At 41.7% G+C, this 144,179-nt stretch overlaps 1 protein-coding gene and 1 long non-coding RNA gene across 3 annotated transcripts in view; one reads left to right on the forward strand and one right to left on the reverse strand.

Moving 5' to 3' along the window:
* The first annotated feature begins 44,203 nt into the window (after positions 1 to 44,203).
* ACSL3 (acyl-CoA synthetase long chain family member 3) lies at positions 44,204 to 114,773 on the forward strand. 2 transcript variants are annotated; one of them, XM_027965239.2, is made up of 15 exons: positions 44,204 to 44,424; positions 81,473 to 81,889; positions 91,556 to 91,733; positions 92,927 to 93,036; positions 94,084 to 94,222; positions 95,830 to 95,980; positions 97,150 to 97,273; positions 97,819 to 97,890; positions 99,711 to 99,850; positions 101,864 to 102,036; positions 103,960 to 104,034; positions 105,077 to 105,268; positions 106,844 to 106,958; positions 108,343 to 108,500; positions 112,702 to 114,773. In XM_027965239.2, exons 2-15 carry the CDS (start codon positions 81,512 to 81,514, stop codon positions 112,857 to 112,859), a joined length of 2,163 nt encoding a protein of 720 aa, XP_027821040.1. In that variant the 5' UTR covers positions 44,204 to 44,424; positions 81,473 to 81,511; the 3' UTR covers positions 112,860 to 114,773. The 2 variants fall into 2 exon arrangements, with proteins under 2 accessions (XP_027821040.1, XP_042100242.1); XM_042244308.1 differs by having other exon boundaries at positions 81,483 to 81,889.
* Positions 114,774 to 141,532: 26,759 nt separating this feature from the next.
* The window catches only part of LOC121818758 (uncharacterized), a 16,336-nt gene continuing 13,689 nt past the window's right edge, over positions 141,533 to 144,179 (reverse strand). Inside the window, exon 2 of the long non-coding RNA XR_006058852.2 lies at positions 141,533 to 143,021. This is a non-coding gene — a long non-coding RNA (uncharacterized LOC121818758). The remainder of the gene's footprint in view (positions 143,022 to 144,179) is intronic.

Here is a 144,179-nt window from a genome sequence, read left to right on the forward strand (position 1 = left end):
TCCAAGGGACTCTCAAGAGTCTTCTCCAACACCACACTTCAAAAGCATCAATTCTTTGGCGCTCAGCTTCCTTCACAGTCCAACTCTCACATCCATACATGACTGCTGAAAAAACCATAGCCTTGACTAGACGGACTTGTATTGGCAAAGTAATGTCTCTGCTTTTTAATATGCTGTCTTTTGCTTATTACATTTTAAATGTCCAAGATATGTAGTTATTTCTTTTCTATGCTGCTGCTGTTGCTGCTAAGTCACTTCAGTCATGTCCGACTCTGTGCGACCCCAGAGACAGCAGCCCACCAGGCTCCCCTGTCCCGGGGATTCTCCAGGCAAGAACACTGGAGTGGGTTGCCATTTCCTTCTCCAATGCATGAAAGTGAAAAGCGAAAGTGAAGTCGCTCAGCCGTGTCCAACTCTTTGCGACCCCATGGACTGCAGCCCACCAGGCTCCTCCGTCCATGGGTTTTTCCAGGCAAGAGTACTGGAGTGGGGTGCCATTGCCTTCTCCAATGCATGAAAGTGAAAAGCGAAAGTGAAGTCGCTCAGCCGTGTCCAACTCTTTGCGACCCCATGGACTGCAGCCCACCAGGCTCCTCCGTCCATGGGTTTTTCCAGGCAAGAGTACTGGAGTGGGGTGCCATTGCCTTCTCCGTTCTTTTCTATGACATCCTCTCAAATCTTTCTGAGGATGTTAATTTATTATAAAATTAATATTTTGTCTGCCTAATTTGCTATATTTCCTCAGGTGTTCATTCTTTTTTGTTGTTGTTGAATTTGGTGCTTTGTTAAAGTAGTTGTTCTTGTTTAGTCACCAAATCATGTCTGACTCTTTGTGATCCCATGAACTGTAGCCTGCCAGACTCTCTGTCTTTGGGATTTCCCAGGTAAGAATACTGGAGTCGGTTGCCATTTCCTTCTCCAGGAGATGTTCCCTACCCAGGGACTGAAACTCCATCTTCTGTATTGGTAGGCAGATTCTTTATTGCTGAGCTACTGAGGAAGCCCTTGTTACTGTAGCCCTTCTCCCTTAATACTTGGTAATATTTGGTTTCCTGATGATCTTTGTATTGAAAATTTCTAGCCACCTGTCAGTTATACCTAATGCTGTGGAGAGACATGAGAGTGAACAGGAAAAGGCTTGCTGGCAGGAGAAATCTTCCTTTAGCTTCTCTAAGTCTGGAAGCTTACAGGGCCTGTGTGTGTGCGTGTGTGTGTGTGTGTGCGTGTGTGTGCATGCGCGCGTAAGTCGCTCAGTCATATCCAACTCTTTTCGACCCCATGGACTGTAGCCCACCAGGTTCCCTATCCATGGGATTCTCCAGGCGAGAATACTGGAGTGGGTTACCATACCCTCCTCCAGGGGATCTTCCTAACCCAGGCATTAAACCCAGGTCTCCTGCTTTGCAGGCAGCTTCTTTACCATCTGAGCCACCAGGGAAGCCCTCCAGGGCCCATGGGGATGTGTAAATCACAGATCTTGCCTCTCCAGCATTAGTGTCCACACTCAAGGTTCTTCCCACAAGTAAATGCCCCAGCTCTCCAAATAGCCAACTCCTTCTGGACCGTCTTTCTAATTTTCCACCCTCTGTGTATGCTGCTCATTAGATCCATTGCCTTTCACCTGGGAGCTCTTCTGGGACTTCTCCCAGCAGGAAGCTTTGTTTTCCTCTGATGATTAATCCACAGTGCTGACCCCTAGGGCTCTTGATCGGCTTTCTGGTCCACTGAGAGCACTCTTGTTCTCCAAGACTATGTTAATTAATTGCTGATATTGATCAGGTTTAAAGTTTGCTCCAGCTCCAAAAACATGAACTATGACATCAAGCATATATTTTCTGACCCCGTCTTTTAACTATTCCTTTAAAGTTTAGTATTAACTTTTCATATCTTAAATTACTACCTCTCCAAAAGTGGGTAAACAGTATGTCCATTATCAGTCCTCTCATTTTTAGTAAAGCAATAAAATGCTTTCAGTACTCTTTTAGCAAAGCAATTTAGGTTTTTTGCTTAGAAAAAGTAAGAGAGAGCAATCCCAAGCATAAAGAATTATCTTTTTCTGGTGGAATTATTTATATTATTGGTATAGGCTGGCTCACAGTTTATGCTTCACATACATATATATATCACCAAGTGAAGTGGAAAATTTCAGCTTCAGCACATTGATGCATCTATATGACAGGTGTCATTTTAGTTTCCACTGGAATATCAGGGCAGACACTTAAATGAAGTCCTTATCAAATTTTCCTTCTGCCCCCCAGTACAAAGAAAGAAAGACTTGAATAAATAGGGGTCAAAAGCCAAAAAAAATAAAGCCTGTCTCCTGAAGTTTCAACTTACTTGGAGTGGAGCTTGTTGTGCCATCTTTGTATTTCTGCAGTCTCCTTGCATCTTAGGTTAATTGTACAAATTACATTCCATGTCTCAGGCAAGGACAAGGGCAAAAGAAACTTCTAGGATAGTTATTGAAGAAAAGACTATTTCTCACACTAAAAGAAATGCTCACCTAGAATCAGACAAAAACTGTTAATAGGAGACCTTTTCCCTTAATAAGTCAAAAAGATCAATTGATCAGCTAATCAACAAGATCAACAACTGTGCACTTCCCAAAAGTGAATAGGGGATTCCTTTAAGTTTCAGTAGGCCTAATTTCAAGAAATAAGAGAAAACAAGGAGGCCAGAGAAACTACCAAGAAATCCTGCAGTGGTTACCTGGGAGTCATTACAAGAGGGATTTGGGGATATTTGTGTTCATTTGTGCTGGCACGGTGGATGAATTGGGTCTGCTTTTTTTCTCAGCAGCCTTATATAACAGTCATACTTTTTTCAGGTTGAATGGAGTTCACAGTGGTTCTTAACCTCATTTTCTTCTGGCTAAAATTATGACTCATTTTATATATGTAATTGCCTTGCAATTTCATTTTTTTCAGTGGAGCTAAAGGGAGGGAAGGAGAGGGAAAAGAGAGGGGAGGCCAGGTCCTTCAGAATAAATTTGAAAGATGGGGCAAAAGATGCTAATGTTGGCAAAGAATCACAGGATTATATCTGCTTCATTTTCTGGAACTCAGCCTCCCGCCTTTTGCTTGGAATATTGTCTTCATTCTGTCTTAGTTTAAAAGTTATCTCTCGGCAACCTCTCCTGTCCCTCCAGACTGAACATATCCTTAATTTTCTGTCTTATCTTTCTTCACATGCTCCTACTGGGCCTTAAGGTTACAAAGAACTGTGTCCTTGTTTTGCTCACAAGTGGTACTGCCAAGATGTCACAGGAAGCCTGGTGCATCTTGGGTTTTCAATAAACATTTGCTGAATGAGAATTTGATTCATCTTTTTCCACCATCTGTGTGCTCAGTTGTGCCTGACTCGTTGCAACCCTATAGACTGTAGCAGGGTCCTCTGTCCATGGAGTTTTTCAGGCAACAATAGAGTAGATTGCCATTTCCTACTACACAGGATCTTCCTACAACCCATGGATCTAACCCAGTCTCTTGAGTCTCCTTGCATTGGCAGGCAGATTCTTTACCAACTGTGCCGCCTGGGAAGCACCTCCCTGACTCCACAATCATCTACACTGAAGTTCTAATTGGGTATGGGAGTCTGAGAGGTTGGGAAAAGTGAAGCTTCCCTAGAAACCTCAGTGAAATATTTCCCCTTGTCCTCTTGCCTGTTTCAGTTTTCTTTTTCATTCACCCATGCTTCCCTGATAGCTCAGTTGGTAAAGAATTTGCCTGCAGTGCAAGAGACCCTGGTTTGATGCCTGGGCTGGGAGGATCCCCTGGAGAAGGGATAGGCTACCCACTCCAGTTTTCTTGGGCTTCTCCTTGTGGCTCAGCAGGTAAAGAATCCACCTGCAATGTGGGGAGACCTGGGTTTGATCCCTGGGTTGGGAAGATCCCCTGGAGCAGGGAATGGCCACCCACTCCAGTATTCTGGCCTGGAGAATTCCAGTCCATGGGGTCACAAAGACACACACACATTCCCATCTCAATCTTGGTATAAAAAGTGCTAAATAGGACTTCAATATTTTGCGGAGAGGTTGTGTCTTGCTATTATCCGTCTGAATATCTTCTAGACCCCACATTAGATGCTTTGTTAAAAATACTAAGAACTCAATTATAAAGCCTCTTGGATAAGCTGGTTATAAATTAGGAATGAAATATTAATGATGCTGTGTGAGTTCAAACTGTTATATGGCTGTCATTGTTGGAAGTCATTTCTTGGGAAATCAAATCTGTGACTTGAAAGAGATGTGTTTAATTATAGCAAAGGGGTGCAATTAGCTTTCAAAATAGAATTTGTCACTCTGATTATCTAATGTTATCAATGAGGCATCATTGCCACAAAATGTTTAAAATTGAGGGGAAATAAAAATGGTGTGAAACAATTTAACTTAAAGCATTGATTAAATGTAGTTTAATAAGTAAGCATGTTCAAAAAATTTTATCAATTACTTCAAAAGATAGAAAATACTAGCAATATAACATAGAATAGCAGATGTAGGCAACCAGAGAGGAAATTAAAACTATGTTAAATAAACTAATTTTTAAGTTAATAATTATGTTGTTATATAAATTAATTGTATGGATTTATTCTATTAATATATCATGTTCAGTCAGTTCAATTCAGTCACTCAGTCATGTACGACTCTTTTCGACCTCATGGACTTCAGTATGCCAGGCCTTCTCCCTGTCCATCAACAACTTCCAGAGCTTGCTCAAACTCATGTCCATTGAGTCAGTGATTCCATCCAACCATCTCATCCTCTGTCGTCCCCTTTCCTCCTGCCTTCAATCTTTTCTAGCATCAGGGTCTTTTCCATTGAGTCAGTTTTTCGCATCAGGTGCCCAAAATATTGGAGCTTCAGCTTCAGCATCAGTCCTTCTAATCAGTATTCAGGATTGATATTCTTTAGGATTGACTGGTTTGATCTCCTTGCAGTCCAAGGGGCCCCCAATAGTCTTCTCCAACACCACATCTATCATGTAATAAAGTTGCATGTTTTACATATATCATGTAATATATTATGTTGATAAAGTTTAATTTATCCTTTCTTCATATTTTCAACTCATGATTAAAATTAATTAATATTTCCCCTTAAAAATTCATGTATAGTTTTATACTACAGGGAGAGATTTCTAGAAGCTTCTATCCAAGGAGACTCCCCATGCAAATGGACGAGAGATGCTAAGTCAGTCAATAAATAAGTAGTACATGAACTGTTTTTATTTTTAAAGGCTGTTCGATCAGAAAAGTTAAACCTCTAGCTTCTTTAGTTAAAATACTAAAACATTAGGTGGGATAAACTTTAAGGTTTAAGTAACATTAGAAAGATAGTTTATATTATGTTTTTATCAGAGAAAAAAGAACTCAATGTAAGATTAACTTGGACCAGATCTGCATGTAGTCCTACCATTGTGACCTGGCCGCAAATACAGTGAGAACAGTTGCACTGAAGCAAACATACTCCATTTGGCCATTTATGGGTCTAACATAATGACAGCTCTGGAGTATCTAATACCTGCTGAGATCAGAGCATTATATTATTTTAATTAGCATGACTTGCTCTATCATGTTTAAGGTTCAAATGAGGTCAAATCTCCTTTAATAACTAGGTTAATCACTTGGGACTTGGTAGCCCAGATGTTCAGGAAGTCTGCTTTCTCTCTTGGGGCCTCTGTCAAGAATACCCAAGGGTTATTACATAGACCAGCTGGGCCACAGCTTCCAAACATCTTGCCAACAGAATCTGGAGAATCTGTTTGGTCTACTAATGGATCTCATTTTCTGAGGTTGTTGCTTCTTTGAATGCCCTGGTTTATGCTTACATGTTCAGCCACAGACTCCCCACCCTCACCCCAAAGCAGATTCCTTGCCAGGATGGGCCATGCACTCTGCTGGAACCAGTGATGGAGCCTCTGAAGCTTGGGACTTGGGACTTGAAGCTCACACTGGTTGGGCAGATTCTTGGCAACATTCCCCTTGCAGGTAATCTCAATCTCTTTGAGAGAATCAGAAGCCCCCAAAGTGGGAACTGTAAGCTTCTCTATGTTCCTATGGGCTCCAAGTTCCCTTTGCAAATCTACCTGCCTTATCCGGAAAATCCACTATTCCAGCCTTCTAAGGAGTATTGGAAAGAGCCTACTTTGATAGATCAAAAACAGAACAGTTCCAACCAAAAGTAAAGATTAAAATGAAGCAGTGCTTCCTTAAACCAAGAAGAGATGCTTCCGATTTTTCGTTGGTGGTGCTGGATGAGACTAACCAATATTTTTTAAATGGCAGTATGTCTAGGTAGGGCGTCCCTGGTGGCTCAGTCAGTAAAGAATCCACCTGCAATGCAGGAGACCCGGGTTCAACCCCTGAGTTGAGAAGATCCCCTGGAGAAGGAAATAGCTACCCACTCCAGTTTTCTTGCCTGGGAAATCTCATGAATAGAGAAGCCTGGAGGGCTATAGCCTGCGGAGTCGAAAGTGTTGTACATGACTTAGCGACTAAACCACCACCACCACCATCTCCAGGTAAATTTAAATTCAGCACCAATCAGTAAAGCACCCTTCCAGTTTATTACTTCACTTTTTATACCAACTTTACATTCTTCCAAGTTTGTGAGTAAATTAATATTTTTGGATGGAAGAACTTTTTAAAGACCACTCTATAACATATGGACAAGGAATAGGGCCACACTAACTGCTTTTAAAAAATGGTTATTTTCTTTGTTTTACATATGTATATAAATATACATATTTTCATATATTCATATATATATATTCACATTTTATTCTATTATAGGTTATTACAAGATATTGAATTTATAGTTCTCTGGGCTGTACAGTAGATCTTTTTTGGTTATCTGTTTCATATACAGTAGTGGGTATATTCTTAACCCCAAATTCCTAATTTACTCTCCCCTGCTTTCCCCTTTGGTAGCCATAAGTTTCTGTTCTATGTCTGTGAGTCTATTTCTGTTTTGCATAAGTTCATTTTTTAGATTCCACGTAAGTGATATCGTATGATATTTGTCTTTCTCTGTCTGGCTCACTTCACTTGGTATGATCATTTCTGGGTTCATCTATGTTGCCACTCCTTAACACATTGACAAAGAATGGGGCCACCTTTACAGCTTTAAAATATGTATATTTCATGGTCTATATAGTCAAGAAATAGCTCTTAGTTTTCTGTTTCTCCTAGTTTAACTTCCTCTGTGTTCGAAATCCTTACTCAACTTCAAAGGCTCTCTACTTGGATGAAAATTATGAACCAAATTTGTTATTTGACTATAATACAGCAAGAAATAATACGAATTTGTTACAGATGGATTCCGATTTGATTGTTTCCCTCATGCTCAGCAGACCTTGGCAGTTTGACCATAATCAGATGTAGACTTAATATCTGCAGCAAATAAGATAAAACAAATAAAAACCTCTTTGAATCAGTTTTTGAATATGATGTTTTTAGATTCTGTATCTTCATGGTCTGCGCATTTAGATGTACTTTCTTAAAAACACATGTGTAGTTTTTATTCTTCTTTTAATACTCGTACTTCTAATCTTTAATCATCAGAACTGGAATTTTTTTTTTTACCCTGTACGTTTCAACTTAAAGTCTCATATTTGGAAACAAAGATTTTCTATTTCTATTTCTGATCATTTGTGACCAGAATTTTTGAATTTTTCAAGAGTTAAACATTGTTTGAAAAGCACTTTAAAAAACTTTTCTCAGTCAAATCTAGATGTCCCCAGATTTCATTGTGATATTGTTGTTGTTCAGTCACTCAACAATATAGTTGTTATTCAGTTGTTCAGTTGTGACTGACTCTTTGCAAACCCATGGACCACAGCAACATAATATATAAGATTGAAATACCTCACGTGTAATTCTGATTACTTTAGTTTCCAGTGATTCGTTAAGCAAAATTTATTAAGTAATGAACCACACAGACTTGAAAATTTTTGAAGGATTTCACAGAAAACCACTCAGGGTAATACTTTTGCCACTGATAACTAAGTTTATCCTGACCAAATTCTTTCAAATTGTTTAGAAGTTCATTTTCAAGGTCAGAACCCCATGTGGTACTCTCGGACATTGACTTCCGTTGAATTTTATGTCAAAGTTAGCCAATTAGTGAGGCTTCCCAGGTGGTGCTGTTGGTAAAGAATCCGCCTGCCAGTGCAGGAGATGCAAGAGACGTGGATCCCATCCCTGGGTCTGGAAGACGCCTGGAGGAAGGCATGGAAACCCACTCCAGTATTCTTGCCTGGAGAATCCCATGGACAGAGGAGCCTGGTGGGCTAGAGCCCATAGGGTCGCAAAGAATCAGAAGTGACTGAAGTGACTTAGCACAGCCCACTTTCAACCTCTATCTGGCATGGAAGAAAGCAGATTCTTTGTATTAATCAGGACTGCTTTGCGAGTGATAGAAAAATACCTCTAATTTAGACAGTGAAGAGGATTTATTGACTTCTGTAACTAAAAGTCTCGAGATAGGTAGCCTCTCAGACAAGGTTCCAACTCACACTTCAGTCTCATCAAGAAGGGGATCTGCAGGGTAGCAGCATCCTCCAACCTGCCCAACATCTCCAGTGCCAAAACGATGGCAGCAGTCTAAGAGCTCACAGAAAAGTTTGTTACTTTTCTCATTTAACTTTTTGAAGTTCATATGTTGTGTTTTCATTTTTATTCAGTTCAAAAATTATCTCATTCTCATTTTTTTTTTTTGGTGGGGGAGACTCTTAGCATGTGGGGATCTTAGTTCTCCTGACCAGGGATTGAACTCACCCTCCATTCAGTGGAAGTGCAGAGTCCTAACTCCTGGACCACCAGGGAAGTCCCCTAAGACATCACATTTTTATATCATACCTTCTGGAGTAGCTTCTCAAGCTGTGGGGTTTACCATCTCCTTGACGGAAATTGTGTAACTTGCCCATCCCTGCACCAATCTCTAGGGCCAAGAGACTGGAAGACATTCATAATCTTAATCAGCTTTTAACCCCTTCCCACATGAGAAGCAACCCCACATCCAAGGAGCGGTGGGTAAGAGAAACCCAAGTAAGATGGTAGGTGTTGCAAGAGGGCATCAGAGGGCAGACACATGAAACCATACTCACAGAAAACTAGTCAATCTAATCACACTAGGACCACAGCCTTGTCTAACTCATGAAACTAAGCCATGCCCATGGAGCCACCCAAGATGGGCGAGTCATGGTGGAGAGGTCTGACAGAATGTGGTCCACTGGAGAAGGGAATGGCAAACCACTTCAGTATTCTTGCCTTGAGAACCCCATGAACAGTATGAAAAGGCAAAATGATAGGATACCAAAGAGGAACTCCCCAGGTCAGTAGGTGCCCAGTAAGCTACTGGAGATCAGTGGAGAAATAACTCCAGAAAGAAGGAAGGGATGGAGCCAAAGCAAAATCAATACCCAGTTGTGGACTGGTGATAGAGGCAAGATCCTATGCTGTAAACAGCAATATTGCATAGGAATCTGGAATGTCAGGTCCATGAATCAAGGCAAATTGAAAGTGGTCAAACAGGAGATGGCAAGAATGAACATCAACATTCTAGTTATCAGCGAACTAAAATGGACTGGAACGGGTGAATTTAACTCAGATGACCATTATATCTACTACTGTGGGCAGGAATCCCTCAGAAGAAATGGAGTAGCCATCATGGTCAACAAAAGAGTCTGAAATGCAGTACTTGGATGCAATCTCAAAAATGACAGAATGTTCTCTGTTCGTCTCCAAGGCAAACCATTCAATATCACAGTAATCCAAGTCTATGCCCCAACCAGTAACGCTGAAGATGATGAAGTTGAATGGTTCTATGAAGACGTACAAGACCTTTTAGAACTAACACCCGAAAGAGATGTCTTTTCATTATAGGGGACTGGAATGAAAAAGTAGGAAGTCAAGAAACACCTGGAGTAACAGGCAAATTTGGCCTTGGAATACGGAATGAAGCAGGGCAGAGATTAACAGAGTTTTGCCAACAAAATGCACTGGTCAGAGCAAACACCCTCTTCCAACAACACAAGAGAAGACTCTACACATGGACATCACCAGATGGTCAACACTGAAATCAGACTGATTATATTCTTTGCAGCCAAAGATGGAGAAGCTCTATACAGTCAGCAAAAATAAGACCAGGAGCTGACTGTGGCTCAGATCATCAACTCCTTATTGCCAAATACACACTGAAAGTAGGGAAAACCACTAGACCATTCAGGTATGACCTAAATCAAATCCCTTATGATTATACAGTGGAAGTGAGAAATAGATTTAAGGGCCTAGATCTGATAGACTGAGTGCCTGATGAACTATGAACGGAGGTTCGGGACATTGTACAGGAGACAGGGATCAAGACCATCCCCATGGAAAAGAAATGCAACACAGCAAAATGGCTGTCTGAGGAGGCCTTACAAATGGCTGTGGAAAGAAGAGAAGTGAAGAGCAAAGGAGAAAAGGAAAGATATAAGCATCTGAATGCAGAGTTCCAAAGAATAGCAAGAAGAGATAAGAAAGCCTTCTACAGTGATCAGTGCAAAGAAATAGAGGAAAACAACAGAATAGGAAGGACTAGAGATCTCTTCAAGAAAATTAGAGATACCAAGGGAACATTTCATGCAAAGATGAGCTCAATAAAGGACAGAAATGGTATGGACCAAACAGAAGCAGAAGATATGAAGAAGAGGTGGCAAGAATACACAGAAGAACTGTACAAAAAAGATCATGACCAAGATAATCATGATGGTGTTGTCACTCACCTAGGGCCAGACATCTTGGAATGTGAAGTCAAGTGGGCCTTAGAAAGCATCACCATGAACAAAGCTAGTGGAGGTGATGGAATTCCAGTTGAGTTGTTTCAAATCCTGAAAGATGATGCTGCGAAAGTGCTGCACTCAATATGCCAGCAAATTTGGAAAACTCAGCACTGGCCACAGGACTGGAAAAGGTCAGTTTTCATTCCAATTCCAAAGAAAGGCAATGCCAAAGAATGCTCAAACTACCACACAATTGCACTCATCTCACAATGGCAACCCACTCCAGTGTTTTTGCCTGGAGAATCCCAGGGACGGGGGAGCCTGGTGGGGAGCCTGCTAAGCCTGTGGACTTAGCAGTAGCACATCCTAGTAAAGTAATGCTCAAAATTCTCCAAGCCAGGCTTCAGCAATATGTGAACCATGAACTTCCAGATGTTCAAGCTGGTTTTAGAAAAGGCAGAGGAACCAGAGATCAAATTGCCAACATCCGCTGGATCATCAAAAAAGCAAGAGAGTTCCAGAAAAAACATCTATTTCTACTTTATTGACTATGCCAAAGCCTTTGACTGTGTGGCTCACAATAAACTGTGGACAATTCTGAAAGAGATGGGAATACCAGACCACCTGAACTGCCTCTTGAGAAACCTATACGCAGGTCAGGAAGCAACACTTAGAACTGGACATGGAACAACAGACTGGTTCCAGATAGGAAAAGGAGTACGTCAAGGCTGTATATTGTCACCCTGCTTATTTAACTTCTATGCAGAGTACATCATGAGAAACGCTGGGCTGGAAGAAGCACAAGCTGGAATCAAGATTGCTGGGAGACATATCAATCACCTCAGATATGCAGATGACACCACCCTGATGGCAGAAAGTGAAGAGGAACTAAAAAGCCTCTTGATGAAAGTGAAAATGGATAGTGAAACAGTTGGCTTAAAGCTCGGCATTCAGAAAACGAAGATCATGGCATTTGGTCCCATCACTTCATGGGAAATAGATGGGGAAACAGTGGAAACAGTGTCAGACTTTATATTTGGGGGCTCCAAAATCACTGCAGATGGTGACTGCAGCCATGAAATTAAAAGATTCTTACTCCTTGGAAGGAAAGTTATGACCAACCTAGATAGCTTATTCAAAAGCAGAGACATTAGTTTGCCAACAAAGGTCCATCTAGTCAAGGTTACGGTTTTTCCAGTAGTCATGTATGGATGTGAGAGTTGGACTGTGAAGAAAGCTGAGTGACGAAGAATTGATGCTTTTGAACTGTGGTGTTGGAGAAGACTCTTGAGAGTCCCTTGGACTGCAAGGAGATCCAACCAGTCTATTCTGAAGGATAACAGCCCTGGGATTTCTTTGGAGGGAATGATGCTGAAGCTGAAACTCCAGTACTTTGGCCACCTCATGCGAAGAGTTGACTCATTGGAAAAGACTGTGATGCTGGGAGGGGTTGGAGGCAGGAGGAGAAGGGGACAACAGAGGATGAGATGGCTGCATGGCATGACCGACTTGATGGATGTGAGTTTGAGTGAACTCTGGGAGTTGGTGATGGCAGGGAGGCCTGGTGTGCTGCGATTCATGGGGTCACAGAGAGCTGGACAAGACTGAGCAACTGAACTGAACTGAACCCCTTCCCAGAGATGAGACTGATCCCTGGGCTGGGGTGAAATTCCTGCTATACCCTGTGGGCAGGAAATAGAATCACAGATAGAGAACAGGTGACCATCAGACACCATCCTCTTTTCCTCTCCACCCTATTATCTTTTCTGTTGCCTTTTAATGAGACACATGTGAATGTAGGAAGAGCTACCCAAGGTGTTGGAAGCTTATCTGAAGCTTTCAGATGGATGTCCTCTAGGGTAAACTTTCCATAGGGCAAAAAAAAAAAAAAAAAAAAAATTTTGTACTTTTTTAACAAATGTGTTCATTTATTTTTGCCTACACTGGACCTTTGTTGCTACACACGGGCTTTCTCTAGTTGCGGCTAGCAGGAATTCCTGTTTGTTGCCATGGGTGGGCTTCTCCCTGTGGTGGCTTCTCCTGTTGCGAAACATGGGGTCTAGGCTCGAGGGCTGGGTAGTCGCGGTGTACAGGCTTAGTTGCCTTGAGGCGTTTGGGATCTTCCTGGACTAGTGATCCATCCTGTGTTCCCTGCAATGGCAGGTGGATTCTTAACTACTGGACCACTAGGGAAGTCGTGTATTTTTTGTTGATGTAATTTAATCAGCCATCGGCTCATTATTTTCCTCATTCATCTGCTTATTTTAAAAATATATATATATATATATATATCTATATATATACACGTGTCTGCCAGGTGTTGTGCTTTTCTTCTCATCTCTTCCTTGATGACTGAGTGAAGGTGCTGGGCCTGGTTGAAGGAGCTGAATCCAGGTAAAGCCAGTGTGCTTAGGGGTGACAGAAACAGAGGGGACATGGTTTGAGTGATCTTTCCAAATATGCAGGCCTCCAAGTGCTTCTTGTGATGTGTTTATAACTCCACTCCCACTCTTACCTAGAAACACCTGGAGATTTCAAGGGTTGTTAATTAACTGCTCAAAGATAATCCTTGGAAAGTTCCTATTCTCAAACCAAGTGTCTTTTAACAGTATTGTAAAATTCTCTTCTTAGATAAAAGAGGTAATCAGTGCCATTTATTGGACGCCTACAAGGCAGTACTTATTCATTTTAGTTGCATTGTTTTAACAAATCTTTACAACAAAACTCCATGGTAGGAATTATAATTTTACCCACAAAAATATGAGGGCATACAGAGGCCTGGTAGATTCCCCAGGTAGAAAGCAACAGATCCAGGATGTAAAACTGTATCTGCACAAGGCCAAAGCCAGTACTTCTGTGGGCTTCTCTCCCATATAGGTATACCGCACCCTGTTAGTAAATAACAAGTCATTGTCATTATTAAGTCATCCTCAGCCTCATCAATCATATCAGTGTCTATTCAATTCAATTAAGTCACTCTGAAACTGATATCTATCTGGACCTATAATGGACCAACAAGACCATGCAACAGAACTACATTTTCCAGAATTTCGGTTTCCAGATTGACAACCCAGAGTTCTTCCCTGGATCCCACACAAGAAATAACCCAGACCTGTCTTGAGCTAATGCTTGAGTCAGAGAATATGACTTACAGAAGATGACCTTACCCTTGGCTGTGACCTCTTTTACTTTTCACAATTATTGAGAGAAGTCTTCTCTCACATTGCCTCATGTTCCACCTGGAGGAAATCCCATCAGAAGGACACGCCTGCATTAGAATTGAGTTATCTGACTGGTAGATGGCCAGGATCCCGTACTTAATGGTGCAAGTTCCTCCAGTGAGCAAAATGAATCTATTTAAAATATGCAAGGCTACAATGACTGGCGCTTCACCCTCTTTCCTTTCTGCCAGAGCAGTGCTAGGCAATGACCCCAGATACGTGCATCTGCTCAGGTGGTTGGTACCGCAACTCAGACAGCGGTGTAGGAACAGAGCATTCACCAGCCCTGCCCTTTTGGCCTCAGGCTTAACTCCATGATCTCCAATCTACCGCCACTTTCATCTCTTATCTGTTACTCTCCTGCTCTTATTTCTCAGTTGCTCCAGAACTCCACAGGGGAAGAAAGAGGTGTTATTATTTACTGATCTCTTCAACCTCCCCTGGGGCTTCGATGGTAGTGTCTGCCGGCAATGTGGGAAACCTGGGTTTGATCCCAGGGTTGGAAAGATCCCCTGGAGAAGGAAATGGCAACCCACTCCAGTACTCTTGCCTGGAAAATCCCGTGGATGGAGGAACCTGGTAAGCTACAGTCCATGGGGTCACAGAGAGTCGGACACGACTGAGTGACTTCACTTTCTTTCAAACTCCCCACATATAAAGCATCCACGTTCTTCTTTACTTAATACCCAGCAACCATTGTGGCTTATTCTGGAGTAGAAAGAATGCAACATAAACCTTCTCTATTAATACAATTTTAATTTGCATTATAAATGCTCAGCAATGATTTGTGAAGATGTACTTATTAAAAACGTGTAACTCCTTTTCCTTGGGCCCATGGCAATTTATTTGACTGTAGTAGGGGTCTGTGGCATGGGCTTCCCTAGTGGCTCAGAGAGTAAAAAATCTGCCTGCAATGCAGGAGACTCAGGTTCAATCCCTGAATTGGGAAGATCCCCTGGAGAAGGGAATAGCTACCCACTCCAGTATTCTTGCTTGGAGAATTCCATGGACAGAGGAGCCTGGAGGGCTACAGTCCATGGGGTCGCAAAACCTGGACACGACTGAGCAAGTAACACTAACAAGGGATCTGTGGTGGCCTGTATCCCAGCCCGCCACCCACTCTGATTTCAGCCACACTGAGCTGTGTGTTCCCTGTGAGCTCAGACCATCCTATCTGAAAGAGATACCCTGTGCTGCTCCATTTTCAACCTCAGAGTCGTCTCCCAAGCTGGACAGCTGCTCACACAACCTGCAAGAATATCCTGGAATGGTGGGGAGTCAGTGTCTACAGAGGCAGCCCTCAGGTAGTGTGGGAGTGGAGCCCATGAGTACATAAATGCCCCAGGTTCCGTATCTACCAAATAAATGCATGTATAATTCTGGGAGGCATTGGCAACACTTTGCAGGCGATGCCAAAGGAACGGAACGTCGTTTCCTCCACAGAAGTGATGGATCAACACCCTTCCATGAGCGTGTCTTCTTTCCTGTCTCTGCTCTCTGACTCCTAAGGGATCACTTCTTAGTTCAACTACCTGCAGAAGTTCTGCCTTTGGGGAAACTCCAAGTGAAGCAACAGCCAAAGAGGATATAACCTGTCCAGGAAGGGCAGACTCCTCCTCCTTTGTGCTGGGTAATCCTTTCCCCACCTACCTGGTACACTAAACACCGCCCCCCACCCCAAACACATATGCATGTGTATACATACACACTCAGCCACAAGTGTGCACACATACACACAGAGAGAGACACAGAGACACACAGACATACACAGTGACACAAACACAGACGCACACAGAGACATATATATACACAGACACACAAAGACAGAGACAGACACACAGAAACGCACACATAGACACACACAGAGCAGGCCCTGATCATTCTCTCAGGTCAGGTTTTACATCACTTCGGGCTAAGTCACTTCAATCATGTCTGGCCCTTCATGACCCTATGGACTGTAGGCTGCCAGTCTCCTCTATCCATGGGATTCTCCAGGCAAGAGTATTGGAATGGGTTGCCATTTTCTCCTCCAGGAGATCTTCCCAACCCAGGGATCAAGCCTGCATCTCTTATGTCTCCTGCATTGCCAGGCAGGTTCTTTATCACTGCTGCCACCTGGGAAGCCCTTTATGTCACTGCTGCTGCTGCTGCTGCTGCTGCTGCTAAATCGCTTCAGTCATTACTTACTGGTAAAAAGAAAGATCATCTCTCCATCAAACCGTGCCTCGGAATGCTGGCCTTGTCTCAGCCTGGGCTTGTCTAGCGATCTTAATGTGTCCTATTTGCTATAACCAAGCCACAGGCTCAAGGGCAAGACAACATCTTATAAAACTGAGAAAATGTCAAGGTTTTAGTTGAGCTGGATTACAATACAGTTTCTAGTTCTTTTGTTGGCTAATCCTTGTTCAGTTCAGTTGAGTCGCTCAGTTGTGTCTGACTCTTTGCGACCCCATGAATTGCAGCACGCCAGGCCTCCCTGTCCATCACCAACTCCCGGAGTTCCCTCAAACTCACGTCCATCGAGTCAGTGATGCCTTCCAGCCATCTCATCCTCTGTCGTCCCCTTCTCCTCCTGCCCCCAATCCCTCCCAGCAACAGTCTTTTCCAATGAGTCAACTCTTCACATGAGGTGGCCAAAGTATTGCGGTTTCAACTATAGCATCAGTCCTTCCAAAGAACACCCAGGACTGATCTCCTTTAGAATGGAATGGTTGGATCTCCTTGCAGTCCAAGGACTCTCAAGAGTCTTCTCCAACAGTTCAAAAGCATCAATTCTTTGGCACTCAACTTTCTTCACAGTCCAACTCTCACATTCATACATGACTACTGGAAAAACCATAACCTTGACTAGATGGACCTTTGATGGCAAAGCAATGTCTCTGCTTTTTAATATGCTATCTAAGTTGGTCATATATTTCCTTCCAAGGAGTAAGCATCTATTAATTTCATGGCTGCAATCACCATCTACAGTGATTTTGGAACCCCCCCAAAATAAAGTTTGACACTGTTTCCACTGTTTCGCCATCTATTTCCCATGAAGTGATGGGACCAGATGCCATGATCTTCGTTTTCTGAATGCTGAGCTTTAAGCCAACTTTCTCACTCTCCTCTTTCACTTTCATCAAGAGGCTTTTTAGTTCCTCTTCACTTTCTGCCATAAGGGTGGTGTCATCTGCATATCTGAGCTGATTGATATTTTTCCCGGCAATCTTGATTCCAGCTTGTGCTTCTTCCAGCCCAGCATTTCTCATGATATACTCTGCATAGAAGTTAAATAAGCAGGGTGACAATATACAGCCTTGATGTACTCCTTTTCCTATTTGGAACCAGTCTGTTGTTCCATGTCCAGTTCTAACTGTTGCTTCCTGGCCTGCATACAGATTTCTCAAGAGGCAGGTCAGGTGGTCTGGTATTCCCATCTCTTTCAGAATTGTCCACAGTTTATTGTGAGCCACACAGTCAAAGGCTTTGGCATAGTCAATAAAGTAGAAATAGATGTTTTTCTGGAACTCTCTTGCTTTTTTGATGATCCAGCGGATGTTGGCAATTTGATCTCTGGTTCCTCTGCCTTTTCTAAAACCAGCTTGAACATCTGGAAGTTCACGGTTCACGTATTGCTGAAGTCTGGCTTGGAGAATTTTGAGCATTATTTTACTAGTGTGTGAGATGAGTGCAACTGTGTGGTAGTCTGAGCATTCTTTGGCATTGCCTTTCTTTGGGATTGAAATGAAAACTGACCTTTTCCAGTCCTGTGGCCAGTGTTGAGTTTTCCAAATTTGCTGGCATACTGAGTGCAGCACTTTCACAGCATCTTCTTTCAGGATTTGAAACAGCTCAACTGGAATTTCATAACCTCCACTAGCTTTGTTCGTTGTGATGCTTTCTAAGGCCCACTTGACTTCACATTCCAGGATGTCTGGCTCTAGGTGAGTGACAATGCCATTGTGAATATCTTGGTCATGAAGATATTTTTTTGTACAGTTCTTCTGTGTATTCTTGCCACCTGTTCTTAATATCGTCTGCTTTTGTTAGGTCCATACAATTTCTGTCCTTTATTGAGCTCATCTATGCATGAAATGTTCCCTTGGTATCTCTAATTTTCTTGAAGAGATCTCTAGTCTTTCCCATTCTGTTGTTTTCCTCTATTTCTTTGCATTGATCACTGTAGAAGGCTTTCTTATCTCTTCTTGCTATTCTTTGGAACTCTGCATTCAGATGCTTATATCTTTCCTTTTCTCCTTTGCTCTTCACTTCTCCTCTTTCCACAGCTATTTGTAAGGCCTTCCCAGACAGCCATTTTGCTTTTTTGTATTTCTTTTTCATGGGGATGGTCTTGATCCCTGTCTCCTGTACAATGTCCCAAACCTCCGTTCATAGTTCATCAGGCACTCAGTCTATCAGATCTAGGCCCTTAAATCTATTTCTCACTTCCACTGTATAATCATAAGGGATTTGATTTAGGTCATACCTGAATGGTCTAGTGGTTTTCCCTACTTTCAGTGTGTATTTGGCAATAAGGAGTTGATGATCTGAGCCACAGTCAGCTCCTGGTCTTGTTTTTGCTGACTGTATAGAGCTTCTCCATCTTTGGCTGCAAAGAATATAATCAGTCTGATTTCAGTGTTGACCATCTGGTGATGTCCATGTGTAGAGTCTTCTCTTGTGTTGTTGGAAGAGGGTGTTTGCTCTGACCAGTGCATTTTGTTGGCAAAACTCTGTTAATCTCTGCCCTGCTTCATTCCGTATTCCAAGGCCAAATTTGCCTGTTACTCCAGGTGTTTCTTGACTTCCTACTTTGCATCCCAGTCCCCTATAATGAAAAGGACATCTCTTTCGGGTGTTAGTTCTAAAAGGTCTTGTACGTCTTCATAGAACCATTCAACTTCATCATCTTCAGTGTTACTAGCTGGGGCATAGATTTGGATTACTGTGATATTGAATGGTCTGCCTTGGAAACAAACAGAGATCATTCTGTCGTTTTTGAGATTGCATCCAAGTACTGCATTTCAGACTCTTGTTGACCATGATGGCTACTCCATTTCTTCTGAGGGATTCCTGCCCACAGTAGTAGATATAATGGTCATCTGAGTTAAATTCACCATTCCAGTTGATTTTAGTTCACTGATTCCTAGAATGTCGATGTTCACTCTTGCCATCTCCTGCTTGACCGCTTCCAATTTGCCTTGATTCATGGACCTGACATACCAGGTTCCTATGCAATATTGCTCTTTACAGCATCAGATCTTGCTTCTACCACCAGTCACATTCACAACTGGGTATTGTTTTTCCTTTGGCTCCATCCCTTCATTCTTTCTGGAGTTATTTCTCCACTGATCTCCAGTAGCATACTGGGCACCTACTGACCTGGGGAGTTCCTCTTTTGGTATCCTATCATTTTGCCTTTTCATACTGTTCATGAGGTTCTCAAGGCAAGAATACTGAAGTGGTTTGCTATTCCCTTCTCCAGTGGACCACATTCTGTCAGACCTCTCCACCATGACCCTCCCGTCTTGGGTGGCCCCACACGCATGGCTTAGTTTCACTGAGTTAGACAAGGCTATGGTCCATGTGATTAGATTGACTAGTTTTCTGTGATTATAGTTTGTGTGTCTGCCCTCTGATGCCTCTCGTAACACCTACCGTGTTACTGGGTTTCTCTTACCTTGTGCGTGGGGTATCTTTTCATGGCTGCTCCAGCAAAGCACAGCCGCTGCTCCTTACCTTGGATGAGGGATATCTCCTCACAGCCACCTCTGCTGACTTTGAACATAGTGTAGCTCCTCTCGGCCTTCCTGCGCCCGCGCAGCCACCGCTCCTTGGATGTCCTTTCTAGGAACAGTTAAGCTATATACATTTACTCTCCTTTCCCCATTTTAGCCAATAGGCTTTCCCTATAGATCTCAATGCCTAAGTTTTTCCTAGACAATCTTCATTATTTTGTGTGTATTACTGCTATTTAGTTCCCCTGGGGTTTTTGGAGGAAGATAGATAGAAAAATCCAAATCTTCTACTTGGATTCCAGGACTATTTCTTGAGAGGCTGAATAAAACGATTACTTTAGAAGGAACTTTCCACACAATCTTTCCTGCTGTCTCACTGTAGCCATAGTCTAGAATCCTACTTCATTTGTATCCCCATAGTGGGTTTTTTCTCTTGGAGTCTCCATGTTTGGGGTCCTGTGACAGGTTGTGTTTCCCCAGAAACATACACTGTAATTACCATACAATATATTTGTAAGGGAATATTCCTAAGGCCAACAGCTAGGGTAAGAATAAGAAACAAGAGCAAAACGGGGCAGAAGGAGAAGATGGGCTGCGATGCAGATGCAACAAGGCCTTAACACACAAAGAGTCATGAACTAAGAAGGCTTTTGGGGGGTACTCCTGAGTTGGTGCAAATATCTGGACTTCAAGATATGGAAGCAACCTAAGTGTTCACTGAGAGATGAATGGATAAAGAAGATGTGCTATATATATGCAATGGAATTCTATTCAGCCCCACAATAGAATGAAATTTTGCCATTTGCAGCAACATGGATGGATTTGCAAGGTGTGCTAGTGAAATAAGTCAGAGGAAGACAACTCCTGCATGCTGTCACTTGCACTTGGAATCTAAAGAAGAGAACAAACTAGTGAATATAACAAAAAAGAAACAGACACAAATACAGAGAATAAACTAGCGGTTACTGATGGGGAGAAGGAATCACAGAAGGGCAAGACAGGGGCAGAGGATTAAGACATACAAGCTACTATGTACAAAGTTGGAGAAGGAAATGGCGACCCACTCCAGTATTCTTGCCTGGGAAATCCCATGGACAGAAAAGCCTGGTGGGCGACAGTCCATGGGGTTGCAAAGAGTGGGAAATGACTGAGCACAGCACAGCTGCTGCTGCTAAGTTGCTTCAGTCGTGTCTGACTCTGTGCGACCTCTGTGCGGCAGCCCACCAGGTTCCACCGTCCCTGGGATCCTCCAGGCAAGAATACTGGAGTGGGTTGCCATTTCCTTCTTCAGTGCATGAAAATGAAAAGTGAAAGTGAAGTCACTCAGTCGTGTCCAACTCTTCACCACCCCATGGACTGCAGCCTACCAGGCTCCTCCATCCATGGGATTTTCCAGGTGAGAGTACTGGAGAGGGTTGCCATTGCCTTCTCCACAGAACAGCAACATGTATAAAGTAAATAAGCTGCAAAAATATATTGTACAGCATGGGGAATATAGCCATTATTTTATAATAACTGCATATTTTAAAAACTTATTTATCTTTAAATGAAAGAAAGATGCATATTTTAATGATAACAGGTACAATTCAGGAAGAATATAGAGATCATAAACCATTAGACACCTAACAATAAAGAAACAAAGAAACATAAAGAAAAATCAGAAGAAATGTAAGGGAAAAGAAAAAAATATATAATCATCGTGAGGCATATTAACATTTCTCTGAGAATATTTTATCAAGTGCAAAAGAAATGAGAATAGGAGCATCTTGATGGTGTCATTAATAATTTAAATATAATAGATTTTTATATTAATTTCTATTAATCTTATATCCTACATATAATAAATTTAAATGGAGTATAAATTGTGAAAATTGTGATTCTCTTGGCTGTACTCCTAAAAGTGTAAATCAGCTATGTCTCAATTACCTGTCTGGGGACCAGTGCTTGGATGCTGGCTGCTTTGGGAAGAGACAGTGACTTTCGGCATGGATGGGTGACTCAGGCTCAGGCAATTCCGGAAGAGGACTGACAGCTGAGGGCTGCTGGCTGCCAACCTTCCCAGGAGCTGAGGAAATAGATTTATCTGCCTGAGGAATGAAGGAGGGAGCTGAGACTGCATCATCCTCTCTTCTTCAATCCTTGTCTCCTTATTTTTTCACCAGTCAACCCTCATCATCTATGTCCCCAGCCCTCTGTCTAGAGATCTTCTGGGTGAAAATCAAAGATCTTGCTGTCGTTCAGTCACTCAGTCGTGTCTGACTCTTTGTGACCCCATGGACTGCAGCACACCAGGCTTCCCTGTCAGGCACTGACTCCTGGAGTTTGCTCAGACTCATGTCCATTGTGTCGATAATGCCACCCAAACATTTCATCCTCTGTCACCCCCTTCTCCTTCTGCCCTCAATCTTTCCCAGCATCAGAAAATCAAAGATCGAGCAATGTCTTAAAAAACAAACAAAAAAAGCCTGTAAAAGTTGTGGTGCGAGGTAGTCTAATTTCTTACAAAAGAAAAATTGAAACATCAAATCTTTTTTTAAAAAAATATTTTGGTTAATGAAGGTTTATGTTCCAAATTATATTTCTGAAACCTAAGACCTTCTTTTCCAGATACACTATGTGAATTCCTTAGGAAAGGGAAAAACCTTAAGAATAAACCTTGAAGCAATTTAAAAATAAAGACGACCTTTCTTTTGAACGAGGCTAAAAGTTAAGCAGGCCCACAGGCACTGTGAACCAAACTTCTTAAGAGTTTAACATTTGAAAAGATTGCAATACCAGATGTCCTAGAGTATGTGGCAAGATTCTTAAGTAGTTTAGGGAATACAGAGCAGGCATCCAGTTAGAAATGAACACTTTTTTTCCCCTAAAATTAAATACATTCTAAAGTCCTTTAGTGTCTTTATAAAGTTATATGCAAGCCCATTTGGAAGTTTGAACAACTCAACATTCGAGCCACCAGAACTGAGACAATGACTGTTGTTTAGGCCTCTCAGTGTGTTGGTTGCTGAGCTGTGTCTGACTCTTTGCGACCCCATGGACTGTAGCCCGCCAGTCTCCTCGGTCCATGGAATTTTCTAGGCAAGAATACTGGAGTGGGTTGCCATTTCATTCTGCAGGGGGATCTTCCTGACCCAGGGATCGAACTGGGGTCTCCAGTATTGCAGGCGAATTCTTTACCGTCTGAGCCACCAGGGAAGCTCTAAGCCTCTCAGTGGTGGAACTTATTACTGCAGCCCCAGGAAGCCACCCTGACAGCACCTTTTCCCTTCAGCTCACACAGTCTCCCATGAAGGCAGCTCAGAAGTTTGGTGGACTTGATCTCTTTTCATCTGGGCAACTTACATAATTTTCTGAGCATATTTTCTCAGATGTGATAGAAGAACATTAATAATACTGACTGTAGCATTCTTTTGAGTATTAAAAAAGCTAAAATGGAAAACTAAGGCAAAGAGAGGGTCTCATGGCCAAATAGCTACTACCTGAAAAGCTGGGAGAAGATTCAAGCCCAAGGCCTTCCCCCGTGCTAATTAGATGATAAATACATTACTCTGCCTACAATCTAGCAACATGGCCTGAATATAAATATCCATTTCTTCTTTATCGCAACAGTTCCAGGTTAGTAAGGAAGATGATCCCTGTGGGCCAAGTAAAGAAGCACTTCCTGCCTCTGGAGGGAAATTGAGCAGTTTTCTCAAATCCAATGGATTATTTGTAAAGAGAAGGTTTACCTTGAAAGTGCCACTGGAATGCTTTAGCTATTTGTAATCTCAGTTGTCTGGAAGACAGTCAGAGATTCAGAAGTAAGCAAAAATCACCTGATAACAACCCATACTGCTGCTGCTAAGTCGCTTCAGTCGTGTCCGACTCTGTGCGACCCCATAGACGGCAGCCCACCAGGTTCCCCCATCCCTGGGATTCTCCAGACAAGAATACTGGAGTGGGTTGCCATTTCCTTTCCCAATGCATGAAAGTGAAATTGAAAGTCAGTCGTGTCCAACTCTTCATGACCCCATGGACTGCAGCCTACCAGGCTCCTCCGCCCATGGGATTTTCCAGGCAAGAGTACTGAAGTGGGTTGCCATTGCCTTCTCCGGATAACAACCCATAGGAAAGCAGAAATGAGAGAAATTATATTCAACCGGCTATTCTGTTGATGTTGTAGCCTCTTTTGCATAGTTTTGCAAAGCCTTTTCTTATCCCAACTTCCAGTCTGCAGCTTTGGCAGGGAGGAGCTGGAGAGGCAAGGGAAAGAGATAGGTTTACAAATGACTATGAAGAAGACCAGGCTTCCCAGGTGGCTCAGCGGTAAAGAATCTGCCAGCCAATACGAGAGACATGGGTTCAACCCTGGGTTCGATCCCTTGGTCAAGAAGATTCCCTAGAGAAGGAGATGGTTCTTCCCAGAGAAGGAGATGGGACTCCAGTCCAATATTCTTGTCCGGGAAATCTCATGGACAGAGGAGCCTGGTGGCCTAAAGTCCATGGGTTGCAAAAGAATCAGACATGACTGAGCGACTAAACAATGAAGAACATCTTCCCTTCCTGGTGAGGCAGACATCCTCACTGTTCCCTTTCATGTTTGGTTCTTTCATTTTTGCCTCTTTTTTGACTCCTTTTTTTCTGTTGGACTTCTAAATGTTGGTGATGTCCAGGGTTCTTCCAACTTCTCTTTTCATATTATACCCTTCCCTTGACTGGCTCATCCACACAATGGCTTCAGCTACTCCTGGTCCCTGATGACATCTACATTTCCAGCCCTGATGGCTCTGCTGAACTTTGGCTCCTTGGATCCATTACACATCTCCACCTGGATGTCCCCAGCCGTATTTATCCTCTTCCTCTGAAGCCTTGGTTTCTGTTGGAAAGACAGCATCAACCAGGCAGTCGGCCAAACCAGGAAACTGAGAAAACTCCCAGACTCTCTTCTCCTCTCTCTTTTTTTCCTTTGTGCTCCTTGGTTTTTCTGCCTTATCAACTCCATCTCCTGTACATTGCTTATCCACTCCTCCTTCTCCACCTCCACAGTCTTTTGTTTTCGTCCTCCTTATCAAAACCTGCCAGGAGCATTGGTCTTTCTATGCCCCATCTTATTCTTTTGCAACCTGCCCTCCAGGAAATGATTAAACAAATAAACAAAGCCACAGTTGCTCATATTTTTCTTTTGTCTAAAAATTTTCAATAGCTAATACTTGCTTTCAAAGTAAATTTCAAACATCCAGACTTGGCATGGCTGACAAGCTCATTTCTGTCTCTTATAGCCTTGTCTCAGGCCACTTTCCTACACACTCCCTGAGCTGTGGTTCACCTGGCCTCCTCACAATTCCAAAAATGTGCCATGGCTCACCTTGCCTTTGTGCTTGGGCACATACTGTTCTCTCCACCTAGAACACCATCCACACCTTCTCTGCATATTCTTTGCTTGTTTTCATGGACTTTTATTTTCTTGGGCTCTAAAAATCACTGCAGATGGTGACCGCAGCCATGAAATTACAAGACGCTTGCTCTTTGGAAGAGAATCTATGACAAACATAGACAGTGTTTTAAAAAGCAGAGACATCACTTGGCCTACAAAGGTCTATATAGTCAAAGGTATAGCTTTCCAGTAGTCATGTATGGATGTGAGAGTTGGACCATAAAGAAGGTTGAGCACAAAAGAAATGATGCTTTCAACTTGCGGTTCTGGAGAAGACTCTGGAGAGTCCCTTGGACAGCAAGGAGATCAAACCAGTCAATCCTAAAGGACATCAACCCTGAATATTCACTGGAAGGACTGATGCTGAACCTGAAGGTCCAAGAATTTGGCCATATGATGCAAAGAGCCGACACGTTGAAAGAGACCCTGATGGCTGGGAAAGATCGAGGGCAGGAGGAGAAGGGAGTGACAGAGGATGAGATGGTTGGATGGCATCACCAACTCAATGGACTTGAGTTTGAGCAAACTCTGGGAGAGAGAGAAGGACAGGGAAATCTAGAGTGCTGCAGTCCATGGGGCCACAAATAGTTGGACATGACTGAGTGACTGAACAACAACAGGGACTTAGCTAGACTGTCTTCTTCTCTTTGAACCATGTTCTGATAGCCCTAAGCTGACTTGGAGGCTACTCTTCTATAATCTTCCCTTATCAACCTGTATTAATATTGACTTTCTCATAGGTTACCCTTACTAGGCTAATTATAGTAGGCAGGATCTGGGTCAAACACGTGTGTGATACATAGAAGGGACAAAAGACACATTGAATTCTCCCTGCCTGGGAAATCATTCCTTCTCAGCCCAAATCATATGGGGTTAATAGATAACTCCTCCCAGAACTGATAGTAGTGCTCTGAGGGCTCCCTGAGACTCCAAGTTTGGAGAGAAAAGACCAACTGTTTGAGATCTGACAGTTAGCATGTTCAATAGAGACACAAAAAGAACAGTAATGATAATAAACTTGGATTATTTGGTGTGGTTACTTGTCAAGGAAACTGGTAGACATCCCTTGTTTGTGCATCCCAGTAATCCTTTCCTTTCTTTTAATGAATCCGTTGGTACTACCTCCTCCAGGCTCCTACTCCGCTGGAGGGCATGTGGCTTGGACTGGTCCAATCAGAGCATCCCATTCCCTTTCCCTGAGCAACTGGTTCAGAGATTGTACATGACCCAAGCCAGACAAATGACACTAAATACCTGGACTTTCTCTGCAGCTAAATAGAGACAGATTTTTTTTTGTTTCCACTGAGGTTGCTTGGTGGAAATGTAAGGTAGAAGTATACACCTGCAGTGACTGGCTGCCATCTCGGCTCCATATGGGAATGAAGTCTACGCCAATGAAGGAAGAGCTGAGAGACAGAAGCACAAATTGCTGCTGCTGATGTTTAAGCATCAAATCCTACTTTGCATAAAGCCAAATCTATTTTGTTGCGGTTGCATGATGAAATACTTTACCATTTTTGAATACAGTGATTCAATTTGGGTCTCTGTCGCTTTCAACCAAAACAGGTTTATTAATATTGAAATTAGGGGGACTTCCCTGGTGGTGCAATGGATAGGAATCTGCCTACCAATGCAGGGGACAAGGATTCGATCCCTAGTCCAGGAAGAGTCCACATGCTGAGGAGCAACTAGGCCTGCGTGTCACAATTACTGAGCCTGCCTGCTGCAATTATTGAAGCCGGTGTACCTAAAGCCCATGTTCCACAAGAGAAGCCACTTCAATGAGAAGCCGTCGCACCGCAAGGTGGAGTAGCCCTTACTGGCCACAGCTAGAGAAAAGTCCACACATAGCAATGCAGACCCAGTGCAGCTAAAAAAAGAAAATAAATGAAATTAGGGTAGTCAGCAAACCTAGAGAGAAAATGTGAATACAGAGGACCCTGGGTCTGTGGTCATGGGACACAAATGTGCTTCTTTCCATCCAAGTTATTGTACCCAGTGACCCTCTGGGCATGTAGCAGAGGAAAGAATACCCTAGAACAGAGGCAACCAAGCCTCGGACCTCAGACCAGCACCTGTCCATGGCCTGTTAGGAACCAGGACACACAGAAGGAAGTGGAAGGTGAATGAAACCATCCCCTTCCCTACCCAACCTGTTTGTGGAAAAATTTACTTGCATGAAACTGGTCCCTAGTGCCAAAAATGTTGGGGACCACTGCCCTAGTGGGTGCCGTGGGTCTCAAACTATGGCCCGACTAGAGGAGACACGTATTTTCTCTCCTTCCAAAGAAGTTTTTCAAAATTCATTTTGGATTTATGTTTATTTTCAGTTACTAAGCTAAAATGGCAACCCTCTCCAGTACTCTTGCCTGGAAAATCCAATGGACAGAGGAAGCCTGGTAGGCAATAGTCCATGGGGTGGCAAGGAGGTGGACATGACTGAGCGACTTCACTTTTAGTTATGAAGCAAACATGAGTCCATTCTTCTTATAGAAATTAAAAATAGAAAACGCATAACGTCTTCTGGCTTTTATTGATCACTCCTCTCCGGAGGTTACCCTGTATTCAGCTTGTATTCTTTAAGCCCTATGACTCAGTGTAGACACACATAGGAACACGGTGGATTCTTTCACATGGTGGCTAGGTCGGGATGGTGGCTGTGATTGTGTAGGTTCTTATCAAAAAATGCACGAAGAGTAAAGTTACATTAAAAAGTCCCAACTACAGAAAACATTTCCCTCTAACTGTCATCTAACCCCAGAACTGTCTCTTCCTATAAACCTCATTTATGTATTTAGTAATCTTTTCTAAAAGATTCTTTCTAATCTGGTATTAAAGAGTTTCCTGGATTGATACAGCCACTATGAAAGACACTATGGAGACTCTTTTAAAAATTAGGAATAAAACCACCATACAACCCAGCAATACCACTTCTAGGTATATACTCTGAGGAAACCTAACCTGAAAAGACACATGTACTCCAGTGTTCATTGTAGCACTGTTTATAATAGCTAGGACATGGAAGCAATCTAGATGCCCATCGACAGGTGAGTGGATAAAGAAGCTGTGGTACATGTATACAATGGAATACTACTCAGACATAAAAAGGAACACATTTGAGTCAGTTCTAATGAGGTGGATGAACCTAGAGCCTATTGTACAGAAAGAAGTAAGGCAGAGAGAGAAAAATAAATATCATATATTAATGCAGATATATGGAATCTAGAAAGATGGTACTGATGAATATATTCACAGGACAATAACTGAGACACAGACGTAGAGAACAGACTCACAGACGAGGGCGGAAGGAAGGAAGGAGAGGGTAAGATGAAGGGAGAGAGCAGCCTGTAAGCATTTACACTATCATATGTAAAACAGAGAGCCAATGGAAATTTGCTGTGACTCAGGGAACTCAAACTGGGGTTCTGTAACAATCTAGAGGGGTGGGAAAGGGCAGGAAGTGGAAGGGAGGTTCAGGAGGGAGGGGACCTATGTACACCTATGGCTCATTCATGTTGACATATGGCAGAAATCAAACCAATATTGTACAGCAATCATCAATCACTTAAAAAAAATAAATATAATTTTTTAAAAAGTGTCCTGGGAAAGAAAGTGTGAATTAAACTACATTTCTTCTCATTCATTTTGTAAAAATTACATATGAACACATGCTTAATGTGAAAGATTAAAAATATACAGAAATACATGGAATAAAGTGAAAATCTTCATCTCATGATCCCACCTCACCATTCCCCTTCCCCCCATTATATTGTGTATTTTTCTGGTTCTTTTCCTCTTCATTTTCCTATTATATATATACAGAGAGAGCAGCTATGTATTCTAGAAACTTTTCCATGTAAGTATAATAAGATTAAAGGATTAAGTTATGAGAAGCAGAGAACAGGCCCTTAGGTAATAAGATACAGGGCAAGGTTTTAAGGAAGGGGCAGGAAATCTTTGTACAATAAGCCTATGGAGGGAGGATTGGGCTGCTGAGGTGTTGAGAGCTTGTATGGTGAGGAGCACTAGCAGGACTGTTTCAAAAGCAAGCCTGACCAACTGCCCAATTTTTCCATCTTTCTTCTCAAATCTTGAGGCTGAGTGGTTGGTTGTATTTCTGGCAATAATTAGACTTTAATTTTTTTCTATTTTTGGCCCAACTGCCACTTAAAACTCAGTATCTTTTTTAAAACATAGTATCTAGTCTTTCCTTTTTCAGATAAATCAATCTAGATATGTTCCCAGATGGCTCATATGGTAATGACTCTGCCTGCAATGCAGGAGACACGGGTTTGATCCCTGAGTTGTAAAGATCCCTTCAAGAAGGAAATGGTAACCCACTTCAGTACTCTCGTAAGGAGAAGTTCATGGACAGAGGAGCCTGGTGGGCTATTGTTTAGGTATCACAAAAAGTCAGACACGACTGCACAGCTAACACCCACACTAAAACTCAGTAATTTTTAAAGACATATTATCTATTCTTTCCTTTTTCTGATAAATCAAGCTAGATAATTTTTTTTTTTTTAACTACATATGAGTTTCAAGTATGGCTAAATTGAGATGGATGGTCTTTGATGAATGATTCTTTTATTTATTTGGCTGCCTTGGGTCTTAGCTGTGGCATACGGGATCTATGCTGTGTCATGTGACCTTTGTTGGATCCTGTGGGATCTTTCGTTGCAGGGGCGTAGTCTCTCTAGTTGTGGTGTGTGGGCTACAGCGGTTTCAGGGTGTGGGCTTAACTGCTCCGAGGCAGGTGGGGTCTTAGTTCCCCAACCAGGAACTGAACCCATGTCCCTTGAATTGTAAGGTGGATGCTTTTTATTTTTCTTATTATTTTTTTAAATGAAGTATTTAAAAATTTATTTATTTATTTACTGGCTGTGCTGGGTTTTCTTTGCTGCCTAGGCTTTCTCTAGCTGCAGAGAGCGTGGACTACTCTCTAGTTGCAGGGCCCAGGCTTCCGATTGTGGTGGTTTCTCTTGTGGAGCATGGACTCTGGGTGCGGGCTTCAGTACTTGGGACTCCTTGCCTCTACAGCACAGGCTTAGTAATTGTGGCTCATGGGCTTAGTTGCTCAGTGGCATGTGCGGTCTTCCTGGAGCAGGGATTGAAAGCCTGCATTGGCAGGTGGATTTTTACCACTGAGCCACCAAGGAAGCCTGCAAGGTGGATTCTTAACCACTGGACCATCCGTGAAGTCCCAAAATGAATGATTCTTATTTTGAGTTCTCTTTCTTTAGAAGAGATTGGTAGAAATTTCCTCCTCCTCAACCTCTCCTTGCTCTTTCTTCATTACTCTTCCTTCTCTTCCAGTATTCAACTGACTTTTTTTTTTAGGATGGGGGATATGTTTTCTTTATTTTTTTTCCATTTTGGACTCTCGTTTAATTCAGGCTCAATCTTATTTAACCTGCTAAGTATTTTACACCGAAGCTTAGAGAATGCTGATCACAATTCCAAAATATTTGAGCACAAACCACCAGGATGACTGACTATTGCCCTCTTCCCTGGGAAGCAATATAGTGTCGTAGAGAAAATCGTGAACTGGGAGTCAGACCTGGGTATGTGTCTAGGTTCTGCCACACGCTAATTTCAGGATCTCCAGGCGGTACCTAACAAAGTCTCAGTGTTTTCTTCCATAAAACAGGAAAATACTTAACTAGGGTATTTGCTTTTTTTAAATAAAATAATATATGCAAACCACTGATTCAATACACAAGTGCTATTTTTCCATTCTAACATTTTGATTTAGAGAATAGTTCAGAAAAAATTTCACACCATCCATTCAGTTAACCAGGACAGAGGAGTAGAGAGTGACACAGGCAGAAGGTCTGTCTAAAAGGAAACACTGTTTTACGTTTCTCTTTTATTCACCCAGAAACCTGAGCTTGCATGACCTGGTGCAGTGAGAAAAGGAAGCCCTAGAAATACGACTCCTGCTTCACAGACAAGGGATGATGGAATATATAGTAAATGACTCTGTTTGTTTACTAAAGACATAACCACAGTTTCATAATAGTAACAAAATACCTTCCTGAGCGTCAGTGAATATCATTTTGAAATCCTTCTTTCATTTTCCTGTTTGTATTCCAGTAAGCGTGTGCTGTGAATAAGTAAAAACTAGAGCAAGCTCACACACACACACACACACACACACACACACACACACACACACACACACAGGTACTGACTTATTTAACTGGAAAGAATAGGAATGGGCTCAAGCACCACTAGATTTGGGATTTCTCATCACTGTCTCTTTCCTGAGCTGTATTGGGTTGCTTGATGGCCTCTAAGACAGAGCTGATCTGGATTCAGCAAACTTTATGCTTGTATCATCCCAACTCAGCTTCTTTCTGAGGATACAGGTGTAAAATGCTTGGAACAGACTCTGCTTGGGTCTTCTTGGACCATATCATGGCCCTTAATCCAGTGGCTGGGTAGGGGAGATAGGATGTTCTGATAGGCAGGTTCTATGACCAGTGCAGACAAGGGTTAATGACTAGTACTTCTGCCAGAAACACATAGATATGAAAAGGGACTCTTTCCTAATGTCACAGTTAGGTTTTCCCCAGTTCTAATTACAGCTTGTTTATACACAAGTGTGATAAATCAGGTACTCACTTTAGTTAATGCTTTGACACTTCCACAATTTATATGAGTTTGAGAAATATGCTCCTAAGCAAGGTGTGACCACATAAGGACTACTAGGGTGGTGTGATTTAGAAATTACATACAAAGTATATAAAATAGATAATATATAAAATATAGAAAATGTTTTTATATTTGTGTGTGAATCCTAGTAATGTTCACAAGATCATTAGAGACAGCATATAAATGAGAATAAACTAACAATATGCAAAAATAGACAGTCTTAAGCCTTTAAAAAATTGAATGTTCTGGCATAGCCTTACTTCATTAAAAATTTCTAGACTAAAAACTGTCTTTACTAAGATAAATACAAATGATAAAGCTTTTCAAGATCCAGAGGAGAAACAGAGAAAAACTAAAATGACTTCTCTTTTTTGACTTTGACCATAAGTCTCAATTCTGTTCACCGGATGCTTCTACCTTTGAAAGAGGGAAAGAAAAGAAGGAAGAATTGGAGGGAAGATAAGAGTGTAGAGGAGGGTATTTGGGATTAATTTTTACCTTCTCAAAAGTGGGATAATGAAATGGAACAATGTAGGTCCTGGTGTAGATGTTATTGCGTTTTGAACACCAGCTTGCTCTCCCCCATCTGAAGCACGTTTCCTCAAAGTCCTTCCTCACTCAAACCCTGGCAGGGGTTGGCCATTGCTGACTCCACTCTCAGCTCTGGGGATGGGCCGTGATGAACTTGAGTCAGAATATTTTGTCTCCCAACAGGTAAGGGCTGTTTTAGAGGTAGTGATGGCAACTAACCCAGTCATGGCCAACACGATGAAAGATGTTCCTAGGATTTTTGAAAAAGATAGCCATTCTTTCCGGCTTGATTTGGTGATTTGAGACAGAGTAGCTTAGGGTGAGGGTAGCCATGGATAAAGAAGTCAACTCAGGAAGGAAGACAGTTCCAAAGAGGCAGAAAAATGGAGGAGCCTGCTGACACCGGAATCTGGAGGAAGCTGCATGAGAAGCCAACTCTACCTGTAGAGTTTCAATCATATGACTAGTAAATGTTGTTCTTTATATAAATCTGGGCTTCCCTGGTGGGTAAGGAATCCACCTGCAATGCAGGAGACCCAGGTTCAATCCCTGGGTTGGGAAGATTCCCTGGAGAAGGAAATGGCAACCCACTCCAGTATTCTTGCCTGGAGAATCCCATGGACAGAGGAGCCTGGTGGGCTGCCGTCTATGGAGCTGCAGAGTCAGACATGACCGAGCGAATATCACAAACACACAGAGTGACAGTGAAAGTCTCTCAGTCTTGTTTGACTCTTTGCGACCCCATGGACTACACAGTCCATGGAATTCTCTGGGCTAGAATACTGGAGTGGGTAACCTTTCCCTTCTCCAGGGGATCTTCCCAACCCAGGGATCAAAGCCAGGTCTCCCAGGATGCAGGCAGATTGTTGACCAGTTGAGCCACACACACACAAAAATTAGTCTGAGTTGGGTTTCTGTTTCATCAAAAATGAAAATGACCTTAATTGGTTTTCTTGGAAGCACATGAATATTATTCCTCTTTACATCTCTTCCCCACTGTGTCCAGCCTGATGCTTTTTCATGCAGTGGTTGTTCACTGAATGAATGAATGCATTAATATAGCGGAAAGCTCTCTGGGTTGGAAGTTAAGACCTGCTTGTCTAAATTGTAGTGTATGTAATACAAAAATATGTGACTAAGTAGACATCCAGGCTTCCCAAGTGGGTCAGTGGGTAAAGAATCCTCCTGCTATGCAGAGACCATCTGCAGTGCAAGAGATGTGGGATCGATCCTTGGGTCAGGAAGATCCTCTGGAGAAGCAAATGGCAACCCACACAGTGTTCTTGCCTGGGAAATCCCATGGACAAAGGAGCCTGGCGGGTTACAGTCTGTGGGGTTGCAAAAGAGTTGGACACAGATTAGTGACTAAACCACCAAGCAGACACAAGCCGACTGTTGGGACTCTAGGTTCTCATATGAAATATGAAAGGATTGGACCAGTTCCCATACTATTGGTCCTTGCTTTCTGTGAATTTCTCTTCTGCGGATTCCACTAACTGCAGATACCAAGGGCTTACTGTATGCACAATGCTACACCATTTTATATAAGGCATTTGAGCATCCTTGGAGCTGGGTATCCACAGAGGACTGCTGGAGCCAATCCCTTCCAGATACTGAGGGATGGCTGATATTATGCCACTCCCCTTCAGTGAGGAATTACTGATAGCTTATATCTTGGGTCCATTTTGATTTTATTTGGTCAACACTTTCATTGTGCTAGTTAAATGTTTTAAATCTTTCTCTGCTCAAATGTAGAAAATGAAGAGGAACTAAAGAACCTCTTAATGAGGGTGAAAGAGAAGAGTGAAAAAGCTGCCTTAAAACTCAACATTCAAAAAACTAAGATCATGGCATCTGGATCCATCACTTCATGGCAAATAGATGAGGAAAAAGTGGAAACAGTGACAGATTTTATTTTCTTGGGCTCCAAAATCACTGAGTATGGTGACTGCAGCCAGAAAATTAAAAGATGCTTGCTCCTTGGAAGGAAAGCTATGACAAATCTAGACAGTGTAAAAAGCAAAGACGTTACTTTGCTGACAAAGATCCATATAGTCCAAGCTATGGTTTTCCCAGTAGTCATGTACAGATGTGAGAGTTGGACCATAAGGAAGGCTGAGTGCTGAAGAATTGATACTTTTGAACTGTGGCGTTGGAGAAGACTCTTGAGAGTCACTTGGATTGCAAGGAGATCAAACCAGTCAAACCTAAAGGAAATCAACCCTGAATTTTCGTTGGAAGGACTGATGCTAAAGCTGAAACTCCAATACTTTGGCCACCTGACGGGAAGTGCTGACTCACTGGAAAAGACCCTGATGCTGAGAAAGATTGAGGGCAGGAAGGGAAGGGAGCAACAGAGAATGAGATGGTTGGATGGCATCACTGACTCAATGAACATGAGTTTGAGCAGACTCTGGAAAATAATGAAGGACAGGGAAGCCTGGAGTGCTGCAGTCCATGGAGTCACAAAGAGTCAGATAGGACTTACTGACTGAACAACAACAACCACTCAAATGTATTCATTCGATTAACATTTATTGAGTGCCCATTACCTGTCAGGCACTATATTTGGCACTGGGTTACTGTGGAGCGTGAAACGACGTGGTCTACTGTCTTCATGCATCTTACAGTCCAGAGCTATGCTGATTAATGCAGTGGCCACCAACCATAGGTGGCTGTTGAGCACCTGAAAGGGGTCTAGTCCAAATTGAGATGTGCTGTAAGCACAAAATAAACACCAGGCTTAAGTGAGTAACCCCAAAGAGTGTCTCATTAATTATTTTTTAAGCTGATTACAAGTTGAAATGATAATAATTGGGATAGATTGAGTTATAAAAAATATACTATTAAAATTAATTTGGCTCATTTGCTTTGTACTTTTTAATGTGGCTGCCAGAAAATCTTAAATTACATACACGACACTGCTAGTCTAGAGCAGGAGACCAGTGATTCTTCAATTTTAGTGTTGTCTATGAATCCTCTGAAAAATCTTGTTAAAATGCAGATGTGGTTCAAGTAGGTCTGGGATTGCACCTGACTGAGATTTTGTAATCTTTTCTTTACAAACAACCAGGTGATGCTGATGCCACCTCCCACGGAGCACAACTTTAGTAGACTAGAAGTGATCTGTAGACTTACCAAATGGGAAATTAAATGTGGATCGAAATATATGATTGAGGAAAAAATATGTATAGAAATGAACTCACTGTAGAAAGAATGACTATTAAGATAAACTAGGGGGCGTCCCTGGTGCCTTGGAGGTAGAGAATCCATCTGCCAATGCAGAAGACACAGGTTCGATCCCTGGTCTGGGAAGATCCCACATGCTATGGGGTAACTAAGTCCGTGTGCCACAACTGCTGAGCCTGGGTCCTAGAGCTGGGGAGGCACAATCACTGAGCCCAGGTGCTGCAACTTCTGAAGCCTGAGAGCCCTAGGCGAGGCTCTACAACTAGAGGGTAGCCCCCGCTCACTGCAACTAGAAAAAAGCGCTTGCAGCAACTAAGACCCAGTACAGCCAAAAAAAAAAAAAAGTAATAAAATAAATGAATAATTAATTTAAAAAATGGTAAACTATGTGTCACAGAAGCAAGAACTGAAACAAATGTATTGTGAGGACAGTCTCTCAGTCAAATTTTTAAAAATTACAGTTTGATATTTTGTGAGAGATTTAAATGTACTGTAAATACCATGGCTGGTGTATGTACCCCTCTACTCCTACGCATGCGTGTACAGAATTCAATAGTTGAATTTAGCAAATATCTGTTGAGCTTACTTGGTGCAGGTATTGTCTGTCAGCACGTAGAGCAGACCTTAGGGAATAAGAAGATGAACATGTACTTCTCAAACAGCTCATCATGGAGTTAGAGAAAGATAAACACAGCTGACCTAATACACCACAAGATGCACTACTGTCATAGTAATGCAACCTGGTGCTTTTGTTTGCTTTCACCTTTCTCTTAATGGACACACTCTGATTACCCTGCGGGTCATCGACACCCACCTTCCAACACTTTCCCTCGTGACCCCCACCCTTGGATCCTGGGATGCAGCAAGTGAGTCAGGTCTGGACAGACATCAGGTACTGTTGTGGACACATTGGGCGAAATGAGATTTCTGTAGCAGAGCTGGAATTTCCAGTGGGATAGGAGTCTTCCAGAACCTCCAGCCACCTTGCTGTCCTGGAGGTGGGGGGAGGGGAGGGTCAGGATGAAGCAAATGCTGTCACCAAGGAAGTAGATCTGAGGAATGAAGAAAGTTAAAGCCGCTCTTTCTAATCCTTTCGAGCTCTGTGTCTTACTATCCCTGAAGGCGCATATGTTCCCTTTAATTCGTAACCAATAAACTTTATTTGCTTAAGCAAGTTTAATGTGCATTTTCTGTTCCTTGTAACCCAAGGAGGCCTCACCGATTAACCAACAGCATGAACAAAGCAGAGAGAATGGGAAAAGTACTTTTGCTTGGGAGCTTCCCAGAGCACTTGACATTGAGTTCAATGCCTTAAATGACAAAGCAAGATCTAATGGACGTTTGGGTGATGGGACTGTGCTCCTTGTTATAATATTTATGGATTCTGCAAACTGAGCAGGATTTCTAAAAATGCCAGGTCATGTCCACAAGAATATGTTCTTAGTTTCTGGGAGAGGCTCTCTGAGCGGCAAGATGACTTTCCTGCCAAAAATATCAGCCAGTTCCTCATGAGGGCTTAAATGTCACCTCTCAGAGTTGTCTTCCCTGACCTCCCTATCGAAAATTCTTTGTTCCTCTTTGCTCCCGGTCATCTTGTTTAAATATTGGAAGAGCATTCCAGCTTTGGAACAATCTTTTTACTCATTTATTTATTTACTGTTGCTGTTGTTCAGTCACTAAGTCATGCATGACTCTTTGTGGCCCCGTGGACTGCAGCATGCAAGCCTTCCCTGTCTTTTCTTGTCTCCTGAAGTTTCCTCAAATGCATATCCATTGAGTTGGTAATGATATCTAATCATCTCATCCTCTGTCACCCCCTTCTATTTATTATAATGTCTTACCTTAGGGTATAAGCTTCCTGAAGGTATGGACCATTTTTGTCTCAATACATGCTATAATTGTAGCATCTAGCACAGTACCTGTCCTCTGGTGGCTCTTCAATATCAGTTGAATTATGTTCAGTTAATTAGAGCATTGAATCCATGTTCAGTTTCCAAATATTTTATAATGATGTATAGAAAGTATAACAGGTCCAGAGGAAAAGAAACCCAAAAAGGATTCAAGGAGACAAGAGACGTAAGTTCAATAAGGAACTCTAAAAAGAAATAAGACAGTTCCTGAAAGGAGAAGGCTCAGGGGTTATTTACTTATTTCACAATTATATGAAGGTTCTTTACCAGAAAAATGTAGAAGTTTCTCTCTATTGTTAAAAATTCTCTATTGCCTTTTACACTCTTCTTTTCTTCCTTCTTGATGACTGCCATGTGGATGTGATGACTGGAACTCTAGCACCTATTTTATGACCTTGAATATGGAAGTCACATATGAAGAAACCACACACAGAATAGCAGAACAGAAAGAGAGAAGCATTCTGGGTCCCTGGTGGCTCAGACGGTAAAGAATCCACCTACAGTGTGGGAGACCTGGGTTTGAGCCCTGGGTTGGGAAGATCCCCTGGAGGAGGGCATGCCAACCCACTCCAGTATTCTTGCCTGGAGAATCCCCATGGACAGAGAAGCCTGGCGGGCTCCAGTCCATGGGGTTGCAAAGAGTTGGACATGACCGAGCAACTTAAGTACACACAATGATTTCATGGTGTGGTTGTACTAATCTTGGAGTATCTGGTTCATACTCCTTATTTTTTTTCCAGGCAAGAATGCTGGAGTGGATTGCCATTTCCTTCTCCAGGGGATCTTCCCGACCCAGGAATCGAACCCGGGTCTCCCGCATTGCAGGCGGACGCTTTACCATCTGAGCCACCAGAGAAGCCCAGAATATGTGTAACCTTCGCATATTACGGCCACTATTATTTGCATTTTCAGTTACATGCAGCCAAAATTGATTCTAGTTGATACTCTAGGTTTTCTCTCTCTTTTTTTAAATCACATATAGAGTCTCTGTTCCAGAATATCTTTGAAAAATAACAGAAAACTAACTATACTGGAGAGTTTAATATAACTGCCTGAATTCAGAGTTCTTTATAGATATGCTTAAAAGATGGATAGGAAAGTCATATGAGTTGGTAAATTACAGAGGTTTAATAAAAGTATTACAATATAAAAGAGAAGTATTCAGAGACTCATTCATAAAAAAGTAAACAAGTCCAACAATGGATTTGAAGGGATTTTTAGGCATATAAATATGTGTCAGTCCTAAAGGAAATCAGTCCTGAAATTGGAAGGACTGATGCTGAGGCTGAAGCTCCAATACTTTGGCCACAGGATGTGAAGAACTGACTCACTAGAAAAGACTCTGATGCTGGGAAAGATTGAAGGCAGGAGGAGAAGGGGATGACAAAGGATGAGATGCTTGGATGGTATCATCGACTCGATGGATATGAGTTTGAGCAAGCTCCGGGAGTTGGTGGTGGACAGGGAAGCCTGGCGTGATGTAATCCATGGGTTCTCAAAGAGTCAGACGTGACTGAGCAACTGAACCGAACTGAAGTATGTATAGCTAAGAAATGTTCACTGCCTTAACTGAAAATTATCATTAATCAAAATGAACCGGGAATAAAAAGAAATATGTGATCATTTTAAAATGTCAATTAATTTTAGGCTATTTTAATGAAATTCTGACAGGCAAGAACTTGGAATGGTTTCTTTCAAGATATTTTACAACTTTCAGGCCCTTGCTATAGTTTAGATATTCTGTTTTGTCTTCCAGGAAATGAAGGGAGTAGAAAAATCGACTAAAGGGAGATAAGACAGGTCATTTGGAAAAGAATTTTTTAAAAAAGATAGTCTAGCCTGGAAAAGAAAGACGTAAAAGTGGAATTTAAAGCATTTCATGAATTTGAAAGCTGCTTAGTTATACGACTCTTTGTGACCCCATGGGCTATAGAGTCCATGGAATTTTCTAGGCCAGAATACTGGAATGGGTAGCTTTTCCCTTCTCCAGGGGATCTTCACAACCCAGGGATCAAACCCAGGTCTCCCACATTGCAGGCAGATTCTTTACCAGCTGAGCCACAAGGGAAGCCCAAGAATATTGGAGTATGTAGCCTATCCCTTCTCCAGGAGATCTTCCTGACCCAGGAATTGAACCAGGGTCTCCTGCATTGCAGGCAGATTCTTTAACACTGACGTATCAGGGAAGCCCTGATAGCTTCCCAAAAGGAAGGTTCCCAACCACTAAAGTGGAACAAAGTTGAACTACCTTAAATTGAAGAAAGAGCACATTACTAGAGTGTTTATAGAATCCTACGTCATGGAAAGAGGTTGAGTTTGATAATGTCACTTCCTAGAGATCTTTACAGTCTACAGTGGATATAAAGGTTTCCCAATGTGATATTTCAACCCGTGATCAACCATATACATCCTTTCTGAGCTGATACCCGGGTAGCAAAGGACTTCCTAGAAGGACCACAAGATTGGGATACATAGGATCTCTTAGAATTATTCTGATTCTTTCCTTGAAACTCAGTAATTAGACAATTTCTTGAAATACATTCCAGCTTTTTTTGAAACAAAAGGCAGACACTGTTGGTTGTCCACCTGGAGCAGATTCTGCTGGCACCCTGAACTTACCCCCAGGTATTCCCAAGTCTAGGATATGCTGATAGCATCTGTGGATCTCTATTTTAGGGTTTTCTCTCTACCAGAGTATAACGCAGTAATTTGTCCCTATTGGGTTTAATATGTAACCCAGGCTCGAGTCTTCCAATTCTGCTGTCTGAGTCTCGCTAGTTCCACAGTCTGAGGAGGGCTCACAGAGTATCTGATCTGCCTTCATGGCATCTTGTATAACTCTGATCTGCAAATAAGAAGCCCATTTTCCTGCAGAGTGGCAGCAGTGGGCATATGACTATAGGATCCTTGGGTACTACCATATGCATGCCACCTGACAGAACTCAAAGAATTCTGAAAGGCCCAGCTAAGGAGTCAGCTTGAGGTTGATACTTTTTCGGGTGGGACCCTGTATTTCAAAATATGTGATATGCTTTGAACCAAAGGTCAAATGATATTCTGTCCCCACTTGTTAGAATATACTCTCCCAGCCCTAGTGAATGATCTATGATTGAGCTAAACTTATCAGGGCAATTTCATTTGATAGTTACTGGTTTAGGGGAAGTGGGCTGAGTACATCTTGGAAGATGAGAAACATGTACTGACACGTAGAAGCCAATTTTCCTCTCTGGCTTTGAATGGAATATTGTGCAAAGATAACAATGGAATGGAGGGACTTCCCTGGTGGTCCAGTGGTTAAGAAAATGCCTTGCAATGCAGGAGACACGGGTTCAATCCCTGGTTGGGGAACTAAGATTCCACATGCAGTGTAGCAACGAAGCCTGTGCTCTCGTGCCCACACGCCACAATTAGACAGCCCACACATTCCAGTGAAACATCGTGCATGACACAGTGAAGATCCCATGTTCTGCACCTAAGACCTGACACAGCCAAATAAGTAAATAAATGCATGCGTGGAGCAGTTGCAGCCATTCTGTAACCAGGAAGAGAAAGAAAATGAACACCAAGAGTGGCCGAGTAAAGACACAGAAGGAGCTGGGTTCTTACACCAGTGAGCCCTTTGAAGAAATCCTGGAATTGCCTTCCTCTGGACATTTTCAGTGAGATAACAGATAATTTTATTGTTTTAGCCACTTTTAGTCAGAGATGGGTAATTTCCAGTGATGTCCGTTGTGGACACTGTTGATTAGGGCTTCTTACATTTATTCCTTTCCATGGCTACTTCTGTGTTGATGGCGTCCACCTTCCACTATAAAGGCCAAAAATGCTGATATTTCCTGGCTTCCCTTGCAGCTAGAATATGACCATATGACCCAATTCTGGCCGATAGGACTTGAGAAGCAGTCAGTCATTAGCTTTCTGAGAAAGGATTTCCTCCTTAATTAGAAGTGACGTGTAGGAAACATTCTCCTATTCTTTGGCTGCACACTATTGTGTTCTCATGTGACACTTGGAACTGTGGTAGCCATCTGCGAGTGTGATGGTCTAAGGAGAAAGCCAGAGTGAAAGATGTAAAGACTCAGGTCCTCAGTGACCTGGTAGAGTCCTTGAACCCATCTTAGATCTGCCCTGCCTCTTGAGTTATATTTAAGTGAGGTACATAAATGTCATAATCTAAGTTGATTGCTGTTGGATGTTCTGCTCCTTGAGGCCAGAGCCATCTTAACGCAGAGATCTAGGGTTGTTACCTCGCTTCAATCACTGTCTCCTATGTGTGTGCGTGGTCAGTAGCTCCAGTCCTGTCTGACTCTGCGACCCTGAGGACTATAGTTCATCAGGCTCCTCTGTCCATGTGATTTTCCAGGCAAGAACACTGGAGTGGGCTGCAATTCCCTCAGCCAGGGGATCTTCCCGACTCAGGGATGGAACCTGTGGCTCCGGCAGTCTCCTGCAGTGCAGGCGGATTCTTTATCAGCTGCGCTACCCTGAAAGCCCGTCAATCACTGTCTTCCCCTCCTGTTGCTGCTGCCGCTAAGTCACTTCGGTCGTGTCTGACTCTGTGCGACCCCATAGACAGCAGCCCACCAGGCTCCCCCATCCCTGGGATTCACAGGCAAGAACACTGGAGTGGGGTGCCATTTCCTTCTCCAATGTCTTCCCCTCCTAATCCACCAGAAATGAAAGAACAAAAAAGTTTCTGTTGAACTTATAAACATCAGCTGGTTCTGGTTTTACATTTTAATGATGATGAAAAATGCTAGTAGTATATAGTTTGCTATACAATCACAAACTATTCCTGGGCCCCTCCACAGAAGACAATCATTAGGTATTCATGAAAATTACAAAGACATCTCCTCTCAACCGTCCTGCAATTTGGAGAAATAACAAAACTGTAACAGGAACTGTTGGATGTTTTCATTTAGTTGGCCATTACAGCTTGAATTGAGTTTTCCTAAAAAAGAGGGGAAATACAACCAAATTCCCTTAGTTTTTCAGATGCTGTAAATAAATATATACTGAAAACCTGTCTAAAAGAAGAGCAGTTATGCATGTATTATTTTATTTAAAAAACATAACATCATAGACTGGAGATATTACCATTTACTGTAAGCGAACAGGATGAGACTTTAGAAGGAACATTTTCTTTTAAAAGTATATATCATATCCACACAGCTGCCTAGCCACACACACACACTAGTAATATCGAAAGAGATAATGAAGATGTTAGGATGTTGCTGGAATTCTACAAGTCTGCTTTATGATTATCGATGGGGAATAAAAAAAGATTCCTGCCTTGGAAATTACTTATTTTCTAGAGACTTTTCCTGGTTCTAGAACTACCACTTTGATGGTATACTTTCCCCAGCATGCAGAATGATGGTGGTCTTTTAGATAAGAAATCTTCAGGATTTTATCCTTTGATAGGGCTTCGACAGATTAGGAAGCAACTGAACCTCTTCTTCAAGCAAGAAGAGCAGGTTTCCTGGGTCCGGGATCCTTTCCTTTAGGTAGTTAATTTGGCTTGGGGCCCAAGATGCGTGAGCTTTCTTTGCTCCTCCCCTCATCACTCCAGACAGCTCAAGTTCAGGCGGCTTCACAGATTTTGAGATTCCCTTGGGAAATCGAGCCCCTGCTTTTGCCCAAGGCTGGCTCATGCACGTCACCTTTCACCTACTTTAAATATAAGTTTTGCATCGCATGGTGGTTTACTATTCAAGTAGCTATTTCTAGCTCCTTCATTACTTCAAAACAAAATGAAACCCTCCAAATGTTTTACTTCTTGTGGAATCGAGTCTGACTTAAAAGTTACAACTTCGTTCACAGACCACTAAATAATATGTTGAATTAAAGAGAAAAACAAAAAAAGCTCAACCCCACTACAGCTTGCATAACGAAAGCCATCTTTTTAATAGTGTATTGTAGTTGCTATTTTAGTCATTTGTGTTTTGCTTTGTTGGCTTGCAGGAAGGCAAGTCTACCTGTACTCTTTTCCCCGTTCGTACTATCTAAAGTGAAATATAATGGCAAGCTCTTCAAAATACAGAAACACGTTCAGCTTCATAAAAAGAAGCTCAGAAACAGTACTGTGGGGTCAACTTTATCCTTTAGAAAACAAGTACCAATCTTGTATATGACTTTCCTGGTAGCTCAGACGGTAAAGCGTCTGCCTACAATGCGTATAGAGTGAGTGCACCGAGGGGAGATGGGCTATTTGCTGGGTTCGGTGAAGCCAAAGTAAGAATAAAAAACCTGCTTTGAATTCCTGAGCCCCTCTCGCTTCAGACATTTCCCCCAATCATTTTATTTTGCAAAATCTGACAAATCTGTGCAAGAACGAAACACATAATCCAGTTAAGAGGGAAGATAATGGCGCACTTTTTTCCAGATCTATATTAAGATTTATAGATTACAGCAACATCTGCGCTTGTAGTTTTTGGGAGGGGCGAGGCGGTGGTCTTTCCAACCCTAGGGGAAGGGCCCTCCCGCAGACCGAGCCGGACCGCTCCTCCTCCACCTACGTCCCGGCCGCACAGTCCAGCTCCCCTCCCCCGCCGCCGCGGTCCAGTCCTTCCCCGCCGACCGGCCCCCGCCCCGCGCAGGCTGCGGCTAGGTCCCGTCCGCCGCGGCTCGGGCGAATGACCCGTAGTAACCCCGCCCCGCCCCCGGCCGCCCGCCGTGCTCCCGGCCGGAATTCGATAGGCCCAGCCCCGCACGCGCCACCGCCCGCGGGCCAATGGGCGGCGGCCTCTCTGCATATGCAACGAGCGCCGGCCGGGGGTGCGCGTCCCGGGCGGTTCGGCTCAACAGACGCTGGTCTGCCGGCGCCGGTGTGCGAGTCCGCGCCTGTCGCCGCGGCCGGGGCTGGGACGAGGCGGTGGCGGCGGACCGAGTAGCAGACGGCCGTCTCCTCGCAGTGCGACCGCGGCGGCAGCGTCAGGGTCTCCAGGAGGCGGCCTAGGGCGCTAGTGCTTTGGGGGCGCAACCCAGGCCTGCGTGGGCCCGAGGAACCGGGGCCCCGGCGTCGCGGTGAGTGCGGCTCCCGTGGTGGTCATGGTGGGGCCTCCGCGTGCGGAAGGGCTGCGCCCCAAGGGCGACCCTGGCCCGGGGGAAGGATGCGGCCGGCCTGGAGGCCCCGGATCCCCGACGTGGCCGCCTAGCCCGGCGGTGCGGGCGTACCGGGCCACTCCGCGGCGAGGGTGAGGGGTGCCGCCGTGGGATCCGGGAAGCGGCTGAGGTGGGGCTCGGGGCCTCAGAGCCCACGCGAATCCGGGGTGGGGGGGGACCGCAGGCCGAGCTGTCCGGGGGAGGAAGGATGCGCGGGGCTCCCTCCCGGCGCTTTGGGGGCGGGGTGGGCTGGGGGTTGGCCACTTTCACTAGCCGGGCTCTGACGCGGTCCTCGGGAGGAAACACCCCTGCGGTTTCCGAAACCCATGCTGGAGGGGCGGGCGGGGGGTGTGTTGCTGCGGGCGGTGAGGAGAGATTGAGGAGTATGAGGTGGGTCGACCTTGGTATTTGTTCTGGCCGCGATCGGAGGCGATGGGCCTGGGATGAATCCTATTCGTTTGGGGTTGGGAGTTGGTTTACTTTCCCTAGGTGTATTTTAATTATGCACTGGTAATGGAATGGGTAATTCCGAGCAACTCGAGCGGGGTAGGAATGATCCAGCCCGTTTCACAGATGGGGAGCCCGAGGCCCAGAAACATTGAGCTGGTTTGTCCAGGCTGGCTTTGGAAAATGTGCTCTAAGCTATTGTGTATTTTGTTGTTTAGTCGCTAAGTCGTATCCGACTCTCTGCGACCCCATGGACTGTAGCCCACCAGGCTCCTCTGTCCACGGGATTCTCCAGGCAAGAACATTGGAGGGGGGTGCCATTTCCTCCAGGGTATCTTCGCGACGGAGGGATCGAACTCTCGTCTCTCCTGTCTCCTGATTGGCGAGCGGGATTCTTTACCACTGAGTCAGCTAGGAATTGCAGAGAAAATCACAGCTTCTCATTTGCCGTGATTTGGGGGCAAGTTAACGTGTCCAAACAGCAGTTCTCTCCACCTGTAAAATGGGAATAACCACTTCCTTAGAGAGTTGTTAACATACTATGCAGAAACTCTTCGTAGGAAACCTGGAATGTTGTCAGCTGAGAGGAAATAGGCCTTGTGAAATTGACTAGCGGAATAAGATGACAAACAGCTGACACTTACTGAGCCTTTATAACATTCCAGATTTCCTATGAAGAGTTTCTGCATAGTATCTCTAAAACTGTTAACAACTCTCTAAGGTGGTAGTTATTCCCATTTTATAGCTGGAGAGAACTGCTGTTTGGACACATTAACTTGCCCCCAGATGACTGCGAGTAAGAGGGGAAGCTGTAATCAGACCCGCCTGTTTGAAAATCTAGAGCTCTCTTATCCAAGCGTTATATTATGCTGCCTCTCTTTGGTGGCTGGCTGAATAGTTGTCACGGTGGAGTTTTGTTTGAGTGGCCAGGAGAGCAGTCATTTGATGATAACCTTTTCTGGTTCCCCAGGTTTGTTTCAGGAGTTGAGGGGTGGTGCTGAGTTGCTCCTAAAATTGTGTGTTAGAAGGTTATTACTGGGAAGAAGTGTGGCGACACGGGAGTGTACTGTATAGACCGTTGTTTTGTGTTCTGGAGTGTTCTTGTGCAGTTCTTAACACTTAGGAATGAGTAAGGCTTCTTCAGTCACTGGCATTTTCCTTTTAGTCTTTTCCTAGTTCATTCTTTTTCTGTAAAAAGAGTTGGTTCTGTAGTAAGATGGCAGTGTTGGGTGTAGGGCTGGATGTACGTAGATATACACTGGATGTACGGGGCTGGGGTGACAAGTCATCTAGTGTCCTTGGGTCTCAGGTACTGGGTTTGTGAGCTATGTGCACTGGATGATTTAAAGTTGTCCTTCTTGAAGGAAGGATGGATCGGGAAAATCAATCCCTGCCTGGTTTGGGAAGTCAGAGCCCCCCAAAGTCCCAGCACATTTCTCATTGCTTGTGTGCTCTTCTGCTGTCCTGTTTAACAATTCCTTATTTAGTTAATTGCTCACTTAGAGCTTTTAATTCCTGTTCTGTGTTAGGCAACATGTAAGGTGCTGGGAATATAGCAGAGAACATAATTGATGCCATTTTTGCCTTTATAGAGGAAAGAATATGAAACAGGTCATCATACAAATAATAGATAATTACAAATTATGATGTGTATAATGAAGGAATTTGTGAATGAGTATTATATAGACTATTGTGATTTAGATGGAAATCTAGTCTAGGGAGGGTTTTTTTTTTTTAAATGGTGGGTGACAAGTGCTTGGATGATTAGACTGGGTACTATTAAAGAAAACTTTTAAATTTGGGCGTGATTTTAGATTTATAGAAAAGTTGCAGATATGGGAATATTCCTATATACCATAATCCCTATACCATAACCCAGCTCCCCTGCTCTAATATTAGCATGTCACATAACCTTGGTTCATGTGTCAAAACAAAAGATTAATATTGATACTATACTCTAAATTATAAACTATGTTCAGATATCACCAATTTTCCCATGAATGCCCTTTTTTCTATTCCAGGATTGAGTCCATGATACCAGCTGGCATTTTGCGTTCATGTTATTTTAGTCTCTAGTATTAAATACTAATTTAAGAATTTCCTTTTTATGATTTACTTTTAATGATTTGTTATAGTAAGTGGTATAGAACACTAAGAAAGTAAATATATGGGTATGTAAAATAAACTACTGTATATCAACCCTTTTATTGGTTCCAATTTTGTTTAAATTAGGATTGTCCAGTATCAGTATGTAGAAAGTTTCTTTCTATGCCAGTCATCGGTTGACGGGCACTTGGGTTGCTTCCATGTCTTGGTTATTGTAAATAGTGCCGCTGATATACATGTACTCAAATGTTCATTTTGAATTACAGTTTTCATCTTCTCTGGAGTGGAATTGCTGGGTCTCATGGTAGTTCTATTTTAGTCTTTTAAAGTACCTCCTTACTGTTTCTCTAGTGACTGTACCAAATTACATTTCCACCAACAGTGTAGTAGGGTTCTCTTTTCTCCTTTAGTATTTATTTGTAGACTTTTTGATGGTAGCCACGCTGACAGGTGTGACCCTCATCACAACCTCATTGTGGTTTTGACTTTTCATTTCTCTGGTAATGATGTCGAACATCTTTTCATGTGTGTGTTGGCCATCTGTATGTCTTTTTTTTTTTGAGAAATGTCCATTTAGGTCTTTTGCCCATTTTTAATTTCTTTTTGATAGAGTTATGTGAGCTGTTCATATATTTTGAATGTTAACCCTTTGTCAGTTGCATCATTTGTAAATACTTCTCTCATAGGTTGTCGTTTCATTTTGCTTACTGTTCCTTTTGCTGTGCAAAAGCTTTTAAGTCTCATTTGTCAATTAAAAGATGCCTGCCCCTTGAAAGAAAAGCTGTGACAAACCTAGACAGCATATTAAAAAGCAGAGACATTACTTTGCTGTCAAAGGGTCTGTCTAGTCAGAGCTGTGGTTTTTCCAGTAGTCATGTATGGATGTGAGAGTTGGACTATAAAGAAAGCTGAGGGGAGGGAGGTGGGAGGGGGGGTTTCAGGATGGGGAACACATGTACACCCATGGTGGATTCATGTTGATATATGGCAAAACCAATACAATACTGTAAAGTAATTAGCCTCCAATTAAAATAAATTAATATTAAAAATAATAAAATATTTAAAAAAAAAGCTGAGCACCAAAGAATTGATGCTTTTGAACTGTGGTGTTGGAGAAGGCTCTTGAGAGTCCCTTGGATTGGCAGGGAGATTAAACCAGTCAATTCTAAAGGAAATCAACCATGATTATTCATTGGAAGGACTGATGCTGAGGCTGAAGCTCTAATACTTTGGCCACCTGGTGAGAAGAACTGACTCATTATAAAAGACCCTCATGCTGGGAAAGATTGAAGGAGGGAGGAGAAGGGGATGACAGAGAATGAGATGCCTGGATGGCATCACTGACTCAACTGATATGAGTTTGAGCAAACTCTGGGAGATAGTAAAGGACAGGGAAGCCTGGAGTGCTGCAGTCCATGGGATCGCTGAGCGACTGAACTGTATTTTTATTTCCTTTGCCTTGGGAGACTGATCTAAGAAAATACTGCTATGATTTATACAAAGAATGTTTTACCTGTGTTCTTTTCTAGGAGTTTTATGGTGTCATGTCTTAGATTGTGTTGCTCAGTCATGTCCATTTCTTTGCGACCCCATGGACTGTAGCTCGCCAGGCTCCTCTGTCCATGGGATTTTCCAGGCAAGAATACTGGAGTGGGTTGCCATTTCCTCCTCCAGGGGATCTTCCCAGCCCAGGGATTGAACCCACATTGCTTACCTCACCTTTGTTGGCAGATGGATTCTTTACCACTAGCGCCGCCTGGGAAGACCTGCCTTATGTTAGATCTTTAAACAATTTGGAGTTTATTTTTGTAAATGTTTGGAGGAATGTTCCAACTTGTTATTTTACCTGTAGCTGTCCAGTGTTCCCAGCACCACTTACTGTAGAGCCTGTCTTTTATTCTGGGAAGATTTCTGAATTGATTTGGTGAGATACTACCAGATGACAATCTTGCATTCTGATGCTGTAGTTAAATGTACATATAGCCAAGAGTTTGGGAACTTTTTTGAGCAACAGTAGTTTTTTAATCTCAGTGTCTGTTCCTCCTCAGAATGTCACTCCAGCTCACATTGCAAGATGTGAAAATGAGAGAGGGGCTTTTTTTTCAAGAAGTCATTCTGCCTGCCTTTTGAGTACTTACAGCTTAAATATTCCTGTAATATTTAAACTTTCCCCGTTCAAATGAGCAGTTGGGAAGCAAGAAATTTTATATGAGTTTTGGACATCAGGCTGGGATTTGGATGTTTTCAGGAAAGCTAGGCCAAAAAGAGATGACAGTTTTTTCTAACTTTAGGTAAGTAGCATTATATTTATCAAAAGTACCTGATGTAGTTTATACTTTACAGAGTGACTTTAAATTCTAATCTCTTAGAAGTCAAATGATGACATAGTTTGGGAAATACAAGCCATTAAATGTGTGACTATTTCAGTTGAATGTGTATTAAACCAGTACAAATAATTCATTGTAGTACCTTTACTGAATGCCATTTGCAAAGTACTGTGCTAGATGTATAATGTGGAATAAATAAAAAGATGAACTTGTAAAATCCTTGCTTTCAAGGAGATTTCAACTTAATGAATACTAATACTCAGATTTAATTTTTTTTTCCTTTTTTTAAGCTAACATGAAAGTGCTTTCATGTTAGCTTATTTGATTGTTAGAGCCTTATATCATTAGCAGAAATACTGAGAAAAGGGAGATTTAGAGGCAAAATTGCCAGACGTGGTAATTAATAGTAGTAAATGGATTGGAGAAGGGGAAGTTGCATGATGGATGACTAGTTTACCATTTTGGTGCCATCAGTGGAGAGATGATGGGTGAGATTGCCTATGGAGAGACTAGAAAGAAAACTGGAGGAGGCTGAGTTTGCCGAGGAGATGGACACAGTGGCCAGTCCATGTGAGAGGGACAGCTTGAAGCAGGTGTCCCTGCTGCTGTGGAGAAGCACTCAGCACTGTGGAATGCTCTTGTGAGAAAACTGGAGCACCATCTGTTGGATTTAGCAACTTGGAAGTCACGGCTGACCTTGGCAGGAGAATGATGGTGGGGATGGGGTGGGGAGCAGAAGTAAGGGGAAGATGGGGAAAATGGGGATTGCAAGAATAGGAAACTGCTCCAGAGAGTGTTGATTGGTAGCACGATAAATACCTGTGGCTGATTCATGTTGATATTTGGCAGAAAACAAGAAAATTCTGTAAAGCAATTATCCTTCAGTTTAAAAAATAGATAAACGTAGTAAAAAGCATGCTGATGGGAAAGAGTCTGAGTGGAGGAGGTTGAGTATAGATGAGGAAGCTGTTACTTGTTGGTGCAAAATGGAGCCTTGAGCAATTTCCAGAAAATTGCCAAGAACTGTTAAATTCCTAAAAATCATCCACTTTTCACTGACTCGTGACAGTCTTTCTAGAAAACCTCACTACACAGTATTGTGTGAAGCTGATTTAACACGTGACTTACTCTTGATTTTATTCACCTTAATATAGTGTATACTTTCGTCTGACTTTTGATCATAGTTTTTCTTTGATAAAGAAGGAGATGTTATAAACATTGAATCTTGTGATTTCTTCTGAATGCTATTTTTAGTTTCATAATAAATGTTTTCAGACTGCTTCTGTTTTCCTGACATTTTAAGTGCCTAAATTCTTTTTGTTTAAAACTATAGCTTCTATTTTTACTGAACTATGTTTCATGTTTCCCATTTTGAGGAATAAAGAATTGTCAGATGATTCAGTGGGTTTAACTGATCTGCTAATTTTTATTTGGAACTGAAGATACCAAAATAACCTATGTTTTGGATAAACTGGCTAACTATAGTTATCTGCTTGTTTGTGAAGGTATTACGAGGATATGTAGCGGGCATTGATTTATTTATATATATTTCTTTTTTTTAAAATTTATTTTTAATTGGAGGATGATTGCTTTACAATATTGTATTGGTTTCTACCATAAGTAACTTGAATCAGCCATAAGTATATATGTATCCCCTCCCTCTTGAGCCTCCCTCCTACCCCCATACCCCACCCCTCTAGGTTGTCACAGAGCACCTTGTAACCTTGTTGAGTTCCTGTGTCATACAGCAGCTTCCTGCTAGTTGTCTGTTTTGCATATGGCAGTATATGTGTTTCAGCGCTACTCTTTCAGTTTGTCCCACTATCTTCTTCCCCTGCTGTGTCCACGAATCTGCATCTCTGTTCCTGCCCTGCAAATAGGTTCATCAGTACTGTTTTTCTAGATTCCATATATAAGCATTAGTATCATTTCAGTTCAGTCACTCAGTCGTGTCCGACTCTTTGCGACCCCATGAATCGCAGCACGCCAGGCCTCCCTGTCCATCACCAACTCCCGGAGTTCTCGCAAACTCACGTCCATCGAGTCGGTGATGCCATCCAGCCATCTCATCCTCTGTCATCCCCTTTTCCTCCTGCCCCCAATCCCTCCCAGCATCGGATTCTTTTCCAGTGAGTCAACTCTTTGCGTGAGGTGGCCAAAGTACTGGAGTTTCAGCTTTAGCATCAGTCCTTCCAAAGAACACCCAGGACTGATTTCCTTTAGAATGGACTGGTTGGATCTCTTTTCAGTCCAAGGGACTCTCAAGAGTCTTCTCCAACACCACAGTTCAAAAGCATCAATTCTTTGGTGCTCAGCTTTCTTCACAGTCCAACTCTCACATCCATACATGACCACTGGACAAATCATAGCCTTGACTAGACGGACCTTTGTTGGCAAAGTAATGTCTCTGCTTTTGAATAAGCTATCTAGGTTAGTCATAACTTTTCTTCCAAGGAGTAAGCGTCCTTTAATTTCATGACTGCAGTCACCGTCTGCAGTGATTTTGGAGCCCCCAAATAAAGTCTGACACTGTTCCCACTGTTTCCCCATCTATTTCCCATGAAGTGATGGGACCAGATGCTATGATCTTTGTTTTCTGAATGTTGAGCTTTAAGCCAACTTTTCCACTCTCCTCTTTCACTTTCATCAAGAGGCTTTTAGTTCCTCTTCACCTTCTGCCATAAGAGTGGTGTCATCTGCATATCTGAGGTGATTGATATGTCTCCCAGCAATCTTGATTCCAGCTTGTGCTTCTTCCAGCCTAGCGTTTCTCATGATGTACTCTTCATAGAAGTTAAATAAGCAGGGTGACAATATACAGCCTTGATGTACTCCTTTTCCTATTTGGAACCAGTCTGTTGTTTCATGTCCAGTTCTAACTGTTGCTTCCTGACCTGCATATAGGTTTCTCAAGAGGCAGGTCAGGTGGTCTGTATTCCCATCTCTTTCAGAATTTACTTCACTCTGTATAACAGACTCCAGGTTCATCCACCTTAGTTCAACTGACTAAATTTGTTCCTTTTTATGACTGAGTAACTTTCCATTGTATATATGTACCACAGCTTCTTTATCTCATTTATCTGTTAGTAGACATCTAGGTTACTTCCATGTCTTGGCTATTGTAAATAGTGCTGCAGTGAACATTGGGAATACATGTGTCTTTTTGAATTGTGGTTTTCTCTGGGTATATGTCCAGTAGTGGGATTGCTGGGTCATTTAGTAGTTTTAGTCCTAGTTTTTTTTTTTTTTAAAGGAATCTACTCAAATTAGTGCATATATTGCAAGACACTGGGAATTTGAAAATGACTAAGGATCGTCCCTGCTCTAAAAGAGCTCAGGATTCATGAAAGGAAATGTATGAACATTATATGTATAAGGGAAGAAGGTATATGAGCATATGTGTTACTGTGCAGTGTATTTCATACAGTCAGAACAGGGCAGGTAAAGGGGAGACTTGACAGGGGAGGTCTTGTTTTTTTTTTTTCTCTCCTTCAGAAGTAGTTTTTTGGCAGGAAGTGTGAAGAAGGCTGAGCGCTGAAGAATTGATGCTTTTGAATTGCGGTGTTGGAGAAGACTCTTGAGAGTCCCTTGGACTGCAAGGAGATCCAACCAGTCCATTCAGAAGGAGATCAACCCTGGGATTTCTTTGGAAGGAATGATGCTAAAGCGGAAACTCCAGTACTTTGGCCACCTCATGCAAAGAGTTGACTCATTGGAAAAGACTCTGATGCTGGGAGGGATTGGGGGCAGGAGGAGAAGGGGCCGACAGAGGATGAGATGGCTGGATGGCATCACGGACTCGATGGACGTGAGTCTGAGTGAACTCTGGGAGTTGGTGATGGACAGAGAGGCCTGGCATGCTGCGATTCACGGGGTCTCAAAGAGTCAGACACGACTGAGTGACTGAACTGAACCGAACAAGGTATTGTGAATCCAGCACGTGAGCAAACCCGTCAAGCATACATTACTTAAAGGGGACTGCTGCTGCTGCTGCTGCTAAGTCGCTTCAGTCGTGTCTGACTCTGTGTGACCCCATAGATGGCAGCCCACCAGGCTCCCCCATCCCTGGGATTCTCTAGACAAGAATACTGGAGTGGGTTGCCATTTCCCTCTCCAGTGCATGAAAGTGAAAAGTGAAAGTAAAGTTGCTCAGTCGTGTCCGACTCTTAGCGACCCCATGGACTGCAGTCTACCAGTCTCCTTCCATGGGATTTTCCAGGCAAGAGTACTGGAGTGGGGTGTCATTGCCTTCTCCATAAAGGGGACTGCTGCTGCTACTGCTGCTAAGTCGCTTCAGTCATGTCCGACTCTGTGCAACTCCATAGATGGCAGCCCACTAGGCTCCTCTGTCTCTGGGATTCTCCAGGCAAGAATACTGGAGTGGGGTGCCATTTCCTTTTCTAATGCATGAAAGTGAAAAGCGAAAGTGAAGTCGCTCAGTTGTGCCGACTCTTGGCGACCCCATGGACTGCAGTCTACCAGGTTCCTCCTTCCATGGGATTTTCCAGGCAAGAGTACTGGAGTGGGGTGCCATTGCCTTCTTCATAAAGGGGACTAGGAAATACTAATTCCTTAAGAATAAGAGTGTTCAAGCTGTCTGAAGATACATAAAAGATATGGTTAATGTTGAGTGAGCAATGTAGAGGTTAGAGAGGTCCTATTGACCAGGGTCGCCAGGAAAAGATCAGCTGAGCAAATGAGACATAGATTGGATTTGAAAAAAACAGTTGGGTTTAAGGTAGAGGTACTCTAATGGGGATGTCCAGGGCAACTGGGGAAGAGCAGGATTGACAAATCAATTGAGGCATTCTCTGTTCTGGGGGACTAGAGAAGCTGTGAGCATAAGTCACATCCTGGGAGAAACAAAAACACTGGAGCCTTGGAGTATAAAGACTATTAAGACCTTCCCTAAGACTCATTTATTGATTCCTTCAACTCACCAAGTACACTTGACCCCTGAACAACATGGGTTTGAACTGTGTGGGTCCACTTATTTGTGGGTTCCCCACCTCCCCCGCATTGCAGTGTGTACTACAGCACCACACAGTCCAAGGTTGGTTGAATCCCTGGATGTGGAACCATGAGTATGGAGGGCCGACTATGAAATTAAATAGTAATTTATAAAACCTTGTGTTGTTGAAGGGTCAGCTGTAATTGTCAAACGAATGGTAGCAAGGGATGGGAATAGGAAGGGAGACTGGGCAGCCAGTAAGTGAAGAGAACCCTGTGAACTCTGCATTTCTCAGGTCTGGCCTGAGTTGTTTTTAACACTGCTGTTTGTGGATGTGGCGCTGCCCATACCAGTTAGCCTTTGCGGAGCTGTTTCCTCGTCTGTAAACCTTTCTTGCTCAGCGCTCTTGTGAGCTGCTTCTCCATCAGTGCTGTTTTGCTTTTACTTCTCTTTCCATCTCTTCCTTTTACTTAGCTCAAGACTTTTTTTGTTTCTGTCTTATTTCTTTTTTCAGCGTCTTTGAAACTTTATCAGTTAACCTTGTGTGTTTCCCCCATGTTTATGTGTTTGCTACTTGTAATTTACTAGGGCACTTGCATGTGTTTGATTAAATACTGGGCTTCCGCTTGTGACTCAGCTGATAAAGAATCCACCTGGGTTCGATCCCTGGGTTGGGAAGATCCCCTGGAGAAGGGAAAGGCTACCCACTCTAGTATTCTGGCCTGGAGAATTCCATGGACTGTATAGTCCATGGGGTCTCAGTGTCAGACATGACTGTCTTTCACTTTCACTTATTAAATACTAATTACTCAGATATGCAGATGATACCACCCTTATGGCAGCAAGTGAAGAGAAACTAAAAAGCCTCTTGATGAAAAGTGAAAGAGGAGAGTGAAAAAGTTGGCTTAAAGCTCAACATTCAGAAAACTAAGATCATGGCGTTTGCTCCCATCAGTTCATGGGAAATAGATGGGGAAACAGTATCAGACTTTATTTTGGGGGGCTCCAAAATCACTGCAGGTAGTTGCAGCCATGAAATTAAAAGACGCTTACTCCTTGGAAGGAAAGTTATGACCAACCTAGATAGCATATTCAAAAGCAGAGACATTACTTTGTCAACAAAGGTCCGTCTAGTCAAGGCCATGGTTTTTCCAGTGGTCATGTATGGATGTGAGAGTTGGACTATAAAGAAAGCTGAGTGCCAAAGAATTGATGCTTTTGAAGTGTGGTGTTGGAGAAGACTCTTGAGAGTCCCTTGGACTGCAAGGAGATCCAACCAGTCCATCCTAAAGGAGATTAGTCCTGGGTGTTCATTGGAAAGACTGATGCTGAAGCTGAAACTCCAGTACTTTGGCCACCTCATGTGAAGAGTTGACTCACTGGAAAAGACCCTGATGCTGGGAGGGATTGAGGGCAGGTGGAGAAGGGGACGACAAAGGATGAGATGGCTGGATGGCATCACTGACTTGATGCCCATGAGTTTGGGTGAACTCCGGGAGTTGGTGATAGACAGGGAGGCCTGGCGTGCTGTGGTTTATGGGGTTGCAAAGAGTTGGACACGACTGAGCAACTGAACTGAGCACTGCTGCATAAATCTTTTTTTAAGTATGTATATTTTATTGAAGTATAGTTGATTTACAGTATTTCAGGTGTACAGCAATATGGTTCAGTCATACCTTTTGAATATTATTTTCTAAATTGGTTTTGTTAGAATAAAACAGTTTGTTTTTCTGCATTGCTGTTTCTGGGTTATAAAATAGTCATTATCATTTTGACCTTTGTTGGCAAAGTAATGTCTCTGCTCTTGATTATGCTATCTAGGTTGGTCACAACTTTTCTTCCAAGGAGTAAGCGTCTTTTAATTTCACGGCTGCCATCACCATCTGCAGTGATTTTGGAGCCCCCAAAAATAAAAGTCTGACACTGTTTCCACTGTTTCCCCATCTATTTCCCATGAAGTGATGGGACCAGATGCCATGATGTTCATTTTCTGAATGTTGAGCTTTAGGCCAACTTTTTCACTCTGCACTTTCACTTTCATTAAGAGGCTTTTAGTTCCTCTTCACCTTCTGCCATAAGGGTGGTGTCATCTGCATAGCTGAGGTTATTGATATTTCTTCCGGCAATCTTGGTTCCAGCCTGTGCTTCTTCCAGCCCAGCGTTTCTCATGATGTACTCTGCATATAAGTTAAATAAGCAGGGTGACAATATACAGCCTTGATGTACTCCTTTTCCTATTTGGAACCAGTCTGTTGTTCCATGTCCAGTTCGAACTGTTGCTTCCTGACCTGCATACAGATTTCTCAAGAGGCAGTTCAGGTGGTCTGGTATTCCCATCTCTTTCAGAATTGTCCACAGTTTCTTGTGATCCACACAGTCAAAGGCTTTGGCATAGTCAATAAAGCAGAAATAGATGTTTTTCTGGAACTCTCTTGATTTTTCAATGATCCAGCGGATGTTGGCAATTTGATCTCTGGTTCCTCTGCCTTTTCTAAAACCAGCTTGAACATCTGGAAGTTCACAGTTCATGTATTGCTGAAGCCTGGCTTGGAGAATTTTGAGCATTACTTTACTAGCATGTGAGATGAGTGCAGTTGTGTGTTAGTTTGAGCATTCTTTGGCATTGCCTTTCTTTGGGATTGGAATGAACACGGACCTTTTCCAGTCCTGTGGCCACTGCTGAGTTTTCCAAATTTGCTGGTGTATTGAGTGCAGCACTTTCACAGCATCATCTTTCAGGATTTGAAACAGCTCAACTGGAATTCCATCACCTCCGCTAGCTTTGTTTGTAGTGATGCTTTCTAAGGCCCAGTTGACTTCACATTCCAGGATGTCTGGCTCTAGGTGAGTAACCACACCATCGTGATTATCCAGGTCGTGAAGATCTTTTTTGTACAGTTCTTCTGTGTATTCTTGCCACCTCTTTTTAATATCTTCTGCTTCTGTTAGGTCCATACCATTTCTGTCCTTTATCAAGCCCATCTTTGCATGAAAAGTTCCCCTGGTATCTCTGATTTTCTTGAAGAGATCTCTAGTCTTTCCCATTCTGTTGTTTTCCTCTATTTCTTTGCATTGACCATTGAGGAAGGCTTTCTTATCTCTTCTTGCTGTTCTTTGGAACACTGCATTCAGATGCTTATATCTTTCCTTTCCTCCTTTGCTTTTCACTTCTCTTCTTTTCACAGCTATTTGTAAGGCCTCCCCGGACAGCCATTTTGCTTTTTTGCATTTCTTTTCCATGGGGATGGTCTTGATACCAGTCTCCTGTACAGTGTCACGAACCTCAGTCTATAGTTCATCAGGCACTCTATGTATCAGATCTAGTCCCTTAAATCTATTCCTCATTTCCACTGTATAATCATAAGGGATTTGATTTAGGTCATACCTGAATGGTCTAGAGGTTTTCCCTACTTTCTTCAATTTAAGTTTGAATATGGCAGTAAGGAGTTCGTGATCTGAGCCACAGTCAGCTCCTGGTCTTGTTTTTGTTGACTGTATAGAGCTTCTTCATCTTTCGCTGCAAAGAATATAATCCATCTGATTTTGGTGTTGACCATCTGGTGATGTTCATGTGTAGAGTCTTTGTTGTGTTGTTGGAAGAGGGTGTTTGCTATGACCAGTGCGTTCTCTTGGCAAAACTTGATTAACCTTTGCCCCACTTCATTCTGCATTCCAAGGCCAAATTTGCCTGTTACTCCAGGTGTTTCTTGACTTCCTACTTTTGCATCCCAGTCCCCTATAATGAACAGGACATCTCTTTTGGGTGTTAATTCTAAAAGATCTTGTAGGTCTTCATAGAACTTCAGCTTCTTCAGCATTACTGGTTGGGGCATAGACTTGGATTACTGTGATATTGAATGGTTTACCTTGGAAACGAACAGGGATCATTCTGTCATTTTTGAGATTGCATCCAAGTACTGCATTTCGGACTGTTCTGTTGACCATGATGGCTACTCCATTTCTTCTAAGGGACTCCTGCCCGCAGTAGTAGATGTAATGGTCATCTGAGTTAAATTCACCCATTCCAGTCCATTTTAGTTTGCTGATTCCTAGAATGTCGACGTTCACTCTTGCCATCTCCTGCTTGACCACTTTCAATTTGCCTTGATTCATGGACCTGACATTCCAGGTTCCTATGCAATATTGCTTTTTACAGCATCGGATCTTGCTTCTAATACCAGTCACATCCACAGCTGGGTATTGTTTTTGCTTTGGCTCCATCCCTTCATTCTTTCTAGAGTTATTTCTTCACTGATCTCCAGTAGCATATTGGACACCTACTGACCTGGGGAGTTCCTCTTTCAGTATCTTATCATTTTGCCTTTTCATACTGTTCATGCGGTTCTCGAGGCAAGAATACTGAAGTGGTTTGCCGTTCTCTTCTCCAGTGGACCACATTCTGTCAGACCTCTCCACCATGCCTGCCTGTCTTGGGTAGCTCCCTAGGGCATGTCTTAGTTTCATTGAGACAAGGCTGTGGTCCTAGTGTGATTAGATTTACTAGTTTTCTGTGATTATGGTTTCAGTGTGTCTGCCCTCTGATGCCCTCTAGCAACACCTACCATCTTACTTGGGTTTCTCTTATCTTGGACGTGAGGTATCTCTTCACGGCTGCTCCAGCAAACCGCAGCCACTGCTCCTTACCTTGGACGAGGGATATCTCCTTACTGCCGCCCCTCCTGACCTTGAACGTGGAATAGCTCCTCTAGGTATTCCTGCACCCCCACAGGAGTTTTGCTTCTTCTGGCCACCGCCCATGGCCTCGGACATGGGGTAGCTCCACTTGGCTGCCGCCCCTCGGGCATGGGGTCCTGCACTGTCACAGCCTGGCACTCTCAGCTGCTGCCCCTGAACTTGGACATGGTGTAACTCCTCTTGGCTGCCACCCCTTGGGCTGGGGGTCCTTCCGGCTTCTGCCCCTCACCTTGGACATGGGGTAGCTCCTCTTGGCTGTGCTATTTCTGCTGGTCACAGCTGCTGCACATTTATTAAATAGTAAAGCACTTATGTAAATGACTACAGTTAGTATTGCCTTTATTGAGAGTCAGCTAGATTGGGATACAGAAAGAAGTGATTTGGAAATTTTAGTTCATCTTCTCAGGGTGGAGGAGAAACAAGTGCTATGGCAAAGTGACAGAGGTAACTGTCTCATAAGTTTGCCTAGATTTGATCAGGTACCCAAAAAGGGGAAAGCAAATCCATTGTTCACATAGGTTAATTGTTCAGTCTCTCAGTTGTGTCCTACTCTTTGTGACCCCCAAGGACTGCAGGACCCCAGGCTTCCCTGTCCATCACCAATTCCTGGAGCTTGCTCAAACTCGTGTCCATCGAGTTGGTGATGCCATCCAACCATCGCATTCTGTGTCATCCCCTTCTCCTCCTGCCTTCAGTCTTTCCCAGCATCAGGGTCTTTTCCAGTGAGTCAGTTCTTTGCATCAGGTGACCAAAGTATTGGAGCTTCGGTTTCAGCATCATTCCTTCCAGTGAATGAATATTCAGGACTGATTGCCTTTAGGATGGACTGGTTGGATCTCTTTGCAGTTCAAGGGACTCTCAAGCGTCTTCTCCAACACCACAGTTCAAAAGCATCAAGTCTTTGGCGCTGAGCTTTCTTTATAGTCCAACTGTCACATCCATACATGACTACTGGAAAAACCATAGCTTTGACTAGATGGACCTTTGTTGGCAAAGTCATGTCTCTGCTTTTTAATATGCCTCCTAGGTTGGTCATAGCTTTTCTTTCAAGGAGCAAGTGTCTTTCAGTTTCATGGCTATAGTTACCATTTGCAGTGATTTTGGAGCCTCCCAAAAAAGTCTGTCACTGTTTCAATTATTTCCCATGAAGTGATGGGGCCGGATGCCATGATCTTCGTTTTCTGAGTGTTGAGCTTTAAGCCAACTTTTTCAGTCTCCTCTTTCACTTTCATCAAGAGGCTCTTTAGTTCTTCTTCTTTTTCTGCCTGTAGGTATCATCTGCATATCTGAGGTTATTGATATTTCTCCCGGCAGTCTTGATTCCAGCTTGTTTTTCATCCAGCCTGGCATTTCACATGATATACTCTGCATATAAGTTAAATAAGCAGGGTGACAATATACAGCCTTGACGTATTCCTTTCCTGATTTGGAACCAGTCTTAGTTGTATTATGACTGTAATTAACCAGGTTAATTGTATTATGAAATAAATAGAATTTCATAGATGATTTGATAAATCCAGTGTCTTGAATTCCAAAACTTAGAATTCTACCTCTTCACATTTGGGAGCTACTCATATTCAGAAGTTCTAAGAGTTAAGAAATGATGTAAAAATGGATCTGTTTTACATGTAATAAATGTCCTTTGTGTAGTTGCTGTGTTGAAGCATTTAAAGCCCCTAAAGAAATCTGGAGTAGCAAATTTTGATTAGAATTTTATTTTAATGCTGGTTACTAGTAGTATTATTAGTTAACGTTAATATTAGTTATTAGTAGTCCCCCTAAAAATGACATGTAGAATTCAAATGAAAACATTAACAAATAGAATTGTGTGTGAATACATTTAGATTCATTATCATTACTACTCAATAGTATTTTAAATCTATGTTACAGATTCACAGCAAGTTGATGTCTTTCTTGATGTTCAGTTATATTGATTAAAAAGGAAATTCTATCCACTATTCTAGTGATTCATACTTAAATGTTTTATAGAGTAGCGAAGTTTTGATGGCCTTCACTCGATCCAGTATTCTCCATTTGAATGGTAGCAGAAAGTATTAGTTGCGTGTATAGTCGTGCAGCAGAGAGGAATTATTGAGAATTTTTTTTTGTATGTGTAGGTGATTAGAAGTTTGGAAGGAGATGGGGCAATGTCAAGGTTGCTGCTCCCTTGACTTCACATGAAAAGATTTCTTAGAGTCAGGCCAAATACTTCTCATAGCTATTGAAGGTAGATTCCTTTTTCTTACACCTTCTGCTTTTAAAACACAAGCTAGTTTTTGAACATTTATGAAAAAGCTGCAGAGGGCAGGAAAAACTGGGCACATTGAAGAATGGAAGAGAGGAGCAGGAAGGCAACTCTTTGTCTTAGTAGCTTTTAATTTTGAAACCTGTTCAGGTTAATGGTAAAATAATTGAGTTTATGAAAAGAAGAAAAAAAGCATTTTATGGAATGGAGCTGGAGTGGGATCCAGAGAGTGGGCTTCAGTAGTTCTTTGTCGTAAAATCCAAGGACATGTAAATCTTTGCATGGAATATTAGATATGCAGAAAAAAATACTAGTATATGTATTTTCTTAAACATAAATTTGTGATCATCTAACTAAAGCTCATGGAAAGAAATTCCCAAAATTGACTAGCTGGCTAAGGAGGCTGAATGGACTGGTACCAATTCCAAATACAAGATGTGTTAAGCATAGTTATTTTCCATTATTATTTTCTAAGGGACTCAAGGATATATAAGTGATTTCAGTCTCTTCTAACTTTTGCATCTTTATTGTGTGCTTAGTTGCTCAGTTGTGTCCGACTCTTTGCGACCCCATGGACTGTAGCTCGCCAGGCTCCTCTCTCCATGGGGATTCTCCAGGCAAGAATGCTGGAATGGGTTGCCATGGCCTCTTCCAGGGGATCTTCCCAACCCAGGGACTGAACCCAGGTCTTGCATATCACAGGCAGATTCTTTACTGTCTGAGTCACCAGGGAAGCCCTGAGCCACCAGGAAATCTTTATTAAATCAGTAATAATAGCAGCTGGGAATTGTGTACTTATTATGAGGCAAGTGTTATCTTCTTCACATGTATTAGGTGTTTATGTGATACAGATATTTCTCTACCCATTTTACAGATGAGGAAACGAGGGTTAGGTAATTTATCTCAGGTGACATTTAGTATGAATGTTCTGAATGTTCATCGGAAGGGCTGATGCTAAAGCTGAAACTCCAGTCCTTTGGCCACCTCATGCGAAGAGCTGACTCATTGGAAAAGACCTGATGCTAGGAAAGATTGAGGGCAGGAGGAGAAGGGGGCGACAGAGGAGGAGATGGTTGGATGGCATCACTGACTCAGTGGACATGAGTTTGAGTAAACTCCTGGAGTTGGTGATGGACAGGGAGGCCTGGCATGCTGCAGTCCATGGGGTCACAAAGAGTCGGCCATGACTGAGCAACTGAACTGACTGACTGACATTTATTAAGTAGTTGAGCTAAGTGTTAAGCCTAGTCTTTTTGGCTCCATAGTCTAAGCTCTCAGTAAGAGTACAGTTGAATTGACTTTAGTACGTTCAGAATCAGAGGGAAGAAGAAATTATCAAGGTAGAACAAAATATTAATATTGGTACCCACAGTTTTATATATATATAAACAAATTTAAAATGCTATTAAAACTTACATTGTGTTTTGTAATTTATGTAGAGTACTTTCACCTACTTTCCTGTTTTTCTCTCAAGGGAGTTTTGTGAGGTATTTGTTATCACCCCAGTTTTACAGTGAATATGAAGCTTGGGGATGCTGATTGACTTGTCCATGTTACACAGCAGGTGAATGAGGGGCCATCATCAAACCTAGAGCATAGCTGTAGTTCTGAAACGAACAGATCTGTTGAACAGTTTTTATGTGCAATCAAACCAGTGTTGCAGGTAGTAGGACCTTTAGTAGATCTTACAAAAAGTGTGTAAATGAAGCAAATACCTGTCTGCTTTGAAACTCCACATGAAAAAGAAATTTGCACCAAAACCAGCTATACTAATAACTAGCATTTATCATGCCTTTGCATTTTTCCAGAGTCACTTATTACCTGTTCTGTGCTTAGTCACTCAGGTCATGTCCAACTGTTTGCAACCCCATGGACTGTGGCCCGCCAGGCTCTTCTGTCCGTGGGGAGTCTCTAGGCAAGAATACTGGAGTGGGTTGCCGTGCCCTCCAGGGAATCTTCCCAACGTAGGGATCGAACTCAGGTCTCCCGCATTGCAGGCAGATTCTTTACCGTCTCAGCCACCAGGGAAGTCCCCCTTATTATCTACTGTACTTTAAATTTCGTGCATGTGGGGAAATAAGGTACAGAAAAGTTATTTCATTAATATCACACTTAACTAGTGGTGGATCTCAGGCTGTAATTGGTTTGCTTAGTTCAGGAAATGATTAATGGCAGGATGACTGGCTCATTCTGGTTTGCTTGGGACTTCCCCGGTTTTAGTACTAAAAAGTCCTGAATCCCAGGAAACCCTAAAGTCCTAGGCAAACCAGAGTGGTTGGGTATCCTGATTGTCCCACTTTGTGATGGACTGGGGATAGGAGTAGGGTTGCCATACAAAATACCAGGCATCGGAATTTCAGATAAGCACTGAATAATGTTTTTCTTTGTTTCCCAGATATTGCATGGACATATGTTCGCTGAAATTTGTTGTTTAATTGAAGCTCAGCTTTTAACTGGACTTAATTTTTGTTGTTAAATCTGGCAACCCTAAGGAAGAGTAAAGGGCCATTCCAATGGGTGAATCCACTTTACTGCCTTCTTGCGTGTGAACCTCAGGCTTTTATATATTTATCTGTGTAAGAGAAGATCACCTGGCAGTTTCCTTTTCTGGGGTGCTTGACTCATTCTTTTAGCCAGGTGGCCAGAGATGTAAGAGATCAGGATGAATGTATGAGATTTGATTTTGCCAGTGCATTAAAACTTGTGTATGTTGATTTGAGCAGTTCTCCTTTACTTGGCAGGAAATTTAACCCAGATCTGAACTCCTCTCCTCTTTGTTGGATCTACCAGCTCAATCTCATAGACCACCCACATCATCTTTAGACTTTGTGTTAAAAAGTACTTCTGTTTAAATAGTACATTCATGTGATTCAGAATGAAAAGGAAGTAAGGGCTTTCCGTACTCCTTTCTTACACTTGTTCTTTTTCCCACCAGGGAGACAATCTCATCTGATTGGAAAATGTTAAGTTTTTGAAATGAATTTGTAGAAGTCTTCTCATTGAGGGTTTTTCCTTGTTTTGTTATTTAAAACGGATAACTCTTTTCTTACTTCTTTTCCCTTTACCCCCCAAAGGAGAGGGGAAAGTACCTTATATAGAAGACAGAATTGGGTTCCACAGGTTATTTAAATCTCCAATGTTTGATGGTCTGTTGGTACTTCTAAATCATTTTAGGGGTCCTTTACATCAGTAGAATATAGTTTTGAAATAGAACTAGTTTAATTCCATCAACATTAGTGGTGAGCAAATTAGGATTTAGTGACTTGAACAATGACTTACAGTAATTGGTTGCAGAGCTGAGATTGGTGTAGGTGTGTTTTCGAGTATTCTTGTGCACAGATGTATTTATTAAAATCCTTGTTCTAAGTCAGGCAGAAAAAGATAAAGATTCCCCTGTCTAATTTCTTTGTTTCTTATTTAATTGTATGACAAGACCCAACATTTTTTCTTTTTTGAAAAAAACATCCATCTTGGACTTTATTTAGAAAAGGAAAGTAGAATAAAAGTAGTAAATTTAAATTACTTCAATCAAGGTTAGGGAAGTCAAGGAAATACTACTGTATTTGTAGTTCAAGGAGAATACCCAAGAGTCCTGTTATTTCAACTATTAGTATAAAAGGACTGAAAATCTAAAAAGTACAGTGGAGGACTCAAGATTATGTAAAGTTGTTTCTGTTCAGCAGCTTTTTAATTTTTAAAAATATTTCCAAAATTTTTATTTTGAAACTTAATGTTGCTTTTCCTTTATTGAAGCATAGTTGATTTACAATATTGTGCATTTCAGGTATATGGCAAAGTGATTCAGATAGATATCTGTATTTTAGATTATTTTCCATTATAGATTATTATGAGATACTGAATGTAGTTCTCTGTGCTGTATGGTAAATCCTTGATGCTTATCTATTTTATGTATAGTATTAATAGTTTTGAATCCCATGCTCCTGATTTATCCTCCCTCCTTTCCCCTTTGCTAACCATAAGTTTGTTTTCTATGTTTTGAGAATCTGTTGCTGTTTTGTGTGGATTCATTTGTATTATTATTTTTATCCTTTTGACAAAGCTGAATTTTTTTTTTAATAGTTGATTTACATTGTTAGTTTCAGGTATACAGCAGAATGATTCAGTTTTTATATATATAAAGAATACACATAAGAATTGAGTTATATATATGAATATGTATACTCACTTGTATATATATGTAAAGAACGTATGCCGCTGCTGCCGCTGCCAAGTCGCTTCAGTCGTGTCCGACTCTGTGCGACCCCATAGACGGCAGCCCACCAGGCTCCTGTGTCTCTGGGATTCTCCAGGCAAGAACACTGGAGTGCGGTGCCATTGCCTTCTCCAATAAAGAATGTATAATAGAATATAAATACTTTTTCAGATTCTTTTTCTTTATCAGTTATTTCCAAATACTGAGTATAGTTTTATGTACTATGCAGAAGGTCCTTGTTGGTTATCTATTTTATATATAGTGGTGTGTATATGTTATTTCCAAGTGCCTAATTTTCCCTGCCCCCCTCTCACCTTTGGTAATTATAAATTTGTTTTCTCTGTCTTAGGGGTCTATTTCTGTCTTGTAAATAAGTTCATTTGTATCTTTGTGTTTAGATCTGCATATAAGTGATATCTATTATATTGTCTTTCTCTGACTTAGTATGGTAATATCTCGATCCATCCATGTTGCTGCAAATGGTGATACTCTTTTTTATGGCTGTGTAGTACCCCATTTGTGTGTGTGTGTGTTCTTTACCCATTTTTCTGTCAGTGGACATTTAGGTTGCTTTTCTTCAGGACATTCAGAAGCAATAATTTATGGGTTTTGTAAATAGTAATAGCTGCTGTGAACATTGGGAAGCATGTGTCTTTTTGAATTAGAATTTTCATCTTTTCCAGATATCTGCCCAGGAGTGGGGCTGCTGGATTATATGGCAGCTCTGTTTTTAGTTTTATACTGCACCAGATTGCATTCCCACCATAGGATGGGTTCCTTTCCTCCACACCCTCTCCATTATTTGTTATTTATAAATTCTCATTGTGGTTTTGATTTTCATTTCCCTACTAATTAGTGATGTTGAACATCTTTTCATATGCCTATTGGCTGTCTCTGTGTCTTCTTTTGAGAAATATCTATTTAGGTCTGCTGCTCATTTTTTGATTTTTTTTTGATACTGAGCTGTGTGAGCTGTTTGTATAGCTATTTGTACATTTTGAATATTAATTCCTAGTTAGTCTCATTGTTGTAAATATTTTCTCCCATTCTGTATGTTGTCTTTTTATGGTTTTCTTTGCTGGGCAAAAGTGTTTAATTAGATCTTACCTGTTTATTTTTGCTTTTATTTCATTTGCCTTGGGAGACTGGTTAAATTTATTTCTAGGGGTTTTTTTGGACACAATTTTTTTTTAAGCTTTTTATTTTGTATTGGTATATAGCCGATTAACAATGTTGTGATAGTTTCAGTTGGATATTGAAGGAACTCAGCCATACATATATACATGTATCTGTTCTCCCCCAAACTCCCCTCCTATCCAGGCTGCCACATAACATTGAGCAGAGTTCCATGTAGTATACAGTAGGTCCTTGTTGGCTCTCCTTTTTAAATATAGCAGTGTGTACATGTTCACTGATGTACAACTTTAAATGGGATTTTTTAAACTGCTTTTCAGTTTTTAATTTAAATATATTTATGGCGAAGACTTGAATTTTCCTCCCTCCTTCCTTCCTTTCTCTCCTTTTCCCTTTCTTCCCTCTTCCCTTCTGATATGTCTTTAGGGCCAGAAGTTTTATTTTCTGAGATTAGAATAAACAAAAGCCTCGTAGTTTTCTTAAAAAGAAAAGATCAAACTATTATTTCCTCATCACATTTCCTAGTTGTGAATTGAAAGTTTATTTAATCCAGATGGTAACATGACTCAGTCCTCTAAAAATGTCCTTAATAGACTTTCTGGTCCAGAATCTCTTGACCTTTTTAATTTGTTGTATTGAGGAAGTACTTACATGGATTAATGGGCTTGATTTTTAGCTGTACAGTCTAATTTCATTCATAAAACAGTAACAGCTGTGAGGTCAGATTTCACATTTTAAAAGTTGTTAAAGATTTTATTAATATTTGAAGTTTTAGACAGGAAAAATCTTTTTCAGCAAAGGAAGAGTGAGAATAAGTACAGGTAATAAATTAGCTTATATGTTAGAGTTAAAAATTTTCCTACAGTTGGGTCTGGGTGGTGTGTTTTTGTTTTTCCAGCAGTGCACACAGTAAGTGAATGTTAAAACCATTCTTCTGAAGCAGATGTGTAGGTTTCAGATTTTTATAGGATATTAGTATTGGGAGTCAGGGAAGCAAACACATTCATCAGAGCCAGGGGCCTGCCTAAAGAAACACTTTACTGATTGCAAACCATAACTGGGGGCTGCATTTCCCATTACAACTCAGTACAGCCTAGTTCTGGGAAGGAAGTCTTTCTTTCTGCCCTTTTGACCCCAGTTTCTCATTTCAAAATAAGTAATTTGGATAATTTATCAGGACTCTTTTGATTCTGTAGGAATGTGACTGCGACTTTTGTGGAAAGGAGAATATATAAGTAGTGAGGGCCTTTTTATCTTCCTTTCCCCCCCTTTTAAACTAATAATAAAGTATGAGCTCTAGAGTTTAGGGAGTGTGGGGAATTAAAGTTCAGATGGGCTTTGGAGTCAAACATGTTGGTTAAAATTTCACCTCATCTGTTAGATGTGTCTTTGGACACAATCTGCTTGAAATTGGGTTTTTGTGACAATTAAAATGAGATGATACAAAGCTCCCTACACCATACTTCATTGCTTGATACTCAGAATTGCTTCTCATTTATTGCAAGTCGGGTGAAAATTATAGTTAGACTTCATGCCACCAAATACAGATTTTTGCTTTTCATCGCTGTGCAGTTCACTTACTTAAACTTTGTTAGAGATAAAATGCTAAGCTGAATATTTTTCCAGATATGAATAGTTATGTAGTCTGGACGCATATTTGGGTGTTGTAGGCTACAAGGAAGACAGAGAGAGGGGAATAGAATTGGGTGGTGGGCAAGGTTAACCAAGACGTCGGTTAATTGTCTGTGGGCATCACAATGCCCCCTCTGGAGCATTTTCTTGTCACCTTTTCTTGCTGTGTGGGTCACTCCCTCTGCCCCCAGTGAATTTGTAGGAGAATTTTCAAGTGTTGGGGTTCTTTCTCTGCTCTGGAAGTTGAAGTTTCCGATGTATTTTCTTGGTGGGGGTGAGTGTAGGCGCGTAGAAGACTGTATTGGCAGGGTGAACATAAGGGTTATTGGCCTGGTTCTTCCTGTGGCTGTGACAGGTCATGGATTCAGAGCAACTCCTGTTTCCACTGACAGTTCTCCAACTTGGGGAGGTTGATGGGTTGAGACACTGTTACATGGCATCTCTCCTGAGCCTGTGACATTGTTGTAGATGAACCATGTTCGAGCAGGCAGAACCGTGGAATATTACAGTGTGAAGGTAGTCCCTTTGACAGCCTGTGCCCCCTACCCCATAAATTCAGGCATTTACAGTTTTTTTTTTTTACTGTTATTGAAACACGCTGTCTCTGGAAGCTTTTCATATGAGGATTTGTAGCTTTTTGTGGGGAGGGGGAGTTAATACAGGTTGCATGACTATGATATTATTAATACCCCTTGGTAACATAACATCAGAATTTCATATACTCCTAAAGCATACTATTTGAAGGTGATTTTGCAGGTGAGTATTAATCTCCATTACTTTATGTATAATTATTTTCATAACTCCAACTTCTGTCTTCTGTTTTCTGACAATTACTCATAATTCTGTCTGCCTTCCTTCTGCATCCACTCTAAGTCTCCTGTGTTCTTCTCAAATAATAGACACAGGGAAAGATTTCCTTTAACTTGATCATTATGAGTTTAAACAAAAGCTAAGTAAAATTATGTAAGATGTTAATAACTTATTTTGACATAATACAGTTGACCATCTATATAGAATATTTTAAAAACATTTCAGGTGTTTGAACCTAACTAGGTATAATCGCACAGTTTCACATTTAAAGATTTAGTGTTGACTAATCTTTCATTGCATAAATAATGATGATGCCACTTGCTTAGTCTGACTCTTTGCGACACCAGGGACTGTTTGCTGCCAACTCCTCTGTCCATGGGATTCTCCAGGCAAGAACACTGGAATGGGCTACCATTTCCTTCTCCAAAATACTGATAGGTCATCTTCTAAAGTTAAACTTGACTCATCTTGTTATTTTAATTAGCAGTTGTCCCTGGTGGCTCAGACGGTAAAGCGTCTGCCTGCAATGCGGGAGACCTGGGTTCGATTCCTGGGTCAGGAAGATCCCCTGGAGAAGGAAATGGCAATCCACTCCAGCACTCTCGCCTGGAAAATCTCATGGACGGAGGAGCCTGATAGGCTACAGTCCAAGGGGTTGCAAACAGTCGGACACGACTGAGCGACTTCACTTCAACTTCACTTCAACTTCAAGAGTATAGTAAAGGTGGATGTTATTATAGTCTTCAAAGATTAATGCACTTTGACCAATCAGAGCTGCTTTCAATTTTTTTATAATTAGCACGGAATGTTGAAGTCCCTCTAGGTTAACTGCATGTACATATAACTTATTTTTAATGGCTGTATATCATCTACTCTGTGGATGTATAAGTTCTTTAACCATTCTTTGATTTTAAATTGTTTTCTGTTTTCAGTTCAAAAAAAATTTTTCAGATAATTTTCCTATCTAGTAGGATTTATTCAGCAGTTCAGGGTTTAGGCAGCATCCAGTCTAGCAGACAGAAAGGAGCTCCAAAAAGCTGTACAAAGCAGGAGATTTTTTCTTTTTCTCCCGGCAGATCACGTGGCATACAGGATCTTAGTTCCTGACTAGGGATTGAACTGTGTCCTCTGCAGTGAAAGTGCAGATTCTTGACCACTGGACCTCTAGGGAAATCCCAGCAAGAGATTTTTATAGATAACAATAAGTGAGAGAAAGGAAATTATGCTGGGCATTTGCTGCTTGGTTCAAGAGGGTTACTTTCCTTTATATGGAGCAAAGGGTGGGAATGGAGCCGGGTCAAGTAACTTGTGCTGAGCAGTCAGGGCTGATTGGATGACAAACGCCTGCAGTTTCTGGGAAAGCTGAGCACAGAAACTTAGCCAGGTTGTACTTTGGTGACATGGGGTTTAGCATGAGCTACTCCATCTTGGGCCTAATCTGGTTACTTCCACAGTTTTTTGCCTTTGAAGCAGTACTACCTACATCCTCTAAGCCTTGCCTTCCAACTGTACTGCTTACCATAATTCCTTGTTGCTGTACTCAGCTCTCCTTTTGTTCCTTGAATGCTAGAACCTCAGGCTTTCTATCACTCGGTACTCCTATCCTATCATGAGTCTTCGTGGTTTCAGTCTTTCCAGTACCACAGCTTTTCCGCTCCTTGGCCTCCTGTCTTTAAATGCTCTCATATTCCAGTCTGCCTCTGCTTCCCCTTTCTCCATTACTATATCTACACCTCCCCATGAGCAGTAACTAAACACCCTCAGCAATCCTAACTTCAGACATTCTACGCAGACTGCTTACTACCGCCTGTGGTTCCAACTTACTCCTTTTTAGTACCTCAACTCCAGCAATTCTATAACCCAAGCCAGGATCTCATTCTGCTGATCTGTTTCCTTCTCATAAACCTCTGCCTCCTCATGGTATTCCTTCTCAAGTTAAAATTCCCATATCAGTCATTTTATTTGCTGCCTTCGAAATAGTCTTTGTTTCTTTGTCTCCCCCTGCCCCGCTTTACCCTGCTGTGCTCTGGTGCTTGCCTGATAAAATCCCGCCGTTGGTCCATTCCGCTCTCCCTGGTGTGCATCCGCGCTCCGCCAGCTGACCCTGGCAGGGAAGCGCGCGGCCGCCGTGGTCGGTCTCACTGCTCATCCACGACTGCCGACACAGGGCGGGCCTTGTGGGCTGCCGGTGAGCCTGCCGTCTCCTACTCCACTCGCCCTCCTGTTTTCCTAGATAACTGTCTTACACTTTTCTTTCTCAGTTTTCTAGTTGTTTCCTTTCTTTCTCCCTCTTAGCTGGTGTTGCTTCCTGTTACTCGGATCACAGAGAAGCACCCAGAAGACGATCTCCCACCAGCTCCTTCCTACCCACATGCCTTCCTGTTCCTGTCTGAGGCCAGCCTCTTCCACTTGGGTCCCATGCTCACCCTCTCTCCTACCCAAAGATGTTACTGTCTTCTGCACACAGTTGACCCTTGATATCTGTCATCTGCATCCGTGGATATGGAGAGCTGACTGTAGTGTGTCATTTTACGTAGACAGCTGGAGTATCCCAGGAGTTTCCTGGAAACGTTCCTCCTAGGATTCAGAGCAATGACTGTAATCCTTATCTTTCCTCTTTGGGGTCATAGCCATCACTGTCCTTGCAAGGTATACTATCTCTTACTGTACATTTTATTAGCCACCCTACACGGCCTGTGGGATCTTAGTTCCCTGACCAGCAATTGAACCTGGGCCCTGGCAGTGAAAGCATCAAGTTCGAGCCACGGGACTGCCAGGGAATTCCCGTGTCTCTTTATTCTTAAAACAAAAGGAATTGCTTTGTTCTGCCCTATTACTCATTTCTCTAATCCTCTTCCTAGAGATCTCTTCTTATTTTTTTTTTAACTGTCTGCAGTTGGGCTCTGATGTTTAACCTCAGGTCTTTTCAAGGTCGATAGTGACCTTCACATTGTCAAATCCAGTGTCTAATTTTCAGCCCTCCTCTTTTTTTGGGGGGATTAAAAAAAATTGTTGTTTTCCCTTGTGGCTCAGCTGATAAAGAATCTGCCTGCAATGTGGGAGACCTGGGTTTGATCCTTGGGTTGCGAAGATCCCCTGGAGAAGGGAAAGGCTACCCACTCCAGTATTCTGGCCTGGAGAATTCCACGGACTGTATAGTCCTTGAGGTGGCAAAGAGTCGGACACAATTGAGTGACTTTCACTTGACTTTCTTTTCACTTCCTTTTTTGAAAATTGTAGTAATATATAACAATTTACCATTGTAATCACCTCTAAGTGTCTAGTTCATTGGCATTAAGGATATTAACATTGTTGTGCACCATCAGCTGTCTCCAGACGTTCCCATCATCCAGCAAACACAGCTTTCATTCCCTTGGCCCCTGGCAACTCACCGTCTCTGTGCCTTTGCAGATATAAGTCAGATATTTGTCATTTTGTGTCTGCCTTATTTCACTTAGCGTGATGTTTTCAGAGTATAACATGTATCAGAACTTCATTCTTTTTTAAAGGCTGAATAATATTTCATTGTGTGGCAATCACATTTTGTTTATACATTTACCTATCTTGAATATTCAGCTTGTGTCTGTCTTTCAGCTGGTATGAAATGCTGCTGTGAACTTTGGTATACAGATATCTGTTTGAGTCCATGCTTTCAGTTCTTTTGGAAGTATACCCACAAGTGGAATTGCTGGATCGTGTTAACTCTGTGTTTAATTTTTTAAGGGACATCTGTTTTCAGCAGCAGCTGTGCCATTTTACATTCCCACCAGCATCAGTAAGTGTTCCGGTTTCTCCACTCCCGCCTCCCGCCAGTGCTTGTCATGTTCTTTTTTTTCCTTCCTTTTTGAAAATGGATGTGAAGTCTCAACTCAGTGGTGCCTTGGTTTACATTTGCTGATCGGTCCTCCTCGACTCCACCCTTCTGTTCCTCTGTAGCACTGGCTCCTCGCCTGCCCTCTCCTGGCCCTTCTACATGTTGGCATGCCTCAGGGCCTGCCATCTGCATGTGTTCTCACGTCTGAGGTCATCTCAGCCAGTCTCACAGTTGACATATCATAAATAGGCTGAGAATTCCCAAAGTTATCTCTCATCAAACAGAACTAGTTTGTTTTTGTTTTTTGGGGGGCCGGGGGCGGGGGGGGGGTTGCAGAATCTGCCCTCTTGCAGTCTTCCCTTCTCAGTAAATGCAGCTCAGTATTTTTTCGATGTCTCAAACTTCATTTGTCTCAAGACCCAAACTTCAGAGTCGCTTTTGACTCCTCTTTTTCTCTCTCACTGTATCCAAAGCTGTACCTTCAAAACAGAGTCAGAAGCAGGTCTTTTCTCACTGCCTCCTTCATCCCCATTCTGATCTCTGCCAGTATCATCATCCGATCCCCATCAGAGCCCCCGCAGCAGCCGCAGTCATCCTTTGCACAGTAGATCAGATGGTCTCACTCGTGCCAGCTCTGTTCTCATGGTGGTGCCAGCCCTGCAGGATCTGGTCCCTCTCAGCATCCTCTCCACCCTCATCTCTGCTCACTGTCCCCTTCCTCCCTGGGCTCAGCTAGAGTGCTCTTCTCCCAGGTATCCAGGTGACTGTCTACTCACACCCTGGGAGATGCCGCCTCTTACGTTTTATGATGCAGCGGTCGTCTGCTCTCCCGAATTTATTCCCTTGCACCTGCTTTGTTTTTCTCAGTAGCTCTGATTACCTCTTGGTATATAGTGATTTGTGCGTGGTCTGTTTGCTTCCCAGATTTTGTTTATGACTATGACTTCATCCTCTGAAAGAGTTCTGGGTGTGGAGTCTGTGTTCAATACTTGTTTGGCAAATGAATTATTGAATTCTTGTTTTTATGTGCTTAGTAAGCACTTGCTTTTCTGTAGAATAGTGTTCTGAATGTGGGATTGCCAAGCGTGTGTGTGTGTGTTTTAAATACTGCCAGATTACTTTAGTGCACTCTGGAGATTGTAGTCTTTTACATGTTTGTGAAACTATTGGATTGAAATTAGTATGCCTTCATTTGAATCTTGATTACAAGTTTAGGAGAACATATTGTCTGTATGTTTTAGCCATCTGCTTTTCCTTTTTGGGGCTTCTCTGTATGTGTTCTTTGCCCAGTTTTCCTTTTTATTGCTTGAATTAAAAAAAAAATTTATTGAAATTCTTTGAATATCTTGTCATGGTATTTTTTTTCCCCATAAATCTCAAAATGTAGTTGATTTATAGTGTTTCAGGTGAAGAGCATAGTGATTCATTTATATATATTCTTTTTCAGATTTTTTTCCATTACAGGTTCAGATTCTTTCCCATTATAGATACAAGATATCGAATATATTTTCCTGTGCTGTAGAGTAGGTCCTTGTATTTTTTTTGAACCTATTTGGTATATAGTAGTGTTTATCTGTTAATCCCAGATTCCTAATTTATCACCTCCCACCCTTTCCCCCTTGGTAACCATGTTTGTTTTCAATGTCTATGAGTCTATTTTTGTTTTGTAAAGAAGTTCATTTGTATAATTTTTTTAGATATTCCATATAAGTGATACATATTTGTTCCTTTTTGATCTTTTTAAATTGTGTTTCACCATAAAGAAATATTAAATCTTTAAAATTTATATATAATTCAGTTCAGTCGCTCAGTCGTGTCCGACTCTTTGCGACCCCATGAATCGCAGCATGCCAGGCCTCCCTGTCCATCACCAACTCCTGGAGTTCACTCAAACTCATGTCCATCAAGTCAGTGATGACATCCAGCCATCTCATCCTCTGTTGTCCCCTTCTGTGCCTGCCCTCAATCCCTCTCAGCATCAAGGTCTTTTCTAATGAGTCACCTTTTCACATGAGGTGGCCAGAGTATTGGAGTTTCAGCTTTGGCATCAGTCCTTCCAAAGAATACCCCAAACTGATCTTAATCTATAAGAATTGATAAGAAAATTTTGCAAACTGTGACTAGTGAAGGCCTTATCAGATATTTAAAGCAGCTGCTGCTGCTGCTAAGTCACTTCAGTCGTGTCCGACTCTGTGCGACCCCATAGACAGCAGTTCTCAAATACTAGTGTACATTAAAATCCCATGGTTGCTGTTTAAAACCGAGTCCACCAGTAGTTTTCAGCTTGTAGGTATTCGGAAGGTGAGAGAGGGAAAGATGGGTCTGAGGAATCTCCATTAAATATGCTCTAAGGTAGTTCTGCGGAGAAGGCAATGGCACCCCACTCCAGTACTCTTGCCTGGAAAATCCCATGGACGGAGGAGCCTGGAAGGCTGCAGTCCATGGGGTCGCTGAGGGTTGGACACGACTGAGCGACTTCACTTTCACTTTTCACTTTCCTGCATTGGAGAAGGAAATGGCAACCCACTCTAGTGTTCTTGCCTGGAGAATCCCAGGGACGGGGGAGCCTAGTGGGCTGCCGTCTATGAGGTCGCACAGAGTTGAACACGACTGAAGTGACTTAGCAGTTAGCAGTTCTGAGACTCCCTGGTGGCTCAGAGGTTAAAGCATCTGCCTGCAATGCAGGAGACCTGGGTTCGATCCCTGGGTTGGGAAGATCCCCTGGAGAAGGAAATGGCAACCCACTCCAGTTACTCATGCCTGGAGAATCCCATGGACAGAGAAGCCTGGTAGGCTACAGTCCACGGGGTCACAAAGAGTTGGACACGACTGAGCGACTTCACTTTCACTTTCACTAAATGGCACCCCACTCCAGTACTCTTGCCTGGAAAATCCCATGGATGGAGGAGCCTGGTGGGCTGCAGTCTATGGGATCGCGAAGTTGGACACGACTGAGCAACTTAACTTTCACTTTTCACTCTCATGCCTTGGAGAAGGAAATGGCAACCCACTCTGGTGTTCTTGCCTGGAGAATCCCAGGGACGAAGAGCCTGGTAGGCTGCCATCTCTGGGGTCGCACAGAGTTGGACACGACTGAAGCGACTTAGCAGCAGCAGCAGCAAGACAGTTCTGAAGCGTTGGTCCATGGACCACAGATAAAGGAGCGCTGCTGTGAGCCTGTCCCTGGTGTGGTGTGGTGTGTTAGCAGGGCTGTAGGCAGGTACATCCAAGAAACAGAACAGGGTCGAGAACTGAATCCAAGTGTGAACTGTAACTTATTATTGAAGGTGATGCTTTGGTTAATTGAGAAAATGATTTATTTAATAAATGGTTCAGACAGTTCATCTGAAAGAAAAAGTTAGCTTTCTCCCTTACACAATGGAGAAAAATAAACTCCATGTTGATTAAATATAAAGATTTTGCAAATACTAGAAAAAATATAGGGCATAGGGTGCCAGTGGTTTAATCCTGGCATGGATGAGGCCTTCTTAAACTAGGTTTGAAACCTCGACACTGTGAAGGAAAGATTAATAGACTTAATGGTTCAGGTTTGCTTTCTGGAAGGTGATCATCATATTCTGAGGTGTGGCAACATAATGCAGTAGCTGTGACTGGTTTCCTAATGTGGATGAAGAATGTGGCCATTCATATCAGTAAACAAAGGATGTTGCGGCCAGGAAGCCACAAGCCTCTGCAGCTGCCTGAACTGAGTCCTCAGGAGATTGAGGGCAGAGAACAACAGAATGCCGGCCCTAGACAGTTCAGGTGCATATCAAAGGAATGATTTCAGTGAGCCGGGCTCTTGCATCTTCCTATGCATAGAAAGGCACTAATAAATTCATTAACTTGGTGTTTGTTTTTTTCTTCAATTATCAGAAATCTTTTGATGTGCAACTACCTGGTTTGTTTCTGCAAAACTCATTTATACCCTGGCTCCATCCTTCTCTCTCTGCAGCAGTCCTTCAGAGCTATCTGAGAGCCTGTCTCCTGGGCTTCAGTCCTCAGTATGTCTGCAGAATAAAACATAAATAAAACACTCGACTTTTTGGTTGTATATTCTTTTTATTTCAGTCAACACTAGTCTACATTTTCTATAGATACTTGAGCAGATAGGAAGGATGCAATTGACCTAAGTTTTGTTACCTAGTTTATCTGAAACACTGTAGAAAAGTCAAATGTCTTATTTGCATGTGACTGTTGCATCTAGGCTGCATTTGACACCACTTGCCTCTCTCCTCCCTTGACTTTCCTAACCCCGCCCTCTCCAAGTTCTCCTTCATTTATCTTTTCCTTGGGATTTCCCCTTCCTCAGTCTTGGCATTGGTTTCCCTCCAAAGTTTTCTGTTCTTGAACTTATCTTGGAGATCTCCTGTGTGTTCTCTTTGGGCAGCTCTGACTCCTTTTAACTTTCACAACTGGTGTGTTTGGATGACTCACAGACATCTTAAACCCATTATGTTCAGACTTGTATTCCCCTCCCTTGCCCGAGTCTTCCAGCCACTGACCAGCCTCTTCATTGTATTTCGGTCTCGGTTGAAGGCGCCACACTGTTTGTCCTCCTTTCGTTGCCTCTGCTATAACTTGCGGCTTTATTCTGCTTGCGATTTAGGTACAGAACCACCCTTGGGTATTAAAGCAGAAAGATTTCAGTTGTTAGAAAGGCTGCAGGCACAGCTGCCACCTTTGCCACCTTCTGGGCAGTTAGGAGCCAGGGATCCTAGCTGCTTGTTCCATGTCATACTCTACACAGCCTCCTGATCCGTGGAGGAGAGGATTATTTGTTATCTTCTATGTAATTTCCTTCCCTCCAGTTCCTACTGCCTTCAGGTTATCCTTGGTGTACAGTTTTTTTTCTAAGACTGTGTGTTTCTGTTCTTTGGAATGTAAACTAAGTTTCTTCCTCAGCATCAAAGGCCACAACAATTTGATCTTTAAAATTTGGGGTCCTTAATACCCTGCCCTCATCTCCTCATACCTACCCTGCTCTCCTGGGTGGTTGATTGTTTCCTGAACTTTTGGTGTTTATTCACGTTATATGTATCATCTATTCAAAATCTCTCTTCCTCTGTCCACACTTTGAAGATCATAGTAAATTACTGTTTGGGCCAAGAAGACTTTTCAGAAAAGGCCTGAACCCACCTCTTCCTTTTACTGTACTCTTCCTGAAACACTGCTTATTCTCAGTGATTAGTACTTACTGAAGTTTTTATAGTTTCAGCTCTTATATTTAGGTCTATGATCCGTTTTAAGTTAATTTTTTTGTATGGTATAAGGGGTTCATCTTTGTTATTTTACATGTAGCTGTCCAGTTGTTCACTGTTTGTTGAAGAGACTATTTTTTCCCTGTTGTGTTTTTTGCTGTCTCAATGAAAATCAGTTGTCCTAAGGTTTATTTCTGGATTCTCAGTTTTGTTCCATTAGTCTGCATGTCCTTTTGCTTGTAGCACAGTGTCTTGATTAATACTGCTTTGTATTAAGTTTTGAAATTAAGATGTGTGAGCCCTTTAACTTTGTTCTTTTTCAGAAGTTTTGGCTGTTCTGGCTAGTTTGATTTGATTTTTTTCCGTGTGAATTTTAGAAACAATTACTCTCTTAAGAGTAACAAACTCTCTTAAGTGAGCAGAGATTTTGATAAGCTTCAGTATTGAATCTGTACATCAGTTTGGGGAATGTTGCCATTTTAACAATATTAAGTCTTAAAATCCTTAATGTTTTCTGTTTAGGTGTTTAGTATCTTTAAACCATTTTTTGTGGTTTTCAAGTTTTGTACTTCCTGTTATATCTCATCCTAGGTGTTTTTGAAAGGGTTGTAAAAAAAAGTTTTCTTACCTTCACTTTTCTTTATTCATTGCTAGTGTATAGAAATACAGTTGATTTTTTTAATATTTACCTTATATCATGCGATCTTTTGCTGAATTCTGTTGTTAGGTTTTCAGTGTATTCATCAGGATTTTCTATAATGCAGTCATATCATCTGTGGATAAAGGTGAAAAGTGAAAGTGAAGTCGCTCAGTCGTGTCCGACTCTTTGCGACCCCATGGACACCAGGCTCCGCCATCCATGGGATTTTCTAGGCAAGAGTACAGGAGTGGGTTGTTATTAGTTTTTTAAAATCACAGTATTTTAAAATTCAAGATAGAAACATGCAGTATTAAATTTCAGAGTACTTAATGCGGTAACATCATTCTCCTAGGTTATTAAGTGCATCTGTTCTCTGCAGTTCTGGTATCCTGGAAGTGGTAGGGCCCTTGGTTTCATTGTACCACTTGTCTGTATGGAAACCTTCAGAGGCTCCCCATTCCCTTTCTGGCAGAAATCTAGATCCTTTGGACTCATTCTTTAAGGTACTGTCTAACACATTGTCAAAGAAGAGAGCTGGGAATGGTGAACAGAGCCCAGAGATGAGTTGGGAGTCTTTGGCTTCTCACAAAGTCTTTGGCTGCTTCTTTATGTGTGTGCAAATTCAGAGGGGTTCCCTACCTTGTAAAAATTTCAGAATTTGTGGTTTAATTTTTGAAGAATGGTTTCCTTTAGTTCTCTGAGCATAGTTGTAAAACTACTTTGATACCTTGTCTGCTGAGCCTGACATTTGGGGTCTCTCGAGGATTTCTGCTGCCTGTTTTCCCCCCGATATGTGGGTCATAATTTTCTGTTGATTTGCATGCCTGCTAATTTTTTGTTGTAAATTGGACATTTTAGATATCTTGCAGCAGTTCTAAAGACTAATACCCCCCTCTCCTTTTCCACACCTCCCTGTGTTGTTTGCTTGTTTAGTGACTTAGCTGACCGGTTTTGGCGACGTTCACCTTTTCTGCAGTGGGTGTCCTCTGATGGTGCTCCTTCAGGGCCCAGCCTTGGGAACACATGCAGTTACTTGGAAGTACCCTCTTCAGGGGGTGACAGTACGGTTTTAGTAGGGCTCCCTTTAACCATCTGTCTCCATGACCTGCCTCTTTTGGCGCCACACCCAGCACATATTGTCCACTGCTAGCTAGTCGATTGCTTTCCCGTTTTGGACAAAGCCCTAGGCCCTAAGATGCGCCACAGTGTGTCCAGTTAGACTAGATGTTCTTTGTAGGAGTTGTGTTTGAGGCAGTCTTTGAGCTTCCCTGGCTCCAGGAAGGGTCTTCCTCGGTGTCTCTTCCATGATTTTGTTGAACTTCTCTGGATGCCAAACTTCCTTTTGGCATGTTTTCTATTGTGGACCTACCAGCTGCATCTTAGGTGCTCACAACCAGTGTCTCCATTGTTTTCTCCAGTGCCATAGAACTTGAACTTGTCTGTTTTGAGTTCCAGCTCAGTCAGTCCTAAGTTAGTGACTGCTAAGGGGCTCTGTATCCTTTCAGCCTGCTTCTCTGGCTTGTGGAGAACCTCTGTCCCACTGCTCCAGGGGCAGCACCTTGTCCTCTGCTCTTGAATGGGGTCCTGGCCTTGGCTGCAGCCACTGGTGTCTGGAGCTGCTCTCCCCTCGTCGACCTGATGAGCCACAGTGCCCATGTTCGTGCTTTGCTGCATCCGCAGTAGATCTTCTGCCCTGAGCGGAGACGGGGCGGAGGGATTCCTTGGGGCTCTCGGCCACACTTTGCTGGAATAGAATTTCTGCAGCGTGGAGGTGAAGAGTGTCAGAAGCCACAGTCCTGGAGGTAGAGCTGGGTGGAGTAGTTGGTAGTTTGGTAACTGATAGTATCAGCTACCCGCGGTACGAAGGCTGCATCCTCTGCCTAGCGCCCTTCTTCCCCAGTTGGCTCAGGTATCACTGGCCAGAGAGGCCCTCCTGCGTCCTAGAGCGGCCTCTGCGGCCTTGCCTGGTCACCTCGTGTTTCCCTGACTGGGCTTACTCTTTCCTCATGGGGTTTCTCACCCACCACCTGGCGCTAGTTGTCTTAAACTCTCCCAAGGAATGTATCTGCTCCATGGGAGGAGAGGCTTAGGCTCTTTCCTTCTCCGTACCAGTCCCTGACTTAACACATGGAAGATTCTCAGTAAATCAGAGAAATGCAGCATATAAAATGATCAAAGTCAGCTGCCTTCTTGCTTTATAATGTAACCTGTCTAAAGTGAAAAATATCTAGAATCTCTGTGGAAAGGGAATTTCATGCGGTTGGCTAACTCCAGTTGCTTGCCGCTGCCTGGAGTGAGACAAGGGGGCGCCCTGGGAAAGAAAGAGTGGCTCCAGGGGCCGGGAGAGAGGAGAATGTGGCTTTTGTACTGTGTTTGCCATCCTGAATGTAATGGGACCCTGAAGAACAGGAAGTGGGTGCAGTGTTGGTCTCCATCTTGTTGTAGGTCCGCTGGCTTGCTTTCTCCTCACCACTGGGAAGTCTTTGTGGTTACCTGGGGTTAGGTTGGAAAAGCCACCTGTTTACAGAATGATGTGGGAGCTTTTCTGTAGAAATTCCATGGTTAATAGATAATGGCACAAAATGAGTGTCCCACAAATAGCAGGAGTGGACAGTATGTTGCTGGCAGCCAGTATCCCAGCAGCTGCTTATGGGGGGTGCGGGGGAAGTCATCTGCCTAACTAATGTGAAGACTTTCCCTTTAAAATTATTGGAGAATGATTTTTGACCAATAACTTTCTTTTTTTTCCTTCTAGAGTCTTACAGAAAGCTGTTAATTCTCCTTTTTGAACACTATGAATAACCACGGGTCTTCAAAACCGTCTTCCATGAAGCTGAAGCACACCATCAACCCCATTCTTTTGTATTTCATACAGTTCATAATATCACTTTATACTATTTTAACATACATTCCATATTATTTTTTGTCTGAGTCAAGACAAGAAAAATCAAACCGAACTAAAGCAAAGCCTGTAAATTCAACACCTGACTCTGCATACAGATCTGTTAACAGCTTGGATGGTTTGGCCTCCGTATTATACCCTGGATGTGATACACTCGATAAAGTTTTCATGCATGCAAAAAACAAATTCAAGGACAAAAGACTCTTGGGAACACGTGAAATCCTAAATGAGGAAGATGAAGTGCAACCAAATGGAAAAGTTTTTAAAAAGGTAATGTGATCTTTCACGGCCTTTGAATTGGCTCTGAATTAAGAAATGGTGGCAAGGGACAAATGCGACCTGCTTCTAGTGGAATTTGCTGACGTGGCAGGAGAAATAGAGGTACAAGGGACTAGACTGCACTGTTCCCTTTCTGTACCCCTGGTTTGGATTTGTTCTGAATTTTACAAAGATATTGAGTGTGGAGCACTTCTGAGCCACCTAAGTGTCTATAAGACTTGGAATAGAAGGTCTAGGGCAGTTTGGGTTTGAAACTGTATTCCCTGGTAGTTCCAGAAGCACCTGTGTGCTTGAGATTGCTCTGGGTTTTGGGGTGTGACCTGCTTTTTATGATTATAACGTAAGTTCCATTGGATGTTTAATGTCTTGGTACTTTGGTTGTGACAAATGCCTTGTTTTTTTCTTCTGGAGAATTTCTTTTCACAAATATTAAGCCATCCATTATTGATTTGAAAACAGAGGATAAGACCTCCTTTACTAGCAGTGTCACATAGTGGCTCAGAGCCCGGACTCCAGATCCAGGCTGTGGGTGGAAACCTTGTCCTTGCCACCCACCAGCTGTGTGTGACTTTGGAAAAGCTACGTAACAAGTTTGCCTCAGGGTCTTTATCTTTCACATGGAAGTAATGATCTTTCCTGACATTTTATTAGCATTCCTGATGAGCCAGTCTGCTTTAAGAGCTTTACATTTGTCAACTTAGATAAGACTTAAAAAGGCCCCACGGGTTAGTGTGATGGGGGTGTCCCTCCTTTACAGATGATAGCTCTGAGGCACAGAGAGGCCACTTGCCCAAGGGCATCACGGCTGGCAGGGCCGCCCCTGGGACCAGAACCCAGGCTGACTAGCTCTGTGCTCCTTAGACTAATCCCAGCTCAGAGCTCCTGAGAGAATCGACAGAAAGAACGTGGGAGAGATTTTGTGTGTGTGTGTGTGTGTGTGTGTGTGTGTGTATGTGTATATGTTCTATATGTGTGTGTGTGGAACAGTTTGTGGTGTCTAGTGTAAATGCTGTAGCTTCCGTTATCATTTGGGAATTCACTGGGCAGAACTGTATGAGTGACTAAAGAACCATGGCGCAGTCGCTGTGAAGAATAGAAATGGCGTGAAAATGCTGTTTATAAACTCAGGTGCGTGTTTTTCTTATAAACTGTTCTTGAAGCTCTGGTAGGTGAAAATTGAAGATAAAGTTTTTTTTAGAGTCAGTAAGATGATCTGCAGTTAGTTGAGAGTTTGGCTAGGTTATAGGTTTAATACCTGTGTAGGTGAAGTTGTTTTTCTCTTAACTACCTTTTCCAATTACATCCTGACTCCAGCTGCCTTTTTTTCTATTGGTCATGAAGGAAGTACCAGATCTTGGAGGAGAGTCCAAGTAACCACAGTGATGGAATGAGATGCTCGCGTTTCCTCCTGTTACTGCAGAATGTGCGTGTGTGTGTGTGTGTGTGTGTGTGTGTGTTGTTGTTTTACTTAATGTATAGGGAAGGGGTGGTGGTGGGGTTGAGAATGATATTGTTTTACTTAATGGTCCATGAATTTTACCACACAAATTCTAGTCATCTTCGAAACATAATGGAGATGTCAAGCAAGTTAATATCAGTAAGTCCTAGAAATTAAAAAACTCCATTTTAACTCTGGACAACAGAATCTGTATGTGTTCCGAACCGTCAAATAGACTGATATTTTATCTGCTTTTATATGAACAGTCCTGACTTGTACTTGTTACTCAGACATTAACAGTGCCCCCTTAAATTCTATGTTCACTCTACTTTTAAGGCATTTTTCATATTTCTTTTGCTGACTTAGTTTTTTGCCTCACTTAAATGATTTTTTTGGGGGGAGGGGGTGCTAAGTTGAAATCTAGCTGTGGTTAGTTAACGGCACATTTCGAGAAATTGAAGTCATATGGTTAAACATGTCTGATTACTCATCTCTAGCCTATAGATTATAATTTGCAAAATACTTTATTATAGTGTTGTTTGATTTTTGTCATATTTAGTCACTACTTTTTATGGTTATACATACCATCATCCTTCATTCTGTCTTTGCGAGATCTGGTAGTTATAAAAGGTAATGAAAACACCTTTTAAGTGCTGAAGTTTTTCACTCTGCCTTCTTTTTCTGTGCTTTTTGTATCTAAAATAAACATTCACTTTCGTCCTTTGACAGCTCCTACTGCTATTTGAATTCAAAGATAGGATTCTCTTACTTTTAATGTAGCATATATCACAGAAATCCTATCTTAGCAGAAAGCTTTATTTTTCTTGTCTCCCCCACACACCACATGCGTTCTATGGAGTTAGCACTATTTTTCAGTCATTCAGCACTCACAGCAGCAAACTAGTTCCCAAGTATTTGAAAAGGAGAAAAATATGGTGAATATGAAATTCTTCTTAATTCAAGTATCTGTATAATTAGGACAAGATAAACTCCTGGAGCTATCATAGTTGTTCCTTAAATGTGGCCGGATAACCCAGTGGTCACAAGCAAAGTTGTTACGCCTTGCGCATGTTTTTGTATGTGTGTTTGTATGTATGTGTGAGTGTTACGTCGTTCTTTTCCTCCCTCCTGGTGCATTTGTATTCGTTGTTTATTCAACAGAAAAATATTTTGAACTCCAGTAAAAGAGTTAGAAGTCAAGAAAAAGTATTTTCAGTTAACAGTCTTTTCTGTCTCTACTACGTCACTGTCGGGGGTCTGCCTAACACTGACATTTGCCAATGAATTTGCATGTGATTCATCAAACTTTTTCCAAAAGCCTTTATATAAACTTTGATATAAAAAATACATAATATTTCTTCTTATTTGAAATTAGGCTCATTGGGAAAGTGAAAGTGAAGTCGCTCAGTCGTGTCTGACTGCGGCCCCATGGACTGTAGCTTACCAAGCTCCTCTGTCCATGGGATTTTTCAGGCAATAGTACTGGAGTGGATTGCCATTTCCTTCTCCAGAGGATCTTCCCGACCCAGGGATTGAACCCTGGTCTCCCGCATTGTAGACAGATGCTTTTACTGTCTGAGCCACCAGGGAAGTCCCATTGGGAAAGTAGGTTTTGTGTATCATAAACGAAGCAAATATTTTCTGTTACCTTTCTCAAGAAGGTGTGCTATACCGCGGATTAGCCGAGACTCTAGTTTCTGTTGGTCTGCATTGCAACTGTGGGTCTGCACGCTGGACAGGGGTATTTCCCCTGTGTCTTAAACTAGGCTCCCCCCACCCCCACCCCTTGGTTTCTTATTTAACAGCCATTGTCTTGCAGCTGTAGCAGAGCTGGCTATGAAGGAATAGTGGCAAGGGGACCTTTCACAGCCTGCCCTTCCGTGGAAGAGTAGAGTTGCTTAGGCAGTGTGGCCTTTGCTCAGAGTTCTTACTGAGAGTGGGAAATATTTTTGCTGAAGTGTATCATCATTTAATAGTTTCCATATTTGAAGATAATCTTATGTTGGAAAAGAAAGCTAATGATGAGCAATATCCAAAAGTTGTCTCCCTATTTTGGGAGACTGAGCTTTGGGAATTAACCCTAGGCTGTACCTGGCATGGTTAAAACAAAGATACTGAAACCTTCATTTCAAATCTATGAACTCTGAAGCTTGGTTTTCATTTTATCTTACCCATTTGTTTTGAGCTCCCAAGGGAAGGTAAGTGGAAGAAAAGGTCGTGATGATGATTCTGCTATAGTTTTGGCCATGATAGTGTGGGCATATTACAGTAGTGTGGGCAAGCTGATACTGTCAGCTTCACCAAGACAGGTCTCTGGGGGGATGAGTAGAAGAACAGAAGGCAGAGAAGCAGAGGCTGCTGTGTCCTTGAGGCCCAGCAAGCTTGTCCAGGACTGTTGTGCTGTCATTCTGAGTCTCAGTACGGTCTTATAAAGCTGTGGCCGAGTGAAGCATGTGGAACCAGTGTTGGTAGCTCCTGATTTCAGACTTGCTGAAGCAAGTGCTTGTAGTGATGTTTTTTGAAATTAATTAACAATGAAATGATGATTTTCTGGAACAGTTTTTTTTTTACAGTGAAACAGTAAACATGAAACCAGCTTAAACATTTAGTGATCTAACTACCAGAGACACTTTACATTTTTTCCCTATATGTTTTACATACCTTTGAAGAAAGTAGAAGGAATTATGCAGTCATAGTGCTTAGAAAGAGAAGTTTCACTGTGTTACTTCCTCTGAATTGTTCAAAAAAGATACTAGAAATACTCATTTCTGTTCTTAGGAGTTGACTTAGCTTTTTTTCCTCTTAGTGCCTGCTTTTGTGTTATTTCATTCTTGAGTCACATTTTTATCCTGTTTGCACATGTATGACTTTTATTTTTGACTTATTAGGATATTTACATGCTTGATTTATATAAAGAATAATGGCTGATCTCTTGGTCAGAATTTGTGGTTGGTTATTGTATTAATACTCTCCCCAGCCAGAAGTCTTGATTTTCCTTTCCACACTAGCCCCTCACCCTGTCATTGCCATTTATTAAAGGCTCTCCTGTGTACCAGGTGGCTCAAGGTGAAACCCAGGAGTCTGATTCTTTTTTCATTTCCCTCCTCACTGCTCTTTCCACTCCCGCCCCGCCCCCTCCTTTCTTTTATGCAAGTCTTCTGCTTCCACTCTGGCCTCTACTATTATGCAGTCCATTCAAACACAGACCTTTTACACTTGTTAGTCAGGCCGCCTTACTCGCCTGCTCAATAACACCCCAACTCCTTTTTGTAGTGCAATTGGAGTGTGTGGTTTAGTGCTTAGACTCTGGAGTGAGTCTGCCTGGATTCGTATTCTAGTCTGTCACTTAATAGCTGTGGGATTTGAGCAAATTATGTTTATTCTCTTGATGCTTCAATATTCCCATCTGTAAAATAGGGATAATAATAGTCACTATCTTAGAATTCCTGTGAGTATTATTTGCAGTATGCCTAGCACATGGTAAACACTAGTTGAGGTTAGCTGCCTTCTTATCATCATGGTTATCACCAACTGTCCAGATCTACTGAATATTTTCACTCTCTCTGGCTCCCTCACAATAATTTCTTTAGAATGATGCTCATTTGCAGAGAGAAATGTAAACTTAGTCAAAGGTAGGAAGTATATACTTTTGAAATACCTCTATTCTGCATGGTTAAAGTAAAAGTTTTAATGCTGATAAAGATTAAACTCAGCTACCTGAAAAGTTAATTTTTATAGACTGTCTCATTCTCCAGGGCCCTGACTGGTTAAGTATTGTGTGATTTTGTTTTATAGCATGTTCTGTATCTTATCTCCATTATATTTTTATAGTTCTCTTTTGAGATAAGAGGCCTTCCTCATCAGCATGATCCAGGCATCTAATTTTATAGGTTCCTGAACAAAAGTAAATTCCTGATTTCCTGTGGCTCTGGCAGCAACAGTTTGAATGATAGCACTGATGTTTACTTGTGTGTATGTCACACCTGTCACAGAGTAAGAATACAGCCAATCAACTGTGAGAGAGCAAAGTGACTGGAGGGATCCTTTAGCCCTTGAGTAGGTTTACAGATGAAGAAACTGCTCAGACTCCGTGGTACACTAGTTGTGTATTTTCCTGACTCAGGACAGTCAGACATGTTTATGTCTCGTGGGTCACAGAAAAGAATATTTGAGGTGGGAGTACAGGACGTATATGATTGAAGGATGATCAGAACAAAAGAAGCCGTGGAAGTTAAATGATCAGGTGCATATAGACTTTTTAAAAAAGAAATCTCTTAGAAAATGAGTCTTCTGGAGGAGAGGTGGAAGACTCCAAGGCCCAGAGTGAGCTGAAGTTGTTCGGTTGCACCAGTTCTTTCCACACATTTAGCAAATAATTGCTGGGTGCCCGGTATGTGCTAATAGTGGCCTAGGCACTGGAAGACACTGCTGAGCAAGACACACAGGTTACTCTTCTCTGGATCCTACGTTTGTATGGGAGGAAGAGAGATGATAAGTAAGAAGGTAACAGATTTAATTGTAAAGAAATAAAGCTGATTGGAGATCAGGGGTAGCCTCTCCGAGTCAGTGATGGCCTAGCGGAGGCCTGAAGGACACGGAGGAGCTAGCTTTGTGAAGATCTGGTAGGAACCCTCTCTGCAGTGGGACAGGATGGTGCAGTGGCTCTGAAGTAGAAATGAACCCAGCTGGGTGAAGCGTGAGGGTGCAGAGCTCATAGTGGCACTCAGACCGGAGACTGAGTGCCTCCTTACCTTTTGTGTCCCAAGCACCTGTCTTGCCTCATCCTGGTTCCCGCGCTGCCTGTTCGAAGGACAGAAAGGACAAAGTTGTATTTATAGGCAGTGAGTCAGGACAGAGGGTTTGAGACGGGCCCAGAGACACTGCCAAAGTCTGGGGCCCTTAGGACTTTGTAAGGCAGACTGTGGTGTTCTGATTCCATTCCTACTGGAGAGGCAGAACACTTGCAGGGCAGTACGTGGACTTACATTTTTAAAAACTCACTACTGTAGGGAGAAGGAGCTAAAGAGGAATAAGAGTGGAAGTTGGCCAGTCAGCATTCATTAGTTCAGGAGAGATGGGCTAGGATGACAGGGTAAGATGGAGGAAGTGACTGTTTTGAGGGGAGTATCAGTTAAAGTCATCCTTAGTTGAATATTCAAGTGAAAAAGTAGCTTGGATATCCAAGTACGAGTCAGGACTAGAGATGGCAATTTAGGAAGCTCCTCAGAGTCCTAGTGAGTCGGATTACCTTCAGGGACATTTCAGCCACTGTCATACCCTGGGGACTGCAGACTGTGTGTGTGCATGTACGGTATTGAACTTGGTGGTAGGAAAGCGAGGGAGTTTCTGTTTAATTTCTAATTTCTCAGTGGAGTGTGAGATAGTGTCATCAGGTGGAAATGGAGAAGGGAGAGAGGAAGAGTGGAGGACATTTGAGTAGAGGGGTTTCAGACAGGGTGAGAAAATGAATATGCCAGGGAAATGCAGTAGGATTGCTGGATGGTGAGATCTGTGATCCTGGATTTTAAAAGTTTGTTATTCCTCAGCAGTTCTCAACAGTATAGGCAGGGGATAGGATAATTTAACCTCCAGGTTGGACTAACCGTAGGGACCAAGTTAGGATCAGAAGCCTTTTCTAGCAGAAATTAGAGAAAATTACAGTGTAGGGAGAGTCCCTTAAATATAATCTTTATGGGAAAGATCACTCCTAGAAAATTCAGTGGTTTAAAGAATTAAATTCAGAATTCCCTTACACTTGAATTAAACTCTTAGCTTGATTTCTTTGCAGCATCTTTTGAGTTTATATATTTCAGTCATATATCTAGTACTTTTTCAGAGCACATATATTCTCTGAAACTTATGAAACTCATTTAGATCTAGAACCTAGGAGGTAGCTCATAGGCTTATCTTTGGAGTGTGAAATTCTTAAAAATTATAATTCTATTCCTACACATTTTGGTCAGATTCTCATCTGCTTTCTCACCCCCAGAGAGCTCCTTTTGAAGTCACTGGAGCTCCTTGTGCTGAGCATTTCATGGGGGGAGGGTGCAATGAGTTTGGGACTACTAAAGTTAAACAAGTATCTTAATTTCAGTTGCCTTAACCACCAGGTTCAGTTCAGTCGCTCAGTTGTGTCTGACTCATTGTGACTCCATGGACTACAGCATGCCAGGCTTCCCTGTCCATCACTAACTGCCAGAGCCCACTCAAACTCAGGTCCATCGCATCAATCATCCAACCATCTCATCCTCTGTCGTCCCCTTCTCCTCCTGCCCTTGATCTTTCCCAGCATGAGGGTCTTTTCCAGTGAGTCAGTTCTTTGCATCAGGTCGCCAAAGTATTGGGAATTTCAGCTTCAGCATCAGTCCTTCCAGTGAACATTCAGGACTGATTTCCTTTAGGATGAACTGGTTGGATCTCTTTGCAGTCCAAGGGACTCTCAAGGGTCTTCTCCAACACCACAGTTCAAAAGCATCAATTCTTTGGCACTCAGGTTTCTTTATAGTCCAACTCTCACATCCATACATGACTACTGAAAAACCATAGCTCTGACTAGATGGACCTTTGTTGGTAAAGTAATGTCTCTGCTTTTTAATATGGTGTCTAGGTTGGTCATAGCTTTTCTTCCAAGAAGCAAGCATCTTTTAATTAATTTCATGGCTGTTGTCACCATCTGCAGTGATTTTGGAGCCCTCCAAAAACAGTCTCTCACTGTTTCCATTGTTTCCCCATCTATTTGCCATGAGTAATAGGACCAGTTGCCATGATCTTTGTTTTCTGAATGTTGAGTTTTAAGCCAACTTTTTCACTCTCCTTTTTCACTTTAATCAAGAGGCTCTTTAGTTTTTCTTCACTTTATGCCATAACGGAGGTGTCATCTGCATATCTGAGGTTATTGATATTTCTTCTGGCAGTCTTGATTCCCACTTGTGCTTCATCCAGTCCAGCATTTCTCATGATGTGCTGTGAATATAAGTTAAATAAGCAGGGTGATAATGTATAGCCTTGATGTATACTCCTTTCCCAGTTTGGAATCAGTCTGTTGTTCCATGTCCAGTTTTAACTGTTGCCTCTTGACCTGTGTACAGATTTCTCAAGCGGCAGGTCAGGTGGTCTGGTATTCCTATCTCTTGAAGAATTTTCCAGTTGGTTGTGATCCACACAGTCAAAGGCTTTGGCATAGTCAAAGCAGAAGTAGATGTTTTTCTGCCATAAACTATACAGTCCATGGAATTCTCCAGGCCAGAATACTGGAGTGGTTAGCCTTTCCCTTCTCCAGGGGATCTTCCCAACCTGGGGATCTAACACGGGTCTGCCACATTGCAGGCAAATTCTTTACCAGCTGAGCCACATGGGAAGCCCCTTATCCATCAAAGAATTTATTTCTCAAGTCCAACTTGGAATTGGACGCTAGAGGGCAGTATTCAACTGTTTTTCCATTTTTATATTCATCCAACCTGCTTATTTCTATTATTGAAATGCATTTTTGAAAATGAATATGGTTAGGTGGTTTTAAGGTGTGTGAGACATATGTTAATGACACAGGCATGTTTGGGAACTGTCCATGTATTTTTGCAGCAAGAGTAGCTTTCTGTCTAATCTGTGTAAAATTAGGAATTTATGGTTTGATCTAAGTTGGAGAAAATTCCTAAAGACACTTGAAAGGGGATTTCTACTAAGGTAAGACTTGATGTTACCTGCACAAATGAAATGATGAAAGCCCTGCTGAGCCAGTGAGTATTCTCCAGAGGGACTTTGGTGACTAGTATAGCTACACCCTGCCTGGCTGTATCAATGGAGACTTGTCTTATCAACACTTTGTGTATCCAGAATTAGTTACAGCAGTTCAAATTGAATGGCCGTAAACATTTCTGTTAGCTTGGGTCTGGCCAGTGTCTGTTTGTGAATCATATTGTACTGTCTGATATTGAAATCCAATAATTTTTAAGTAGTAGAACTTATTGTTAAAAGAAAAACAATTGCCCGAATGATAAAAATTTAGCAGAAAATTTGCATTGTCATAGAAGATAACCACAAAACAGCTAATTTTCAAAATAGTTTTCCCTTGAAACTTGCTTTCTAGCTTTGTTAGAACTAAATAGTTTATATACAGACATAACTTTCTGTTGAAATTTGGAACACATCCTGGCATCCTTCTGGAGATTAATACTTTGATGATTGAAAGCTCTTTGTGTGTGTGTTTTTGTTTGTTTTATCAGGTTATTCTTGGAAGCTATAATTGGCTTTCCTATGAAGATGTCTTTGTGAGAGCCTTTAATTTTGGGAATGGCTTACAGATGCTGGGTCAGAAGCCGAAGACCACCATCGCCATCTTCTGTGAAACCAGGGCTGAGTGGATGGTCGCTGCTCAGGCCTGCTTCATGTATAATTTTCAGCGTACGTGGGCTTCCTTACCTTCTCGAAGCATGGACCTAGTGTTATGGGAGAGATGATGCTTACTATTTATGATAAGTATTTCCTCCTGAGATAAAATTCTGATGTTAATTTTCATCTTTGTTACAACTTAAGACATACTGGTCTGTTTTGGAAAAGGAACCAGTTGTGGAACAAATTACCCACATAGTAAGAGGACTTGAACCAATTCTGAGGGGACTTTCTGGGTCTGGGGAACTACATCTATACCTGTGGGTCATGGCTCTGCTACCCCTTCTCAGAATTGTCCTTTAAAGTTAGTGTCATCTTGTTAGGCCATTTCTACAGTTGACAGCTGGCCTCTAAAGCACTTCCAATACTCAAACCTAGCTGCTAGTTAAACGATAGAGAATTTTTATGTTGTATAACTGTAACACAACTTGTGGAAGTTGTGATGCCTGTGAGGTAGTCCAAGAAGTTTCGTTCAGAGGTTATGGTGTCAATTGTGGTATTAAACATGGACATTGTTTTATATTTAAGATGAAATGGAAAAGATAATTTTTATCATCAAGTTTCTTGTTATAAATGCCTCCACTGTATTTTGTTTTTAAACTGGTATACCTTTTTGTTTTCACAGGTTTGGGTTTACAGTGTGTTTCTTCTAAGAAGCTTTAGTTATCTCTTAAAGTGACTTTGTTTAACTCTTTTGAGTTAGGTGGAAAGCATATAGAAGTCCTCCTCCTCATTATTATTTAATTTTGGCATTTCTAAGACTTTTTCTTAAAATTTTTCTACTGTAGAATAGTATTACCACTCATTAGTGCTATTTTTTTAAAAGAAATAATATCTTAAATATGACATTCAGTGTGTTATTTTATTGGTATACTTTTTATATTTTAGTATCAAATAGTTAACATCTATGACTTTGACATTTTAGAAGTCAAATCAACATTACAGTTCCAGAGTAGCATCTGTAGGTGAAAGAAAACAAAATTTTAAAATGTTGAAATTTTGTGGGGGAATTATAGAAGAGTGAGTAGGCGTCATGTTAATATATTAAAATAATTTAGAATAACACAGCACAATTAGATCACAAATTATGGATCTAACATTTTAGGGTTTAGATGTTCCGTCAGTGGTCAGAGGCTTTATTTAATTGCACTTCGTACATCTATGAAACGTCCAAGTATTTGACTTGCCCTTTCTTTTCCCTGTAGTTGTTACGCTGTATGCTACTCTAGGCGGTCCAGCAATTGTTCATGGATTAAATGAAACAGAGGTGACCAACATCATTACTAGTAAAGAACTCTTGCAGACAAAGTTGAAGGTGAGAACTAGTTTTCTAATAACTGTCCCATACTTTAGAATTTTCAGTATCATGAGTTCATTATTAAACTTAATTCTTTTATGATCTTTAAAATCTCTCTAAATGTTGGGGAATATCATAATTTAGTCTCCTTTAGGAAAGAAAAAGTAGATTTCATATATATTTGTGTTTAAGTTGCACACAGAGCTCCAAATCCATGTGGAAGGTGAAGGGGTTACAGCTTTTCTATCTTGTGCTCATCTATTTTCAGTAAATTTTTAATTTTAAGGGTTTTTTAAAACTAGTAATTCACTTATTCTGAAACATTGAGTACAAGTTTCAGAACTTTTTAAAGGGACGTTAACGACTTTATGAAACTATGGGAGAAAGAAGTTTTAGTCTCTGTACTCTCTATGAAAACAATAATATCTGACTTTTTTTTTTTTTAAAAAAAACAAGCTTATAAGAGCATCCCCTTCCTCTCTCCGCATATCTTTATTTGCCTCTTAAAGCATGGGGAACATTTGGCTACCCTGTAGTTCAGGCAGTGTGTGTTTATAAGCCCATTTTTGCAAGGAATTAATTTTATTGATTAAGTATACCAAAGAACAGGTATACACAGTAAATCTAATGTTGTAAAATAGCAACATATATTCCAAACCAATAGTTGTCCATTTGAAAAAAGGGGTAGTCATGCCAGTGCACTTCACCCTTGCTATTTTGAGGCAAGAAATTAATAATTTGAAACATGGTAAACTACTTTTCTTGTGCCCTGTATTATTTGCCAAGCTCATTAATACAGAGTAATAAAGAATATGCTTCTCAGGTGGCGTAGTGGTAAAGCCTCCACCTGCCAATGCGGGAGATGTGGGTTTGATCTGTGGATTGGGAAGATCCCCAGAAATAGGAAATGACAGCCTACTCTAGTATTCTTGCTGGGATATTCTCATGGACAGAGGAGCCTGCTGGGCTGTAATCCATGGGGTTGCAGAGTCGGACATGACTGAGCACGCACACACATTCACTCATGTTGAGAGAAAAATGCAGTGAATCCTTGTGTTTTTCCAGGACATCGTTTCTCTGGTCCCTCGCCTGCGGCACATCATCACTGTAGATGGAAAGCCGCCGACCTGGTCTGAGTTCCCTAAGGGCGTCATCGTGCATACCATGGCCGCCGTGCAGGCTCTGGGAGCCAAGGCCAGCGTGGGTATGTGGCGGTTCCTTGCTTCCTTGTGTATGTTCTGCAGTGACTGTGTTCTCTAGATGTGATCCAGATATCTGATTCTAAAGTTAGATCAAGTGATAAACTGGTTTCCAGATCATCACTTTGGGAAGAAAGGTCACCCTAAGTATACCATCATCTACCCTTTAAAAAGAAACTTAAGGAAAAATACAAACATTAATTTATGAATGTTCTAAAAGTGGTATTTATTTGAAATTAATTTAAAATACTTTTATACATGATACAGTTTTCCTGTTCTCCTTTTTAGATAGTTTAAAGTTAGTTTTAGAAATGATGTCATTAAACTTGTAGGATTTCATAAAAGCTATTAGGATGGTAGGGCTATACTTCACTTGGCTTGGAAACAGGGTTATGCTGAGGTTAATTTTGTGCATGTTGAATTTAGGTGTACATGGTACATTCAGATACAGCTTTGTAGTGGGCAGTGGCGTGTACAAGTCTAGTATGCTGGAGTTAAGTTTGGAGTTAAAAGATTTAGAAGCTGAGAGCAGGTTTTAATTAAAGCCAAGGGAGTAGGTGACACCCATAGAGAAAGGTACCTTCAAAGGCCACCACGAATTGCCTGGAGAAGAAGGAAGAAGATGGGTGGTGTGTGATTCATGGGGGTTGAGTGGAAGGAGCCTCTCAGAAGGTGGGAGTCTTTCATAGGACCAGGCACACTGGAGGAGCCTAGTGACACACGGACTGCAAAAGCACCGTTGGACTTCTTGGCCAGAGCTTCAGAGAACAGTTCCTAGAAAGTGGTGGCAGTGGAGAATGGCACCATGGGACAAAGGAGTGAATGGCAGGTTAGGAAGCAAGAACTTGAGTAATAACAGTTGTCAAGAAATATATCTTGACGGGTACGAGAGCAACGGTGCACTTGGGAACAAGTTTAAAATGTTTTCCCTGTTTACTGAAGAAGACCATGTTTAGGGTAGTTCCAAGATTAATTCAGGCAGAGAAGTGGTGCTGTCCATGACCTACTTCTCTTTGTTTTTCTACTGTGTCACCTGTCTGGGATGTTGCCTGCTGTTCCTGGGCTTGTGCCAAAGGGGGAAGAATTCTGAGTATAGCCATGTTAGCTTCACACTGTGAAGTAGAGAATAGTTTTAGCAAATGCCTAGGTACCCTAGTCTAATTTCTTAGTCGAGTCACTGGCATAGCCTTTTGTCTCTCTGCTTCTGTTGTTTCCTTTTTGAGTTAGGTAGCCACACAGTAGCTAATGTGATCCTTGTTGCGGACAAACCCCTGTTCAAAATGACGTTGCTTTCCACGCAGTGTGAAATCCAGAGTTGTAGGCATGACCTTGGAGACTGCACGATGGGGTCCTGGCAGTTACTTCACCTTCGTTTCCTGCCCCTTTTCCTAACATTTTCTCACCTGGTCTTGCTTTATTTTTCTTCATAACTCTTATAAATTATAGATTTGTGTACATCTGTCCAAGTAGACTATGTCTCATGTGTAGGGACTTGATTTATTTTATCGACCTTTGTGTGAGTACAATTAATAGTTGTTGAGTTAACAAATGATTATGAAAAAATTGGTGATATAGGTAAATTTCTCAGGAGTATGTGTCTTCTCTAATGCAGAAAACAAACCCCTCAGCAAACCAGCGCCCTCAGATATTGCAGTGATCATGTACACAAGCGGATCCACAGGAATCCCCAAGGGGGTCATGATCTCTCATAGCAACATCATTGCTGGGATCACTGGGATGGCAGAGAGGATTCCGGAACTTGGGTATGTTGGTATTTACGTTAATTACTTACGTTACTGTCGTTTCATAGTATATGATCAAGTTAGTCCTTCAGAGTCTGTTTACAGTTAGGCATTTCTTCAAAAAAGACATTAAAATTACAAAATAATTATAGTTGTGGGGTTTAAAAGGTATCATTGTTAATATTTACTTTTTACTTTAAAAGTGCAAACTTGACCTGATTTAAATGTCTTAAATATTTTTATCAGTTCATATTGTTACCATCTAGTCATTTTCTTACCTCAGTATTATAATTCCAGTAAACAGATAATACTTAGTGGATATATTTATTGAGCTTCTGTATTCAGTCTCTGATTCTTCCTTTTAAGGCACAGTCAGGTAGTAGCAGGGGGAGAGTGGGTCTCTGGGAATGGGAAAGAGATCAGTGAGGAAGCCAGACGGGAGGGAGTTTTAGGGAAGTGAGGATAACATTCCCGGAGATGGAATCAGTATTGTGATGACTGATCTTGTAAAGCGGTTGGATATTTTTGTTGCCTTTAAGTGTAGCGATTATAAATACACACATGTTACTGTGGAATTGAATTTGGGGATGCAGATAGAAATCTCTTATGTATGCATAACTTTCAGGAAAAAAATTAAGAGCAACTAGTTCCTTCTAGGAAGTTGCCCTTCATATTTTGACAGTGGAAGCAGTTCTTGAAATAATATGCACATGTATACATACACATTTTATTATATAATGTATAATTTAACTTTCGGAACAAGAATCTCTTCCTGAGATTCCTGGCAGGCAGTTGTGGATTCTCTTTGAACTGTCCTTTTTGATATCCCATTAGCTATCAAATCCCTCCTTGGATTTCTTCTGTGCTTCAGAATCCCTCATGTTTTTACACCCTCCGAGTGCTGATCTCTTCTGCTCTAGAGCTTTGCTTGTGCAGTGCTCAGTTAGGGAGCACCTTCCAGGAGGACTGGAAATGGAGCCACCTCCTTGTGTGTCTGCCTCCTCAGCTTCAGAAGGAGCTGTATGGTAGTTCTCTTCCCCTGACACCCAGGCTCTGCCATACACACACACGCATGCACACGTGGAGCCCAGAGGGTCCTCCCATGGCCTTTTAAAGCTTGCCCCCACTGCAGTCACTTTTCACAGAAACAGCACCTGACTGTTGCTTCTTGCATCTTCCTTTTCTTCTAGGGAGAAAGATGTTTACATTGGATATTTGCCTCTGGCCCACGTCTTAGAATTAAGTGCTGAGCTTGTCTGTCTCTCCCATGGATGCCGCATCGGCTACTCTTCACCACAGACTTTAGCAGATCAGGTAACAGAATTTCTGTGATTTGAGATACTAAGAAACCATAACCAATACAGTATTGTAGAGTAATTAGCCTCCAACTAAAATAAATTTATTTTTAAAAAGTGGCCAAAAATTTTTAAAAAAAAGAAACCATAATTATCTTTAACACAATTTTCATTCAATATGATAGTATACTATACGGATAACAGTTAATCATTTCAAAAGAACTTGCCTTTTAAGATCTATTTAGAATATGAGTTGATTAAAATGGGCTTCCCTTGTGGCTCGGCTGGTAAAGAATCCTTCTGCAATGCGGGAGACCTGGGTTTGATCCCTGAGTTAGGAAGGTTCCCTGGAGAAGGAAAAGGCTACCCACTCCACTGTCCTGGCCTGGAGAATTCCATGGACTCTGTAGTCCATGGGGTCGCAAAAAGAGTCGGACCCAACGGAGTGACTTCCACGTCATGTCACAGACTAAAGTTACAGAATTTTGTAATATATTTTTAAAGCGTTTCATTGAATTTTTAAAATAATGATCACTTTATGTAAACCTATTTTTCTCTCTGTAGTCTTCAAAAATAAAAAAAGGAAGCAAAGGAGATACATCCATGTTGAAACCAACACTGATGGCAGCTGTCCCGGTAAGAATTGACCATTAATCAATATTGAGTGCTGAAAAAAAAAAGCATCTCCAGAATGTAACTGCTAGTGGAAAAGACATTGTTGACAAGGTAGTTTATGTAGGATTTACTCCTTATTTGTTACTTGTATTACCTTGAGCTCTGAAGGTATTCGATCATGTTTTATCATTTTCATCTTATTTATTAAGCAGTCAGCTTAATAGTAGTTTCAGCTTCCATATGATATTATCAACTCCTTTCTTAAAGAGCTTCTTGCTCAAATCAGTTTTGTGATATCTGTTTGCTGTTAGTAGAGACCTGAAGCCCAGCAGGAGATAGGAGGAAAGGTTGGAGATCATCTCCTCCTAAGCAAATCACACCTCCTGAGTCCCTTAGGGAGAGTCTGGCCTGGACACCAGAAAAAAGAGACAGAGAAGTTGGGGCCACTTTGAATTGCCCGAGAATCACTGTGATGGCTCAGATGGTAAAGAGTCTGCCTGCCATGTGGGAGACCTGGATTCCATCCCTGGGTTGGGAAGATCCCCTGGAGAAGGAAATGGCAACCCACTCCAGTATTATTGCCTGGAAAATCCCATGGACGGAGGAGTCTGGCAGGCTGCAGTCCATGAGGTTGCAAAGAGTTGGGCACAACTGGATGACTGACGCAGAAGCACTATGTGTCTTAATTTAGAATCAGGCATAGGGAGGGACCTGGGAATGAGACCAATGGAGATGGGGCGATAGTGATTTTCTGTGCCCCTAATGTACATTTTACAAGACTTTCTGATTTTGTTTGAATTTTAACTGGATACCGAATGTTCTGGATGGCTCAGAGGGTAAAGAATCCTCCTGCCAGTGCAAGAGACACAGGAGACACTGGTTTTATCCCTGGGTTAGAAAGATCCCCTGGAGAGGAAAATGGCATCCCACTCCAGCATTCTTGCCTGGAGAATCCCATGGACAGAGGAGTCCGGCGGGCTACAGACCAAAGGGTTGCAGAGTCAGACACGACTGAACTACTGCACCCACCACATGTTCACATTCGAGCATTATTATGTAGTTTTTCCAAAATCAAATATAAATGATCAGTAGTTTTGGAGTTTTAGTAGGTATGTAGTTTCCTTAATAATATCCTTCTTTAAATTTTTGATTCATATAAATATTAAATATAGTATAAAATTGTGGAGAGAACCTATTTCAAGTCAGTAAATCAGAGTAATAGCAGTAGCAAGCAGAATACAGTGCAGGCAAGGAAATTTTTTTCCTGGGTGCAACATTAAAAATTAAAACAAGCAAGCAAAATGACCCCATGGTTTTTGTGAGCCGAGAATGTAGTACTTCATATCTTCATAAGATAAAATTATGAGAATTTAAAAAGCCATTTCATATAGGTGTTCATTTATTTAGTGAGTTTAGTTTTTAGCTCAGAATAAGTAAGATAACCTGGAGAAGGAAATGGCAGCCCACTCATATATTCTTGCCTGGAGAGTCCCGTGGACAGAGGAGCCTGGCAGGCTGCAGTTCATGGGATTGCAAAGAGCTGGACACAGCTGAGCAAACACACACAAGTCAGATAAATAAACAAAGCAGTGTAAAGAATCAGTGATGGCATATTACTGCCCTAAGGTCCCCTTCTTTACTATTGCTGAACATCTATTAAAAATTACTTTTACTGAAATCTTATTTTTAAACAAAGTGTGGCTCTATTTTAAAAGTTTATTATTGACGGAATGTCTCTTTTAAAATGTCTCTATTAATGGAAATAGTAATCTGATGTTAAGCTTTTAAATAAGGTAGCCGAGAGCATTATTGACTGTATTAAGTCATTTGTATATTTTTAGGAAATCATGGATCGAATCTACAAAAATGTCATGAATAAAGTGAATGAAATGAGCAGTTTTCAACGCAATCTGTTTATTCTGGCCTATAATTACAAAATGGAACAGATTTCAAAAGGGCACAGTACTCCGCTTTGTGATAGGTGCGTAAAGGCTCTCCTTCTCCTTCATAATTTGATCATTTGTTCACATTAATTATCTTAAGGGTCTCTAAAAATTCCATCTTGCATGAGAATATGAGCAATTAAAGAAGCTTTCAGTGTTATTTGAAAAATATTATCACCAAAAATTTTATTGTACTAATAGTGTGTTTATGTCTTTGGTGGCCACTTACATGAGTTTAATTATTTTGAGAAGTAGTTTCTCTTTGCTTTTAAATTTATTTCGATATGACTAGAAAATGGCAACCAGATATTAAACGTTTTGTGACCTATTCCACCCCTTCGCCCGTGGCACTAATAAGTATATTTAACTGTAAAGTATTTGAGAAATTAGAAAGTAACAGTATGACATTCAAATTACTTTTATGGGGATATTAATATAGTTTTCAAATGTGTCATATTTAAAGCTTTATAATTTTTTTCCTGCCTTTTACTAATCTCTCCAGTGAAATACATAACTGCTTTATAAACCTACTATATATATATTTATATATACACATATATGTATATATAATACACACATGTATTTATACACACATATAACATGTATTTATATGTGCACATATGTTTATACACATACATATATGTATATACACACATATATGTATTTATATACTTTCCTGTAGCTCAGATGGTAAAGAATCTTCCTGCAATGCAGGAGACCTGGGTTCAATCCCTGGGTCAGGGAGATCCTCTGGAGAAGGAAATGGCAATCCACTCCAGTATTCTTGTCTGGAGAATCCCATGGACCGAGGAGCCTGGCAGGCCACAGTTCATGGGGTTGCAAAGAGTCAGACACGATTAAGTGACTAACACTACTATATATACAAACATATATATTAGATATATTTATATAGACATTTATATTTTAAATGGTTGCCTTTTGGTCTTTGCCTTTTTCAAAGTTATTAAAATACAGACAAAACCCTTCCCCTCTTTTCATCAAGTTAGTAAGCAGTCTGTGTATTTCCAGAAGCATTTCAATTAGATATTTGAGTTGTTTCCTTTTTAAATTTATCAGATACTTTGAATTAGTGAAATTCTAAAGAGCTAAATTGCTATTTACAGATATGTATACATTTCTAATGAAATAACCTAAAGGAAAAAAAAATTTGCTTTTAATAATAAACTTCATGAAGATATAGTAAAGTTATTCAGTATTATGTATTATATAATGATATAAAACTAATTATTCTGGCCATAAACGAAGAATTTCTGTTACTATACAAAATTAAACCTGGCAATTTTGAATTCTAACATTTCTTACAGTTCTTAAGAGAAAATCACATTTTCTTGGTCGAGTAAACTTAGTTGGATAGACATTTAGTTTTAAATAGTGGGTCAAGAGAATCTCTTAAATTGGCTTTGTGGCTTTGGATAAGTCACTTGATCTCAACATCTCATTCCCTGGTGGCTCAGAGGTTAAAGCGTCTGCTTGGAATTCAGGAGACCCAGGTTTGATCCCTGGGTCAGGAAGATCCCCTGGAGAAGGAAGTGGCAACCCACTCCAGTACTCTTGCCTGGAGAATCCCATGGAGGGAGGAGCCTGATGGGCTACAGTCCATGGGGTCGCAAAGAGTCGGACACGACTGAGCGACTTCAATTTCAGTTTTGCTTTATTGTATTTCGCAAGTAACTGTGGTTTTCTTTTGAAACAAATGGAAGGTTTGTGGCGACCCTCTATTGTCAGATGGTTAGCATTTGCTAGGAATAAGGTATTTTCTTAATTAAGGTATGTGTTGCTATTTATACATAATACTGTTACGCTCTTAATAAACCACAGTATAGTATAAGCATAATTTTTGTATATACCAAGATACCAAAAATTGAAGTGACTTGCTTTATTGTTGTAGTCTCTCTATTGCTATGGTCTGGAACGGAACCCTAAGTTATCTTCGAGGTGTTCCTATATATCAAAATTGGGAGATTAGTCTAAATGATTTGGAAAATCCTATTCAGCTTTAAAATTCTGTGATTGGATTTTTTTTTTTTTAGCTTTATTTTCAGGAAAGTTCGAGGCTTGCTAGGTGGAAATATTCGACTTCTGTTGTGTGGAGGTGCTCCACTTTCTGCAACCACACAGCGATTCATGAACATCTGTTTTTGCTGTCCTGTTGGTCAGGGGTATGGACTCACTGAATCTTGTGGGGCTGGAACAATTACAGAAGGTTAGTGTTGCTGCAGAGTGGTGTCTACAGCAGAGGCTGGGGTACAACTCCTGGCCCTTTTGGTATGGGTTGTTTTTTGCAAGTATATAGAAAATCAGTTAAAATATTTCTGTAAATCCCAAGTGCTGTGATTGTTGAAATCAGTTTTCAGAATGTATTCAGTTCAGTCACTCAGTCGTGTCCAACTCTTTGTGACCCCATGAATCGCAGCATGCCAGGCCTCCCTGTTCATCACCAACTCCCGGAGTTCACTCAAACTCACATCCATTGAGTTGGTGACAGCATCCAGCCATCTCATCCTCTGTCGTCCCCTTCTCCTCCTGCCCCCAATCCCTCCCAGCATCAGAGTCTTTTCCAATGAGTCACCTCTTCTCATGAGGTGGCCAAAGTACTGGAGTTTCAGCTTCAGCATCATTTCTTCCAAAGAACACCCAGGGCTGATCTCCTTCAGAATGGACGGGTTGGAGCTCCTTGAGGTGTATCTGAATGTCACTAGTTCATCTAGAGGAGTTTTTCATGTTAAACTATGATAGGCAGTATTAAAACTATTTAACACTTAGCAGCAGCAGCATGCTAGGAAAAAAGGTTTAGTAACAAACATCAGCTATATTGTATACATATATGATCTTATATCAGTTATTAAATTTCTTTTTATGTAGAAAAATTAGTGTGTTTGTTTAGTTGTTTAGGTTTATTAAGGGTCAAATTCAGAAATGTTTATTGAGGTGAGTGGTCTGTGGTAAAATAAGTGCAATGAGAAACTAGAGAATCTAATTTTGGTCTGGAGAATCTAATTCCCAGAAGTTTATCATGGCAACAAGTTTAGATGACTGGTCCATTACCCAAGTGGTTCCCAGGTGACTGTCTAGTGCCCCATGTGCCCTTTTATAGAGGAAAGTTACTTTGTTCTCCAGTCCAAGAAAAAATTATGCTTCTCCTTTGTTTTCTCTAGATATTTGTAGACACTAAACCTTATTCATTTTCCTTTCTTTGCCGTAAGGGATTTTGTGTTCCATTCTTATGCCAGGTTTATCCTGCACTACTTCCATATTTTCCAGTTTTCCGTTGTGTTCTTTATCATTTTCATATTTTTGGAAGCTGCTTGTAAGTCTTGTTTCATAGAATATACACAAGCATTCTTAAAAACATGCACGTTCAGTTCCTAAGGAGCCTTACTTTCTTTGATTTTTAAGTTTTCCATTGGTTGTGCGAGTAAGTAGTGATGGTTTATGTTGTAAATAAATCTGTAAAGTATCATGTGTCAAACTTTTATTTCTGATATTTGAATGGTCCTTGAAACCAAAGCAGTAGTAACTCATTGGTGAAGTCTTGCCCCAGATCTTTGAAAGTGAACAGTCTGAACCTCCAGCCTGGCCTCTGAACTCTTACTATATGAGTTTAAATAGGGTATGGTAGCATAAGCTGATGTGAGGGGAGCTTCAGAGGTCTCACTTTGAAGACTGGAGATGTTATTTGTCCTGCAAAGCTGTGTTAAGTCGAGTAAGAAAGTGGAATAGCTGTAAACCATTGTGCTCCTTCATCCTTAAAAACAGGGAAGGCAGAATCATGAACCAAGCAGCTACTTAGTGGGTGTAAGAAAATGTGATGGTATGGAATCTGGGGAAACTGGAGCAGGCCTGTCCTGTCTGTTAGGGGCTATAGTTGTTGCTGTGCTGGAAATGTGCACCCACGGTTCTTGGAGATTCTGACTCTTCTGTAAAGTGTCTTATTTATAACCACTTCAGATTAAAGAAACGAAACACCTCAGTGTGGGCTACACAGCCTGGTTCACCAGTGTGCTGCTTCTGCTTGTAAAGGTTCTCTGGGGATGTCTAAGCTTTGGGATAAATCTTTGTAATTAAAAAAAAATGAAGCAATTTATTAACTACCATAATCAAATACTTTTTTTCGTTTATGTCTTAGTGTGGGACTACAATACTGGCAGAGTGGGAGCACCATTAGTTTGCTGTGAAATCAAATTAAAGAACTGGGAGGAAGGTAATAACCTGTTTTAACCACAGAGCATTAATTTGTATAGTATTAGAATTGTACTTCATTTTCTTCCTTATTTTAGAATATAAAATCACCCATAAGTGCTTACTTTTGTTTTTTATAAATAGAAATATTTTTATCTAGAGCTGTGAGTGAATTTATTTTGCTTGTTTCAGAGATGATTTTGAAGAATTGTTTTTTTGCTTGTTTTATTATTACATAAATGCAAGTAAGAATTATGGGGGAAATTTGAAGATGTATTAAATGAACAATGCCCATAAATTGCAAATGATCAAATTTTATAGAAACAAAATCGCAAAATTCATTCTATGAAATGGAAGATTTTAACCTATTCTTTTCTTTTTTCTTTCTCTTCTCTGAGGGCTTCAACCCAAAATTATCAGAAGGAAATTTTTACTATAATTACATAAAAATCTCTTGCTCATTCCATTTAAATACTAGTCATTTTTAAAATATTTGCTCCTGTGAACATGTGCATGTTATTTCTGGTTTGTTTGGATGCACTTTTCTTTTATACAAAGAGATTCTAAGCCTTGGGTGTCACTTTTCAGCTGTGTTTTAGCAAAACTAGTGAAAATGTTTCATAAACTTGGAACCATTCTGAAGTTATTTGTAAGGAATAAATCCTCTAAATATATGCTTGTTTGACTTTATACTGAGATTGATTCTCAAAATGCACAATTTAACACAGTTATCAATTAGTATGATATTTAAGTGTCTCTACAGAATCCTTAAAGGAACTGACCTGCACAGTACATATGTAACTGTTTTATACACTAGTTGTTGGGGTTTTGAGTTTATTTTTCTTGGAATAGTAGTTTGAAAGCAGAAGTGCTTATGGTTAAGCAACTGAAAATTTGTAGCTAGATTTAATAATGAATTTTGTTCATAGTGTCTGCCTTACTTTGCAAAACCCTAATTGGATCGAAATCAGATGAGCCTATTTGGAAACTAGCAGTTTCAAATATTCACCTGATGCGTGAGGGATAAAACTATTCAATTAATTCTAAATCATTCTGTTTACTAGGTGGATACTTCAATACCGATAAACCACATCCCAGGGGTGAGATTCTTATTGGTGGCCAAAATGTGACAATGGGGTACTACAAAAACGAAGCAAAAACAAAAGCTGATTTTTTTGAAGATGAAAATGGACAGAGGTGGCTCTGTACTGGAGACATTGGGGAGTTTGACCCTGATGGTTGTTTGAAGATCATTGGTGAGCCAGCTGATACTGTTTTTCTTTGAGTAGATTGTTCCTGTAGTGTCTTTTCAAGAAAGAGATTGCATATTTAGAGAAGTTGTTTAATAGTATAAGAATTCATCTTCCTGTAATGTTGGTATGGTCTCTGTATCAGCCCTGGAATGTAAAAATGCACAAGAGGGACTGTATGGAATTTATAAGGCTTGACATGCTATGAGGCCTTAGGGTCTATTCAGAAGTGGTATTTTTAATTACTACTAGATAACCCTTAAAGAGTCCGATTCTTAGTAGGGAGTATTCATTTTTGTGTGCTGTGCTTAGTCGCTCAGTCATGTCCAACTCTTTGCGACCCCATGGACTGTAGCCCGCCAGGCTCCTCTGTCCATGGGGATTCTCCAGGCAAGAATACTGGAGTGGGTTGCCATGCCCTCCTCTGGGGGATCTTCTCAACTTAGGAATCAACTGGGGTCTCCTGCATTGCAGACGGATTCTTTACCAGCTGAGCTACCCGGGAAGCTATCATTTTTCTGTATGTAGAGGTTATTGGGCAAGACTCTTGCCTGTCTGAAGCATTTCCTTTCCTTGCCATCGAGAGCTAAGGAATGCCTGGCAGCTCAGTACCAGGACTGACAGGTGAAAAATACATTCCCCTGCTTCTCCTCTTGGGTTCTTTGTCTCAGTTAATGGCACTTCTATCCTAGTCATGACATATAGACACTGGCAGGAGGTGAAAGCCTCTGCAGCCAGCTCTCCATAGTTAATCCATATCCCACTGCTTTACCTTATAAAATATGCCTCAAGATCGTTCTGTCCATCTCTCCCTGTTCCTGTGATTGTAGGTCAGGTCTGCACCTTTTGCCACCCTGTTGCAAGAAATTCCTTTCTGTTGCAATGCCTGCCTCTGTTGAATGCACCCTCTCGTGGCCACCATGTGATTACTGAACCCCTATCTCACTGACTGCTTTCCTGCTGGAAACCTTTGAGTGGCTCCCAGAGGCTCAATTGAGGGTGGCCCCGCTCACCCATGTGCCCCCATTGCCTTTGTGCTGCAGTAGTGCAAACTGGCACAGCTCTGTTGTTTGCCAATGCCATTCCACTTGGCTGCAGCTCAGTCTTCTCTGAAGACTCAGTTCAGGCCTCACTTGTAGGAATTCTCCCCAAATCAGCAAGTTGGAGAGTCTGAACACTTAGCACTACCATGTTGTACTGAAGTAATATGGTTTTTCATCCTGCTTCTCTTTCGATAGACTGTGAGCTTTCACATGGCACTTGAGTATATATTCTTGACCTTTCTGGTATTAATGTGTCCCGGGGACATAATCTGTCGAGCAGAACATACCTGAAGCCCTGAGGATGGGGTCCCTTAAGAAGCTAAGTTTTTAAAAGAAATGTATTCAGTGGTACAGAAATAAAGGCCTCATTTTATTTGTGTTTTAAATTTCAGCATAACTCTTATAAGGAACTTAACTGATCGCAAATTACTTAGGGGATGGCCAGTATTTGTGGGGAATGGTCAATATTTGTATGTATTAAAGGTGTGTTAATACTATCCTCCAATGTGCCCCCGCTCCTGGCCCTGTTTTTGCACAGATCGTAAGAAGGACCTTGTAAAACTACAGGCAGGAGAATATGTTTCTCTTGGGAAGGTGGAGGCTGCTTTGAAGAATCTCCCACTAATTGACAACATTTGTGCATATGCAAACAGGTAAGAGCATAGAATTTATGCTGCTTAAAACATTTGGTAATGCTGTCGGCCCTTCCTTTCTCTGCTGGCCTTCTTTGTATAATTATCCCGAGACCTCTTCCTTCTCATGTGTTTTCCTCTTCTCATTACAGCCACTGGCTGATTCTTGCCTTGTGAGGCTCCTCTCCATCATCCTCTGTCTGATTTCTGTTTTACATCTCGGTGCAGAGTCCCATGTGATAGGAAGGTGAAGGAAATAACCCTCCTTCCCGCTGCTTTGGTTCTCTGAGCTACTTGTCCTTCTACACAAGGAGGCTTCCCGCAACCAGTCTAGAGGAGAGGGGAGTAAAGAAGGAAATTGGTTGGCCAACAGTGCTCTGCTCAGTTCTTACTACCCTTTCTCAATTTGAGCCTGCCTGGGGCCCCAGGAACCCCAAAGGAGGGCTTCCTTTCCCCTTTAAGCTAGGTTAAGCTGTGGCTTCACACATAGCGTCTCTCAGCCATGATGATTCAGAGGCAGCTGGGAAGGAGAGTTTAAAGTTAAAATCCCAGGAATGCACTCTTGGGAAATGTGTTGGAATTTCAGATTGACACACTGTTCACATTTTTCCATAACACTACTACTTTATGTGGCGATCATTCCCCAGTGGTAGTGATTGAGTGTTTTGTGGCCAGCTTAGAAGACTTACTGCCACAGTTAACATAATACTTATTATGAAAAAATAAAATCTGATATTAGAAGAACCAGTTTAGAAATAGACTTTGAGGTGCAGCCCACTTTAGAGATTTATCATATCGATTTATAAATTATTGTGTCCTCTGTTAGTTATGAAGTGTTTTCTTTAGTGATGCTAACAGTTCCGGATTTTCTGGTGTGATATTAACCAGAACTGTCTTTCTTCTGATGATGCTGTCATTTCTTCAGGTGACTGGTTTCTGTGGGTGTGCTTAGGGTTCCTCTAGAATACAAATTCTCGTGATAACAAAAGAATAAATATATATAATCACATTAGTTTGACTTGTTGCCATAATTTTTTGAAAACAGCTTCTTACTTTCATTAGCTTTTATTTTTGTTTAGTCTATTGATGTGAATTTTTAAAGATAAATTTTCTAATTTCTGTTAAAAGTATGATTCATAATAGTTATTATATACATAGCTGAAATTCATCATGAAATGTCAGATTAAGGTTTATTTAGCAATCAATTCTGCCAGAGCATCAGAACGTGTTATGAATCAGACAGTAAAATTGGCTGTTGCATGAAATAAGTGTGGCAAATATGCCTTATGTGTATTCTTTAAAATGGTAGAGAGTTGGCTACTAAATCTGAGTGTAATCAGTAACCACAGTTAACATGGTATATGCCATTTAGTGCCCTAACTAAGTTATCCTTTATATATTTCAGTTATCATTCTTACGTCATTGGATTTGTTGTGCCAAATCAAAAGGAACTAACAGAATTAGCGCGAAAGAAAGGACTTAATGGGACTTGGGAGGAGCTGTGTAACAGTAGTGAAATGGAAAACGAGGTACTTAAAGTGCTTTCTGAAGCTGCTATTTCAGGTGAGTAAGAGTGTTAACTGGTTCTGGGAATGAGATGGGAAGAGAATGCTTAAACTTGTTTATTCTGTTTTTGTTACAAGGGCTTAGGTTACATTTCCTGCTCAGAAAACAATCATATTTTCCTACCATTAGTCGGGAGAAGAACATGCTTGTCACCCCCATTCAGGCTCCTCTGGGGACACACAAGGCCACCACGCCCACCACTGATGTACACGTATCAGAATGCTCTCTTCTCTCGGCTTCTGTTTTCCGGGTTTGCCCTTTCTCCACTCTGCTCTGCTGTTTGCAAGGCCCTGCTGGGCTTCCCAGACACCCCAGCCCACAGTGAACCATCCAAGACTCTATGCTGTTGGTGTGGTGGTGGTTGGCTGTACTCACGTATCCTCTACCCCTGTGTGTGTGTGTGTGTGTGTGTGTGTGTGTGTGTGTTGTGGAGGGGGCACAGAGAGACGTAGTTTTATATTCTTGGTTTAATAAAAACAGCTATACTGTCTGAGTCATCAGCGTTAAATAAAATATGTGTGCATTTTTATTCTCCTTAGATATGTCATTCAAGATAATGAAAAATGTAGATCTCATTTAATCAGATGAAGTTATTCTGACCCTTTATTTCAGCAGTAATTATGTTTTGTAGCATGTCAGCCTGAATATAGTTGCCAGCTTTTCTAGGTAACTCAAAATCCTTGCACTGATGCTGAATTAAGTTTAGGTTTCTAATTAAAGTTAGAAACCGATATTGTTTCTCTGTAAGGTGGAATACTGAAACAATTAAGCATAATTTAAAAATTTATATACTTAATATATATTTTTTAAAAATAAATTTTATAAACAGACATAATTTACACACCAAACAACTCAACCATTTAGTATACAGTAGTTTTTTAGTGTGTTGGCAGAATTGTACACATTGCCATATCAGTTTCAGATTGTTATCACCTCACTGTCTTTGTCATCACCTCAAAAAAGAAATATTGTGTCCATCAGCAGGCACTCCTCATCATACCTCAGACCTCTTAGTCCTTGGGAGCCACTGATCTTTCTGTTTCTGTGGATTTGCCTGTTCTAGAGTTTTTGTACAAGTCCAACCATGTGGTATATGGGTTTTTATGACTGGTTTCTTTCACTTAGCATGTAATGTTCATCTCTATATTTTTGTCGTAGCGTGTATCAACACTTCATTTCCTTTTATTGGCCAAGGTATTGGAACTTCAACTTTAGCATAGTCTTTCCTATGAATACTCAGGGTTGATTTCCTTTAGGATTGACTGGTTTGATCTCCTTGTTGTCCAAGGGACTCTCAAGTTTCTGCAGCACAATTCTAAGGCATCACTTCTTTGGCATTCCTCCTTCTTTATGATCTATCTCTCACATCTGTACATGACTACTGGTAAAACTGTAGCTTTGACTACACATGGACCTTTGTCAGCAAAGTGGTGGCTCTGCTCTTTAATATACTGTCTAGGTCTGTCATAGCTTTCCATCCAAAGGGTAAGCGTCTTTTAATTTCATGGCTGCAGTCACCATCTGCAGAGATTTTGGAGCCTAGGAAAATAAAATCTGTCACTATATGGGTCTTTATATATTTTAGATGCAAATCCTTTATCAGATATGTGATTTGTAAGTATTTTCTACCATTGTTTGGGTTGTGTTTTTACTTTCTTAATGGTATCCTTTGAAGTACAACAATTTTAATTTTTATAAGGAACAGTTTCCTTTTTCCCTTTGGTTGCTTGTACTTCACATTTGAGAAGCCACTGCCTAATCTAAGTTACAAGTAAATATTTTCTTCGAAGAGTTTTGTAGTTTTTGTCCTTATATTTGGGTCCTTAATCCGTTTTTATATATGATGTGAAGAAGGGATCCAACTTCATTTTTAAGCCAAGTCTATATTTGATTCACACCAGAGAAAAAGAATCAGTAGGTTGAATATATTTAACTATGGAAACTTTTTTTTTTTAATGGAAACTTTTAAGGCAGGCAGTTGGTGTGCCTTTTCACTGGGGCTGGCTGGACAGAATTGGCAGTGTATAGGATAGGCTGTTGAAAAAGTGAACTGGAGCTCTTAGGCAGGGATCAAAGCCCTTGTCCATAGGCAGAATTGCTTCTTTTCTGAGGGGGGCTTCAGCTCAGCTCTCAAGATCTTTGAACTGACTTAGCCATATCTATAAAACCACTTTCAAATTGAATAACTGGGAACTCCAGCCTAGTCCAGATGATGCATAAAACCACCACAGTCCTCCTATTGTCAGCTTGGCACCCACGTACATTTCCTTAAACCATAGTTTAAGCTCCAAGTAAAGACAGTAACAAAGCCAGACTGTCACCTAACATTAAACAGTTATCTTGTGTGCAACTGAAAATACATGAACCTTTTCTCCAGAAGTGTTTGCACACCCCTGAGTGATTTTTTAACTCTGCTACTTTGATATCCTGTAACTTAAATACTGTGATATAAAGTCAACTTATTAATATTTTATGACAAGAGAACTGGGGGAAGAAAACAGAAGTATTTGCTTACCATATATACAAACAGATTCACAGCAAAATAAGGAAGGAATACTCATAGTTTTTGTTAGAGTCCCCATCTCCCCAGCCTGTCACGTGATTGTTGCTGTGTTCATTTTTCTAAAACCTGGTGTAGGGTATATCGCTGTTGCTAGCGTCGTTTTGAGTCCAATCACGGAGTGCAGTGCTGACTGTTTATAGCTGAGCGTGGGCTTCCAGGGCTTGTGTGCGAGTCTCCGCGCATCTCAGTGTTGTCAGACTCATGTCCCTTAATGCTTGGTCCCTACCGTACTGCTTTTTCTCACGGTGGCTTTTCCAGTTAGAAACCACTCCTGAAATACTTGTAATCTTTGAAGAATGAAACTTTGTTATTTAAGTTAATATATCATTTTTGTTCCCAAGGCACTTATATCTTGAATTCAATTCTTTAAAAATATATGTATTATTATGGCTAAGTGTTTACCCTTTTCCCAATAGTATACCAGTTGAGAGCAGAAACTATTCATTTTTGTATTTTAAAACAATGTTTACTAAAGCATTTTACACAATAATTTTTGCTGGTAAATATTTGTGAAACAAGTGCTGAAAAGTAAATCAGCCTTAATAAGGAAATGTGCTTCTTCAGATCTCATTTGCCCACCACCCTAATCCTTCGCCTCTTGCAGATCTCCTTGGTATCGAGCGGTGTGTGAGAAACACAGTAGGGAGCACACGTTCTTCCTCAGAGCTCACAGTGACTATCCTGGCTCAGTCACTAGATTTCTGTTTTAACTTGATTATTTCTTAGTTTTTAAAGTGATTTTTAGCAAATGATTTATTTTATGTTTGGCTGTGCTTGGTCTTTGTAGCTGTGTGGGCTTTTTCTCTGGTTGCAGAGAGCTGGGGCCACTCTCGTTCCAGCACGTGAGCTTCTCATCACGCAGGTTCTCTTTGCCGTGGCTTCTCTTGCTGTGGAGCACGGGCTGTAGGGTGCTCAGGTTTCAGTGGTTGCAGCTCCCGGGCTCTAGAACACTGGCCCAATAGATGAGGCGCATGGGCTTAGTTGCTCTGAGACATACGGAATCTTCCCAGATCAGAAATTGAACCTGTGTCTCTTGCATTGGCAGGTGGATTCTTTACCACTGAGCCACCAGGGAAGCCCTCTAAAGCGATTTTTTAAAAATAAATTCAAAGAAAACAAATAGGTATAGGATCAAACGTGACACTTCCTTTTTTTTAAATCCTGATACTAGCCCCTCGAGGCATATGGTTTATTTTGTCTGTATCCTCGTCCTACACATTTAGTTGCATGTAAGTTTATGTAGGGTTCAAACACAAAGCAAAATCATTTTTTTAAAACCTAACAATATATGGCAAGTATCTTTACATACCCATACCAATAGATCTAACTTATTTTTAATGAATGAATTATGTACATTTTATGCCTATATCATAATTTATCCAACTCATTCTGTTGATGGACATGTAGATTTTCTAAACAGTTTTTGCTATTATAATTCTTATATATGTATCTATGTTTTGCTTCTAGTATTTCTGAGGTATAAATTGCTTAGAAGTGAGATTTATTAGCTGTAGGTTTTACATTTTGATGGGTGTGTGGAGACTGAGGAAGTTAAAACTATTTGCTAAGAATTTTAATTGTATATTTTTCATGACTCTGTGTTCACTTTTTAATTTCTTTTTTCCACAATCTCAGCAAGTCTGGAAAAGTTTGAAATTCCAGTAAAAATTCGTTTGAGCCCTGAACCGTGGACCCCTGAAACTGGTCTGGTGACAGATGCCTTCAAGCTGAAACGCAAAGAGCTTAAAACACATTACCAGGCGGACATTGAGAGAATGTATGGAAGAAAATAGTTATTCTCTTTCAGCATCAGTTTGCTGCAGGGAGCTCAGATCAAATAGGAAAATACTTGAAATGCATGTCTCAAACTGTGAGGCAGAGTCCATTCCTCATATTAAACCTAAACTGTTATTTCTCATGACATCACCATTTTTAACTGACAGGATTAGTAAAATATTAAGACAGCAAACTTGTGTCTGTCTCTTCTTTCTTCCCCTCCTCCAGTTTACTTTACCACCTAGGACTGCACTTGTCAGCATGAGGACTTTTATGAATCATATTGGGGAGCAGTGATTTTAAAACCTCAAGTTTTTAAACATGATTTATATGTTCTGTATAATGTTCAGTTTGTAACTTTTTAAAGTTTGGATGTATAGAGGACTAAATAGGAAATATAAGAATTGGTTATTTGGGGGGCTTTTTTACTTACAGTATTTAAAATGCAAGGGTATGGATGTGAAATTATGTAAATTTCATTCAGATGCTTATGAATCAAATCATTGTTGAACTAAAGATTTGTTGCTGTGTAATTATTGTCTTGTATGCATTTGAGAGAAATAAATATACCCATACTTATGTTTTAAGAAATTGAGACCTTGTGAATATATGCCTCACAGTGTCTTCTTTATATATTTATTTTTCTTAGGGAAAAATGAAGTTGGGTTGGTGCTGCATGAAACAAAATAGCAATAGAGGGTTACGGTTTCATAGTAAAGAAGGAAACACAGCAAGGGTATCACCAGTGGATCATTAATTTCTAGTAGCTGACCATCAAAATATCTAGTCTTCTAGTTAGCTATGGAAACTAGGAAACTATCTAAAATTTTTAGACTTGTTCCCAATTCTAAAAGGTAAGGTAGAATTTAAAAACAATAAATCAAAGGATGGAATGTTATTCTTTATTTTCACTGACTGCATATATATATACACACACATTGAATTGTCTGTGATTATGCCATATTAATGCTGGAAAGCTATTTCTCATTTTTACCTTTAGTTGAGCTGTGTAGTGAAACATCTCATATTAAAATAAGGATTATTTTCTTGGATAGTTTGCACTGAGTGTATATGTGTCAGGCTGTTGGTAGCTTATTAAAAATGCACCTTATTTTTTCTACCATAACCTTTCTACGCTAGAAAATGAAATAATTTAGAATGCTTCTAATAGTAGCATTCTTACTATGATACATGAGAATTTCACTTTATAATGAGGTGAGTTAATTTGCAGATTTTTCATGTCATTGTGGAAATTGTTTATGATTCTGAAAACATTGTATTATAGTATGTCATTTCATATGTATCACTTGCCTATTATTGAGTAATATTGTACCAATTAAGATGTGTTCAGATTAGGATGTGAAAAAATCACAGGTACCCTGACATGTCATATTAGGTATCTTTTTGAGTCTCAGTTACTTTAGGCACCAAGAGGCAAAATAAAAATACATATATATGAAGAGATATGAACATAGATCTGTGTAGGATATGAGAGAGTTGTGGGCCTGCACCCTGTGGTTTTTGGTCATTTCAAGAGCACATCATATTTGGAGATACTGTAATGCAATATTTTTGTTTTAAACTTTTCTTGTATTCTTGTATATATTTGTGTTATGTTTTGAATGCTTTTCTTGTCATAGTTTAAATTTTCAGTTTGAAAAAACTGCCAAGAAGAAGTAAAAATAGGAAAAATTAAATGGTGTATCTCTAAAATGTTGTGATCTGAAAATTAAAGTCACCTTGGGTGGAGATAATTTGTTTCTGATGCTTTATCTTTAGAATAATTATTTGCTTTCAAATGATGTTTGGAAAGTAGAAAAAACGGTTCAGTGTTTCAAAGGAGAGATGTCAATATAATTGTGACTTGAAATAGTGGCAGATGAATATGTAGCTTATCACTGATTCAGAATAAAAGTTATTTTTCAGAAACATCTAATAATGCTGGCTTAATCTGTACACAGTCCTATTTTTCTCACTTTTTATGGTTCCTGTCATTCCTAAAATATCAGATACCAGGTGTCAGATGACACGGAAGAAATGAGATTAAGTAGCATCCCCTTTCCAATTACTTTAATCCAAACCATCTCTAGTGACTTGGAAACTGGTATGTTTTAATATTATCCTCTCAAGAATAAAAAGTTGGTTGATTTGAAAAAAAAAAGGGGGGTGGGTGGGCTACGGATGAGATGGCTGGATGGCATGACTGACTTGATGGACGTGAGTTTGAGTGAACTCTGGGAGTTGGTGATGGACAGGAAGGCCCGGCGTGCTGCAATTCATGGAGTCGCAAAGAGTTGGACACGACTGAGCGACTGAACTGAACTGACCCAACAACTATAATTTGAATATAAGAAAAATAAATATTGGTTTAACCAGAAGAACTTGAAGGGAAACTTCCAAGAATTATCTAACAGTCTATTTTCAGTTATGTGTCTCAATTCTAAACAATGTTTTCTGAGAACTATTGTTTTCTGGAAGTAAGCTATATAGAGAATTGTTGAGTCTCTCCTGAAACAGTCTTACTTGTGTCCAGCTCTGCAATCCGTGGACTGTAGCCTGCCAGGCTCCTCTGTGGGATTTTTCAGGCAACAATACTGGGTAGGTTGCCATTTCCTCCTCCAGAGGATCTTCCCGACCCAGGGATTGAACCCATGTCTTCTGCGTTACAGGCTGATCTATCAGGGAAGCCCAACAATATGTCCAGCAGTTTACAGTCAGGTAGATGGGTGGCCATCTCTGCTTTGCGCCAGCCCCCCACCTCCATCCCTCTTCCCCTCTCCCCACGTCTCCACTCTCCCTGCTGGTATTTCTTAGCTTAAACTTCATTAGAAAGTTTTTTATTGACAACAGAACAAAGCAAAGTATTAGCTACTTTCTAAATGCTACTTGGTTTAAGTAATGGGTTTGATGTCCGTGATCTCTAAAGCTTGACGTTTTTTCAGCAGTGTTTAATCTGGGATGACTTTGCTTCCAAAATACACAAGGTTTTATAGTTTTCAAAAATTATTCCCTGTGATTCAGCTTTGAAACTTCATAAATCTCTGTGCGGGTTCTTTTGTGATAAGAATTATGTACATGTGTTATGTTTTAGAGGAGATGCACTTTTACATTGTACATAATGGACCACACTGGAATGTACTGTACACTTAATATAATGAAAATCGGTTGTTCACTGAATTCATTTTCAGTGTTTTCTTGTTATTACTCTTTCTGCCTGAAAGAGTGCACATCAAAAAGAAGCAAGATAGCTACTATGTGGTATGGACTATATGTCTGTGACTTGACATGAAGTTTGAAGAATAAAGATAGGTAAAAAAATTTATGATATTAAAACTCAATATTTTGTTTTTCCAAAGAAAGAAAAGCTCTCTCCATAAAAGTTAATTGACATTCCTGAAATAATTGTCTTTCTTGGGCTGGCAATCCATTTGAAGGGAGATTTGATTCTAGGAGTTCTGTTCTTGATGTACTTTGCTAGCATCTGTCCTCACTTGCCCTGAGCCCTCTGAGCCCTGCCCTTCCTGTCCTCCCTTGGGTTTTGACAGCACAGGAGCCATGCTGTCTGCTAAGTCTGTGGCGATAAAAGGTTTTCTGCACATAAGTGTTCACATAGCATAAAGTCTTGAGATGATAAAGTTTGGTATTGTAAATTATGGGGTAAAAGCAGTTCAGTTTGTTCAGTCATGTCCAACTCTTTGCGACCCCATAGATTGCAGTACACCAGGCTTCCCTGTCCATCACCAACTCCTGGAGTTTACTGAAACTCATGTCCATTGAGTCGATGATGCCATCCAACCATCTTATCCTCTGTCCCCTTCTCCCACCTTCAGTCTTTCCCAGCATGAGGGTCTTTTCCGGTGAGTCAGTTCTTTGCATCAGGTGGCCAAAGTATTGGGAGTTTTAGCTTTAGCATCAGTCCTTCCAATGAACATTCAGGACTGATTTCCTTTAGGATTGACTGGTTGGATCTCCTTGCAGTCCAAGGGACTCTCAAGAGTCCTCCAACACCACGGTTCAAAAGCATCAATTCTTTGGTGCTCAGGTTTCTTTATAGTCCACCTCACATCCATATATGACTACTAGAAAAACCATAGCTTTGACTAGACAGACCTTTGTTGGCAAAATGTCTCTGCCTTTCAATATGTTGTCTAGATTGGTCATAGCTTCTCTTCCAAGGAGCAAGCGTCTTTTAATTTCATGGCTGCAATCACCATCTGCAGTGATTTTGGAGCCCCCCAAAATAAAGTCTCACTGTTTCCATGATATCCCCATCTATTTCCCATGAAGTGATGGGGCCAGATGCCATGATCTTAGTTTTCTGAGTTGAGTTTTAAGCCAACTTTTTCACTCTCCTCTTTCACTTTCATCAAGAGGCTCTTTAGTTCTTCTTCTTTTTCTGCCATAAGGGTGGTATCATCTGCATATCTGAGGTTATTGATTCTTCTCCCAGCAATCTTGATTCCAGCTTGTGCTTCATCCAGCCCAGCATTTCTCATGATGTACTCTGCATATAAGTTAAATAAGCACGGTGACACTATACAGCCTTGATGTACTCCTTTCCCAATTTGCAAGGTAGCAATAAAATAGCTAGATTTTGTACCAACGTTGAATCCTGGGGTTGTGGGAGGAAGTGTTCTGTCCTGCCTGATGTCTCAGAAACCTGCCTTCAGCTGCCATTTATGTTGGTTTCTGATCAGACTGGGTATAAGTACCTTTGTACTAATTAAAACTTTCGTAAAAAGTAGGTCTTTGAATGTAGTCTTGTAACTAAGAGAACATCTGGGGAACTTCAATGTTTGTTTTATTTGAATCAGTTTAAAAAGATTATTGTGCCTAATTCCTGTCATTAGCTTTGCTCAGATTATTAAACATAGGCAGCTTAATGTTTCTACCATCCTAAATACACCTTATACTTTCAGGATGAGGTTGCTAGGTCATGGAAAGATTGTCATGTAAAGATTCCTCTGACATAACCTATAAAAACAGCAGGCTATATACCAGTGTAGCCTGATTTGAGCCATGAAAATAGGTTATTCTTCAATTGGGTTCCCCCCAAACTTGACTCCTGTCTCTGATTCCCTTCTCATTGGTCCCTGTGCAGCTTGCAGGCTGTAAGAGTATGTCTGTTTAGAAATCACTTCTCGTCCCAGGACCTTGACATGGGACTGACTGACTTGAACAGATTCAAGTGTTGAAATTATTAGGATGCATATGTTTGTCCACATTTAATGTTACATTCGGGCTTCCCTGGTGGCTCAGAGGTTAAGGCGTCTGCCTCCAATGCGGGAGACCTGGGTTCAATCCCTGGGTCGGGAAGATCCCCCGGAGAAGGAAATGGCAACCCACTCCAGTATTCTTGCCTGGAGAATCCCATGGACGGAGGAGCCTGTAGGCTAGTCCATGGGGTCGCAAAGAGTCAGACACGACTAAGCGACTTCACCACCACCACCACCAATGTTACATGCATTTTTCTAGTCCCTCCAGGCTTCTAAGAACAGTCTTCAGCAAGCCCCCATCAATGCCCCCTTTTACTGATACCTTTGAATACTGTTCACTTTGGTGGGATTCATTCAGAAGAAACTTCTACTGTTTGGTTGGGGTTCAGGCTGGGTTGGAAAGGGAGGGGATGGGATAGGAAGGTGCTGATGTGTAAGATGTAACATCCTAACAGCCCAGCAGTGTGTGCCCTGGGATCCAGCTCCCCCCTCCACCCTGCCCCCATCCTGTGGAGAGCCCACCCCAGGCCCCCCACACCCTTTGGGCACTTCGCAGGCAAGCCCAGGGCATGCTCCCCTCCTTTGCTTACGTACTTGGCCTGCCCTGCGATATAGCCCTCTGCTCAGTTGTAGAGCTGACGCCAGCATCACTTATCTACCTCTGGGTCTGAATGACTTTTGCCTCAGGAGGAGTGCATCAGGACCTTGGTGAATAAAAGAAAAAAAAAAAAAAAAGAAAAAAATTCCCACAAATGGAGAAAAGATAGCTATTCTAGAGCCAGTCACAAGTAGCCACCAGAATCTGACTTAAACCTGTTCAGCTGATCAATAGTTCATCTTATTTTGAAAAGCAAAAATTCAGAAGAAACAAATTTTTCTTTTTCCTGCCCATTAATTCCACTTCTAGGTATCTACGAAAATACCTGAGATGTGGCTTGAGAGTTCCTGCACAAAGACCTTTATTTTGATGTTTATAGTAATACCTAAACAGCTAGGTGTTATGTAACACTCATCTGATTGATTACTTGGGCAAGAAAAGTATTGCTACCACTTCTTATATTTAATGTTATGCATTGGTTGGGGAAAGTGGGAATAAAAATTCAGTAGGTCCTTCTGGTCATGAAGTTGTGTATGTATATGTATGTACAAACGTGTTGTGTGTGTATGTGTTGTGTGTATACTGCATTAGAGAAGAGCCTGGAAGGAAATGTGCTCACAAGGTGGTTTATGAAGTGTGACTAACTTTTCTTTTCATATTTTCTTAAAAACTTTTTACAATGGCATTACTTACTGCTGTCATAAAAATCCAAGCTTATGAGAACGACTTTTGGCTCAGCAGTAAAGAATCTGCCTGCAATGCAGGAGGTGCAGGTTAATCCCTGGGTTGGTCAGATCCTATGGAGAAGGAAATGGCAACCGACTCCAGTGTTCTTGCCTAGGAAATCCCATGAACAGAGGAGCCTGGTGGGCTACAGTCCATGGGGTTGCAAAGAGTCAGTCACGACTTAGTGACTAAACCACCACCATGAGAACAACTAGTTTAAAGCTTTATTTTTTCGATCCTGGAAATAATAATTTTTAAGAAAGACGGCTAGAAATTGTCTCATGTTTTGGTAAAGAACTAACCAGAAACTTGTGTTTTCTAATCTGTTATTTATATTAGTGTCCTAGGGCTGTCATAAAATAGTACCACAAATTGAGTGATTAATGCGACAGGAATCACTCTGTTTCTGGAGGTGTCGGCTGGGCCGGGCCCCTTCCTTGTCTCTGTTTCTGGAAGCTTGCATGATCTTTGGCCTTCCTTGACAAGTGGACGCATCCTCCAATCCTCTGTCTTCATGTGGCATTCTCCCCAAGGCTTCACATCATCTTCTGGGTCCAAGTTTCCTCTTTTCATAAGGACTTGGTCCTCTTGGGTTAAGGTCTGCCCTAATGACCTCGTCTTAACCAGACCATCAGTGACGTCTCTGTCCCCAGATAAGCTCCCCTTGGCTTCCCTGGTGGCTCAGTCGGTAGAGAATCTGCCTGCCATGTGGGAGACCCAGGTTTGATCCCTGGATCGGGAAGCTCCCCTGGAGAAGGAAATGGCTACCCGCTCCAGTATTCTTGCCTGGAGAATTCCATGGAAGGAGGATCCTGGCAGGCTATAGTCCATGGGATCGCAAAGAGTCAGACACAACTGAAGCAACTTCAATTTCCTTTTCTGAGGTTTAGGATCTAGGACTGTAGTGTATCTTTTTTTTGGTGGTGGGGAGAGGGGGACACAATTCAACTTGGAGCTGAATTTGGGTGTTTTTTGAAACCCTTTCTTCAACTACACTCTTGCTTATCAGTCTCGTTCTGCTTGTTCTATCTTTATAACGTGATATGTGAGTACCTGCCCCTATCTTCCACGCTTACATTAAAAAAGTTTCCTCTGGTAGTTCCTTCCCTCTTGAACAGCTTTATTTTCACATCCTTCATCTGATTTTTTCCTCTTATTTACTGTTTCATGACTCTGTTTGAGTTTTCAGTTCAGTTCAGTCGCTCAGTCATGTCCGACTCTTTGCGACCCCATGAATCGCAGGACGCCAGGCCTCCCTGTTCATCACCATCTGAGTTTTATCATAACTGAATTCTGTGGACATTTTTGTCCTTCAAGCAGACCTTTTCTAGGCCCTTCATGTACATTCAATAGATCATATACATCCTTCTCCTTCCCCTCTAACGTGCAACTTTATCAGGATCAGGTCAGGTGGTATATTGTTTTTCAGATCATCCATTTAAGTAAGTATAGACAATTCGCTAATATTTTCTTTAAAAAAATTGTTGGAGATAGTTGCTTTACAATGCTCTGTTTTTGCTGTAGAGCAAAGTGAATCAGTTATCTGTATACACATATCATTCTGTTTTAGATTTCCTTCCCATTTAGGTCACCACAGAGCACTGAGTAGAGTTCCCTGTGCTGTACAGCTGTCTCACTAGTTATCAATTTTATACATAGTAGAGGACTGTGAAGAAGGCTGAGCGCCAAAGAATTGATGCTTTTGAACTGTGGTGTTGGAGAAGACTCTTGAGAGTCCCTTGAACTGCAAGGAGATCCAACCAGTCCATTCTGAAGGAGATCAACCCTGGGATTTCTTTGGAAGGAATGATGCTAGAGAGGAAACTCCAGTACTTTGGCCACCTCATGCGAAGAGTTGACTCATTGGAAAAGACTCTGATGCTGGGAGAGATTGGGGGCAGGAGGAGAAGGGGCCAACAGAGGATGAGATGGCTGGATGGCATCACTGACTCTATGGACATGAGTCTGAGTGAACTCTGGGAGATGGTGATGGACAGGGCGGCCTGGTGTGCTGCGATTCACAGGGTTGCAAAAAGTTGGACACGACTGAGCAACTGAACTGAACTGGACTGAGAGAAACGCTGGGCTGGAAGAAGCACAAGCTGGAATCAAGATTTCTGGGAGAAATATCAATAACCTCAGATATACAGATGACACCACCCTTATGGCAAAAAGTGAAGAGGATAAAAAGCCTCTTGATGAAAGTGAAAGAGGAGAGGGAAAAAGTTGACTTAAAGCTCAACCTTCATAAAATTAAGATCATGGCATCTGGTCCCATCGTTCATGGGAAATAGATGGGGAAACAGTAGAAACAGTGTCAGACTTTATTTTTGGGGGCTCCAAAATCACTGCAGATGGTGATTGCAGCCATGAAATTAAAACACGCTTACTTCTTGGAAGGAAAGTTATGACCAACCTAGATAGCATATTGAAAAGCAGAGACATTACTTTGCCAACAAAGGTCCGTCTAGTCAAGGCCATGGTTTTTCCAGTTGTCATGTATAGATGTGAGAGTTGGACTGTGAAGAGAGCTAAGTGCCGAAGAATTGATGCTTTTGAACTGTGATGTTGGAGAAGACTTGAGAGTCCCTTGGACTACAAGGACATCCAACCAGTCCATCCGAAAGGAGATCAGTCCTGGGTGTTCATTGGAAGGACTGATGTTGAAACTGAAACTCCAGTACTTTGGCCACCTCATGCGAAGAGTTGACTCATTGGAAAAGACTCTGATGCTGGGAGGGATTGAGAGCAGGAGGAGAAGGGGATGACAGAGGATGAGATGGCTGGATGGCATCACCGACTTGATGGACATGAGTTTGAGTGAACTCCGGGAGTTGGTGATGGACAGGGAGGCCTGGTGTGCTGTGATTCATGGGGTCGCAAAGAGTCGGACACGACTGAGCAACTGAACTGAACTGATTGTATGTATGTTAATCCCAGTCTTCTAATTTGTTCCCCCTTTTTTGGTAACTACAAGTCTGTGGGTCACAGATGTAGAGAATTTGCAAATCTTTAAAAGCAGCTCCCACAAGAAATGGAAAATCAGAGAGACTGCACTTTCCTCCTCTTTTTCCTGAAAGCAAAAGTTCTCATTTGCCTTTTGGTTTTGTCTTTGGCTGATTTTCTGATTCTGTTTCTTGGCATGGGTGTGTCCTTGTCATGTCTCCTCTCTGTCCCCAGACCAGTGGCCTCCCCTGCAGTGGTGACACCAAACATCTTTAAAGGACCTGACTGTGGCTCCATCCTACTGAGACACACTGGTTTTTTTTTTTTGGCACTTTTATAAAAAGAAAGTTGCATTTGAACGTAATTACAGACATAAAACATTGGAAAAATGTTTTTAAAGAGTGGCTGATCTCTGATATGCAGATGACACCACCCTTATGGCAGGAAGTGAAGAGGAACTAAAAAGCCTCTTGATGAAAGTGCAAGTGGAGAGTGAAAAAGTTGGCTTAAAGCTCAACATTCAGAAAACGAAGATCATGGCATCTGGTCCCATCACTTCATGGGAAATAGATGGGAAACAGTAGAAACAGTGTCAGACTTTATTTTTTGGGGCTCCAAAATCACTGTAGATGGTGACTGCAGCCATGAAATTAATAGATGTTTACTCCTTGGAAGAAAAGTTATGACCAACCTAGATAGCATATTGAAAAGCAGAGACATTACTTTGCCAACAAAGGTCCGTCTAGTCAAGGCTATGGTTTTTCCTGTGGTCATGTATGGATGTGAGAGTTGGACTGTAAAGCAGGCTGAGTGCCGAAGAATTGATGCATTTGAACCGTGGTGTTGGAGAAGACTCTTGAGAGTCCATTGGACTGCAAAGAGATCCAACCAGTCCATTTTGAAGGAGATCAGCCCTGGGATTTCTTTTGGAAGGAATGATGCTAAAGCTGAAACTCCAGTACTTTGACCACCTCATGTGAAGTGTTGACTCTTTGGAAAAGACTTTGATGCTGGGAGGGACTGAGGGCAGGAGGAGAAGAAGGGGACGACAGAGGATGAGATGGCTGGATGGCATCACTGACTCGATGGACATGAGTCTGAGTGAACTCCAGGAGTTGGTGATGGCAGGGAGGCCTGGCATGCTGTGATTCATGGGGTTGCAAAGAGTCGGACACGACTGAGCAACTGAACTGAACTGACTTAACAGTTGAATTTATACTCATAAAATTTCTAGCAATTCAGAAATATAGATTGAACATGAAAACCTTTCATATACACACAGAATGTTTTAAGAGCATGTTATGGGCAGGAAGAACTGTACAGAAAAGATGTCATGACCCAGATAATCATGATGATGTGATCACTAATCTAAAGGCAGACATCTTGGAATGTGAAGTCAAGTGGGCCTTAGAAACATCACTACGAACAAAGCTAGTGGAGGTGATGGAATTCCAGTTGAGCTTTTTCAAATCCTGAAAGACGATGCTGTGAAAGTGCTGCACTCAATGTGCCAGCAAATTTGGAAAACTCAGCAGTGGCCACAGGACTGGAAAAGGTCAGTTTTCATTCCAATTCCAAAGAAAGGCAATGCAAAAGAATGCTCAAACTACCGCACAATTGCACTCATCTTACATGCTAGTAAAGCAATGCTCAAAATTCTCCAAGCCAGACTTCAGCAATATGTGAACCGTGAACTCACTGATGTTCAAGCTGGCTTTAGAAAAGGCAGAGGAACCAGAGATCAAATTGCCAACATCCGCTGGATCATGCAAAAAGCAAGAGAGTTCCAGAAAAACCTCTATTTCTGCTTTATTGACTATGCCAAAGCCTTTGACTGTGTGGATCACAAGAAACTGTGGAAAATTCTGAAAGAGATGGGAATACCAGACCATCTAACCTGCCTCTTGAGAAATCTGTATGCAGGTCAGGAAGCAACAGTTCGAACTGGACATGGAACAACAGACTGGTTCCAAATAGGAAAAGGAGTATGTCAAGGCTGTATATTGTCACCCTGCTTATTTAACTTCTATGCAGACTACATCATGAGAAATGCTGGGCTGGAAGAAACACAAGCTGGAATCAAGATTGCCGGGAGAAATATCAATAACCTCAGCTATGCAGATGACACCACCCTTATGGCAGAAAGTGAAGAGTAACTAAAAAGCCTCTTGATGAAAGTAAAAGAGGAGTGCAAAAAAGTTGGCTTAAAGCTCAACATTCAGAAAACGAAGATCATGGCATCTGGTCCCATCACTTCATGGGAAATAGATGGGAAACAGTAGAAACAGTGTCAGACTTTATTTTTGGGGGCTCCAAAATCACTGCAGATGGTGACTGCAGGCATGAAATTAAAAGACGCTTACTCCTTGGAAGAAAAGTTATGACCAACCTAGATAGTATATTCAAAAGCAGAAGCGTTACTTTGCCGACTAAGGTCCGTCTAGTCAAGGCTATGGTTTTTCCTGTGGTCATGTATGGATGTGAGAGTTGGACTGTGAAGAAGGCTGGGTGCCGAGGAATTGATGCGTTTGAACTGTGGTGTTGGAGAAGACTCTTGAGAGTCCCTTGAACTGCAAGGAGATCCAACCAGTCCATTCTGAAGGAGATCAACCCTGGGATTTCTTTGGAAGAAATGATGCTAAAGCTGAAACTCCAGTACTTTGGCTACCTCATGCGAAGAGTTGACTCATTGGAAAAGACTCTGATGCTGGGAGAGATTGGGGGCCGGAGGAGAAGGGGACACCCAGGATGAGATGGCTGGATGGCATCACTGACTCGATGGACGTGAGTCTGAGTGAACTCCGGGAGATGGTGATGGACAGGGAGGCCTGGCATGCTGTGATTCATGGGGTCGCAAAGAGTCGGACAGGACTGAGCGACTGAACTGAACTGAACTGAACCATGGGCTGAATTGTATCCAGCTCCCAATTCCACCCCCCTACACCCTGCCAGGTTCATGTGTTGAAGCCCATGTGTTCTCAGCACTTCAGAATGTGACTATTTGGAGACAGGGCCTTTAGCGAGGTAATTAAATTAAAATGAGGCCTTTAGAGTGGGCCTTCCCTGTAGCTCAAATGGTAAAGAATCTGCCTGCAGTGCAAGAAACCCGGCAATCCCTGGGTCAGCAAAATCCTCTGAAGAAGGGAATGACAATCTACTCCTGTATTCTTGCCCGGAGAATCCCGTGGACAGAGGAGCCTGGTAAGCCACAGTCTGTGGAGTCACAAAGGGTCAGAAACAACTGTGTCACCAACACCACTACTAAGCTTGTATGGCTGGTGTCCTTACAAGGAGAGATTAGGGCACAGACACACACACAGAAGGAAGAACAGGAGGCAAGCCAAGAAGAGAGGCTTCAGGAGAAAAAGCCTTGCTGATACCTTGACCTCTGATGTGTACCTTCCTGAATTGTGAGAAAATAGATTTTGGTCATGGTATTTGTTTTAGCAGCCCTAGCAAGCTAGTATAGAACAAAATTGGACCACAATGTATATTTTGAAACTAGTCTTTTCATTGTGAGTGGACAATGATCATCTTCCTAGGTCAGTACACGTAAGTTTGGTGATGGTTTAGTTGCTAAGTCATTTCTGCCAGGCTCCTCTGTCTATGGAATTTCCCAGGCAAGAATACAAGAGTGGGTTGTCACTTCCTACTCCAGGGGACTCTACACATGGACATCTCCAAATGGTCAGTACCAAAATCAGATTGATTATATTATTTGCAGCTGAAGATGGAGAAGTTCTATACAATCAGCAAAAACAAGACCTGGAGCTGACTGTGGCTCAGATAATCAGCTCCTTATTACAAAATTCAGGCTCAAATTGAAGAAAGTACGGAAAACCACTAGGCCACTCACGTATAACCTAAATCAAATCCTTTATACAGTGGAGGTGACAAATAGATTCTAGGGACTAGATCTGGTAGACAGAGTGCAGAAAGAACTATGGACAGAGGTTCGTAACATTGTACAAGAGGTGGTGACCAAAACCATCCCCAAGGAAAAGAAATGCAAGAAGGCAAAGTGATTGTATGAGGAAGCCTTACAAATAGCCGAGATAAGTGAAAGGCAAAGGAGAAAAGGAAAGATATACCCAACTGAACGCAGAGTTCCAAGGAAGAGCAAGGAGAGATAAGAAAGCCTTCTTAAGTGAACAAAGCAAAGAAATAAAGGAAAACAATAGAATGGGAAAGACTAGCGATCTCTTTAAGAAAATTAGATATATCAAGGGAATATTTCATACAAAGATGGCCACAATAAAGGACAAAACTGGCAAGGACCTAACAGAAGCACAAGAGATTAAGAAAAGGTGACAAGAATACACAGAACTACAAAAAAAGATCTTAATGACCCAGATAACCACAAAGATGTAGTTACTCACCTAGAGCCAGACATCCGGGAGTGTGAAGTCAAGTGGGCCTTAGGAAGCAGTTCTATGAACAAAGCTGGTGGAGATGATGAAATTCCAACTGAGCTATTTTAAATCTTAAAAGATGAGGCTGTTAAAGTGCTGCACTCATTATTCCAGCAAGTTTGGAAACAGCAGTGGCCACAGGTCTGGAAAAGGTCAGTTTTCATTCCAGTTGCAAAGAAAGGCAATGCCAAAGAATGCTCAAACTACCGCACAATTGTACTCATTTCACACGCCAGCAAGATTATGCTCAAAATCCTTCAAGCTAGGCTTCAGCAGTACGTGAACTGAGAACTTCCAGATGTACAGGCTGGATTTAGTAAAGGCAGAGGAACCAGAGATCAAATTGCCAACATACGCTGGATCATAGAAAAAGCAAGAAAATTCCAAAAAATCATATACTTCCGTTTCATTGACTATGCTAAAACCTTTGACTGTGTGGATCACAACAAACTGTGGAATATTCTTAATGAGATGGGAATGCCAGACAACATTACCTTTCTTCTGAGACACCTGTATGCAGGTTAAGAAGTAACAGAACTGGACATGGGACAATGGGTTGGTTTCAAATTGGGGAAGGAGTATGTCAAGGCTGTATTTTGTCACCCTGCTTATTTAACTTATATGTAGCATATATCTTGTGAAATTCTGGGCTGGATGAAGCACAAGCTGGAATCAAGATTGCTGGGAGAGATATCAATAACCTCAGATATGCAGATGACACTACCCTTATGGCAGAAAGTGAAGAGGAACTAAAGAGCCTCTTGATGAAGGTGAAAGAGGAGAATGAAAAAGCTGGCTTAAAACTCAACAGTCAAAAAATTAAGATCATGGCATCTGGTCCCATCACTTCATGGCAAATAGAAGGGGAAAAAATGGAAACAGTGTCAAATTTCATTTTCTTGGGCTCCCAAGTCAATGCCAACAGTCACAGCAGCCATGAAATTGAAAGACACTTGATCCTTGGAAGAAAAGCTAGGACAAACCTAGACAGCATACTAAAAAGCAGAGACATCACTTTGCCAGCAAAGGTCCATCTAGTCAAAGCTACGGTTTTTCCAGTGGTCATGTATGGATGTGAGAGTTGGACCATAAAGAAGACTGAGTGCCAAAGAATTGATGGTTTTGAACTGTGGTGCTGGAGAAGATTCTTGACAATCCCTTGGGTAGCAAAGAGATCAAACCAGTCAGTCCTAAAGGAAATCAGCCCTGAATATTCATTGGAAGGATTGATGCTGAAGCTGAAGCTACAATATTTTGGTGGGAAATATTCTGATGGAAATCAACCGACTAATGGGAAAAGACCCTGAGGCTGAGAAAGATTGAGGGCAAGAGGAGAAGGGGGCAACAGAGGATGAGATGGTTGCATAGCATCACTAGCTCAATGGACATGAGTTTGAGCAAATTCCAGGAGATAGTGAAAAACAGAGAAGCCTGGCATGCTGCAGTTCATGAGATTGCAAAGAGTTGGACAAAATTTAGCAACCAAACAACTCCAGGGGATCTTACAGACCTGAAAGGTTGTTGTTGAATCATGACGCTGGGATTCTTGGCCCCCAGAGGAGAAGAATTCAATCCGGGGCCAGAGACGAGGCTTGATTGCTCAGAGCTTTTGTGTAATAAAGTTTTATTAAAGTATAAAGGAGATACAGAAAGCTTCTGACGTAGACATCAGAAGGGGGCAGAAAGAGTGCCCCCTTGTTAGTGTTAGCAATGAAGTTATATACTCTCCAATGAATCCAAAGAATGTCTGGAGGTTGTAAAGACCTCACCAGGCCTACTCCCATAATTTACGTTTTAAAATAACAGAATTAGCCAGAAGGTTTAATCCAGAGACTGTCCTTAGGCAGAATACATTGTTATATAATCCTAAGGAATGTAGAGAAGGAGAAAAAGTTTGTCCTTTCTTTCTCCTTGAGAATTCCAGACCCCTCTCTCCTTGGGGACCCCTAGACCTCTTATCAACCTGCCTAGGAAATGACTCTCTCAGACCCAGGGATATAACCCACATCTCTTGCATTGCAAATGGTGTCCTGAATTGGAAGGTGAATTCTTTACCGCTAAACCACCAGGGAAACCCATGCATAAGTTTACCTAAGTAATTAATAATTTGATCTTCTTGTGGCTTCATGGTATTCCATAGCATGAATGTATTGTTATGTATTTAATTATTTTTTATTGCCAGGCATCTAGGTTATTTCAGTTTTTACTACTAGGATCATTGTGACAATAGACAATATTTACTAATATTTTGTGCCTAAATGAAAACTCATCTATAGGATAGCTCCCTAATAGTGGACTGGCTAGATCAAACCTTAGAATTTTTGCAGGCTATTCAACTGGTATTTCGTTTCAACTGTATGTAACCTAACTCCTCTGGTAAATTTAAATTCTGGAGGGTAGTGATTTCTTTATATCCCCCAAGTCTAGTGTACTATGTCTTTCTCGTAAGAGATTCTGAGTAAGTGTTTTCTACAGATCTGCGTTCATCACTTAGTCTTTAATTTGGGCTAAAATGCAGGAAACAAGGGGAAAGAAGTCAGCCACTATGGACCCTGTGTTGGATTAGGATCTTTGGTCAAGTGTTTCCTCCATCCATCCCTCTCTTTTCCCCTGATTATAAATCATAATTTCATATGCCTTTTGAGTCATTCTGTTTCCTAGGAAATAGGCTAATAATAACAGAAAGCCCAATACTGTTTCATGAATCAAGCAGAAGAGGAGGACATAGGTATTTTCTGTAGAACTTGAGGCAGCCTTGCTGTCGTGGATCTTGCCTTCCCTCCTCTGCAACATTTATGGGAAGGGCTGCGTGGGGATAACTGATGCTTCTGTCTGCAACCGTCTGCCATCCCTTCTCCTCCCACGAATCAGCAGCCCCGTGATGCTGTCCACCATGCATGTGGATGGTCATCAACTGCGGCTTCTCATTTTCCTGATGGGGCAGAGACACAGCCCATCTCCTGCAGACTCGGGGGACTCTGGGCAGCAGGAAAGTCTATTTCCAGAGGCAGAGAGAATGGTGGACACAGGCACTGTAGCAAGACACCCACGACTACTGGTCACTTGGCTGCCTATGATGTTGAAACTGATGATGGTCCTTGGGTACCACACATTGGCTATGTGCAGACAGGAAAATGACAATACCCTTAGAATGGAGCTTTGTTAACTTTGGTTGAGAGTGGGCAATCTAGCTATCTTGTTCCTGACATGCAAGTCATTCTAGTAGTTTCTATTTTGGTTTGCATCTGATGATGAGAGCCACATTTTCCATTAAAATTTTCCATCCACTAGTTTCCTTTTTCTTAAAAAAAAAAACAACTTTATTGAGGTATAATTTATATACCATAAAATTCACCCATTTTAAGTGTGTAATTCAATGATATTTAGTCAATTTATAGAGTTGGGCAACCACCACCACAAGCCAGTTATAGAGTGTTTCTCTGACCTCATAAAGATGTCCCACGCCCATTTATAGCCTCTCTGAGGGCTTCTTTTGCTCCCTCCTGCCTCCATCCTGGAATTTTAAATTCTTTCTCAAGAAAGGGGACAGAATTTGCACTGTGGACCCTCTGGGACTTCCTTTGTTAGTATGGCATCAGTGCAAACAGTCTGGCTGTTGGTTTTCTAAACTCTGTGGCTTCAGTTTCTGAAGGAGACCTCAGACACCTGCCGCCTCTCCCCTGGGCACTTCACCCAGAGCCTCTTGATACAGGGGCAGACACCCATTGGAGTCCCAGAAGGCTCCCCTCCTGTTTCTGCCCTGTCTTTCTATGGGGCTCTTTCACCTTGATGGGCTTCCCAGGTGGTGCTAATGGTAAAGAACCTGCTTGCCAAGGCAGGAGACACAAGAGACGCAGGTTTGATCCCGTCCCGTGGTAGGGAAGATCGCCTGGAGGACATGGCAACCGACTCCAGTGTTCTTTCCTGGAGAATCCCATGGACAGAGGAGCCTGGTGGGCTACAGTCCACCGGGTCGTAAAGGGTCAGTCACGACTGAAGCGGCTGAGCACACATGCACGCTCTCACCTCGATGGAGAGATGGGGGAGGAAAGAGATGGCACGTCCTTGGGACCACAGACAGACTTCTCTGGGTTCATGGCGCAGACGTCCCCACGATGCCCTCCCCCTCTGCTTGGGGGAGTGGTGGTGGTGGGGGGTTTGCTTCTGCGGCTTCTCCCGTCCCACGAGGCTGCACCGTCATCTTCCCATGCTCTTTCTTCCGGTTCATGAGGCTGCACCGCCATCTTCCCATGCTCTTTCTTCCGGTTTTGACAGCCCTGGGAATGGCTTGCCAGTTCTGCTGTTGAGCAGAGCACCAGTGGATGGAGTGTCTCCCTCAGCCCGCCTCAGGAGGCAGTCGAATGACTGCAACCCCAGGCCCCTCTTCTCCGTCCCACTTCATGTAGTTGTTCTTTTGCAAAAGTCGCCAGGCAGATGTGCCTCTTGCGAACTGCAGTGTGGACTGAGATCCTCTCACCAGGAACTGGGCTCCTTGAGCTGAGCTAGGTCAAATCTAAAATCTTTGTTTTCCCTGAGCACTTGGTCCACAGCAATCCTTTCACCTCTTGTTTGGGTACTTCACACACCAGTGCCCCACGTGCACACACAATCCTGAAGCTGAGAAAAACTGAGACTCAGGGATATTAAATAAAGTAGACATGGTCACACGGCAGAGATACACACAAACGGGGCCTGTCTGCAGATGGGAATGTAACAAGGCTCATGGAAGAAATCTTGTGCCCAACACTGGGGTATAGATTAAAATAAAGGTACAATCCTATGATGGACTATTATGTGTTTATTAAAATTCCTCTATTTAAAATTATTTAGGGCTTCCCTCGTGGCTCTGTGGTAGAGGATCCACCTGCCAGTGCAGGAGACACTTAAAAAAAAAAAGCAATATATTTATTCTAATTGGAGGCTAGCTTTTATAATATTGTAGTGGTTCATACACTGACATGAATCAGCCATGGGTGTACATGTGTCCCCCATCCTGAACCCCCTCCCACCTCCCTCCCCATCCCATCCCTCAGGGTTGTCCCAGTGCACCGGCTTTGAGTGCCCTGTTTCATGCACTGAACTTGGACTGGTGATCTGTTTCATATATGGTAATATACATGTTTCGATGCTATCCTCTCAAATCATCCCACCCTTGCCTTATCCTACAGAGTCCAAAGAGACATGGATTTTTATCCCTGGTCCAGGAAGATCGCATGTGCCCTGGAGCAACTAAGCCCCTGTGCCACAACTACTGAGACTGCCCTCTAGCGTCCAGGAGCTGCAACTACTGCGCCCACAGGCTGCAGTTACTGAAGCCCACACTCCCTAGGGCCCATGCTTCACAAGAGAAGCCACCACAATGAGAAGCCAGTGGATCACAGCTAAGGAGTAGCCCTCCTTGCTGCAAGTAGAGAAGCCTGTGCAGCCGTGAAGACACAGCACTGCCAAAATAAATAAATGAGCAAAATCATAAAATTATGTATTTGAGCAATTGAGCCAGTTACAAGCTATGGGGGGGTGGGGCGGGGGGGGGGGGTGGAATGGAGCTTATGAACACACAGAGTGAAAAGTTCAGCCCAGCATGGGATGTGTAACACCCATACTCATTGCATAGAACAATGCACATTATAAGGCACATGCAAATAAAAAGAATGAGGATAAAGAGAATGAATAAAAGAGATCATAACATCACGCTGATAAGCTGATAAGTCGCTTCAGTCGCGTCCGACTCTTTGCGACCCCATGGACTGCAGCCCACCAGGCTCCTCCGTCCATGGGACTTCCCAGGGAAGAGTACTGGAGTGGGTTGCCATTTCCTTCTCCAATGCATGAAAGTGAAAAGCGAAAGCGAAGTCGCTCAGTCATGTCTGACTCTTAGTGACCCCATGGACTGCAGCCTACCAGGCTCCTCCGTCCATGGGATTTTCCAGGCAAGCATACTGGAGTGGGGTGCCATTGCCTTCTCAGAGACAAATATAAATACAATATAGACTCCTGGAAGCATAACTCCCCTCTGGCACCACTCCCCTTACACTTCTAGATCTTTCTTCAGCTTCCCTGTTTGGTTGTACCTCCTTCTAGCCAGCCATTTATACAGACAGCGTTGCTCAGGCTCAGCCCATAGCCCTCTTCTCTCCCATGGTAATCTTGTCCAAGCCCCAAACTTCATTACCCAAACACACTGGGAACCCACAGCCAGGTGGCGCTACTGGTAAAGTCCCCATCTGCCAATGCAGGAGATGTAAGAGATGTGGGTTTGATCCCTGGGTCGGGAAGATCCCCTGGAGAAGGGCATGGCAACCCACTCCAGTATTCTGGCCTGGAGAATCTCAGGGACAGAGGAGCCTGGTGGGCTACAGTCCATGGGGTTGCAAAGAGTTGGACACGACCAAAGTGACTTAGCACACACACAATCCACACACTGCCTTCCCCAGCTGTCTTCTCTGAATACCAATCCAGAGACTCTATTTACTGAACAACTATATTTAAAAGTCCCAAAGCACCTCTAAATTAAACTCATAATGATCCTGTCCATAAAACAAGCTTGGCTCTTTCAGTATGCTCTCTCTTAGTGAATATAACCATTTATCCATCTAGCGTGATCTGGGTGTCATCTTGGGCTTCTCCCTCACGCTTATTTCCGCTAGGCACCAACTCCTGTGTATCTCACCTTCTAAATCTCTCCTGGATGATCTGTATCTCCATCTCTGTTACCACCGCCGTAGTGCAGTCTGTCACCAACACCCACCTCAACTGTGAAAATAGCCTCCTCACTGATCTTTATGTGTTCATTTTCTGTACTCCTGATTCTTCCCACACTGCTACCAGATTGATCTTTCCAAAACATAAATCTAATCATGCCTTAAATGAAAGTCTTATTGAGGTATAATTCACATACCACATAATTTACCCATTTAAAGTATAAAATTCATGCTTTTTAATATATTCACAGAGTAGTGCAAACATCTCCAAGATCTAATTTTAAGCATATTTCCATCACCCTCCAAAGAAACTACATATCCATTAGCAGTGACCTTCCATTGTGGTATATTCCAGCCCTAAGTGACCACTAGTACTTTCTGTCCCTATGGATTTGCCTATTCTGGACATTTTCTATAATCATACAGTATGTGGCCTTTGGGGACTGGCTTCTTTTACTTAGCATACTATTTTCTTTTAAAATTTTTTAATTTTTACTTTATTTTACTTTACAATACTGTATTGGTTTTTGCCATACATTGACATGAATCCACCACGGGTGTATACAAGCTCCCAATCCTGAATCCCCCTCCCATCTCCCACCCCATATCATCTCTCTGGATCATCCCCAAGCACCAGCCCCAAGCATCCTGTATCCTGTATCGAACATAGACTGGCACTTCGTTTCTTACATGATAGTATACATGTTTCAACGCCATTCTCCCAAATCATCCCACCCTCTCCCTCTCCCTCACAGTCCAAAAGTCCACTCTACACATCTGTGTCTCTTTTGCTGTCTCGCATACAGGGTCATCATTACCATCTTTCTAAATTCCATATATATGTGTCAGCATACTGTATTGGTGTTTTTCTTTCTGGCTTACTTCACTCTGTATATTCGGCTCCAGTTTCATCCATCTCATTAGAACTGATTCAAATGTATTCTTTTTAATGGCTGAGTAATACTCCATTGTGTATATGTACCACAGCTTTCTTATCCATTCATCTGCTGATGGACATCTAGGTTGTTTCCATGTCCTGGCTATTATAAACAGTGCTGCAATGAACATTGAGGTACATGTGTCTCTTTCAATTCTGGTTTCTTTGGTGTGTATGCCCAGCAGTGGGATTGCTGGGTCATAAGGCAGCTCTATTTGCAATTTTTAAAGGAATTCCACACTGTTTTCCATAGTGGCTGTACTAGTTTGCATTCCCACCAACAGTGTAAGAGGGTTCCCTTTTCTCCACATCCTCTCCAGTTATTGCTTGTAGACTTTTGGATCGCAGCCATTCTGACTGGTGTGAAATGGTACCTCATTATGGTCTTGATTTGCATTTCTCTGATAATGAGTGATGTTGAGCATCTTTTCATGTGTTTGTTAGCCATCCGTATGTCTTCTTTGGAGAAATGTCTGTTTAGTTCTTTGGCCCATTTTTTGATTGGGTTGTTTATTTTTCTGGAGTTGAGCTGCATAAGTTGCTTGTATATTTTTGAGATTAGTTGTTTGTCAGTTGCTTCATTTGCTATTATTTTCTCCCATTCAGAAGGCTGTCTTTTCACCTTGCTTATAGTTTCCTTTGTTTTGCAGAAGCTTTTAATTTTAATTAGATCCCATTTGTTTATTTTTGCTTGTATTTCCAGTATTCTGGGAGGTGGATCATGGAGGATCCTGCTGTGATTTATGTCGGAGAGGGTTTTGCCTATGTTCTCCTCTAGGAGTTTTATAGTTTCTGGTCTTACGTTTAGATCTTTAATCCATTTTGAGTTTATTTTTGTGTGTGGTGTTAGAAAGTGATCTAGTTTCATTCTTTCACAAGTGGTTGACCAGTTTTCCCAGCACCACTTGTTAAAGAGATTGTCTTTACTCCATTGTATATTCTTGCCTCCTTTGTTGAAGATAAGGTGTCCATAGGTGTGTGGGTTTATCTCTGGGCTTTCTATTTTGTTCCATTGATCTATATTTCTGTCTTTGTGCCAGTACCATACTGTCTTGATGACTGTGGCTTTGTAGTAGAGCCTGAAGTCAGGCAAGTTGATTCCTCCAGTTCCATTCTTCTTAGCATACTATTTTCAAGGTTCGTCCATGTTGTAGCATTTATGTCTCAGCTGAATAAGTGAGTGATGGATTTGGGACCTGAGGACATCGTGGGTGAGTTCTACTCTAGCACCAACCAGCTATGTAACACAGTTGCCCCTCAGTTTCCTCTGGGATTGGATCCAAGGCCCCCTCAGATATCAAAACCCACGGGTGTTCAAGTCTCTTGTATATGATGGCACGGTATTTGCATAAAATCTGCACAATCCTCCTGTATACTTCAAATCATCTTTAGGTTACTTATAACACCTAATACAGTTGCTGGCAAATGAAAGATTCAAGTTTTGCTTGTTGGAACTTCCTGGAATTGTTTCAGAATATTTTCCATTGATGGTTGGTTGAATCTGTGGATGTGGACCCCGTGGATAGAAAGGGCTACTGTATATTGCTTCTTTCTCCCAGGCTGAGTGTTCTGATCCATAAATGAGAGCTATAAGCTGACTGTGATGATTCCACTGGCTACAGTACACAGGGACTTAGATTAGTACCTGGAGATGCTGATGCTAAGGAAATGGCCGATTCTATGCAGTTTCCGTGGGCACAAACTATGCCTTTTCCTGGTCCACGTGATTTACAGGTCTTGCGTTATCTCTACTTCTCCCCATGGGTCAGAATCTGGCTCATCCTTCCAGGCTGAGATGAAAACTCCCCTCCTTTTGCCATCTTTTCTTACTACCCGAACCTCTGACTTCTCACTGTCTTGTATTACTTCTTTGATAATTTCTTCTTCTACGTGTTTTGTTTCTCTTTTTTTCTAGACGTGTTGTTAGTATGATATTAGATCCATAGATTGGTCTTCTAGGTTTTCATATTTTTAAAAAAATAGCTTCATTTATTTATTTACTTACTTATTTTCAGCTGGGCTGGGTCTTTGTTGCTTTTTGGAACTTCCTGGAATTTTTGCGGAATATTTTCCATTGGTGGTTGGTTGAATCTATGGATGTGGAACCCATGGATACAAAGGGCTAACAGTATATTGCTTCTTTTCTTCTGTTGCTTTTTTCTCTAGTTGCAGGGAGCAGGGGTGACTCCAGCTGTGGTGTGTGGGCTTCTAATTGCTGTGAGTTTTCTTGTTGCAGAGCCTGGGCTCTAGGCCCGTGGGCTTCTGTGGTCGTGGCTCCTGGGCTCTAGAGAATAGGCTCCGTCATTGTGTGCTTACTTGCTCCACAGTGTGAGATATTCCTGGACCAGGGATCGAACCTGTGTCTCCCACACTGGCAAGAGGATTCTTTACAACCAGGGATGCCTCTCTGCTATCTTTTATATCATCTATTTTTATCTCTAGTATTTTGGACCTGATTCTGGTAAAGTTATCAGGGTTTTATTTTCCAACTCTTTTGATGATTTGTTCTGTTGATAGTTAAAAAAATTTAATAGCTCTTATTTTGGTCTACAATTTTTCTTTATTTATTTAGTTTTATGGTGCAATTACTAACCAGAGTTTTCTTTTCTTTTTTTTCTTTTTTTGAGTTCTCATCTATGCCGCATTTTTCTTTAAATTGATTGGAGACATTAAAAAATAAAGGTCTTTATCCTGAATGGCTGGTTATCCTTGTGTTCATTCAAATTAAAGTGTGAAGCAATAAAAATGTCCTGTATATGGGCAGCACCTGTCAACTGGAGGGCCTTGGAGATTTAGGGCATCCTAATTGCCAGAATGCAGAGATATTTCTAGGGGGGCCATTTGACTTGTTTTGAGGAGAACTCTCTGGTGTTTAGGGAACTGGGCGGGTGGGGAATGCTGTCTGGCTTCCAGGCGTTTTAGATGAGTGCAGTGGGGCAGAGCAACTGCTTCTTGTACGTACCTTCATTTCATTACACTCATCATTCTTGCTGTTTCTGAGTTCTGAACCTCACTGGGGATTGTCTATTGGCAGAATAGACAAAATTTTTAAAAAATTTTTTCTGAAATGGATGCCTTTCCACATAGACTCACCAGACTGTGATTTCTTCTTATTTTCATTTTAACATGCCTTCAGCCACCTTTTAACTTCCAGACCTGTGTTATCATTAAGCTCCCCACCCCCTTTAATTTTCTTCACTGTTTCTGGTTCATGTTCACTTAAACTTTCTGGTTACCATTTTAACAAAAACTCAGGAAAGAGAATGAGTTAAATATATTCAACCTTCATATAGAACTTTCTATGTTACTTATTTAATTAGCTATTCGAATCAACATAGTTTTGTGCTTATGAGACTGGTTTTTAAAAATGAAAAACTGGGCTGTTGAGGATCATGCTTATTCTTTTTCTTGTTTGTTTTGATTTTATTTCGGAGTATTGTTTTTTAATTAATATATATTTTATTGGAATATAGTTGCTTTACAATATTGTGTTAGTTTCTTTGTACAGCAAAGTGAATCAGCTATACCTACACATATATCCACTCTTTTTTAGATTCCCTTCCCATTCAGGTCACCTACCGTAGAGCACTGAGTAGAGTCACCTGTGCTATACAGGAGGTTCTCATTAATTTTCTGTTTTATATATAGCAATAAATATATGTCAATCCCAATTTCCCAGTTCATCCCACCCCTCATTCCCCTCTTGGTAACCATACGTTGTTTTCTAATCTGTGACTCTGTTTGTGATTTGCAAATAAGGCAATCTGAAGTGTCTTTCTGGATTCTACATGTGAATGGTATTATATGGTATTTGTCTTTTTCTTTCTGAATTATTTCACTCAGCAGGACAGGCTCTAGGTCTGTCTATGTCACTGCAAACGGCATCATCTTGTTCCCTTTTTATGGCTAATGTTCTGCATATATATATACCACATCTTCTTTAGCCACTCCTCTGTCGATGGACTTTTGGGTTGCTTCCATGTGTGGCTATTGTAAACAGAGCTGCAATGAACACTGGAGTGCTTGCATCCTTTTGAATTCTGATTCTCTCTGGATATATGCCCAGGAGTGGGATTGCTGGTTCATAAACTAGTGCTATTTTAGTTTTTTAAGGAGCCTCCATGTTGTCCTTCATAGTGGCAGGATCAGTTCACATTCCACCAACAGTGTAAGAGGGTTCTCTTTTCTCTACACTCTCCACACCCTCTCCAGCAGTTATTGTTTGTAGATATTTTGATGATGACCATTCTGACGAGTGGGAGATGATCCCTCACTATAGTTCTGATTTGCATTTATCTAATAACTAGTGATGTTGAGCATCTTTTCATGTGTTTGTTGGCTGTCTGTATGTCTTCTTTGGAGGAAGGACTATTTAGATCTTCCACCCATTGTTTGATTGGGTTGTTTGTTTTCTTGATATTGAGTTGCATGCCCTGCTTGTATATTTTGGAGATTAATCCCTTGTCAGTTGCTTCATGTGCAAATATTTTCGCCCATCCTAAGGGTTGTCTTTTCATTTTTCTTATGGCTTCGCTTGCTGTGCAAAAGTTTTTAATTAGTTCCCATTTGTTTATTTTTGTTTTTATTTTCATTACTCTAGGCGGTAGATGATGTTTATTCTTTTTATTTATTTTCAATGAAGTATGCACGCAGGCTAAGCTGCTTCAGTCATGTCTGACTCTTTGTGATCCTACGGACTATAGCACACCAGGCTCCTCTGTCCATGGGATTCTCCAAGCAAGAAGACTGGAGTGGATTTCCATGCCCTCCTCCAGGGGATCTTCCCAAGTCCAGGGGTCAAACCTGTGTCTCCTGCATTGCAGGTGGACTCTTTACTGCTGAGCCACTGGGGAAGCCCCCTTAATGAAGTATAGTTGATTTAAAATATTGTGTTAATTTTTGATGTGCAGATAAGTGATTCAGTTGTGTGTGTATGTGCATATATTCTTTTAGATCATGTTTATTCTCTATTTCATGGATTCTAGCCCAATTTTTTCTATGTGGGTGCTCCATTAAGGTTTTTCAACTGAGCTTTAACATTTAAGCTCCCCATTTTTCTTCCTGTTTCCCAATTTTATCTATTCTCACAGGTGCAATTTCTCCTAAAATGGACTTACATCTGGAGAGCCATTTGAATCTTCACCTTATGGGCTTTCCATTTTCTGTCTTGACTATGCACTTCTGCAGGATTTGAAAGAGATGAGAAAATACGGTAAGTACTCTATCTAGAGAAATTCATTCTGTAACTTGTCTTCAGGTGACAGTCCTCTTGGCTTATTTTCTTTCCAGGGGAAAGCATAACCTGGGCGTTTTATCCCTCATCTCTTGCCTTGTTTGGTTCACTGGGAAGCATAGGCTATTTCATCTTGTTTGTTCTTGTTTTTCTCTGGGTCAGAGGTGACGTCCCATCTTCCCCATGGCTCTGAATATGTTGGGAGCACCCTTGCATGACCCCCCCCCCCACACACACCCTAGTATACTTTGGACATTTTTCCCCTCAAAAGAAAATCAAATTAGTACTTTCATTTCATCTAAATAAAAATTATCAAGCAGAACAATGTGACACAGTCCTTAAATCCCATAGGCCGCATTTTTGGCAAATAGCTACATCCTGTAACCATCATTCCCATAATGTCCAGCTTACTCATCCTCAAATGCATGGCTTTTTCTTGGCCTTGGAATGTTCCATCTCAATTAAATGTGGAGGACAAAAGACATTCTTCTACACTGTGCATGGAAAAAAAAGTCCATCATGGAGACTTTTCTCATCGAACTGCAGAAGAAGAAAAATTGGTGTCCTGCTGGGGTCTCCCAGTGGACATGCCTGGCCCAGCTTGGGAGGAAAGCGGGAAGGTTCTTTTCTACTTCATATTGTGTACTTGGAAAAATTCATGGTCTGTCTTTTCTTCCTGTGCTTCAGTAATTAATAAAACCACCACAGTTAATTCACAACGTCTATTCAAGGTATTCTCACAGAATCAAATTTAACAAATCCATAATAAAACCCCTTTGGAATTAGACAATACAGTCAAAAGAACATTGATTTTGGGAGCCTGAGTTATACAACTTTGAATAGTAACTCAGCATCATTCTCTATCTTTCTGTCTATTACTGTGGTAAAACATGTAATATAAAATTTACCATTTTAACCATTTTAAGCGAGCAATTCACATATTCACAAGGTTGAGCCAGTATTGCTGCTACTGCTGCTGCTAAGTTGCGTCAGTTGTGTCCGACCCTGTGCGACCCCATAGACGGAAGCCCACCAGGCTCCCCCGTCCCTGGGATTCTCCAGGCAAGAACACTGGAGTGGGTTGCCATTTCCTTCTCCAATGCATGAAAGTGAAAAGTAAAAGTGAAGTCGCTCAGTCGTGTCCGACTCTTCGCGACCCCATGGACTGCAGCCTACTAGGCTCCTCCGTCCATGGAATTTTCCAGGCAAGAGTACTGGAGTGGGGTGCCATTGCCTTCTCACTCTTCTTTTACAGAACTTTTCATCATCCCAAACTGAAACTGTGCCCATTAGCACTAATTCTCATTACCTGCCCTGCCCTCCAGTAGTTGTTCAGCGTTTTGTCTCTATGGATTGAACTGACCTATTCTAGGTACCTAGACATGTGCAACAATTGTCCTTTTGTGTTTGTCCTATTTCACCCAGCGTAATGCTTTCAGGATTCATCCATGTTGTAAAATGTGTCAGAATTTCATTCCTTTTAAAAGCTGGATTCACTATATGTATGAATGTAGCACATTCTGTTTATTCATTCATCTGTTTATGGATATTTGGGCTGCTCCCATTTGAAAATTTTTTGGTGACTAATGGTGTGTTGAACACAGTCGGACACCAGTGGGTGACTGAACAACAACCACGCTGTGTTGAACACTGGTGTACAAATATCTGCTGGAGTTCCTGCTTTCACTTCCTTGGGATGTAGCACCAGGTTAGGAATTGTGGGACCAGAGGGTACTTCTAAGCTTAAGGTGTTAAGGAATCATCAAAATTTTCTGCATCATCAGAATCATTTTACAGATGAGGAAAATGAGGCTTGAAGAGGTTATATTACTAGTGCAAGGTCACAGAGCTGGTCTCTAAAGAAAGTTGTTCAATTTAGATAAATATGTGTGTAATAAGTCTAGATAGAGCTTTCCATAAGTAGGTTCTCAATAAATGTTTATTCTCTTCCCTTCTCCTTCCTGTTTACATTTACTCAAGACCCCACACTCTTTCGTGTTCTTTACAGATCTCACAAAAACAAACAAAAAACCCCCCTGCATCTTGGCTAAAGTGATTCAAGAAACTTCTTATCCTTTGGAAGTGCCAGCCCCTTTCAAACAACCCATGGGCTAATGACAAACCATCCATCTGTGTCCATAGCCTTTTGTCAGACTTTGGTGGCTGCAGTTAATTTGTAGTTTGGGATTCTTGAGAGTTATAGGACTGTTTTATCAATTGCTTTAATGTTGAATTTTCAGAAATGAAGATTGATCTGCCCTTTTCCTTCCTCAAACCCAAATACACAGGATGGAGGTAGTGAGATCACTCTGGGGGTAGATGGGCTGAGCAGGAAGCAAAGGATAGGGTGTGTGAAGTTGAATTTGAAGGCTCTGCTGAACTTTCTTTGTCCCAAACTCTGCTCCTTGGGGTTTGCCTTTAAACTTTGTTTTCTGGCTGACAAGTGACCTTCCTCTGTCCTCACTCTGTAACACATGCCTGTAGGTCGGATACCGGACATGTAAGTTGATGTGATTGGAAATCAAGCTGTCACTTCTTCCAGGAGTATTTAATTTGAAGCCTGAGTTCTGATAGTGAAATCAAAGGTGTCATATTATAGGAGTTCCAACAGGCTGGTGGGTGAGATGGTTGGCCTTCCATGACGACATGGAAATCGTACCTCGTAGGGTAGCTGTTTTCCATATGAAACACTGAAGTTACCTGTAGTATGTCCTGACTTACTGACTAGAACTGGGTGAAGCTGCTAAGCAGAACAGTTTGGGAGAAGACAAAACCTCAGGCACCCTCGATTCTCTCCTTTTTTGGGCCAGGAGGAAATCGATTTATTCCTGAAAAAGGAGATCACCAATCTAAAACCCAGTCATGGAGGAGTTTGGACGTCAAGATAGTGAGGAGAGGAGTTGCATTGCTTTTAGGATGGGGAGGAGAGAGGTAAACAGAAGCCTCAAGTTTCAGGCGCTGAGACACAGGACAAACCGCTTCAAGAGGTGTAGTTCCCACTCTGTCCACAAGATGGTGTAAAAACTCCGCTCTCAGCCTCTCCTCCGAGGCGAGATTTGTAGTCTCAGCAAGACTCCTCGCAGACTGATAAATGAAGCCTTAACCGTGGCGAAGATACCTTCTGACATTTTAAGCATTCAGATTGAATGTTCAATTAGAAATGGATGGAGTTCCTAATAAATTAAATGAAATTACGAATGTGTACAAGTGCCTCTGCGAGGGATCTGTGCCAGACGGAAGCGAAAGGAGAGACTGGACATAATGCCGGGTGGGGTGATGCAAAGCATCTCCCGTTCCCAGAGCATCTTGAAGTCTGAGGATTCGATCCTTCATCACATTGGGCGTTTACTGCAGATGGCTCTGCTCTCGGGGCTGTGCCAAAAGTCCCCGGCCTGTAGAGAGCTTGCATCCTGTTGGGAAGATTAGACAAGTTCGATAAGAAAAATATGGTGATATAAACAAGCTAGATAAGAAAAATATGGTGATATGCACTGTGGGAAAAGTATTAAAATTGACAAAGGGAGGTGGAAGGCTGCAATTTTTAAATCACGTGGTCTCTCTGAGAAGGTGACATTTGGATAAGACCTGAAAGACTGATGGGGCAAGCCGTGGGGAATTTTAGGGGGAGATCGTTGTAGGCAGAGGGTACAGCCAAGGCAGACATCCTGAAGTTGGGGGTGTGTTTGGCTGGCCAGTGTGGCTGCAGAGTGAAGAAGAAGAGCAGTAGGATATGAGTCAGCAAGATATTGCTGAGGGTAGACTAGGGGATTTCGAAGCAGATGGATCGTGTAAAACCTTGTAAGAAATTATAAAAACTGTGGCTTTTATTTTGGTATTGATAAGAACCATTGAGGATTCTGAATACAGAAGTGACAGGATTCTGACTCATCTTTTAAAAGAATCACCCTGGCTCCTGAACCCAGAAGGGGCTAGAGGTAGGAGCAGGGAGACCAGTTAGGAGACCACTGAGATGCTCTTGGTCAAGGGATGAGGGTGGCTTGGGCCATGGTGATAACAGATTTTGTATGTATTGAGTGAACAGGATTTAATGGTAAATTGAAAGTGTGAGAGAAACAGAGGAGTCAAGGATGACTGCAAGGTTATTTCTCTGAGCACCTGGACAGATGGAATTGCCACAAACTGAGGTTGGTTGGGGGAGCAGGTTTTGGGGGGAAAGATCAGGAGTTCACTTTTGGATGTGTGGAGTTTTGAGATGACTTGGAGATGCTCATGGGAAACGATTAACATCTGTGAACCTGGAATTCAGTGGGGTGGGGGGAGGGGGTCCAGACCAAGATTTGAATTCAGGGGAGGGATCCGGGTAGGGGTGCAGATATTTCAACGTGTAGACCGGACTGAGACTGGGCGGGAGGATGAAATCCAAGGACCGAGCCTGGCACACACCGGTGTTTAGAAGTTGAGGTATTGAGGCGGGGCCACAGAGGTGACAGGAGGACAAAGCAGGGAGGCTGGAGGAGACATGACAGGCATGGTGTCCTGGAAGCCAAGTAGGAGAAAGGGCAGAGGAGGGAGAGCTCTGCGTGTCAGCACGCGAGCACTCCAGCAGG

The sequence above is a fragment of the Ovis aries genome, chromosome 2, assembly GCF_016772045.2.
Source record: "Ovis aries strain OAR_USU_Benz2616 breed Rambouillet chromosome 2, ARS-UI_Ramb_v3.0, whole genome shotgun sequence".
Taxonomy (NCBI): Eukaryota; Metazoa; Chordata; class Mammalia; order Artiodactyla; family Bovidae; genus Ovis; species Ovis aries.

Bases quoted from the DNA above. Each gene is read 5' to 3' on its own strand.
- ACSL3 (XM_027965239.2), top strand. From the start codon at position 81,512: ATGAATAACCACGGGTCTTCAAAACCGTCTTCCATGAAGCTGAAGCAC. The intron at 102,037-103,959 runs GTTAGTGTTGCT...TTTATGTCTTAG, and splicing joins GGCTGGAACAATTACAGAAG to TGTGGGACTACAATACTGGC. The intron at 104,035-105,076 runs GTAATAACCTGT...TCTGTTTACTAG, and splicing joins ATTAAAGAACTGGGAGGAAG to GTGGATACTTCAATACCGAT.